This window comes from Falco cherrug, chromosome 2 (genome assembly GCF_023634085.1).
Source record: "Falco cherrug isolate bFalChe1 chromosome 2, bFalChe1.pri, whole genome shotgun sequence".
Taxonomy (NCBI): domain Eukaryota; kingdom Metazoa; phylum Chordata; class Aves; order Falconiformes; family Falconidae; genus Falco; species Falco cherrug.
The window spans coordinates 52,685,420-52,829,598 of NC_073698.1; positions in this window are offsets into that span (position 1 = coordinate 52,685,420).

A 144,179-nucleotide genomic window follows, 5' to 3' on the forward strand; every position below is an offset into this window, starting at 1 on the left:
CATTTATCTTTTACTCTGGTGTTGTGTTTGCCCTTCCAATGTCCTTCAGGGGCACAGGTTGACAGTTGCAGACTTTCCCTAGGTGAATGTGCTTGCTGACATAGCAAGTTGGTGCCCTGCAGTCCGTACAAGGATAAGCAGTGTACCCACAGCAGGTGCAGCCACCTCTTCCTGGCTGTTTTTATGGGACTCTGGAGGTGCACTTTCCCCCTTCTCCTTGACACAAAGGGATTTCCTCCCCCACCCCAGGGTTTTTCAGACCATTGACACTGGCTGGCTGATTGTACTCCCCAAGTGAGTGGCAGTCATGTAAGCATGGCAGTTCCAACCAGTTGCTTCCAACTGGCTCCAACTGTCTAAGGCTGCCCTGTCCCCATGAAAGAGACCAGCCCTGCCCCCGCAGGGGCTGCATCACTGGGTGGGTGGGGACAGGGGTAACAAAAGCATACATTACATCCAAGGAAAATACGACATCAATTTAAAAAACCTTGTAAAATGGAAACATTCTGAATTTGTGTTGCCGAGAAATATCTAAATCCATATTGTGAAACTGTAGATGTCTTACCTTAGTATACTTGAAGGATAAGTTTGTTACAAAGATGAAAGGTTCTGAAAATTGTCCAAAAAAGTGCTTTGCTTCTTGTTATTCTTTTAGTCAAGTAAACATACAATTTTTTATCATGACCAATACTTTTTCCCTTATCTCAAAAGACTCTTGTCCTTTAGAGAAGAGTTGGCTATTGAGCTGTAGCTGCACCTGAAGAGTCCTAAGATGATTCATTTAATTTTGTGACTCAGACATAATTGTACTTTTCCATATATAGTTTTCCATATACAGCTTTTTCAGGGAAAAGGTTGGCCTCTTTTCAATTGCCATCAATCAAGAAGGTGATAGAAAAAGTTATGTTAAAATAAAAATGTCACCATCTTCAGAAAAAAAAAAAATCTCAAGGATTTTGTGATTCACTCAGTGACCCACTTTTTTTCTTGCTGACTTTTAATGGCCCTTCCGTAACTCTGCTTTTTTAATGTGTCTTTACATTCACTGTAGGTGGCATAAAAAAAGATATCTTAAAGTCCTAGAATGTTACAACAATTGGTGGTTGGTGGTTAGTTGTTGGGGTTTTTTTCTACAGGGGTCTATTATATGGGGATATTTCTTTACAGAAACAGATTTCATATAAATACCGATTTGATTTTGCAACTTCTTCTCACTGTGAATAACACTGTGCTTCCCAGTCTCTTATGCCATATCTAAGGAGCAGAGCTGTGTGAAACATTCATTTCACGCCTTGAACTTGTTGAAACAGCCTGATTTTGAGCTACATTATGTTGTGCAATTTCATACAATGAAAAGAAAAAATCATATACGAAGTAAATTTCTCATCCCAGATGATGGTATCAAGGCACATGCTTTACCACCAAACCCAGTAGTATTTCCTGGATTTGAGCACACATAGCAACTGTCTCCTTATTTCACATTGTGGTGAAAAAAACCCCACTATCTGATCTTTTAGTTTCTAAAAGAAGGAAACCAGGTATATAGGTCAGCTAATAGCAGTAGTGTAGTTTAAAAATATGAGTTACTGGAAAAACCTGGAGCTGAGTGCAATTTGCCTCAGTAGGTAATCCCACAGTATGATATTGGACCTCATCAAATTGTAAATATAATAGAACATGTTTATGAACTTAAATTTAATATTTAGAATAAGTAATCTGAAGACAATACAGAAAAATAAGTGATTGCTCAAGATACGTGGGAATTGTAATCCTAGTTCTGGGAAACAATCAAGATCTTTATCATTAACTTCAGTGTACCAAGGGTTTCATTCTTATTAAGTAAGAATATGTAACAAAATCAATGAAGCCCAGATTATTTATTTATTTATTTTAATATGAAAACTATGCTTACTAATTATTTGCTTAGATTTACCCTTTCAGGCTGGTACAGCAAAGCCTGACATTCACTAATGGTAGGATTGTTTTTAACTAACCATAACCATCTAACAGTTAAGTGGCTTTTTTAAGTTGATCAGGTAGGCTTCCCACCTTGACAAAGATATTGATACATATGTCTTCAATGGTGGTTCAACTGATTAAGCTAAATGAACAAGCCAACTTTCAGAGATGGCTGTTTCTACCCTACTGCTGTAAAAGCAGAATGAACTATTCATTCTGGCTAGCTGATTAGCTTTCAGGTGGCTAACCAGTGAAATTGGTCCCACATTCTTTCACTGTAGTTGAATGCAGAATGTGGTTCTGAAACTAGAAGTTCTTGGTATATGAGGCATCAGTCCAATTGATAGGATTGGATTTAGGGTCTTCCCATATGCCTGTGCCTCCACTAATATGTGTTCAGCTGAACAGGCATGAGGTGAAGACTTAAAACCTTAGGAGCATTCTGTTAACTTCAGTGAGCTAAGAAATCAGAATGGACAAAAAAATGAAGAAATAAAATGGCATTTGCCATTATCTCGTTGCATTACAGGATAATTATTAGTCACACAATCAGCTACTAGAGTTCTGATGTGCAAACTGTAAACAAATATGTTTTTCTCATGCTCATAACATCCAACCCTCTGAAATTGTATGTATACATGAACAATTACTTAGAGTTAAACTCTGTGTTGAAGGATGATTTACTGAAAAAAATCAACTTTGTAACATTTTTCATCAGCGCTTCCCTTAGGAGTTCTGTGTATCTGTTGATTCCCATAGGTGTTAATATTTCAAAATAAACTCCAAAAATAGAAGTTTGAGATGGGCAATGAGAATTAATATTTTTACTTATAAAACACTCCAAGTTGTTCTTACAACAAACTCTTTTTTTTTTTTTTTCATTTTCAATAATAAGCAATGGTAAATGTTAGCTAAAATGAGGCAAGATGCATTAGTGTTATGTTCCAGTCTCCACTGAAATAAAATGTAATTAATACAATGGTCTTGGTTGTGTTTCTATTACTTCATGGAATTGCTTTCTCTGTCAAAATTAGATAAATTCAAGAACTACTATTTTATGCTTCTGTATTCTTTCTTTCTTTCACGATTAGACATATTATGAGTTATCAATTTTTTAACATGAATTACAGTCCTGTGAACATATTACATAAAAGAAATCAAAGCAGAGAGAAGTGATGTCTTCAGTGTCATTGATCTAAGCATTTAAAGATCTTGTCTATTTATTTTTTCACTGTTGGATGTATTGATTAAAAACTTGATCTGGCTATGAACAGAACTATCACAAGTTTTTAAAAAGAGTAAAAAGAGGGACTGTGGGAACTACTGACTAGTCAGGCTCATCTCTGTGCCCGATAAGTTCATGGAACGGATCCTCCTGGAAAACCTGTCAAGACATGGAAGACAGGGAGGTGATTAGAGACAGCCACCATGTCTTCACTGAGGGCAAATTGTGCCTTACTTACTTGGTGGCCTTTTATGGTGAAGTGACTGCATCAGTGGACAAGGGAAGAGCTACAGATGTAATCTATTTAGACTTCTGTAAGGCATTTGATACATTCCCCACAACATCCTTCTCTCTAAATTGGAGAGATACAGGTTTAGTGGATGGACTGGTAGATGGATAAGGAATTGGCTGTATGGTGGTGTCCAAAGAGTTACAGTCGGTGGCTCAATGTCCATGTGGAAACCAGGAACTAGTAGTGTCCCTCATGGGTTCATACTGGGACCAATACTATTAAATATCATCATCAGTGACACAGAGGGATTGAGTTTACCCTCAGCAAGTCTGCAGATGAAAACAAAGTTGAGTGGTGTGGTTGATTCACCAGATGAAGAGGTGCCATCCAGAGGGACCTTGGCAGGCTAGAGGAGTGGGTCCATATAAATGTCATTAAGTTCAACAAGGCGAAATGCAAGGTCCTGAGCCTAGGTCAGGGCAATCTCCAATAACAAAACAGACTGGGGGATGAAGGGATTGAAAGCAGCCCTATAGAGAAGGACTTGGGAGTACTGGTGGATGAAAAACTGAACAAGAGCCAGCAATGTGTACTCGCAGCCCAGAAACCAAATCATACCCTGGGCTGCATCAAAAGAAGCGTGGCCAGCAAGTTGAAGGAGGTGATTCTTCCCTGCTACTCTTCTCTCATGAGACACCATCTGGAGTACTGTATCCAGCTCTGGGGCGTGCAGCACAAGAAAAACATGGACCTCTCAGAGTGGGTCTAGAGGAGGGCACGAAAAAGATCAGAACACCTCTCCTATGGGAAAGAGACTGAGAGAGTTGGGTTTGTTGATTCTTGAGTAGACAAGGCTCCAGGGACACTATTGTGGCCTTTCAATACTTAGAGGGGGCTTATAAGAAAGAAGGAGAGAGACTTTACCAAGGTCTGTAGTGACAAGACATGAGGCAATTATTGCAAATTCAGGCAGGGTAGGTTTAGATTGGACATAAGGAAGAATGTTTTTTTTTATGGTGAGGGTGGTGGCACATTAGAACAGGTTGCCCAGAGAAGCTATGGATGCCCCATCACTGGAAGCATTCAAAGTCAGGATGGACAGGGTATTGAGCAGTGAAAGATGTCCCTGCCCATGGCAGGGAGGGTTGGACTAGATGATCTTTAAGGATTCCTTCCAACTAACCATCTGTGATTCTATGAATTTTAGGTCACTGAAAATGGAGTTATTTGAAACTTTCTGTAATAAAGCAGTTTAAACTCGGTCCTTATTTTTGTATGGACTTTTATCTCCTTGGAGATTTTACTTCAGTGAAGAAACAAATTTGCATTGCACACAAACAAACCCTCAACTGAGTATAAACGGTGAATAATTTACAGAGTAAACACAGATATTTATGAAGGCTGACAGTACAAATATATGAACAAATGAAAATAAGATTTTATGCATAAAAGCACATCCACTAATGCATCTGGAATCCTGACAAATAAAGAAATAAATTAAAAGGTAGGCCCTATGGCTGTTGCTACAGAGATCTGAATTTTGTTGCTTGTTCATCTCAATTGACCTAAAGGTTCAGACTGACAACCAAATTGCTTCGTGTCATCTAAACTGTGATAACTGTCATGTGTCTGTTCCTAAAAAATGCAAAGTAGTACAGTATTTAATTCTCATTCATTGTAAGTCATTATTTAGGACAAATTCTACAGTACCTAAAAATAAATAAAAACAACAAAATTTTCATTCACGTAAGCACATGCACTTTATGTATTCACATAAGCATATGCACTTGTAAAATATATTTATACTCTGCTACATACCGCTGAAGTTATCTATACAAGAAGAATATACAGTAGAGTGGTATTACTAGGCTAGACTAAAAGTTTTGCTGATAAAGAAGCAATTTTCCTGTGTTAGAAATGTTTTGGTTTGGTCTGGGTTATGGTCTTGTTGTTTGGGGTTTTTTTAGTGTAAGAATAGTCCCCATTCTTATTTAAGATTCAAAAAAAAAAAAAAAAAGTAGTACATAATTTTTAAAATATAGTCTGAGGGAAAATAAGCAGTTTATATAAATCAAGCTGTTTCAATATTTAATGACAAAAATATTCTTTTTTTTTTTAACCATGTTTTAAAATAATTGGTCTACATTACATAGAATGAGTGGTTTACTAAAGACTCAGAAACAATAAAGAAAATTTAAAAAATCCTAACTTTTTTCACAATACATTTTCATAGTTTCTTGCATGAAACTTTTCTTCTAAGTTTCTCTTTTATTGAATAAATATCTTTCACAAAAAACAAAGCTTACGGAATCTTTATTTAAACTAAAAAAGCACTTTCAGCTTTGGCTAGAATGAGCTTTGGCATCTGTAACTCTTGACTGTACTGGGCAGACGGTTACACAACAGAACAGGGTAGGAAGCCAAGTCTATAGTGAAGTGACACCAGCTTTTTCTTCATGTTATGTGATCACCTCACCCTGGACACTGTGGAGATTTCTCCATGTAAAATGGTCTCTCTGTCTGTGGTTCCTTGAATAACAACCCAAAATTCACAGCAGACAAGAAACAGGTTTTACTAATCTAGAGGACTTCAGGACTCAGATTTCTCCTTCCCACCCCACTACAGTAGAAAATAGAATCCAATTAGCTGAACTTTAAGGCACAGCAGGTTATTCCATCACAGCACAACGGATGCATATGTTTCTGTACTCCAAGATGCAGTCAGTGTTGAGGATGAGGATGTATACCTGATAAACACATATATACATGCAAGCATGAACATCAGTCATAGCAAGTCCCAAAAATAACACAGAGAGCACCACTTTACCAGCACCTGTGTAAACACAGATGGCACTCACATAAACATGAACAATGAGGGCCAGTGTTGTGCTTGCTTTTAGGATGACCAGGATCAATCACACTCATTTTCTTGATTCACAAGCACAACCTTATTCATAGATATCTCAAGTACTAGGACAAACTTTAAGTGTATCCAATATCTACACCCAGACCATAGGCCCCTTGTTCAGTCACTATCTCTTACCATGTCGTTTGCTAGTGCTGACACATGCAAGTTTGTGTCTGTCTTGTAGCTGGTCTCCAGCCTGTGGTCTCCTCTAGTTTCTCCAGTCCCTGGTTTCTTCCAAAGCAGTTGTGATCTTTGTTGGTGGGTGTCTCTCCAGATGTTGGTAATTGCAGTTCATATCCTAGTCCCTTGAATAGTCCAACTTGAAGTTTTCTGGCTGTTATGTACACACACTCAGAGTAAGGACCTCAGCCATACAGAAAAAAAGTTTGAAATGAGTCAATGAGAAGACAGAACAGATTGTGTCAAACATAGGGCTTTGTGAAACAGATGTACTGCTCATACCCTGCTTACAGTCAATCCATTCCTTTTAACCCAACCCTCTGTTTTCCCATGGTTGTTCTTCCCTGTTCCACCTTAACCAATCCTTTTCCCTGCCTTTAGTCCTTACCTGAGACATGACTTTTTAAGTTTTGTACAGTATCAAAATTAATTTCTTTACTCCATTTCATAATAAATCCTATAGCCCTTTAAGCAGTAATCCCCTTTAGTTTGCATGGCATTTCAAAGAGTGACTCTTTTTCCTTGACTCTTTGGTGAGCTTCACACCAGGGATAATGATCTAATCATTGTCCTTTGATGGTTTTAGGAGTAACTGATTCAGTTTCTAGGGTTTGTGGTCTGTCATTGTCTAATCCTAGCTGGGCCTCTGTGTTAAACTGGATTAGCTTTTAGTCACAAAATCTAATATTCTGTATATGGAGCCAAGTTACAATGATGCGACACCAAAAATTACTTCATGTTACAGCAATACCTCACCCTGAGACACTGTGGAGGTGTCTCTATGTAAAATGATCTGTGGTTGCAATGCTTTCAATCACAAGTTGGAATTCACAGCAGACAGGAAACAATTGCTCTTCATAAAATTCATTTTATACTGGAAGTTAACACACTGAACTAAGATTAGCACATTCTGTGATGATAAATCTTATCAAGGAAGACTTGTAGCAGGAATAATATACAAGTAATCAAAATGAATCACAAGGAAAAGTCTGTGATTCCATGAAAAAAGAAAGATGTTGGAAGATACTGTTACCTTTATACAAGGAAATTCCTGCTTGGAACGTAGGACTATCAATCAGACGTGAGTATTAAAATCCATAACTGTGGGGCTGCATTGAGTTTATTATGATTTGGATCTTTCTGCAAAGCAAGGACCAATGTGGGAAGGGATAGGTGACATCCACTGATCTAAGCACATAAAGCATAGCTTTTGTGAAAGGCAGAGCTGAATGCTTACCAAGAACTATTTTAAAAAGCTGATAAAACTTCTGTGGTACTGACAGAATCCTGAACAGCAGTCCCTGTACTGTAGTAACCGACAATAAACTTAGAGCATTTGAAGTCAAAGCAGATCTCTTGTGTCTACACTCCTTTTTCCTGTGATAAACATGTTTTTATTAAGTCATCCAATTAAGTCTAATCAGAATAAACACAAAGGGTGGATCAAGGGAACAGTGGCAGCTGAGAAACCCTAGTAACCCAATCAGTGCAAACCCAGCACCTTGAATTATCTGCTCCCTCGGATGATTAAAGAAGGATTAGATCGTTGTCCTTGATGAGAAATCTGTCAAGTTGACTTAAGTAATCAAATTCACTGGGAGGCCACAAACTAAAGGGCATTATTGCCTCAAGGATCATGTAACCATTGGGGTTTAAGATGAAATAGAAAGTGTGGAGGCTAATTGGACCTTGACACCAAAATACTTCAATCACAGATATATGCAATTGTAAAGTATTACACAGTCCACCTGTCCCACAGGTGAGATGGCAGAGAAAATTCAAGGGGGTCAGTGAGGTGGTTTCAACCTGTCAGACTTGTTCCAACTTGCCCAGCAGTCCTTGGGCAGGGCCAGGGAGTCCCTGGGGTCTCTCTTGAGTGTTTCTGGAATATCTTGGTCTTATATCTTGGTCTTCTGGAGTCACACTGGGCACCATCAGGGCAAGGACAGGGCAGAAAACATCAGTTCCTGACAGGCCTCTTTTGTGTCACCAAGAACCTAACAACTGGCTGTCACTGTCACTCATACTCACAATCTGTCCATCTGGGGGGTTCTTGGGAGTCTGCAGTTTCACAGTAATTGACAAGTTGTTTAAGGTCAAGCTACTTCTCTATACTTATAACTAGGTTACTACCTTATCTGATAGGGTTAGGTAAAGTTCATATGCTAACCTGCTGTCAGTGAGGCTCAGCTGTCACACCACATGGACTTACTATGATATGTGGGGGTGGCACATAAGTTTGAGACTGCTAAAACTGATCATGGAATTTTTTAGAAGGTTTATATAATTTAATGTATGTAATATATATTTGTCTATATCATAGACTATACAGCTTAACTATGCAATGCATATATTTATGTGCATAGCATACAGGATATAAATATTTAAAATTTATATAAATTATATAAATGGCTATTTTAAGATATGTACATAATAATTATCATGCATTATTATGATTAGTCATTACAGTTGTGACAGTCATCTCTTCATTTGGAGTTGGTTGCTTGTAGGCAGCTGCATGTATGTGAGGTAATGGCTGTGTAATTTGTGGATCTCAATATATCCTGTAGTTAAACAGGTTACTTAGGAGTGAGCTTGAAATGGGTTTCTTATGAAAATATTAACATTTTAAAAGTAGATCACTAAAAATTGTGGGGTTTGTAGCATGAAATTGATAGATCTGATGTCACACACAGTGGCAGATAATTTGGTGGCAGTATTCTTTTGTTTGTATAGTGAGAACTGACCGAACCATCTTTCTTACATGCATCTACTCATGCCAACTGCTCATGAAAACTGTTATTTCCATTATTATGTGGAGGTGACAGCGCTAGCACTATATCCTAACTTCTACCTAAGTGAATGTTTTGAGCATGTTTTTCTATTTTAATCAGCTGTCTGTGGTTCTCTTCCGTGTGATAAGCTAACAATGGGAAATGCCCAGTTTGATTCTTTTTGGTCAAATCTTATAAAAAGATGCTTCCTGTTTATAAAATAGCAGAAATTTCTGCAGAGAAATGGTGAATAGAATAGAAATACATAGAATATGTATAATAAATAGAAAATATGCATTCTTTGAACCTATATAATTTAATAGATTGTTTTTTTCCATACAGATACAAGGATATGAACTCTCGGTCAGTGAGGCACACAGTTGGTGGCAACAGTAACTTCTGTGGCTATGGATCAAAGTGGACAGTGAAGTTCCTGGAATCAGGAAACCCAGGGTAGAGCCCTGAACCCTGCCAGGAACCAGCAGCTCTCATAAGCAAGGCTGATGTGGCTTGGGTGATGCCAGGAGCAACTGTGGCAGATTTAGATGACCTAAAGGAGCACTAGTGACCAGGAGCACTGCGACCAGGGTGAGCAAACACCTCAGCCAGGGTGTGGTGCAGCAGTTTGCATGGGAGGTTGGCAGGGAGGACATGCACCCTGCTTGTAGGGCCACAGCCCAGGGAAGTGCTCTAGGTCTCTGCCATAATGGTGGGCACCCACTTCAGTGTTAAAATCAATAGTTCTACAGCAAAGTCCACAGGCATGTCTGATGCTTCCTCCCAGCTGGAACTGTAAGGAAGGAGACTTCAGTACAGGCGATAGGTTGCCATGAGTGCCCAGACCCTTCTCCTGGAGAAAAGCTGAGTACCTGTATATGATGTGCACAGGCTGATGATCTGTGATGCCATGTGACCACGATGCACAAAACAGTTAAAAGGCTGCTCAGTGTTAGAGGGGCTGAGACAGAGAACACAGGTGGTTTCAGAACTATGTTCCTGTAATGGACACCACAGAGAATGAGGCACCTTGGACCATGGTGACCCACAAAAGCAGGACTCTGCTTCAGTCCCCACTCTCCAGCATCTAAACCAAAAATAAATATGAAGCTTTAACGGCTATAGACACCCACGAGCAGAGTCTGCAAGGACTAGCAGCACACCATGGTTACTGTAAAAAGAAACATCGAGTGCTAGTAGTGGGTGGCTCTCTGCTAAGGGGCACTGAGGTGCCCATCTGCTGGCCTGACAGTGAGTCACATGAGGCATGTTGCCTTCTGGGAGCTGAGGTCCGTGAGTTGCCAAGAGGATGCCACAACTTGTCAAGAGCACTGATATCCACTGCTACTCTTTCACATGGGCACAAATGACATTGCCAGTTAGAACCTGGGCAGCATCAAGGAAGACTATAAACCCCTGGTGGTGCAAGTGAAAAATTTTGATGCCCAAGTTATCTTTTCTTCTACTTTAACAGTTAGAGGAAAGGGTGCAGCCAGAAGTGGACACATAATGCAAATCAATTTCTGGCTTTGTGGCTGGTGCTGTCATAAGGGTTTTGGCTTTCATGACAATGGGACATTTTTTGACTATAGTCTGTTAGGGAGGGTTGGGATCCACCTGTCTAGAAGAGGCAAAGGAATCTTTGCAGTAGGCTGGCCAGCTTGGTGAGGTAGGCTTTAAACTGAAGGACTTGGCAGGCAGGGTCCAAAGTGGCAATGCTCATATGATTGCATCCAACTGGGGAATAAGCCAGGCCAACCAGAGCAGTGATATATGTTCCTTAGCTGCCCCACAAGACAAGTGCCAGAAAGCCAACCACCTCAAGGTTCTGTATGGCTATGTGGATCCTTCTGTACTCCTGCTGGGCAACCTTCATGTTCAGTTAGCTCTCTGAAATGCCTGTACACCAACACATGCAGCATGGGGAATAAACAGGAAGAATTAGAGATCCGTGCGCAGTCACAGGTCCATGACCTCATTGCAAATACAGAGACATGGTGGAATAGCCCACATGACTGGAATTCTGTCATGGATGGCTAGTACATTTTAGGAAAGACAGGCCAGCAAGGAGAGGTGGTGGAATTGCTCTTTATGTGAGGGAGCAACAGAAATGTATCGAGCTCTCCCTAGGGATGAATGCAGAAAGAGTCAAGAGGTTATGGGTAAAGATCAAGGGGCAGGCCAACATGGGTGACTGTGTTCTGCATGTTTACTACAGGCCACCTGATCAGGCAGAGGAAGTCAGTGAGGCCTTCCAGACAGCTGGGGGTAGCCTCATGATCACAGGCCCTGGTTCTCATGGAGGACTTCAGACTCCCTGATATCTGATGGAAAGACAGCACAGCTAGGCTCACGCAGTCCAGAAGGTTCCTGCAGAGCACTGGTGATAATTTTTTGACGCGGGTGATGGAAGACCTGCATCAACACAAGACGAGGTGTGCTCCTAGACCTTGTACTCACAAACAAAGAAGGACTGGTTGGGGATGCGAAGGTTGGAGCCAGTCTTGGCTGCATTGACCACAAGATGGTGGAGTTCAGGATACTGTATGGAGGAAGCAGAGCAATAAGTGGGATTGCAACCTTGGACTTCAGGAGAGCTAACTTTGGCCTCTTCAAGGACCTACTTGGAGGAATCCCATGGATTAGGGCTCTGGAAAGTGGGGGGCCAAGAGAGCTGACTAATATCCAATCATCACTTTCTCCAAGCTCAAGGCAGCTGCATCCCCATGAGCAGGAAATCATGCAAAGGGGGCAGGAGGCCTGTATGGATAAGCAAGGAGCTTCTGTCAAACCTCAAACAGAAGTAAGTTTATGGAACATGGAAAAAAGGTACAGGATGCTTGGGGGAGGAATATAGGGACATGGTCAGAATATGGCCGGGATGTGACCAGGAAGCCTAAGGTCTGGCTGGAATTAAATCTGGCAAGGGATGTCAAGGACCACAAGAAAGGCTGCTTCAAGTACAACAGCAGGAAAGAGATGACTAGGAAGAATGTGGGCCTGCTGCTGAATGAGGTGGGTGCCCTGGTGACAAAGGACAGAGAGAAGGTGGAGTTACTGAACACCGTCTTTGCTTCAGTCTTTACTGCCAAGGCTGGCCCTCTGGTTTCCCAGACCCTGGAGGCAAGAGTATGGGGTTAGAGATCACTTAAGCAAACCTGACACCTAGAAATCCATGGATCACAATGGGATTGGACTAGATGTTCTTCAGAGCACCCTTCTAGTCCTGACTATTTTGTGATATATATGTTCATTACTAGAAAATTTCTTTCTTATTTTAGGTTTTTTTTTTTCACTAAGTTGATCCTGTAGTCTTTATTGACAAGAAATAAACTTTTGTGCATGAAGTCTTGTCCTGGTTTCAGCTGGGATGTAGTTAACTTCTCTAGTAGCTGGTGTGGTGCTGGGTTTTGGCTCTGATGTGAGAACAATGTTGATAGGACACTGATGGTTTTAGTTGTTACTGGTCATATTTATACTAAGTCAAGGACTTTTTGGCTTCTTGGGCCTTTCCAGCAAGACGGCTGGAGGGGCACAAGAGACTGGGAGGGAACACAGCTGGGTCAGCTGACCTGAACCAGCCAAAGAGGTAATCCATGCCATGGGACATCATGCTTGGTATATAAACTTGGGGGGATAGCTCGGTGGGGCAACCATTGCTCACGGAGTGGCTAGGCATTGGTCAGCAGGTGGTGAGCAGTTGTGCTGTGCATTACTTTTTTTTCCCTTCTCCCTTTTCCTTTGAATTTTATCTTTTTCCCCACCTTTCCATTATAACGCTAATTGGTATTATTATTATTGTTGTTACCTTTTTATTCTGTTTAAAATATTAAATTGTTCTTCTCTCAACCCTCAAGTTTTACATTCCTTTCTGATTCTCCTCCCCATCCCTCTGGGTGAGGGAAAGTGAGCAACTGGCTGAATGGTGCTTGGTTGCCAGCTGGGGTTAAACCATGACAAGTGTTCAGTAGCATTGACTTTTCATTGTCTCAGGATACAAAGCTTAGTACAGTAAACATTCAGAAATGTGGAGTTCCTGAAGTTCCGAGTCCTGATACTTCTTAAACTTCCTACCATGGTCATATTCTTGGAATTCTTTAATTTCAATTCCCATACTTAATTTTAGAAAAATACAGACCTTTAGTATGAGTTATTTTAACATATCTTTTCAAGTGTTAAATATTAAAAAGTTTTAAACTTCCTATTCCACCAGAGTCACTGCACACCAGAATCTCCCAACAGTATGACTAAATCTTATAAAATGCTTTCCTGATTTACCTGTCTGTCCACATTAATTCCATTTTAGTCTTCCACACATGGTCAGGAGCCCAGTGTTTCAGAATAATTTGTATTTGTTTCTTGCCCAGTTTTGGGTGAGGGATGCATGCATACAGCTGGGGAATAGGGGAAAAGAAAAGAAAAAGAAAAAAAAGGAAAAAAAAAAACCAACCAAACAAAACAACGCACCAGGAGCATAACAAACTCAGCTGGAAATGGGAAGAAGAAGGGTTGGGGTGAGATAGTTTGGTTCTGTCACTGCAGTATTTTTGTCTTACATTAGAACAATATTATGTTATGGAAACTATATATGCAAGTACTATAATAGACTTTGACTCTAGGTTTCCACAGAATCAATAAACCAAATTACTGATTCCTTTATAAAAAAGTACTTATTACTTATTAATAGCACTACAGCTCAAGCTGGGTTCCTCAGAAGAGGGACTGGGAACAAAGAAATCGCAGCAATTATACCCTTACAATATAAGTTCCCCACCCCTCACATGACATTTTGGACCAATATTAAGGTCTTCCTGTTCCTCATTGGGTCCTTTCATTGCCTCTAGGTGGGCTGTTTCTTTCCCTATCTCTAAGGCTGCAACTTCTGCTGATGATTGTAGCTTCCTTATCTTCCAGTTTGAACCAGCTCTGGGGCCTTTTTTTCCTTAGCTAGGTAAAAGTTCAACATCTCTAGGTGAAAGTTCACTGCTTGTGGCCTAAGGCTTTAGCAAATTTAGCTTCTAATGCTAAATAAGCAAGTTACACTAAACAAGTTCTGTATAAGAAGTATACATAATCACACAACAGTTTAGAAAAAAAGAAGCAGGGGCCAAACTTCAGCCTGTTTGTCTTCCTTAGATAAGCACAACATCAGGTTATCATTAGAATTTCCATGATTACTCTTCTCCAGTTCCTAAGAAACATATAGCCTTACAGTGTGAGTCTTACAGTAGTCTTATAGTCTTACTACACATTATTAAAATCTAAAGGTGAATGATAGAGAGTAAACCTAGAAAGAAGGTCCTCTTGTGAAATAGCTTCTAATCTGAAAAGGACTATGAAGTTGCAACTCCCACTTCCTGAAAAAGTAATCTGAAAAGAAGTAATTACTATACATCTAAATAGTTTATTGAAAAATTAGTAAAAGGATGAACACCATCACCACAACGTCTAAACAAGAAAAGGGCTGAATTCTGGGTGGGCTCATCTATCGCATTCTATTGGTCATCTCTGAGCATCTTGTTCAAAGAATGAGAACATTAAGGTAACTCATTCCTTCCTCCAGCAGGGAGGAATTATACACATATTTAGAGTTTTATATGAGTTTCTTTCAGTTTGAATCAGAACATTGTTTCGGAAGTAAGTCTCCCACACTTTCTCATTTCTTGTGCTAATGTGCTTTGATTTGCACTGCAGACTGATCTTGGAGCCTGCAAAACTACATTTTTTCCAGTTGGGAATAAAGTAAGACTAAACTGAATGGGCTCCTGTCCTGGTTTCAGCTGGGATAGAGTTAATTTTCCTCCAGCCATTATTTTATTTTGATCAAGCTATTCTCAGATAAAACCCTTTGAAAAGTTTATATTCCCCCAATCCACTCCTATCACACTGCACTATTTTCGAGTGTAAACAGAGCCTTAATCGCATTGTATATTTTAGCAATCCCCTGCCCAGCTTAAGGATACTTGAATTGACCTGAAGCAGGTTATTCAGAAAATAGTATTTCTGTATGACACATGCCTCAGGAAAGGTCAATCTGCTTTAGATTGGGACATTTTCATATACTGCAATCCTAGAAGCCACCTAACATGGACATTTAAATGTTTTCACACAACTAAAAGTGCGAATAGGCATGCTTAAGTTTCTTGCTAATTGGGACCATACAGCCTAGCACCTCCATTACATAACAGTTAAGTTAAATGGGAAAAACTAATATATCCACCCCACCTTCTTTAATATTGCAGATTCCAAACCATTTAAATGAGTACTTGATGTTTCTGGTAGCATTTACCTAGGCAAACTGAATACATTCTGGATGTGTCAGTCCATCGCAACAGATATTTTATGAGATTCCCCACAGCCACAATGCGGCCACAGGTTCAATGGCATTTATCAAACACTAGGATTAGAAATACATAGAGGTCAATTTGATAGGCTTTGAAGTCCAGAGAAGAGATGATATTTCCTGCACTTTTTTGGAAGGTTTTAATAAGATCTAGGAATCTTGTGCCCATATCGCTATAAATACCAATTCAATTTCATCTCAGTGCAGATAACCTGGTGAAAAGATTGTGCTGTAAATGAGGCCAGAGCCATACATAGGGATAGAAAATGAATTATCATTACAGTAATCATTGTACATGGGTACATGACAAGAATTTTCAAAAGTACCCTCTTGACTAGATAATATAATTGAACCTTGGACATTTTAAAGACCCAACTGAATAAAGTCCTGAGCAACCTAGTGTGATTCATAGATAAACTGCTTTGAGCAGGAAGTTGGAATTTGGCTTACTAAAACTAGACATACAGAAAGGGAATGCAGAAACTAAGGATCCCAGTATTTGAAACAAAATGAAAAGTTGAAACATTCCATTTACTCCTAACTCACAGTGTTGTGAAATACAATCTCTGCCTGAAATTTAATCCTATATATTGAAATAAATGCACAAATAAGTGTTATATGAGTATTTTGTAACGTTAACATAACAAAAAGTGTTTGATGCACAGCTTTAAGCCAGTTCTTTTATTAATAAAATTTAAAATATATTTTTATTTTAGTAAACCAATAATACGTGGAAGCAGATAATATATGTGTGCTTGCTTTTGGTGTCTATCTTTTTTTTTCTTCATAAACTACCAAAGTTCAACAAAAATATAAAAGTGCCCATAAGTTATATACTAATATACCATTACTGGACATACTGTGGGCAGGCTGCGTGGTGTGAACACACAGTTACACATTGTCCTCACCTGTTCTGAATACTTACAAGTATTTAAACATAACATTTCTTTTTAATGTTTTACAAGAAATTAGAATAATTTTGTATTGTCCAGTAGTATTTTTCATTCCTTTCTGAGAAATATGTAGAGGTTTTCAGTACCCACAGGTCTGCTGCGTGGAGAGACGGGACACAGCTTGATGCAGCTGGGAGGAAAATCACCCACTGTTTAAATGCCTTTTAGGTACCGTCAGGTTTAGTCCAGTACATTCTGTCCAGCCTTAGCTATCCAAAATTCAATTTCCTTTTGTAATTTGGAGAAACAGGGCAATCTGAAGCTAGAACTTTTCCTCTGTCAACTCTATGTAACTATGTCCTTTTTTCAAAAAAAACCCCAACAATTACAAGCTACATTTGACTCCATTCAACCCTAAGGAGGGATGCCTCTGAACGACATGGCTAGTGCACACAGCAAATCCAGTCTTGCCTTTCATTTCCTCTCCATATCAACACGCAACCAGAAAGTACCAGTACTAAGAGCAGAAATCACCATCTGCAGTAGAGCTTGAACTCAGAACCTCCAACTCACAGTAGAAAGCACTCAGTACTTTTCTTAGCGCGGCTATGTATTTTGTCTGAATGTGAGAAACACCAACTCAGCACCTTCCCAAAACAATGGTGGGAAATGTGGTTTGACTGAGGGCTGCACAGTGTCTATAGATCTATGAACATCTACCAGTAGTCCCAAGTCAGCACCTTCATCTAAGAACACCAGCTTGCATTTGTGTGCTCTTGTCTGATCAGGTCCCATGCTGATATAGTTTCTCATGGTGTATTTGCTTTAAGGGATACCAAGGGTAAGTAGACAGAACAGATAGCAGTGTTCAAGAAAAAGTAACAAATATGTTCTTCGAGAGCCTGTCTTAAAAAAACAAGAAAAAAACCCAACCAAACTCGGGCTTTCATGAATATGAGATTTATTTTTCAATTCTGTTATACATAAAATCCTTCTATTACATATAAAGACAATTTAACATAAGTAGACACTGTTTCCAGGTTAATGTTCTTATTATTCATATTTTTACTGTATTAAATGATACTTCTGCTCATTAAAAAAGGTCCAAGGGGTTTGTTCAAGAACTCAGCCACCTCATTATCCACAGTTCTTCATTGATTTCTCAGTGTTTGGCTGTCTTCAGGAAATCTCCAACTAAGTTTCCAGAACAAATCTGCACTTCTTAATGGCATAGGTGCAAGCCAAACAGGGCCATTTAGCCTGATGGTCAGAGTTTGGTCCTAGGCCATCTGTTATTTAGCATTATTCTAATTAAGCTGGACACCTAAGTGAAAAAAAGAAAAAAAGAAAAAAAAAAGTTCCAATAAATTTAGAGGTTTAAAGCTTAAAAATAAAAAATAAAAGAAGAAACATATTTGTTCTGACAGAATTATAGAATGGTCATAGAATGGTTTGGGTTGGTAGGGATCTTAAAGTTATCACCTAGTTCCAAGCCCCTTGCTTGGATTAGGTAAGGGACACTTTCCACTAGAAGAGGTTGCTCAAAGCTCCATCCAACCTGGCCTTGAATACTTTCAGGGATGGAGGTTCCACAGCTTCCTTGAGCAACCTGTTCCAGTGTCTTGCCACCCTCACAGCAAACAATTTCTTCCTAATACCTAACTGAAATTTGCACTCTTTCAATTTAAAGCCATTACCCCTTGTCCTATCACTACATGCCCTTGTAAAGAGTCCCTCTTCAGCTTTCCTATAGGCTGCCTTTAAGGTACTGGAAGGCTGCAATCAGGTCTCCCTAGGGCCTTCTCTTCTCCAGGCTGAGCAACCCCATCTGTCTCAGCCTGTCCTCATAGGAGGGGTGCTCCAGTCCTCTGATCATCTTTGTGGCCTTCCTCTGGACTTGTTCCAACGAATAAAGAACTAACATATAAATCTCTATGTTAAAGCAAGACATGGGAGTCAAAATTACAAAATACCAAAAGTCTTTCCCAGTTCTACTGTGCTTTAGCAGGTTAAACTTTCACTGCAGTTTGTGCGCATTAGCATTTAATGCATTTTCCTTCCTTGGCTTCATACTTGTCTGAGCAGCAGAAAGATAAACTATATAGTTTCAAAGCCTCTAATTTCCCCTCCAAAGTGCTTCCAGCACTAGGTGTGCAGAGTATACAAGGATCCTAATTATAAGAGCAAACAAGAAGTCCCTCAAGTTAGACTATATGTCACATATTCCAGCTGCATTCAAACCCATGGGGATTCCAGTCTCATGTGAGCCAAGAGATTACATGCCTTGCTCAGGAATGTGTAGACATGGCTTTGAATCTCTTATGTTGGGAGAGAATATATAATCTATAAGGTTTTACAGTGTGAGTTACCCTTTTGGGAATACAAGAATATATTCTTGTATATGGGAATAGCATGGTGATTGTCTCCCCCATCCCACAGGAGAGGGACTGAATGAACTGCTGTGAGGGGCTTGCTGCCTTCTAGGTTTAAACCTCAAAAACTATATTTAAAGCACTGGAAAATAATTTCAGTAATCCAAAAGTCTTCCCATCTTAGTGAGCAGGAGTTCAGAGAAATATAGGTTCCCACAGAGACAGGAAGCAAAAACCTAAATAACACCCTCTGGAGGCACAGAGGAGCTGCAGCACTTTTCCACTAAATACATTAAACTTTTAGGGAGCTTGGATCATTCTTCTGAAGGCAAGTACTTAACTTTTTAGCTTTTTTCAAGGTCTATTTAGAAATCTAGATCCTGTCAAGTGGCATTTGTTACAGAAACATAGAGATGCAATAAAGGCTGCCATCCTTTGAATAGAATTGTAGGAAGTAAAGACAAGGTGTTAAGAAATGTGGAGTAAGCTAAGCAAGTAACTGATATGAATTTGACTTGGAACATAATGGGAAACTACTCAAACGTTTCAAATGGTATGGGGAGGAAGGTGGGCAGAATGACAGATAAGAGAAATTATTTTGGCAGCAGCTTTTTGAACTGCAAAGATCCTGGAGTATGTCTAAAGAAAGAAAAATGATGAAAAATTATATGCAGATATTTTGGAATAAATGAAAGAATATGTATTATAAAATGAAGATATATCTATAACCAGGAAAAAAGTAAAATGATTTTTAGACTGCTATTGTGCACAGATGATTGATTCTCTCACTGACCAATACTGTCTTATTCTTTCTGAGTATTCCCCTGGTCTGTTTGAGTGCATCTGTTATCTCCTGTACTATATTTAATTTGTGAATGTCATGAGGCAAGGATCATCCATCTGTTTTCTGCTTGCATGGCTCTTTTCACTGTAAGATCCTAATACAAGACTGGGCTTTTTTAGTGTTACAGTAGTACCCATACTGATAGATTTATCAAGAACAAATCAAGCCAAACAATTTAAAATTCTTTCTTGAATACAATTTCTGCTTTAGTGTATAAAAGGAAAAAGTGAAAGGTAAAATACTTTGGTTGGTTGGTTGTTGGTTTTATTTTTCATGGCATCCTTATAAGTAAACTTAGAAAATGATGTCTAAGTAGCAGAGCAGTAGGATGACTAAAGCTCAGTAAAACCCTGTACTTTAAAGAGTAGTTAACAGTGCCTCACAGGAAAACTATTATAACATTTCAGATGGAGTCCAGTACATCTAACAGGTTCAATTAAATAATTCCATTAATGAGTTAGATAATATAATAAAAAAGGTGCATAAAAAAATCTATTGTTGACTTGTAGCTGAAAATGGTTGCAATTTCTGAGGACAAAACTAGAATTTAAATCATCTCAATAAATTGGAGGAATCATTTAAGATCAGTAAGATGAAATTCAGTAAAGACAAGGGCAAAGTACTGTGTTTACACAAGAAAAATCAAAGGCATAATTGGGAAATGGGAAATAATTTGTTGGAGGAAATGCTCAAGAAATATGATAAGTGATAAACTGAATTGAGTCAACAGTGTGATCCTGCTGCACAACAGTCAAATCTCATTTTTATGTAACAACCTGGAGAACTGGGCTGAGAAGAATCTCCTGATGGTCAGTATTCTTTATACTGATTTTCTTGTCTTCACATAATGATATGTCCAATATTCCTTATTTTATTTTATGTTTTTTCAGAAACAAAAAGCAATGGAAAAGCACAAAGGTCTCAATGAAAACGTACAGATTTCAGAACTATTTTCTACCATATCAGAACTTAAACACTCTATGAAGAACAGCAGCTACACCACCAGCAAAATGAGGAGGTTTAACATCCAACAGTGTTCTACCATGCCCCGAGAAATGAAAAGCATGTGTTTGGCTAGCACTGTAAAAAGTAGACTTCACAATTCATTACGGTGCCTGTGGCTCTGACTTGCTGGATTCCTCACTTGACTGTTTTTCATTTGTTTTCTTATGAACTAAGATGTTCACATAAGTTCGCTCCTTATTTCTGTGTATTCAAGGGTGAGTCTATAAAACAAATAAGTGAACCATATCCAGTCCACACAAACCTTTGATAAGAATATCAAACAAAACTCACCAAAATACCCTCCCTCCAAAAAAAACCAAACAACCCAAGACACATTACCAAATACAGATATTTGAGGAACCAACAAGGAAATATGCTTTGTAGGATACGGTGTTTATCAACAAGGAAGAACTGGGCATGGATGTAAAAGTTGGAGGCAGCCTTGGCTACAGTGACCAAGAGATGGTGGTATTTTGGATACTAAGAGGAGGGAAGGTGACAAAAAGCAGAAACATAGCCTGGGATTTCAGGAAAGCAGACTTCAGTCTCTTCAGAGAGCTGCTTGGGATCATATCCCATGGGATTAGTCCCTGGAGACAGAGTGGTCCAGGACATCTGGATGATATTCAAATATCATCTCCTCCAAGCTTAAGAAAGGTCCACCCCAACAAGTAGGATGGATATCAAGTGGAGATATCAAGCAGAAGATCCTAACTGAAGTCAGGCATAAAAAAGAAGTGTATAATAAGAGAAGGCAAGGGTAGATGAGCCAGGAGGAGTTTAAAGTTACTGTCTGATCTTGATGGGATAGGATTAAGGAAAGCCAAAGCTGACTTGTAGCTGAATCTGGCAAGGGACATGAAAGGCAGCAACAAAAGATTCTACAAATATATAAAGAGCGAGAAGAAGACTAGGGAAAATATGGACCTGATGCTGAATGGGGCAGGGCACCTGGACAAAAACGATATGGAGAAAGCAGAGGTACTCAATTCCTTCTTTGCCTCAGTCCTCACCATTAAAAATGGCCTTCAGGAATCAAAGGCTCTTGAGATCAGAGGGAAAGTCTGAAACAAGGAAAACTTACCCTGAGTAGACAAGAACTAGGTGAGGAAGCACTTCAACAAATTTGGCACACATAAGTCCATGGGCTCTGATGGATTGCACCCATAAGTGCTGAGGAAGCTGGCTGATGTTACTGTAAGGCCAGTCTTGATTATCTTGAAACGGTTGTGGTGATTGGAACATATTCAAAATACAACTGGGCACAGACCAGGACAATCTGATCTAGCTGATAGTGCTTGGAGAAAGGGGATTTGACTCAATGATCTCAAGCCATCCCTCCTAACCGAAGTTATTTCGTTACCAGTGATGGAGACTCCACAACATTTCTGCAACCTGGTCCAGGGTTTGACCACTCCATGATAAAAGTATTTTTGTATGTTTAAATGGAATTTCTCACATGTCAACTTGTGCCCATTGCCTCTTGTTCTGCCAGTGGGCACTATTGAGTATAGTCTGGCTTCCTCATTCCCTCCCATATTATGTATGTAAATATGTAAATACATATGTAAATATGTAAAATAACAATTTTACACATTGGTAAAGTCCCCCCTGAGCAGTCTCTTCTCCAGGCTGAACAGTTTCAGCTCCCTCAGCCTTTCCTCATATGAAAGACACAGAATGGTTGAGATTGGAAGGGACATTTGCAGGTCATTTGGTCCAATCCCCACTTCTTAGCTGCCCAAGACCATGTCTAGATGGCTTTTGAATTTCACCAAGGATGGAGATTCCACAGCCTCTCTGGGCAACCTGTTTCAGTCATTGGTTATTCTCACAGTAAAGAGCATCACAGAGCTATTGCTCTATCTCATGTTGCCGAATGCCACTTGTCCCTTGAAGAATTTGGACATCAGCCACTGGAGGATTGCATAACTAGTTAGAATGCCAGTCATGTTTGTTATTGAACTTCAGCAGACAAATCACCAAGAATAGCTAGGCACCACCATCCATGGAACTGAGAAAGAGCTCTCTGTCAATCCTGTCTGTGTCCAGGCTGTATGAGGTTTGCCATGATGCTCCAGTCCCTTAATCATCGTTGTGGTCTGGATTTTTCCAGTAAATTAATAATTTTTTTTTATGGGATCACTCAGAACTGGACACAGCACTCCAGCTGTGGCCTCACCAGTGCTGAGTGGAAAGGATCACCTCCCTTGACCTGCTGGCAATGCTTTTTTCTAATGTAGCTCAGGATTCTGTTGGCCTTTTTTGCCACAAGGGTGCACTGCTGGCCCATGGTTAGGTTGCTGTCGGACAGGAATCTCAGGTCTTTCTCAGCTGAGCTGCTTTCCAGCCAGTCGGCTCCCAGCATGTACCCGTGCCTGCGATCACTTCTCCCAGGGTTTAGAATTTTGTCTTTCCTCTTGTTGAACTTCAGGAGATTCTTCTTAGCCCAGTTCTCCAGGTTGTTGAGGCCCCTCTGATGGCAGCATAACCTTCGAGTGAATCAGCCCCTCCTCCAAGTTTTAGATCATCTACAAAAACTTCCTGGTCATGCATTCTGTTCCAGTGTATAGGTCATTAATGCAGATGTGAAGCAGCATTGGTCCAAACTGATCACAAAGTACACCATTGATGATTTGCCTCCAGATGGACTCTACCATTGATCACAACCCTCTGGACCCAGGCCATTAATCCATTTTTCAATCCACCTCAACATGCACTTACCTAACCTGTATTTTGCCAGCTTGCCTATGAAGACGTTACGGTAGACATTATCAAATGCTTTACTAAGGATAAGCCTTACTACAGTAGAGATAAAAAACAATGGACTCCTCTCTATATATTCTATCTATGCTTTACTCCTTATGAAATAAACTTTTGCATTTCGAATTTTGTTCATTTAGGCACACAGTATGAAATTCATTCAGAGTTTGATTCAGTTTTCTCTTAAAGATTACAAGAACTGATATAGGTCTTTGCTCTGAATCAAGTATGAATAAGATTTATAATAAGTTACTGTCTCGGTGACCTCACCATCACGGTGTAATACTGTTCTGCATTCAGGTCACTGAATGTCAAATGGAACTGCATCAAGTATAAAGACTGAATGTGACTCACATCAGAAGGTAGGGAATATGTCATAAAATTCATTCAGTTCAAAAAAGTATTTAAGCAAGATTTATGAGTGCTCTAATGACTGAGTAATGTGTTGAACTGTCATAGAGACAACATTGTCTTTTTTTGGTTTTGCCCTTCATTAAATGTGTCCTAAAACACTTAATTCTTATGTGGAAGAAAACCAGAAGATGAATTTGTGAATAACTGACGCTGGCCCCAGACTGATTGACTTTGTTTGTTTTTGTTTTTTTTTCAAGGAAAAGTAAGAATGGGAAGAATAGGAGGAACAGGCTAAAAGTGGTAATAGTAACAATGCATCATAATGGAAAAGATAGATTTGTTTCAAGGCAGGTTTTACCACTAAAAGCTGTATGCAATTTGAATGTTACTTTTCATTTAAGGCAGGAGAGTTTGCCGTTATTAAAATTAAATATACCCTGTCAGATAAGTAATGGAAACAGAGTCACAACAGTTCAGCTTTAAAGGACTTGCCTAGGTAAAGGAAAATGTGCATTAACTCCTAGAAATAACAAAATCTAGGCTTCCAGGATTACAGTTTGGTCATACTATTTTTCATTTCAATAGAATATAAAAATAGGTAATGTAGTTTTGGCCATGGATTGTTTAAAATTAGAACTATACTTCCATGTGCGGTTGTACTACTATGAGCTTCTACTGTAGCTTCTATATTGGCACACATAGAGTTATTTCAACTGAAGGTACTTATTAACTGGAAGAGTCATGATGCATACCAAGCAGGAAAAAAAAAAAAAAAAAAAGGTTAGGGGGTGGGGGGTGAGGAGAAGACTGTAGTATTATAGCAGAAATGACCTTGAAGTCAAATTACTACATTAATTTGACCAAGAGGAAGAAGTATGAAATTGCGCAGCAGATTGTTGAGAAACAATCAATCCATATGAAAGTTCTATCAAAACTTAAAAAAAACCCCAATCTTAAACAATGGATCCTGATAACAATATAAGCCTTCTACAATGTTAACATATATTAACTAACATGAATCTTAATATTCATTACATTCCTGCATGTCAAAATCTTTTGTGACTATTACTAAAATTAACAGGCATATGAACTGGAAGAAATTAAACACAGTATCAATATTAGGATATTAATTTGTAAACATGGCATAGAAATCCACTGTGTCTTGCTTGACTTAATGAGTGATTTGTTCTTCGATTTATTTGTAGCACTAGCAAAAACTTGGGAAGGGGGGGAAGTTTAAAAAAAAAAAGGCCAAAAAAAGCTAAGTAAGGCAGATTCTGATGAAAATAAATTAAAGTGGGAATATTGGATACAAAAATAAGTGGCACAAAGGTTGGAACCTATTTTAATGGAACTAAAAGTACTGCATGAAATTGCTCCTAAAAAGTAATATTTTAAACTTAACTTAGTTGTTTCTTTTAAGAATGGCATTCTGAAATGAAGCACAAAACATGACCTCATTTATGAGGCTGCTTTGAAGATTAAAAGGAAAACAGCTTCCTAATCATATAAAAAATAAAAAAGGAGGATTGTAATTTTTACATTTGGGTACAAATAAATATTCCTGCTGGCTGCTTATTCCAGCTAAAATACTGTAAACTGCTAGTTCACTGGAATTCAAGTAAGTTGTGTACTTCATAATCTATTCAGGTGAAATTAATTTCATTTTTGCCAAATGCTAGCTACAGACTTGTCGTTATTTATTATTTAGCAAAACTAAAAAATTACATTAAACTGTACTAGATAATAATAACAAATCAAACACAGCTGCTGTTATATAAGGGTATGATAAACAGGTCATTAATATTATGCAATATTTTTAGTGTTTGGTTATATTTAAAAATAGTCATATGGTGAAGCTTACCTAAAATTAGATTGTTACTGTATCTGCCCAGTTCTAACTCATCAAATGAATCTGGTATGTGATAAGAAAGAAACAAATCCAGATAATTTTTCTAGAAGAAAGGTTTTCCAAAAGTTCTGGACTTCATCTGCTGTGCTCTAGTGATTTAGGTATGCCTGGGGAAAAAAAAAAATATATAGAGGAACTCTTACTAGCTTTATTTCCTTCTAACGCTTTGGAGGCAGGAAAGACAAAATGGGATAATACACTTTAGACTATTCACTGCTAAGTGGCTTTAGATATCAAGAAAGTAAGAGACATTGGCCTGGGGTGACAGCGCCAACAGGGCCATTTATGCTGAATATCTAAGTCAGAAGGTGGTAAATAGTGAAACAATAGCCTTTTGGTAGGAAATATATTCATGAACATTCAACACCGTGCTGAAGGCTGAGTCCAAGGAGGAGCTCAGCCATGTGAAGGCCAGGCATCAGATCATACTTTGACCAACTGGAGTGAGAGCATCCTGTTCCCGGGAGACCATAGTAGCAGCTGTACCAGAGGCTTTGGCTAGTATAAGCCTGCTCTGTGCAGACACTGAGGGTGTTTGTATGCATGTGTGTGTGTTCTGTAGAATGTGATATTCTTAATGTAGATATCTTATCTGTGATAGACAGTAATATAATACTGTCAGAAGAAATTTTGTGTGATATTTAAGCCATTAGTTAGGTAAAAAATCCCAAGTCTCTACCAAGAAATCCCTTGCAAAAATAGTTAATTAAAATTAATTCTAAAACATTTTCAGAAGCTATCAAGTCCAAAACATGGAACACAGAACATGCAAATGGATTGCACTTATGGGCTACAGAAGTTTTTTTCCTAGAGAAAGCAAACAAAAAAACCCCCTCCAACAAACTCAACAAAACCTAAAAAATTACATTTAAAGTAATACAAATTTTATTAACCTAAAAATAGTTTCACTTGAGTAATATGCAATTCATTAAACACTTTCTCATCAACGTCTTTCAGGTAGGAAGAACTGTTTGCTTTCATTCTACTCTGAAAAATCAGTTCAATTTCTTGTTTTGTTTAAAACAAATAAAAAAGCCAAGTGACTTGTTATTAACTAATTTTCATTTATTTAAATTCAGAATGCAGTGAAATTTTGTGTAAACAATTTGAAACAACTTACAGCATAGTTTTTAGTGAAGGAACAAATTGTCTACAGCAAGTACAATAACCGAAAACAGAAGAATGTCCACCAAAATAAATGTGAGATGCAAGCTTTCCAATATTCATATAGTCTACTGGTTAAATAGGGTAAGATTCTTAGTCATTGGTAAAAGTCTAGTATGCATTAGGATGCCTAAATCTGAGTTTAAAAGAAGTTATCACATAAAGAAAGAATGAATAATACATGTCTTCATAGGGCCTTGTATCCCCAGGGAATGGCAGTCTAAAGGTGGAGCAGAAGTGCTAGAGCAGAAGATGTATAAATCTGTACCTTTTGCCCAGTAGAGCTGGCAACAGACAAAAAAGTATGGAAAAGAGAGTAGATTGATACAGGAAAAGGATAATGAATATTTTGAAAAATTAGGTGATAATCTTAAATAATAATATTAAAAGGAAGTAAAAACACTTATGAGAAATACCAATCACAAAATAATTTTCTATATTTTTTCCAATCTGAGATATGTTAAATAGAATAAATCTAAAGAAAAAGTTTTATTTAAGCAGATGTGGCTGAGAAAGTCATTATTATATATTAGTAACTGGATGATGCTTAATACCTTTGTTTCAGGATCAGTTTTGTATGTTTTTGTTCTTTGAACAGTTCTCCCTGAAAAGATGAAAAAAAAAAAAAAAAAAAAAATCACTTTGGGCTTTTTTTGTTTTTGGGTTTGGGGTTTGTTTTTTTTTTTACCTAAAGGTAGCTATTCACTTAAAAATGTACTCTGGTCTCATTTTTAATAAATGTACTTTAAAACAATATGACCAACTATATATATGAATATTTGAAAAACAGCTGCATATTTTGCACTGTGATTTATTCCATTAACACAAGAAAAAGAAAATTACAAAGAAAAAAAATAACTTCTAAAATAACACCAGATTTATAAACAAATCAAAGTTAAATTTACTTGTGAATAAATAATATAAAATTTAGTATATGAAAATTATTTTTGAAGGCATTTATATACCTGAGGTGGAATTGCTGGAAAGCACTCAAGGAAAGGAATATTTTTATATTAAATTATACTCTTCTTCTTTAGGCAAAGCCAGCACAAGTCTGACCTTTTGATGCAGGGTTTCCTAATACTGGGACTACAAAAAAACTTAATCTAAAAACAGTAGTTCCTCTAAAGAAAACAGCCTCAATAATCTTTTAAAGGGTAACTTTATTTTGGTTTTTTTTTATTCCTTAGTTAATTCTTCTTATCAGTAATTTACTTTTAGTAATAAATTAAATTGTACTTCAAAAAACATCCTTATTTGTCCCCAGCATTCTCAATGTTATGGATACCAATGGCAGGTCCAACCTGACACTAGCAATCCCCAGTCAGTTCTGGACAGGACCAATCCACCTGCCTGCCTCTATGGCTTTGGTCTTCTAGGGTTTTACAGCTTTCCTTCTGGTATTTTCTCTCGTGAAGCCTTCAGGGTTGATCCCATCTCATCAGTCTCACCATCAATTGTACCTGCTACTTTCTCATCCTAATGCGGACTTCCTTACAAATTTCTCCCAGCAGCCCGAGCCCCCATTATGTAGCTAGGCCATACCAGAGCTGGGCCTCCTAGTAAAAGTGAGCTGAGATGTGGTAGCCTGACAACTGGTACACCCAATTTTCCAGTCAGCTGCAAACCTTCTTTAGGTAAGGATAAGAGAAAGTTGTGTAGAGAAAAGGAGCAGCACTTATGTAATGGTGGGAAGGGTGTGCCACCACTTCCAGTTAGTCCTGCTACCTGTATATTGATAATCATTGGTGAGGTTGGTCTGACGTGTCCTTGCTCTGTATTTAAGAACCTGGAGTAGCCAAACTTACAATATTTTTTAAAGAAGCACTAAGCCAACAATGTGTCGTGCCGTTCTATGCCATAATTAGTAGGGCATGCAGACTTGTGAAGCTGTTTCTTGAGTAGAAGTGAACTGACACACACATTTAAGTGACATGACTAGATTACATTAACATTCTATAGCCATTCACAAGGATTTTACACACAACTGATTAAAAAAAAGGCTTTGGTTTCCAATGGAAAGCAGCAATACTGAAGATAAAATGCAGTATCTGTTTCAGGACAAATAATAACACTCCCCAGTCACTTCAGTGAAAAAAAAAAAAATATTACTAATTATTTTTAATACCCATGACTTAAAATATTAATATAAAATTTTTCAGTGAGGTCACCTAGCCAAGTAGGTCCCAGTATTCCTGTTAAAAGCAATGTTTTGGGTTTTTTAAATAATTCTGTCTTGCCTATATGATAAAAAGTATCCTTAAACATTAAGAAACTGCCTTTAATTTGTTTTAAGTGAAACCAGTACTTGTAGAGTTAGGTAGAATATAATTATCTTTTATTTTTATGGAATTTTCAGTCACTTGTCATAATCCAACCTTTTCCTTTACTGGGTTTTATGTTTTTCTGATAATAATTACATAGAAGTCTGTGGAAAGCCTTATACATAAATGCGTAATAGTTTTAGGACTTCTGAATCAACACTTTCTGCTATCTCATCCATTAGCTCACTACATACAGTTTTTACAGCTGTACTGTGGTAATACTGGACATTATATTAATAGATAATCACACTGCTGGACATTATTGTTTCTCTGTTAATATATTAATATTAGATTTATCCCAAAAGACACATATCACAGAAACAGGGGTACATTATAGATGTATACACTGAGACAAAAAACCATGTTAAATCTCTAATTTTGTTTTCCTCATTTTATAATTTTGTTTCAATCTTCCTTCCAGCTAATAAGATACACTCACAATAAAATTCTTGGGAATTAGCTGTGTGCCTCCCAGTACTTTTATCATAAAATATGCAATTATATTTTTTATATTAACTTCTAAGGCCTAATTTCAACTTCAAAAAAATGGAGGAGAAACAGTTGATTTTTTTTTTCTTTTTTTAATCTGATATATTCTGTAAAGATGCTAAAGGATTCCTTAAGGATGTGGAATAATTGATCTCAGTAAAGATTTAAGCAAAGATTCCTATAGTGTTTATTAGTAATATTGAATTTCTTTTTCAAAGTTTAAATCGCATGTCCATCTACTTCCTTATAATAAGAGTATCAAATGAATTAGATTTCAGAAGTGGCCAAATCATCCCAAATAGGAGGACAAACCAATCCCAGAAGGGGACCCACCCATCTTAGAAGTGCGAAGGCAAACCAAACTGACTCCAAAAGTGGGCTCAAAGGAGGAACAGTAAGATAACAGAGTCTCACTTCAAAGATGATCTGTGTCATAGAGTCTGAAGTCAGCCAGGTATCCCCAGGGAGAGTCAAATATCTTGTAAATGGTTTATGTTGAGAATCCAGCATGTGTAGGAAAGGGAAAGTGTGTGCAGCTTGGGAAGTTCTGGGAGAGACACATAGCATTTTGCACGAAAATCGTCCTTTTTATATAATAGAGACATAAGAGGGTGTAGGACACCATCCCTTTCAGCAGCCAATAGATGCTGTTAATTTCTATTTTTCATCCATAACAGTGAAGAGATGATGTTTTCTGTTCTTGCAGACCAATTTTATTTTTCCAGACTGATTTATACCTGTTCAGATGTTAAAAAGCTGTTACAGTTTCCAGTTTTTGCCCTTAATGATAGCCTCTTAAGATATCTTTCGTTTTTAGGCACCCTGGCTGTATCTCAAAAAGGCCAGCTGCACTTCTCAAGGATGCTTCTGATTCCAAGGTCTCTCTCCCAGACTCATAGTTTCCAGTCTGGCAGACAATTTCCCTGTTAGTATTTTTCAGCAGACAATTTCTCTTCCTCAGTAATTTTCCCTTCTAATCAGGTTGTCCTTCTGGTTGACTACATCATAAATGTATGAAATATACTTGATAAAAATACCAAAGTTCTATGAAACTTTATGAAATGGTATTATTATACTTGTTGTACAGTCATGGACGCATAACACCCATTAGGAAATCTACTTTACAGCAAGGACTAAAAAGACAGATTTTCCAAGTCTGAATCTTGTACGTCAAAGAAACTTCCACGTGTTCCATGTGTTGAGAAAGTTTCTCAATGCAAATTAATTTTTTTTTTCTTTTATGACTTAATACCTAAAAGTCTGTACGTAAGAGTCCGTTTACATGTGGGGTCATTTCAAAGCAGGAGCCTATTAGCTAAAATGTTGATGTACACAATGTAACGATCAATATTTGAGAACATTTCTTGAAACATTCCTGCAGCTCTGTGTCAAAAATTTATGTCAAAGTTATTCACTTATTATTGCTAATTATCACTTACATGCTCAAATGCCTGTTTCCCTGATGAAGCTAAATATTTGATCAGATGTTGTTCACCTATTACTTCCATTAAATGTTATACCTCAGGATTAAATACTTGTGAAATCCCTAGGCAAGATTTTCAAAGGCATTTTGAAATAATAAAAAAGATTTTATTACACTCTGCCATCTTACTTTGACAACTCATAATTTCAAATGGCAAACCTCCCTACTGTTGAAGTCACTAAATTTGCTACCCTTAAAATCCTATTTGTTTCCCAGTATATGGTGATATCCTCTTTCTATAATTTTTGTAATAATGATCCCTATCTTAAAGCATTTCAGTCTTATGATAACCCACATCTTCTTCACTCTTTTTGCTGTTTTTTTATATTTATTTCTTGGAAGTTGTATTTTATCATTAAGTGTGTTCATGGATGACATGCTGTCAGAGCAATGTGACATACATCTATAATTAACTTTTCTTTAACAGATTGCCTATGTTACTTTTTCATATAAGTTCCCTATATGAATTCTAGACAGGTCCTTGATGTGAAATGTGTTTATTTTAAGCTGTATTTGTAGACTTTCAATATTTTTTAAAAAATAAAATAAAACAGCATTAATCAAGTACTTTAACAGCTCACCTAGAGTTACATGAACATTCTTACTTCACAGCAAAATTAAAGTGATCATACGCAGAGTATGCTGCGTAACAGATTGAATGCTAAATATCAGTCATTTCAACAGTCATTTCAAACTTAAGTGCTTGAAATTTAAAACCAACTTGCTCGGGTGTTTAATATTTAGAAATACTTGATAATTATGATAGAAACATGGTCTACATAACTTTCTCCTATAAAATATAGACACAGAAATACCCAGAAACAGCTGTGAAACTAAACAATTACATGAAGATACTTACTTGAGTTTGGCCTGTTCACAGGCTCAACATAATTTTGAAAATACGCACACAAAATGTATCTTAGTTTATAAAACATGCTTATGGAAAGTTCCACTTTTGGGGGACCTGCAAGCTTTTTCCCAGCTGTATTCTCCACAGTGTTAGAAACTTAATGTGTTGATGGAAACATAATTGTGCTTGAGAGAATGGAAAAGTTACCACTTCAACATATTTCTACATGATATATATCTTTACAGTATATAAACTGTAATGATTTTACATGTAGAGATATATATTGACAGATCCATACTAGTTACTCCCATTCATATTACTTTGAAATAGCAGAGCAAAAGAAATGGAAATAGAGAGAAAATGAAATTATGAAATAAAATATTAAAAAGTTTTATGTTCTTGGAGGAGCAATAAGCTAAGCTAAAAAGTGTGGTGGAGAGTGCCATTTCTGATAGTGCTATATTGCCTGAGGCTAAGGAGCTTTGTTAGAGGCTGACTCATTCCTTCAGGCTGAGGGGGAACTGACAGTCTGGATGCTGACAACTGGTATGAACACTCAGGCCAGCAGGTTGTTGTTTAAAAGATGGACACCTTCTCTTAATGTTCTTATTTGTAAGGCAATCTTAGTGAAGCAGGTATGGAGAAAATATGCCCTATGAACATTCCTCCTCATCATGAGGTTTGGCTCCCTGGGACAAGAAAGGGAAAGGGGGGCAGCCTGTTCTTTTCATCTCGGTTGTGATCTCTGTAGTCTTGCTCATTGCAACAGAATTATGAACTATTTAGGAAACAACAGGTCAAGCAAAAAAAATTAAGTTATTTTCAAGGCTTTGTAGGTATTTCAAGAATTTTACTGATTTCATATTTTAGCATGTAGAAATTAAGATAGCTGGGGTTTGGGTTTTGTTCTTTAAAAAAAATATTTGGAGAGTTATAGAGAAAATCCTTGAAGCATTGGATCCAGTGGATCTTTTTTTGTTGTTGTTCTTCTGACTAAAAGTTTAACTTCTGGGGTGTTTTTAGCAGGGTGAGGGTATGTGTTTGTTTGTTTTCCTATTATAAACTATTAAGGGGAATATATTTCCCTTAACAACTAACTTGAACACTAAAACTCAAATTGGGCTGCGCTTGATTTTTTCCCTTTAGTTCTTAATAAGATATAGTGAATCACACTATACATTGAAAAAATTAATAAAGGGATTTTTTCCTTGGTTTGTTTGGGGGATTGGGGGTGGGTGTGGGTGTTTTTAGTTGTTTTTTTTCTAGAAGAACAGAGCTGATAATTATTTTTTTTTACATTCCTTTCATATTCAGATCCATTTCTTAACAGTACATTCTGGCTTTACACTGAAAAGTATTTAAAAGAATGAGAAACAGTTGCCAAAAGTAGGCTCTTGTTCAATCTGTTATATACTATGTTTTAAAACTATTAAATTCACATTTCTATTTAGCTTGTAAAACTGATGTTGATATGTATGATAAGAACAATACATGTCTCAGTACTGTAAGAACAGCAATGTAATAATATGTATTAATTACAGACAGCTGAGATCTTTATTAAATGAGAGCTATCAAGGAAGGCATGGTGGTGGGCATCTGTACTGACCACCTGATGAAGTTTAGAGCTAAGATGAGGTCTTCTTTAGACAATTAGATGTCTTATGATAGTAGGACTCTTGCACTCAAAACATTAGAAACACTAAGTAGGATTTAACCATGAGAACAAGCTGTATGAGCTGCAGTTTGGAACCAGGTGTCTCTTGATATAAAGTGCAGTTTCAATTTTTGGTAACACCAAAAGCCTTGAAAATATGAGCACAGCCAGAGAACAGAGGATATACAACCATAAACAACTTAGTGATAGTCCGTTTCTGGTCCCTGCATAAATGTGACCTACAGCAGATTTTGTTTTTAAAAGGCAAACACCAGCAGATAAGCAAAAACAAAAACATCATCAAGGAACAGAGTAAGTCACCTTCCCTGTCCTGGGAAAGCAACACTACACCCTGAAAACATTCTGCAGTATGCAGTCCATGATAGAGGCCAAACACTAGGCACTGTTGAAAAATGGAAACATCTGGAGTGGAGGTGGAGGAAAGATCTGGCAGAGGAGAAAGACAAGCCTCCTTGGCTTCCCACTTCCCTCATGGAAGACATCTCCGGCCTGATCACACTGACTTCATTAGCTAATAATGATCAAAGACCACAGCCATCAGCATATACTACTGTCTCAGTGGTCACCTATGCTCACAGCTTTTGTAGGATCACAGAATCATATGATCTTGAGATCTTGAGACTTCTCCTAGTTGCTTGTAGAATTTTTCATCTGTGTCTTCATCCTGGTTGGGTGGTCTATAACACTCCCACCAGGATATCTGCCTTGTTGCCCCTCCCCCTGATTCTTACCCATAAACACGCAACCATCACTCGGCTCTAGGCACTTGAAACACACCCTGGCATACAGAGCTAGCCCACAACCTCTCCTTCCTTGTCTATCCCTCCTGAAGAGTTTGTAGCCATCCATTGCAACAATCCAGTCACACAAGTTATCCCATCATGTTGCATGTATACATTGGCATAGATGCAATTCAGCTGTGCTACCAGTCTCACCTCCGACCCTGGCATGCTGCCCCCAAGGCTCATCTCTAATGAGCTTGGGTTTATTCCCTTCCACCTCCACATCTAGTTTAAAGCTCCCTTGATGAGCCCTGCTAAACCCTGCCTTAGGATCCTTTTCCCCCTTTGAGACAGGTGAACCCTATCTGTTGCCAGCAGGCCTGCTGCCATGTAAACTGACCCATGATCAAAATAATCTGAAATTTAGCCATTGACACCAGGCCCTGAACCAGGTATTGATCTGTGTCATCTTGTGATTACATACCCCATCATTCCCTGCAACTGGCAGGACAGAAGAAAACAGTACTTGTGCTCCTGATCCCTCAACCAGTCACCCCAAGGCCCTGAGGTCTCTCTTGATTGCCCTCAGACTTCTTGTTGTTTGGACTTCATCATTGCCCACTTGGAAGACTAGTAATGGGTAGTAATGAGAGGGCCAAGGACAAGGAAGTCTTCCAGTAACATCCCTTAGCCAGGCCCCAGGGAGGCAGCAGGCTTCCCTGTGGGTTGGGTCTGATCAGCATATCAGGCACTCTGTTCCTCTCCGAGTAGAGTTACCGATGACAACTACCTTTCTTTCCTTCCTAGCAGAGCTGGTCCCGATACATGGGGTTAACTGACTCCCCCTAGGAAACTCCTCCAACCTGGACAGGCTTTCATCCACATCATCTTTTTCCTGACCTTCAGGTTCCAGAGCAGTGTACCTATTGCATAGGGGTATCTGGGAAGGTGAAGTAGGCCGGAGGGTGATTCACCTGCTGCCCCAAGCAGGGACCTGTTTTCATTCCTCCCCATCCCTTGTCACTTACAAACCTTCTACTTGCCTGGTGGCGAGCACATAGAGGAGGCTCTACTTCTTGCGATATGTCCATCCAGTGCATTTGTCTCAATGATGATATAGAGTGGCTCCACCAGTCTGTCTCCTTCTCACACTCCCTAATAGTTCTTAACCCTTCTACTTCCCCTTTCAGCTGTACCACCAGGCTGAGCACATTGCCCACCTGGTCGCACCTCACACAGTTGTTAGCCCTGCTGCCCGTGACCTGGACAGCATCATGTTCACATGGGAACTCCATCTGGGTCACCACATGCCTCCTGGCACTGGTGTTTAGCCAAGTGGAAACCATGACTAGGGTTCTTTGGTGGGGGGCAGGGGGGTGATGACCACTCTTGGAGCCCACCTCTCACAACCGTTGGGGGGACTGTGCCCTTCCCACGCGCCCGCCCTGTGACAACTGCTGCACCGTGCCCTGTTCTTGCCCTGCTCACTGCGGCCCGGGCAGCTCGCATTCCCTGGGGCCGCTGTGGTACATGTAGGGGTTCAGGCACCTTTGGTCCCGGACTCACCTGTGCTGGGTCAGTACTGCCACCTGTCAGGGCCTCAAGGCTCCCCACTCGGGGCTGGGGGGGCTGGGGCACTAGCTTCACCCCCTCCCTCTCTCTCTCTCTCTGCCCTTGCTTCTCAGTTTTGCCAGTTCAGGGAAAGCTCCCCAGGTCCTGCCGCATGATCCTCCGCCCCAGAGCACCTCTGCTAGTGCGGCACGCCTCAGAGACTTCAAATATGTGGATATGTGTCTAAAGAGCCAACTGCTTTCAACAGGTAGTGTGAAGGACGTTATTAGAACTGTGCTATCTGTCTCAACATTGCTGGCTGACCGCTAACCGACACAGAGGCCCTGTAGAGAACTTGTCTATATCTGGCTTCAGCGAACCACAGACGTTTACCCAAACACCGCTGCATCTGCTTGACCACAAAACCCACACATCTCCTGTTTTGTACCCTTATCCCAGCAAGTACGCCCAGACCCCAGAGGATGAAAAATTCTCTGATAAGACAGTATGGGTGCTTGCACCACTGCCAAGTGAGGGGTGAGGCTATTCAAAACAGCTCTTGGAAGGAGCAGAGACTTTTGGGTGAACAACTCTCGAACATCTATAAAAGAACCGTGACAACCAGCACCGAGTGGAATTCCCCACCTGACGTGAAGTCAATCCGGGCTGACGGGACCCCCAGCTCTGTGCGGTGGTAGCTATTGCACCTCTCTTTACTTTATTTTTCCTCTCTTTCTCTCCATTTTCTGCGTCTATGCGAGTACCATTAAACTTCTTTTCTTTATGGCTTTTGACCTCATTTGTGTTTTAATCTCACTCTGGGAATCACAAAGAATCTCCCCAGACCCGACCATTCCGGGCCTGGACAGGTAGCAGTAATTGATAATAAGTAAGAACTAATCACTGAAAATACGTGTTATTAGTGGATGTCAGTTCAGTAAAGTCTTGCTATACAGTTTGAAGTTGGGCTGATTTATCAGTCTTCTTGTCACTGAAATCTCGGAATGAAGAACTTATCAACACCAATGTGATGTAGATAAGCAGACACTTCTTTATTAATGGCCAGGTGCGTGAGTGAGTCCTCTCACGATCAACGCACACCAAGTTTCAAAATCATACACCATATATAGAACTTATTCATGCATATTCATTAAGTATCCATGCATAATCATAATATTTCCCATAAATCATTAACATACTCTCCTCCCATATCCAATTCTGCGCAGTAAAGGTTAGAAAGGTCCAGAAATGGGTCTGGGGTACGATTTGGGTAGGTGGTATATAAGTCGGTGGTCGCGATCTCCCCCTGCCCAAATTACCTTTTACTAAAGTTCACAGTTTCTTGGCAGGTAACTACAAGCTGTTCCAGTCGACTCTCCACAGTCCCCATTAATTCTATATTTTGACATTTCAATACACTTTCTACATACAGAAGACTAGTCAAATACAAAGAAATCTGTAAAATCCCAAATTTGTTACCTAAGTTTTAAACAATGATTCTAGCCCATTCTTCTGGCCTTGGTACAGGGCTGTACAAGGATTTCATAGCAGCTTTTGCTGTGCAACTACAAGTTTCATTAAAATATATTTCTTATTCCAAATGATTTTATAAAATCAAATAAAGCCAATTAATTCTAACTTATTAGCAGATCTGTAACATTCTGAACAGTCCTCTTTTAGCAATGTGTAAGTTTCAGAGATCTGCATTTTATATGTATGTAAACCATGGCAGAGACCAATCTGTAAGAACTGTTGAGAGATGGAAACAGCATATTTATATATGTATGTTTGTGTATATATATATACATATATGCACTCATACACACATGCACATTTTCAGCTGTGATTCTTTTCTTTGCTTTAATCTTCAACAAGGTCTGCTCTCAAGCGAGTCTGCTTGCTGTGTCTGGAGACACTTGGGAGAGGGAAGTATCACATATTTTTGGAAAAGGACAAATGTAGCAATCATTTATGCAAAGTGGGGACATAGGAGTTCACAGTATGGAAGAGGATGTATCCAAGGACAGAGTGGAGGTGACCAAAGGCTCCATGAGTATGCTGCCTTCAGCTGTCCTGGAAAGGTTGTGCTGGCAGACAAAAGGCCAGTGTCTGATGTCTGGAAAAAGGCAATGCCTCTTTCGTCTCCAAGCAAGAAAAGATAGAGGATCTTGGAAACTTCAGACTGTTGCATTCAAAATTTTGTCATGAGCAAAAAGAAACATACTAAACATATGTAGAAAAGGGATTAGTTGTTAGACTACTTGAAAACTTTACAATGCAATTGAAACACTACGTGTTTATAGTCTAGTTGTAACAAAATGAAAAGTTCTAGTCCAGATTAATACAGCAGTGCCTCATGATTAAGACAGTTTAAATTGTTATATAACCCCCCTCTCCCCAACAGCTTTTCCCAGCCCCTCTCTGATGTTAGAAGGATTTCGCTGGGTGCTCTGCCTCGCTTCTCTCACATACCCAAGCAGTAGGGGAGGACTGTTCTGAGCTGTCAGTGCCATGGCAGGGCTCACTGGGGAGCACCCTGATCTTCACAGCCAGGGCCCTTATTCCTCAGTTCTGGCTAAAGTTGGAGACACCTTTCTGTGGCTTCCACCCCCACGCGCTGGCTGCCTTATAGGGGCTCCACTGGGGAGGTGGCAGATGACCCCCCATCCTGTGACACGAAGGGCTGTTGTTGCTCCCACCCCAAGTTGGTCAGGCCACTGCCTCTGGCTGGTCAGCACTCCTCCCCAAGCCAGCAGCAGCTCCCCATGGGCAGTGAAAGTCATGGGAGTGTGGAGGTGGGGAATCAGCTCCAACTGGCTCCATCCAGATCCAACCAGGTCCATGTAGTTCATATAAAATATATATTTCCCATATTATAAACCAGAACAGAAATGCTCAAGTGGGATTTGTTTGGTAGGAAATCATGTGGGGAGAAAAATGGGTAGGTGGGATGATGGCAGAGGCTAATTAAAGGTATAATTTCTGGTTCTTACCAGAAAAGCCATCAGAGGCTTTTGATGCTTTGGGCTTATTTAATGACTTAAGATTTACAAGTCAGATTTGGCCCTGAAAATGTTAGCTGCAAAATGTTTTTAGAGAACTTTTTCCCCTTCTATTTTATAGTTAGAGTACTTCAAGCTCAGGAACTTGTTACAATTACACTATACCAAGTACATAAGGAGTTTTATGAGCAATGGAGCTAATTGTTTCTTATGTTGAAGCATCTGTTGGCTGACTTTACGTTGTTGTTGTTTGCTTTGTTTTTTTCTGAGATAATTATAGTAATATTTTCATATACTAATACTGTCTTTGCTCAAAATTGTTTTAACTGTCATGTACACTGTGGTGCTCAGCAGGAGTAAACAGGGCTAAAAAACATTCAAAAAACTTATTCATGCCAAATAACTTGTATATTCTCTAACAGCAATAGCCTTCTGTGACACTTCTGAGTAGCTAATGCTCTCAGAGATCCCTGGCTCACTCCTAGTTCTGCTTGGAACGAGAAAAATATGATTCAGAGATTACTGGGAACAAACACAGACAATCATAAAATTTGTTTTCCTTGGGAACACAGTTAATAAACAAAAAACACTGTCTTTAACATAGTCCATGGTCAACACTTGCTGGCAAATGAATATGTTTTTAATAAACTTAATGTGCTAGTCCTATTAGGGTTTAATTCCATAAGGGGAAAAGTATTTTCAAAGAATAGTGTCTTGTAATTAGTCTCTCTAGGATGCACTTCTGTGACATAAACATGAGGTTTTACTAAACAAAGTAACAGTCTTAAGGACAAGCATACCTTTTGACATTTCTTTAGCCAGTTAAGCTAATGAAAGGCAGAGACAGTTAGCAATTGATTTAAGATCTTGAACGGCTAGCAGAGCTCTACCTTAGATTTCAACGAATAGCAAAACTATAATTAAATAAAATCTTAAAATATTAAAAAACCCTAATTTGAATATTTGGTGAGGGTAGGGTTTCATATATATATTTTGCCATGAGTTAGCTTCACGCAAAATTAGATATTGGTTTGGAGGCAAAAAAGTCAATATACTCAATATACAAATTGTGTTATTATTTTTTTTTAAACTTTGATGAGCAGCAGCAGAGTTAAATACTACTTCTATTAGCCATAGCCATGGAATGATTTGAGCTAGAAAGGATAAATGGCACTGGAACAGATGTTCACATTCAGAAAAAGAGTTCTTGAAGCGCAGAGAAATTAAAAGGCTTGAAATTAGCCTATTCAGTTATTCTATACTCTGAAAAATACCCATTTAGCAAACTCTTTCCTTTACACCCTTCCTCTGTGCCTCTTATTCCAAATACCAACAAAAGAATTTTTAATGTTAATGAATAAATCATAGCTTTCAGTAAGGCCTGAATCACAGTATCAACCTTTAGATTTAGCACTACTGCTGTTGAGAACCAAACAACCTTTACTAAAGGCAAAGACAAGATGGACTACTGAGGAGAAGCATAACACATTATGCACTGTATCAGAAGGGAGAATTCTAAAGATAAGCACAAAAAATAGAAGCAGTAGTGGTTTTAAAAATGTGACAGTATTATTCTAGCTGTCAGTGTGTGTCTTCTGTATCATGTCCACTGAATATGTTCACAGAAAATAGGTGCTCCTCCAGAGGTACAGATAAATATTAGATAGGAAGTGTCTTGATGATTAAAATAAAAACCAGAGAATAAACAACATATATAATAAAAGTTTGCTGAGTATTCATACACATTCAAGAATAGCTGAGTCATAACAGCAAAACAAAGTGTCAGCTCTTATCTCACTGGAGATTCCCACTATTAAGACAAATGTCATCTTTTTTTGGATATATATTGCTAGCAGAGATAAAACTGGTGGAACTGTAGAATACAATGCTGATGAATCAGTAAGTTACACAGGTTTTTTTACATCCTTTTGAAGGTAAATGTTCCAGTGTCCTAAACTGAATGTGTTAGATACACTGCTTGAGTAACACAAACCAGTCAGCAATCCTCATCCTTAAGCCACAAATCATGGTTATGTGTTAAGACACTGGTGGTTGTACTTATCACAACTCCAAGTATTAAATATTTGAGCAAATTAAAAATTATATCTTTAGAATATGACACCTTTCTACCTAACTGTTCCAAAGGTTGCCGCTGGGTTGATTTTCCCTCTCAGAGAATGATTTCCTGGCTTAGCATGGCTGTCTAAAATACTTTTGACAATATTTGAACACTTGTACTCTGAGCCTTTTTCTTGGAAATACCATACCTGTATAATGGTGTCTGGACTAGGAAGGTTCCTTTCTGTAAGGCTTATAATTAATTACAGTGACTGAAACTTGAGCAATTTATCTGAGAGTATCTGTTCAATCTTGGTGGTTTCATTCTGTCTATACAGCAGAAGATTAATTTACTGCACCTAACTGGCTTCAGAGGATTTTTTATTCAATATTATGAAAATGGGTGTAAGATACCCTAGCTAATGCAGGATACAGAAAGCACAAAACTCAGAATATTAAGCAACATACAATTTATTTCATTTTACACTTCTCTGAAACTGTCACAGACAATCCCTATTTCTACGTATAAGGCTGAAAGGTGTGCAAGTGAACACCAATGTATTTTGCAACTTAGAGGGATCTATCTAGCTAAACAAACAACTCAACAGATTGAATTATAAGTCAGAAAATTCTAATGTAATCTAAAAACATCTGTCTCTGAAAGATATACTTGTCTGAATATAGCAAATTCATTAAGTTATTGGTTTTACATTTATAGTACCATAGTATCTTTAATAAGGGGTTTTGTTATTAATATATTACTTCAGTTAGTTCATTACATGCTGCTTTCATTTGCTTATGTTACAGAGTATGCATAAAGCAATGATTACTGACATTCTGTAAAAATCAAAATCCCCAAAATGGAATGAACAAGTTAAAGAAATAAGGAATATATTTGTCAATTTCATATGGTCAATGCTGTAGAAGTGTCCGTTCTAAATATGTTCATAACTGTATTCATAATAATGCAGAATTATGCAAGTATACATATGGAGTAATATGCATATTACATTGTTGAAAAATTCAAAAAGAAAACACAACACAATTACTCTTATGAAAGTTTGAAATGGCATAACACTGCAGAGAAACTTGAGAAAGGTAGGCAAATTTAATGGGGGGATGTGATAAATTACTTAAACATAGCTGACAACAGTTCCTTTGATGGAAGCAAAGAAAACAAGTCAAATTTCAGAACAAGGGGGCTGTATTCTGATCCTGAGTGACCTTGAATGAAATTTAGCAATCTTGATGGGGATGAAGTTGAACATGATTTCTTAGGCCACATCTGCATAGCAGGATAAAGGTGTGATTCAGAGTTAGCACAATTTTTCTGACTTCTAGGTTTTTCAATATTAACATAAATTAAGATATTAATATTTTTTTATATACTGGGAGAAAGTAAATTCTTCAGGACTCAGGATTTTTCTTCAGATTTTTAACTGTATGACAGTGGCGATAACCACTTCTTAGGGCAAGACTGGCCCTATGTACTATCCCCACGTATGTGGACAATAGCAGATTCATGCTTTACATTTCTCCAGCGATCAAATTTTCTGCCACAACTTTCTTGATTTGGACTCTATGCATTCCTATTCTCTATGACAGGACAATAGCTAGTCACTAAACTTTCCATTATCTAGACACCACCTGTTTTGTATATATATAACACATTTATGTGTCATATATTTAAGGTACTATAAGGTTACTCCTATGTTTTAAAGTAGGTATGCACTTTACATATTGCTACATCATGGCCTTTTCATTGACAAAGAAACAAGGCAGTTGGATCTTGTGTGTTCTGTAACTTATTTCCATAGGGATATTCTATGTTGTAACATAGACGGCAAAAAATACAGTTATTTCACATGAGAATTGGGAAGCAAGGAATGCAATAGTCTGTACATTCCTATTCTGTTTCTTTTTTAATAGTAGTTAGAAGGTGAGAAGACCAAACAGATTAAAGACAGACATCATGGACCTTAAAAATTAACTTAACATGCCCGTTCAGTAAATATTTACAAAATCTGCTGACAAGACACATGATCAGATAAATAAAATAAAAATAGACAAATTGTTAACAGGGGAGATACAAATCATCACATTGCACTTGTTTTCCTTCTTCTCCAACCTGCTCCTCAAAATTGTGATGCCAGTAAGTGGCTTGAGTAAATGGAGAGTGCTTACAAATATATTGTGAAATTATGCTTGATTATTTCATATTCCTCAGCTTGCTTATTTCATATTTATCAGAAAGAAAGAATTGAGGTCCTAACATCTGAAAATGGCTTGCTTAGAAAGGACAAGAGTTTTGGTTTTGTTTGGTTGGTTTTTTTTTGAGAACTCATGTAATACAGTGGACACTAGCTGTGTTGGGTTTACATGGCAAGGTTTAGGTAGCATGCAGGCTGCAGAGGTGTCTCCTTGTGAGCGAATGCCAGAAGTTGCCCCCATGTCTGACAGAGCCAGCTGCAAGACTGACCTACTGCTGGCTGAAACAGAACAATCAGTAATGTTGGTGGCACCTCTGTAATAACATATTTACGAAATGGTAAAAGCTGCTGTGAAATAGCAGCTGGGAGAGAGGAGTGAGAATTTGTGAGAGCAACAGCTCTGCAGACACAAGGTCAGTGAAGAAGGAGGGTGAGGAGGTGCTCCAGGCACTGGAGCAGATTCCCTTCAGTCATGGTGAAGATCATGGTGAGGCAGGTTGTTCCCATCTGCAGCCCATGGAGGTTAAGGGTGGAACAGAGAAATGTGAAGTTGAGCCAAAGAAAAAGGGAAGGTTGGGGAGAAGGTGTTTTAAGATTTGTTCTTATTTCTCATTATCCTACTCTGATTTGATTGTGAATAAATTAAATTAATTTCCTCAAGCTGAGTCTGTTTTGCCCATGACGGTAATTGCTGAATGATCTTGCTGTCTTTAGCTCAAGCCATGAGCCTTTCATCATATTTTCTCTCCCCTGTCCAGTTCAGAAAGGGGAGTGAGAAAGCAACTTGGTGGGCACCTGATGTCCAGCTAAGGTAAACCAACCACACCAGGTTGTCTATCTAGCTTTCCTGGTAGCACAACATATGGAGCTGCATGCTTTCAAGAAAAATTCCAGTTTAATCAATAAAAATCAATACATCAGTGCCATATACAAGCCTTTTGTACTGTATGTTCTTTAGTCTGGGCTTTAAATGGGAAATAAGTGTAATGAAATTTGAGTGCATTCTTTTGCTGCTCAAGAGAAATGTTATATGCTATTGCTGAATCATGGTGATTTTATAGGATTTTACCCAAGAACCATTTTATTTGTTTCCACAATAAAAAAATTAATGCCCCTTCTGGTATGTGAGGTTTGTTTGCATTTGAAAATAAAATCATTCTTCTTCCATCTTTAACAGAGCCTTGGAAAAAACTTCAGCTGCTTTTTTTAATAAGTGAGTTTTTGTTTAGTATTTATTCCTTTACTAAAGGTCATTAATTCTAAATATTTATAGCAAATTTCAATTATATTGACTTAGTATCAACACGGAACACATAGATAATGCCTATATAACAGAATGGAGACAGATCCTCCAGAAATATTTTGTTGCTTGTCTTCTGTTGATGGTCTTAAGAGTTAAATGCTAATTTGCTAAGTTTTGCAACTGAGGCTTCAGAAAAATAAATGGAAATTCTCTGCTCAGGTGATTTGCATCAAAAAAATTCCACCCCACTGTTCGCATGCTAATCTAAAGGGCTCCACACTAGCTAACAGAAAAAGGACTGTATTCAGGCATAGGCACACTCTTTTCCATAGCACCTGGTTCTTATGACTGGCTAGCATTTTTCTAAACATGGCTTGGGAACAGTTGAAGAGCTAACACCAACACTAACTCTGAAAAATACCATAAATAAGGTCATCCTGCTTTTGAGGGGATAAGTTCAATCACAGAGCTATAAACTGTGGCCTACTAGCTGTGTTTAGTGACACAGAAAAACCTTGACTGGGTTTTAATTAATACCATAGCTTTAGTGAAGATGATTCAATTTCCAATACATGCTTTACTACTGACTCTGTGTAATGCTTAGCAAGTAACTTGGAACAAGATCTCTGGTAGAACCAGTCAGTCAAAGCAGTCTAGAGACCTGTTCAGCTGCCCAGCTGGATGTGTTCACTTCACAGTGGAGCAACTAGCTAAATGATACAAGAGCTGTCTGGGCCAAGAATTTTCTAGTCCCCAGAACACCTCCAGGCAGTTCCTGCTCAGCATACACTAATTAATAGATACTACATAAATGTTTAAATATGTTGTTTACCTCCCTTTGAAAAGAAACTGGGAAGTCCAGGGGACTTCTTCAGGGTGTTCCTGATGTAGACAAACGACATTGACCAAACTGTACAGTGGAAGGTTAATCTGAAATAGTCAAATAGATATTGCTCCTGCATATACAGGAATGGTCAAAACAATCTTCTGTACACCAAGTTAGGATGTACACAGTTTGTACACAGTTGATGTACACACAGTTTATATACACAGTTTGTGTGTATGGGAGTGGCCATGTAGGATCAGCTGGTTCATGAGCATATCAGTTCAGTGAGTCTCATCCAATCCAGTCAAAGATGCCTTTGCAAGGACCCTTGCAACAGAGACTCCAATTACCATTCAGATGGCAACTGACCATACTCTTCAAGAAAATGGATTCCCCACATCTGCATTACCCTGTGCAAAAGATCCCAAGAAATCAGTGTTTTTAACTGATGCTTGGGTGAGCACCTAAGCAGCCAGATGTAGAATCTGTCTTAGCACACTTTGCTTTTTTGTTTTTAAGTTCTGGGGACCCAAAATGGTTTTAAACTTGCCAATAAAATTCTCAAACAATGAAAAAATTTGTTTTTTTTTTCACTGAGTGTTCATAAAATCAGAGATTATCTCAAGTTGGAAGGGAACCATAAGGACTGTCAAGTCCAGCTCCTTGCTTCTCACAGAACTACCTGAAACTAAACCATATGACTAAGACAGTCATCCAGACACTCCTTGAACTCTGACAGGCTTGGTGCCATGACCACTTCCCTGGAGACCCTGTTCCAGTGACCAACCACCTTCTCAGTGAAGAACCCTTTCTTAATGTCCAACCTGAACTTCCCCTGACACAGCTTCATTCCATTTCTTCGTGTCCTGTTGCTGGTCACTAGAGAGAGGAGATCAGCATCTCCTCCTCTGCTGCCTGCCTTGAGGAAGCTGTAGACCACAAGGAGGTCACTCAGCCTTCCCTTCTCCAAGCTGAACAAACCAAGTGACCTCAGCTGCTCCTCACAGATCTTGCCCTCAAGACCTTTCACCATCTTAGCTTCTCTCCTCTGGACACACTAATAGTTTGACATCCTTATGCTGAGGTGCCCAAAACTGCTCACAGTATTTCAGGTGGGGCAAATTTTCACAAGATAGTAGTACAGCACCACCTAATAATGTGTGAAAATCATTTTAGATATAAGTTTTGGTTAGGATATTTTAAAAAAATCAATTAAAAATAGAATTTTAAAATAAATTTTCACCTACAGCAAATTATCACCATCTCTTTTTTTTCAGGTATATGTGAAGCTAATTCTGTCTGTTTGCTTGAAGAAATACATAGTTTATGTTTTCATTTCTAGGGTGTAAGTCACAGGAACTGACACACAGAAGACATCTAGCTTGTCTTCTGTATTGTTTAGAGGGGGGAAATCGACAAGATTAAACTCAGCAACAATGCAGTCAGCTACCTCAAAGTTACATATTTAGAAAAATTAAATTAAATTTAAAACTAAATTTTGAAAAGTTGGCTGCAGGGACCAATCAACCTTGTGTTTCATTCAAACATTGTGGGGTTGTTTTGGAAGATTCTGGAGTGAAATACATGGAAAGCTATTTGTATGCTAAGTTATGTATAAAATGATTCACTTACTAACCTATGTGGCTTTCTAGAGTGTCCTGACCTGAAAAAGCAAATAAGCGCATGTGAAAGGATTAAGCAGGTAGGTATCCTGTAAAGTTTAAATGAATAGGGGTCTGACTGACAGAAAGATATTTTGAACTGTAAAGAAATTTGTAGCTAATTAACGACTCCTTGTAAAATGTTTAGAAATCAGTGGAGTTCTGGAGGAAGTTAGAGAAATCAAAGATTGAAATTTTTGCATTCATGGCAAAACCTCTTACCTATGAGAAAAAAATATTTTTTCTGATCTCTGAGATATACCTGAAACATGCTGTTTGCTGGTGAAGCAAAGAACAAGCAGGGAAATGTCACATAAAACTGATTGTACGCTTAAGAACAATGGGTTGCTCAAAGGATTATATCGACTTTGTTAATATATGCCCATTAATTTGCATTATCTAAGTTTATTCACTTAGATTTTTCAGTCACATGGCTCTGTATGTCTGAATCCTTCTATTGATTCTGAAAAATTCTACATTTGATCTCCCTCTTTTTTCATGTAGACTAATAAAAAAAGCCTTGCTTAATGGACTACGTAAATTCCCTATATGGGAATCACAAAAACAGCTAAAAACTGGTTCCCAAATTACAATGTTTTAATGCGTGGAAGTCAATGCATTCAAAGGAATTACTTTTGCTCTCACAATATACTTTAGAGATTACTTTAGGTATTACAGGGATGCCAGCTGTATCTGTTGTTTTACATTTTAACTTTTTTTAATGGAAACTAATTAATGACATAGAAGTATGATCTGAACAACAAAATAAAGAAAATTTTGCAGTCTCTTACATATCAGCTGGACTCGGTAGCAATTTAATAATGTTGCTTTGAGGTCTGTAGTAGCTAGGATATTTGAAAAGGTAGGAAATAATACTTATTTCTATAAAGATTAAATGTTCAATCTGGAAGGAAAAAAAACCTATAATAATAATAAATTGCTTGGGAAAAAAAAACCCACACAGAAGAAGTTTTTTAGATACTTCTCAATTATTTCTTAATCTCAAGGCACAAAATACAAAGACACTTCCAAAGAAAACCCAAAACTTTGTGAAAGACATAAAGGTAATTTAACTAAAGAATGTACAAAACTGCTTTTTGACCACTCTGCCTTCATGTTTTAGTTATGACGAGAAGTAGCAGCTTTATATTATATTGCAATGGCTTATTAAAAAGAATTCTAAGTCATAAAGATTTTGCTACATGAAGCAACTTTGAAAGTTGGTTTATTGAAACCAGAAGGCACAATTATTTAAAACATTTCAGTTTAATTTAAAACATTTAAGGATAAGAGAAAATGCAACTCCTGCATTTCTATATATGCCGTCCTGTTTCTTTGTGCAACTTCTTAACAAATTATTTTTTGAATATTGACTGACTTCTGTCTCCTCTCTTCTGCTATGAAGACCTATTATGGTCAAAGAAGAAAGTAATTAGCTGTGTCTTTATTCAAAGACATTGTATTGTCTTTTATAGATGAAGCGTCAAAGAATTTTTTTCTGTTTATAAAGACAAAACGGTAAGACATAATAACTATTAAAAAGAATTTTCATATATCCAGGAAGAACTGCCTCTGGTTGTCAAATGATAATTCTTTCTGTCTTAACATTTCTCCTCCTACCAATTTTTGTTCTTTCTTTCAATATGTTTGTATTATTATAGGCTGGCTGCTTCTCAAGACACTGCCTGTGTCATATTTATCTTCTGCATATTATTTATATGCAAATTAATGCATAGCTGCACCATTTTATTACTTAATTATAAATAGCAGCAATCTCATTTCAGCAAACTGGTTTGCTAGCTCCAAAACACATATGGCTTTTTTGCCTGTGAAAGGTGAGGAACTGAAGGTTTTAGATAACTGAGGTCAAAGACTGATTTCACCGAGAAAGGTCTAATAAGATTGAAGACTGTGGTATAAAGCCTCTGCAGGGCACTGCTGATTTGTCACAGCACTGACTGCAGGTAAAATCAGGTTGTCCATGTCCTATGGGTATCTAAACCTTGGTACCTCTCTTCTGAGAACTGACAAAAGTAATGGTGGAAACCATGCTTTACTAGAAATTTTGTTGAAATATCCTGCATAAATTATATGGTCTATGAGTAAACTGGGCTCACTGGTTTAAATCAGATCCAAATGAGCTGAATTCTGTGAAAAGAACAGTTCAAAAATCTTAGGAACAACATTTTCACATGCTTTTTCTTCTCTATATAGATAACATATCAATAAAATGGTTACATATCAAGAAAATGGTAACACAAATAATTGATTAACCGTTTACCCATCATGATCTGCTAATTTAAAGTTATATACCAATAGTAAAAGTCCTATTCTAACTTACTAGTATGTGAAAAAAATAAACCTGTCTGCATCTCAAGGTTCTGATGACTTCAAGAACTGGAAGAGACCTTAAGATGAAAGATGTCGTGTTCAATAATAATATTTCAGTAATTACTCTGGAGTCTGAAATTTTGCCCAATAGGAATAAGAGGAGATGAGAGCCAAACATTTTCTTTCAGGGACAGTGGCTGGGAAGCCAATCCCTATAATACCTATATTTAAAGGAACTATAAATGATCACCTAGAACAATACTGAACTATTCCCATATAGTTTAAAATATCTTGCACTCATCTGTAAATTGAAGAGGAAGGAATAAACTGCAGCTGTAGCATTGAGTTAGAATTAAAAGATTTAGATGTTCGAAGCTGTCATGGTTTAACCCCATCTGGCAGCTAAGTACCACACAGCCATTTGCCATGCCCCACCCCCCCAACCCCGAAGGAGGATGGGAAGAAGAATCAGGAAAAAGATAAAACTTATGGGTTGAGATAAAAACAGTTTAAAAATTTAAATAAAATACAATAATAATAACAACAATTGTAATTAAAAGGGGAGAGAGAGGGAGAGAGGAATAAAACCCAAGGAAAAAAAAAACAAGCAATGCACAATACAGTTGCCCACCACACATTGGTGCCAGCCCCCAGCCAGCCCCCGAGCCGCAATTTGCATGCCCCCAGCCAAATCCCCACAGTTAATATACTAAGCATGACATTCTATGCTATGGAATATCCGTTTGGCTCATTTGGGCTAGCTGTCATGGCTATGCTCACTCTCGGCTTCTTGTGTGCCTCCTCACCGGCAGAGGAGGGGAAACTTGAAAAGTCCTTGATTTAGAGAAAGCATTACTTATCAATAACTACAAACGTCAGTGTGTTATTGACATTATTGCCATAATAAACCCAAAACACAGCACTGTTCCAGCTACTGAGAAGAAAATGAACTCTATCCCAGCCAAAACCAGGGCAGAAACAATGTTCCACTATTAAATTACAGGAAAACAGAGTAGAAGATCTTACAGGTAAAAGTAATAAATGTTGGCATTACTAGTAGAAGTGGTTTAAATTACCATGCTTAACTTTTCCCAGAGATCTCAGTTAAAGCTGTGACATTGTTTAAATAGGTGTCAGGTGTCAGTGGAGAAATAGCAAATAAAACTTGCCTAGTCTGATTCATAACATTCAAGTGAGGTTACTTTAAGTAATGCCAGTGGAGGTTCAAATTCATCTACCATCACCCTGAACCACATTATCAGTACTCACAGAATCGGTTACAGCTGACATGCAACTACTTTTTATAGTCTGTTTGCTACCATCTATCTGTCACAGCACCCACAACCTTACACATCAAATATTGCTGTATATGTTTTGGATATTAGCAATCGCATGAACAATTTCTAAACTGAGAATCAAAACTGTACAGGAATATCATGCCTTTTTTAGATTTTCTTTTCAACTTCTACTGTGTGTGGTACTTCAGTGGTATATTTAACGCATAAATAGCACATCCTACAATGAATTAGTAAATCAAGGGAAATAAAGTAATTCTGGACAGATCTTTATATTGTGTCATTTCAAGGTTTCAACAGGCATTTCGAGATATGAGTTAGAAAAAAGAACAAAAACCAACCCAAAACCCCAACACAAATCTCACAATTTTTAATTGGTCATTTCAATCAAATAAACTAATCTTCTTACTAAAACTGTTATCTCCATTTGCTTGATCCAATGCTTATATTAGACAAAGTCCCTGGTGTCTTCAATGGTGTAATGTTAGAGTCTTTCTTGGGACAACATCTATTTAAAATGTCATTAAATAAAGGAAATTCATTGAAGAAGCTGGAATTCTTACATTAGTGCTTACTGAAAGGATCATATAACAAAATAATGACTAAAAGATTAAGCCATACTAATATATCAGTTTAAAATGTATCTGAGTACAGAGGATTATTCCTTCAATAAAATTATGAAGCTGTCATAAAAATAGACACTTAAGGGAAGCCGCCTCATGTGAATTTAAAAGTTTAAGGGTTTTCTTCTCCTCCACTTGCTGCTGTTCCTGTTTGTAGGTCCAGCCAGTAGCAAGGGGGAGCACATATGGCAGAGATCCATCTACACACACTCACAATCCACACAGCACTTTTATAGATTATGCATGAGCAATACCTAGAGTTGCTTCCTTCCAGCTGACCAGGATGGAAGCTCATGACTGGACATACAAATATTCGCTTCTCCTTTGATTTGCAGTCACTTCCACATTTATGGATCCCTCAAAACCTGGACCAGACCATCAGAATCCATGCCTAGACCCTGTTTATATAGGCTCCAGCTTCAACCCTGAGTTTTTCAAGACTGTGGCCTTCTACTTTAGCAGCTGGTGTATGTTGAGGTTCAGGAGCAAATCCTGCCCCCCCTGAGAATAGACAGCAATGTCACACTAATTAGGTATGCAGTTTAGTAATAAAACAGGACAGAGTGCACTGATCAGAAGGTGTCCTTCACTATACAAGCTGTCCTGGTTTTGGCTGGGATAGAGTTCATTTTCTTCTCAGTAGCTGGAACAGTGCTGTGTTTTGGGTTTATTATGGCAATAATGTCAATAACACACTGACGTTTGTAGTTATTGATAAGTAATGCTTTCTCTAAATCAAGGACTTTTCAAGTTTCCCCTCCTCTGCCGGTGAGGAGGCACACAAGAAGCCGAGAGCGAGCATAGCCATGACAGCTAGCCCAAATGAGCCAAACGGATTTTCCATAGCATAGAACATTTTGCTCAATATATAAACTGTGGGGATTTGGCTGGGGGCTGCCGAGCACTGCTCGGGGACTGGCTGGGCATCAGTCAGTGGGTTGTGAGCAATTGTATTGTGCATCACTTGTTTCTTTTTTCCTTGGTTTTTATTCCCCTCACTCTCTCTTTTTCATTACTATTATTGTGTAGTACTTAGTTGCCAGCTGGGGTTAAACCATGACACAAGCATATTCATCTGCAGCATACTTACACGTGACTGCCTTCCCCCTCCATTTTTACACACTCATTTCTCCCTGATTGACCTTGATCCCTCCTTTCAGCTTTTCTCCTGAACTTCCCATAATGTTTTGTACATTCTGACAGTCAAATAGATTTCCCATAGGAAATTTTATGTAATCACACAAGTACCCCCAAGTGTTCCTTAGAGTTTCCTCTCTCCTATGAGACCTGTGATTGTTTTGTTTTCCTCCCCTTACCAGCTACAACATTTCAGCTCAGTATCTCCAAGGCTACAGTTGAGAGGTTCCTTCAGTGGCTCAATCAGTGTGCTGAGAGCTCAGGTCTTTGAAAGTATCAAAAATAATTCTTTCTAACTCGGTTTCATTTATTAGGTGACCCATTTGACAACCTCAGTAAGCTGATGAGTTACCTACTTACCTGCCAATGTAGGTGAACTTATCTTCCGTGACAGCAGACAAGTTGCCCACCTAAGCTGTTTTGGAAGATTGAAGTCTCTCTTTCATATCAGCCTTTCATTCACACCTGTTGGAATTTCACACCACACAGAAGAATTGTCACAAAAATACGTAAATATAAGCAGAAAGTAGTTTTCTACGTAGCCCTTCAAAAACACTAAATTCTTCCTTTGTATGACATATTCAGGATTACTCACACTGCTTGAAAGAACTTGAAGGATGAGATTAACTTTTAAAAAGTAGGTGTCTATAGCTAGGTATCTAAATATGCACACCTATAAATATAATAATTACAAATAAATCTGTTCAGTCCATTCAGTAAATGGCATCCATGGGCTTTTTAAGCAACTCTTTAGACACCTACATTTTGTCAAATAAATAGCTTTCTAGACCCGTTGACTGCATTCACTTGGGAATTCCTCACTTGCCTAGAGGCATTTAACATTCCTTCAGGAAGTCTCTAAGGCATCCCACCTGGCTTCCAGGTACTGAGACAGAGAGGAAAGGATCCCTGATATGTCCTAAAGCATGTTGAATAATGCTGTACAGATAGGTTGGATATCCTGTGTCAGTTCAGAGACCACTCTGGGTGCCTAATTATGGCAACTGTATTGGCTGTCTCAGGGACTAAATTAATCAGCCTGAATCCTGTACCATAGCGTGACATTATTGCTTATCATTAAGTACAAGATAATACCATTTAGAGTTTCATTTGCCCAAAGCACTGACATCACAGAAACCATTGCTATGACTGAGATGAATTATTAAAACAAAGGCTGGGGGGAAGCCCAGAAACAACCAAATTTAGTAAAAGTAATACAATCTAAAAGAGAAACAACTAATAACAAAGAATTAGAAAATATCTATATATTGATATAAACAATATAAAATTGACATAATTTGCCAAATCTCGGTTCGTTGTGTAGTTATATAGCCCCTTTTGCATGTGTGCATGTGAGAGAGATGCAGAAAACTGATATTACAGAAGAACAACTTTTATTTAAAAAGATTAAAGGATCTGCCTATATATAAAGAAGATAGATAGTGGTGAAACAGCAAAAAATATACTCTCATGTTCAATGTTAAGTAAAATTATTTTGCTCTTCCAGAATTTCCCTAAAAAAATTGAACTTTCTGCACAGTCAAATGGCAGATTTGAAATGGAAGATGAAATACCGTATTGTTTTAACTGGCAATGGTTTCTGATAGTTTTCTTAGCTACTGTTTGCTTCTGCATCTGAGGTCAACACTTCATGATCAGCTTATGAGTCAGTATTCTAAGATCCAAAAAAATCATCTAAAGGGAAATGTGTGTCACTTCTGAGCAAAAAACTGAAATAAAATAGTGGGGTAATAATACAAATTTTTTAATGACGTTTGAAGATGTATTCAACTTCTTCCTTCTGTGACTTTTCTCTTTGCTACTGCTCTACACATCATTTGCATCGTGGTCATGATGGCTGCTTTTAACTTCATCTGTCCTTCGAAATCTGCAGTGTAGCTATATCTGGGCTTGTAATTTAGACAGCACTTCAACTCAATGGCAAGAAAATGGTACTTGTCAGGAATGATTCACCAGACCTATTTTAGTTGTTTATGTAAATACGAAATCAAAGTCATTCTAGAAGTTCCCATTTCTGCCCTTTAACCATAAAAGGGAGTTTAGACAGTGAGTTGAAACGGTGACATCTACTTTTGAGACTTCTGAAGTCAGAGGGAATTTTTTTATCAGGAATTAGCTCAGTACAGCTGTGAGGTAGAAATACACTTCTGTTGCATGCTGGGGAAAGACTCCTCTGGTGTGTATCGGGGAACGGCAATGAATGGATTTGTTGCACTCCATTCCACAGAAGATGTCTACATCTGAGTCCATGACAGAGAACAGGAAAAAGAACCTGCTTGGGAAAAGGAATATCAACAGAAGGAAAAAGAAAGAAAAAAAGAAAAGAAAAAAAAATACTTGAGTTGCAGGGAAGGGCCTCTGCACCAAGCAGAGAAGATTGAAAAGATCCATTCTTCTGCTTCTGAAATTATTTGCATGAGTATAATCTAGTTACTGAGATAATTATTTATATTATTCAGAGATGATCAATAGCTGTAAGTGAAAATATGATGATAAACCTTTCATGGAATATTATGAACATTATTATTCTTGCATAAATTGGATATAAATCCAACTTTGATTTAAGCTTTTTTTTTTTTTTTTTTCTCTTCTAAAACAGCTCTTTATCTCCTCTCACTTAATGGTAATGCTGGTGCTTCTGCAGCTACATGAAGGGGTTTTTTCCATGTTATTTTTTTTTCAGTTCACAAGTGCTTTGTGTTGCCTTCTACCTTTCTGTATATAAATGTGCACACATGCAGAGAGGTGCACACGTGTAGAAAACACTCCATGTACTTTCTGCTAATTAGATATAGTGGCTACCATATTTTTCTGACCATGTTTTTTGGAAAATAATAATTTTATATTTTTCTGCCTACTTGGGAGTGACTACTTCAGTAACTGCATATATTTACATTTATCTAGTTAATTGGCCATAAATATGTAAATAATAATACTTTTTCTATTTTTGCGTCTGTTAGATTTACAGTAATTATGTCTAATATTCACAATCTATAATTGTTGGTTTGTTTTTTTTTCCCTAACAGTACCCTTGGCTCTGAAATACTTAAAAAGAGCGCAGATTTCAGTGATACTTATTACCCAAAAAGGCATAATTTTGTATTTTCAAGTTTTATATTTGCTAGAAGTTTTCATCTCTACTTTTTGAAATTACTTATTTTTCATCCTTATTATATGAAAATAATTCTGGAAAATGATAATTCAATAAGTTAGTGTGCATGCACATTTCACTTCAATGTTCACCTTCACTTCGCTACTCAAATATGTTTTATATACATTTTCCATAAAATGGAATTTAATGAGAAACCATAAAGTTTTCACACTTAATAATAATAATGACAACAACAACAACAGCAACAACAACAACAATAATAATAATAAATCTTTAAATAGTCAGAGTTTTAAAAATGCAACAATATTGGCAGGAACCAAAACCAATTTTACAAAAATTATGATTTGAACTGAAATAACCCAATCTAAAATAGTTCAGAGGAAGAAAATACCCTCAAGTCATTCTCTCCTCTCTAGGTTATCCATTACTGTCTACTGAAGGTATAAAAATACACTCTGGCTTCTTTGTACTGTTCTGGTAAACATAAAGGCAATTTGGCTAAAGAGTTAAACCAAACACTGGAACAGGCTTCCTAGAGAGTTGATCAATGCTCCAAGCCTGTCAGTGTTTAAGAGGCATTTGGACAACGCCCCTAATAATAAGTTTTAACTTGGTCAGCCCTGAAGTGGTCAGGCAGTTAGGCTAGATGATTGTTGTAGGTCTCCTCAACTGAAATATTCCATTCTATGCTATTTTAAACAGATATTTGGTGTTGCATTACTCAGAATATTTTTAAATGTTATCATTACTGACACCAGCAATGTTTTTTATGTGCTTTAACAAGAAAAAAGATTTGCTTGTCTTGCAAGAACAATGTAAAATAACCAAAAGAGCAAACTAAACAATCTTATTCACTGTCTTTAATGAGATTGAAACAAAGATGAGATCCAAATAGAATCAAATTTTCAAACCAGGCCTGTCTTTATTTTCTATCAGACATCTCACTAAATTTGACAATGTAATACACTGTTACATACTGAAAAAGCTGTTATATTTGACTACCACAGATGTCTCTGTAGGTGTATGTGAAGAGCACCGATCATGTTATCTTTGACTATTGAACGGCATTTAAGCTAATCAAGTAATATTTTTTTTTATTTTGATTATTTTTATTTTTATTAATATAAACACTGGATTATTATAAACTGTTATTTAACATACAGAATCATTCCTCATGACACCTACCAGATGAAACAAGTATTTTCAACTCTTTTTGTGCAGATGGATATATCTGGGCTATAAAACCACAGTGAGAAGGGCCCTTGAACTCAACTCACCCTAACTTGCCTCTGAATATATAAATTCAGACGGACTGTGAGCTGTAACACATCCTTTGTTGCTGCAGGAATCAAAGGAACAGAGGTTCTCTTACATGACCAGAACTCACATCACTCAAAAACTTAAAGCTCGGGGCAAATACTTTGAACATGCCACATAATAAATGACGTTTATTAACAAAACAGAGTATTTTCTTTCCCAGTAACTAGTAAAGTATACATACATATTCAAATTATACCAGACCTGAAGAAAATCACCACTTCCTAATCATTCAGTGGTGGTTACAGTATAGAACAAATTTCAACATTTTTTTTTTTCTTTTCTTTTTTTCTTTTCTTTTCTGCCAGGAGCTTGCTCCATTGTGGGCTCTCCATGGGCTGCAGGGTGGATATCTGCTCCATCTTGGTCCTCCATGGGCTGCAGGGGGATAATCTGCTTCTCCATTGTCTTCATGGGTTGCAGGGGAATCTCTGCTCCAGCACTTGGAACACCTCCTCCCCCTCCTCTCACCTTGGTGTCTGCAGAGCTGTTTCTCTGACATCTCAGACCTCTCTCTCACAGATACTCCTTAGTGGTTTTTTAACATTTTTCAAATATGTTATCACAGAAGTGCCACCAGCATTGCTGATGGTCTCAGCTTTGGCCAGCAGCAGGTCCATTTTGGAGCAGGCTTAAATTGGCTCTGGCAGACATGGGGGCAGCTCCTGGTGTCTTCTTACAGAAGCCACCCGTGCAGCCCCTGCCCTCTACCAAAACCTTGCCATGTAAACCCAACACAACGTTAGTATTTGTTTCAGTGTTTGATTTCTATTCAACATTTTCTATTCAACATAGAAATATAATATACCTGCACTTTTCAGTATTCTGTTACATGGTTCCAAGCAATTTCTATATAAGATTTTAATGTCTTGTATGTTTGTGTGTGTGTTGTAGATTATCATGATAATATTTCAAAACTAATCTGCTCACAGTTTTTTCCCAGAGGCCTTATATAATTGTTCTACTGAAAGTATGACAGATTAGGTTCCTGCAGACATAGATAAAATGTCTTCCTGGGCATATGAGCTATTGTCTAATACCATCCCTTGAATTTCCATCAGAAACTGGAACTAATCTAAAATGATTTTGATTGCTTCAGGTTAGATTGGCATGAAATGCATATGGTCTGTATAAGACAAATACTTTCTAAATATAACAAAAAAGGAAAAAAAAAGAAAAAAAGAAAGAAAATAATTTTCCATTATTTACCTCAGGGTCCTACAACAGAGGAAAATCATCAAGCTAGTGTTACCAATGTAAAACTTTGGATGCCAGAAATAAAAATTAGGAAGTAAGGTATACAAAATGTACTTATATGCATAAAGCTAGTAAGAAAAGTGATTAAGGTAGAATTTATCTAATTACACATTGCATTTCTTTTTTACAAATACTAAACTAAATTATCAGAATGGTTAAATCATCTGTGATTTGGGAACTTCCTGGATTCCTTGGTAGCAAGATTAAGTTTTTGGCTTATGTGGTTTGCGTACATTCTGTGCTGTAATATCCTGGATTTTTTTCATTCTGGTTGTTAAACTGTTGAAAATCTACTTGAATTCTCAAGTAATCTTGACAATTACAGTGTAAGAGCTGAGAATATTGGCTTCAGTTTAAAAAAAACCCTCATATGTAACGGAACGCATTGGTGCTATAGCACTTAAAATACATTTTCCTCTATATTTGTAATGGAAAAGAAAAATAAATGTTCTAAACCTTTTACTTCCAGCACTTTGTGGCCAGACAGAACAGCAAAAAGAAATTAAGCTGCCTGACAAATTTCAGTGGATGCCTCATAGGGCGTTTGGTTGGAAACAGAGCTACTTTTACAAAGAAAATAGTGATTTAGTAGTCTAATACTAAAACTTGTATTTAGTATTAGTAGTCTAACACTAAAACAAAATCAGGATCCTAATTTTACAGAGGCATTGCAGTCCTGAAACAAAAGCGTAAACTCATTCAGGCAACAGTTTCAAACACCTCTCTCCATGATATTTCCTTTTCCATGTTTTAATTTCAGAACCTTAATGAGCTTAATACTTAGTGTGTGTTTCTTATAAATCACAATTTAACACACAACTCTTCTGTTGTATAGGCATCTACGTACTGCTATTGTGAATTCCTTTCCCAAAGTTCAATCTATTTCTCATAATTTCACAAGCCATGACTTTATCAAAGTCTATTAAGTATATGCAAAGCTTTCAAAATATGTTTTTACAAAATTTTGCGTAGTAAGCTAGATTCACTGCCTTGTTAACATAGTTGTACAGTTTACTCTGATTTTAAACTAGTCATCTTGTTTACAATTATGCTACCCATATCTACATATTGCAAGAGATGTCCTATCAGATCTTCTGTTGACTTTTTTAATAGGTGTCTTTGAGAAAATAAAATAAGAAAATGAAAAGTGGAAAATTAATGTATCAGTATTTAAATAAAGATTATGATACAACACCAAGTAAGAGATGTTCATTTAAACTGGAAAAGGATATGACAGTACATGAACTGTAAAGTATAGACAGTGTTATCTAAAGAGAAAAGAAATCTTTGATTAGAGAGGAGGCAGCCACCTGAGAAGTAGGAATTATGAAGGCAAGTTACAGAGTAAAGACACAATCGTGACACAAAGGAATAACCAAATCCACAAAGAACCAGATACCCTGACGTAATAAGAAACTGAAACCTAAGGGATCTAAGACAATGTACTTGTAGAGTGAAAAGAATTGAGGGCTCCAAAATATTGAACTAGAAATTATTATCAAGAACAACATAATGTTAAATGATTACTGTATGGACATAAACAGTCAAAATGAAAAGTCAAAAAAATAAATTACATTTTAGAAAATATTATTTATTTCCAGTTGAATTAGAGACATACTTATCTCAGCCTATGGAATACTACAGAGGCTTCATCTGGAATATTTTATCCCAGTGGTAAAAGATGTTAAGTTCAAACTAAAGAAAGAGGAAAAGACTCCTTTGGCCAATCAAGGAAATACACAATCTATCATATAATAGACAAATAAATACAAACTTTTAAACTCAGCATAATAAAGATCAAATGAACTGGTTTTGGTTTTGGTTTGTTTGTTTGTTTGTTTTTTCCTATAGAAAGCTGAAAAAGTAAATATCAAAAGAAATTCCAGATTTTTTTCATAAAGAACTCCAATTGACCTTAAGACAGACTTTGATTTGATTATGAAAGACTGGTGCATCCATGACATACTTCCTTGTGAATGCAGTTTATGGATTTAACAGGTTAGATGACTCTTTCTGTATATCTTTTCCTTATTAGCACAGCAGACCTCTAGATGACCCATTTTTTCCCCCCCTCTTACATGCAGTTTACATGCAAGCATCTCATTAAGGCTGCTCTACACTGTCCTATTTTCTTCTTAGTGTTTAGTAATAGCTGAGGTTGTTCTCAAATACGTCATTCTGCCTACTTAATTGTTCAAGACAGTTTTCCCTCATTATCTTCTCTGCCTTATAATCCAAAAGCAGTGACTGGTATGTGTTCAAAAAACTGTTCTTTCCATTTATCCTGCAAAGATAGTGCAACCATGAGTTATAGCTGAAAGGCAAAGTCTTGTTCAGCAAAAAGAAGAATTAGGGTGAAAAGAAGTATCAGCAGTAAAGTAAATGCCAGTTAAACTTATAAAAGTTTGTATAAATCCCTGAGGGTGTTTCAGTTCCCAATGAAATGTAGGAATCTTGTGCTCACTTGTTTGCTTTTCATTATTGCTTTTTATCTCTCCAGGTCACTGTTATTTTGCTCCTGATAACAGTTACAATTCTTTTGTTCTTTTAATTACAGCTCATATTGTTTCACAGGTTTACATGTCTCACATTTAATTTACAAAAAAACCACAATCACCTTCTGTTTGGACTCAGGCCTTAACTGGGTGAAGAAGATAGGCACTCAGAAAAGATAGAAGTTGTAGGTTTTGTTGTTTTGTTTTGGGTTTTTTTAATCTTCTTTATTTTTAGTTGGAAGTTACATAAATTAGAATACCCAGGATTGAGGAATAAACATTATTTTACATCCTATTTTTAACATTCTAAATTATGCTGTTTAATATCAGTCTAGTCGGTGACCATTTCATTTCAACAGATCACCTTTGAACACCTGAAAAGTTACAATGGCTTTTTCATAAAAGTTGTTGGTACGCCCAAGCAAAGTTTTCCATCTCCAGTATTGTATAAGGTAATAAAAACAGGATTAGAAGCTGCAATTTTTTAATTTTTTTTTTTTTATTTTTTTTTAACTAGAAGTTACTTTGTGTCGTGGTTTAACTCCAGCCGGCAACCAAGCACCACACAGCCGCTTGCTCACTCCCCTTCACCCAGAGGGATGGGGAGGAGGATCAGAAAGGAATGTAAAACTGAAGGGTTGAGATAAGAACAATGTAATAGGTAAAGCAAAAGCTGTGCACACAAGCAGAGCAAAGCAAGGAATTCATTCACCACTTCCCATGGGCAGGCAGGTGTTCAGCCATCCTCAGGAAAGCCAGGCTCCATCACGCATAATGGTTAACTGGGAAGACAAATGCCATAATGCCAAATGTCCCCCCCTTCCTTCTTCTTCCCCCAGTTTATACACTCAGCATGACATTATATGATATGGAATACCTCTTTGGCTAGTTGGGGTCAGGTGTCCTGGCTCTGTCCCCTCCCAATTCCCCATACCCCTCCAGCTCTCTCGCTGGCAGGGCCCAAGAAACTGAAAAGTCCTCGACTGAGTATAAACATCACTCAGCAACAACTAAAACCATCGGTGTGCTATCAACATTGTTCTCACAACAAATCCAGAACACAGCACTGCACCAGCTACTAAGAAGAAAACTAACTCTATCCCAGCTGGAACCAGGACACTTTGCTAGAAAAGGAATCTCTCACAGCCTTGTTAACACATTCACTGTTGTTGACTACCTGATGTCCTACCTTCAAGAGAATGGATGGGGACCATGTGTGCATTCAGGTGCTCCCTCAAGCAGTGCACTTTGCTCTGCAGGCCTTCTCTCCTCCACTTCCTCCTACCCCTTTTTTTCTTTGTGGATGCTCTAGAGTACTATGAGAAATTAGATCACCTTTAGGTTTCTGAATTAAAGTATCTATTGGCCTCTATAGTGAATTGAACTCAATTCCATCTGACTATCATATCAGACATATACGTTAGACTATATCCCATAGAGCAATTAAGCTCAGAAGTGCCACATTAATAACTGAAAAATTCTGCAACATTAAATCACACCCAACACATTCAAAATGCTGATAAATAACTAATTCTCTCCAAAACAAAACCCAGGCCACTTGTGATAATGTTTATTTGTGGTAAGATAAAATAGCTAAATCTTTGCTTGATTTGGCTCCTTCAGAATCATCTCAGGATATTTTACACTTCTGAAGAACCTTAGATACCCTCATGTCATACACATCACACAACACATATTCTTGGCTTCATCCTATGAAATACCATGTTGGTGTACTGCAAAATACCTGCAGCTCTGCTTCTGACCCATCAGCTTTTGAACAGTCTACCCCTGAGCAATGGGAACATAAGATATGCATCTTTGTGTGTGAACCTTCAGTAACATTGGAGATTCAGCTTAGATGGCTAAGTGCTAGCTGGTTTGAAATTTCTTTTATTGTATATGGTTCTATTTCTATGCCAAATGACGTCACAGAGCAATTCACATCATCTCCAAGTCTTTCCAAACACCAAGTATCTTCTGATTCTAAAAGTCTCCCATGGCTTCTGGACTGAGATCACTGACTTCTGTATGTGCAAAACTGTTCAGGGGAGATACAGATATAGTAGCTTCAATACCACAAAACGGGGTACGTCCCATATATCATAAAAAAGGAAGAGGTAGATGGGAATGAAGGTAAGTACTATATTACAGAATAAATCTCATGGATGGCTCTTTTCTTCTGCGTAGCTCCAAGTAAATGTCTAGATTTATACTGATACTTCAGATTTGTGGTAGAGCATTGCCACTTTTCTGTGGATGATGGAAGAAAATGCAAACTTCCAGAAAAATAAATTACTGTAGGAGTAATTAATCTTGCCTAATTCTGACTTTTGTCTATTCTGATTCTTCTTCATTCCTTCTATAATCAAAAGAAAGAAATATGTACTTGCAGAGTAATGCATATTTCAATCTAAAAAGAATGTTTAAGACAGAAAGAATGAATTCACTGGAAGAGGCAATAAATTTTCATTAAATATAGAGGGAGTTTTGATGACTATCTTAGTCTACATGAGTTATTTCTGAAATAAAATGTCTGAAATTATGTAAAATGTATCCCATTAAAGGTTACTTCTCATCTAGAACCCTCAGTAATTAAGGGAGAGACATTTACTTTCAAATGCTGATTAATTCTATCCAAGATACTCACCCAAGACAAGGAAAATCAATTGCCTCCCAGAGATTTATGAATTTTGAGTATACATGTACTTATACAACTTGTTTACATTAGGAACATAACTTGTTTGTATACTAAAGGACAAAAGGACCTCTTCTACCTAATATGCCTTGCTTTTGGCAGCTAAACGTAGGTGAGTAGAACCACCTTACGGGTTTCAACAAAAGGAAAAATCAGAACTTTTTACAGCACAGACTGAGAAAGTTGCTTTCCATATTGTCATTGCCACTTTTTTTCACATTCTATTGTTCAGATATTTTTCTTTCATAAGCAAATTATTTAAATAATTATTTAACTTAATTCAGACATTTTGTTTCTGGTTACATGAGCAAAACTGTCTAGAACAGAATTCCAAGGAAATGTTTCCTGAGTAAACACAACAGTATTTATGTATTTTCTCAGAAATGTGTAGCAGCCATATCTATTTCAAGCAGGAAAAACAGACTGACCAAAGACATCAAAATGATTAACAGTGGAATTCATATATACATTTAAGGTGCCATTCAATGCTATACATTTCTTTCAAATAGTCAAAAGGAAATGTGACTATCTATAAAATTACTTGCAAAGAAGACTACTGACATATATTAAAAAGTTCTTTATATTCTAGCAATAGTTAATAATTCACAGTTTAAATTGAACTTACAAATGTAGTACATTCATTAAATATTCATTGATTATATATAAAGGCAAATATAGACTCTCATTATATTTGTAATGGGTTGTATTTTCACACAGACATGAATTCTGTACTGCTCTGTATTTTGTGTGGTAATTTGCTGCTATGCAGTTTAAACAAAAATGTTTCCAAAGGAATTTTCCACTTTCTCCAACATCCATAGCAGTATATTACACTTATACTTCATGAACTAAGTTAAATTTTCTCTTGCTATAATTTGATGCATAACTATTGACCTCAGTAGAACTGAAGAGAAGTACACGATAACATTTCAAATAAATTTGATGTGTGTTACACCATGAAAATATGTGTATTACATGAAAAGAGGGATAGAAGGAGGTCTTTAGCTTCCAATTTTTCATAGCCAGTGCTAGCATTTTGTACAGGCACAATTTGGACCTGATTCTGTAATTCTTCTGTTATAATAAATGTATGGCTGTTTCAAAGGCTTCACAGGTGTTTTAATGTAAGCAGTATTAAAAAACAAAGCAAAAAAAAACCCCAATCAAACTATCATGTTCTTTTTTATAATAGAAAATGTGGGTAAAATCATTGAGGCTAAACATGAGATTATTTTTTCTTTATTTACCTTTTAACAAAAGGTACCTAATACTGAAGTGTGTTATCAGGTACAGTTTAGAATTCAAAATTATTTATCCATTTTGAATGCCGTAATGCCTGCAAAACATTATCAGCTGACCATATATGAGGGCATTTCCTTCCAAGGGCTGAGCACAGCCATTGAAATAGCTCTTGTATGATTAAATTATGTTGAAATATGCCCATTTCTTATTTCAATGGGTTATGATAAGCAAAGGACATGCTTTTCCAATATCTCTTCCCGTAAATCTCTTGTTTCTTGTTACCATCAGAAATTGCAAAAGATTATTAGTATAAAGATTTATATTTTTTGCCTGCTAAGAAATGGTTTGATATAAAGTATCTTTAGTAGCACAGTCAGTTACAGTGACTTATCTTGGAGAAATGTATTTGTTATTTCTAAATTATAATTTGATCTACCTATTGCCACAAATTTTTCAGTGTTTACATTGATGACATTTACCTAGTAATATTAACATTTGTGTTAATGCTTTCTAGGCATGTTTCACAGTTAAACACTATGTTTGGAAGCAGCCCTGCTTCTTCAGGCTAGGATTTACTGGTTCATTGTGCTTCATGATCTTAATAATCACAATAGCACAAAGGAAGGATGATAGAGTAATCTGTAAGCTAAACTATAAACCACAGAGATCACAGATTTCTATAAATCAGTATCAATTTGTGCTCCATATGACTAGTACAAAGGAAATGTATTGGAAGTATCCTTTTAATAAGCAGACAGCTTTTATTTTTCATTAACATTATCATCCTAATGATCTTGTCTTTCTCAAACAAGTGGATGTGATGAGAAAAACATGGCTGACAATTGAAATGCAACGTGTCATATCAACACAACTACAATATTTCAGTACTCAAAGAAAATGCAATCAGCTATCAGTTTTAAGCATCAGTTTATTATCTTTTGACTCACCATACAGAAGAAAGTTTCAAATAGATAAGATTAGAGTTTTGCCATTCATTACACTTTATGACCATTATGCTATTTATAGAGACAAAGGAATATTGCACAGAAAAAAAGAAGAGAGACAGAAATGAATACTTGCAAACTAAGACTGCACCAAACTTGTGACTATTTATAGAGAAGTGAGGTCTCTGCATTCAACAAACACCAAACTGAACCATTATTGAGGCACATGTATGACATAAAAAGGATACTAAAAGAACTTTTAAATTAAAATATTATTTTCAGGCATAAAACCTTTATAAAGCAATAATTCAAATAAATCTAAAAAGAAGAAAAAGTGTTTATTTTTAATTCTGTAACGCACACAAAATTAAGAAACCAAGACATCATTAAATAATATTGTGCTTTAAGCCTAGCTTTTAAATATGAGCAAAAATAGAGTAGTTCCATGTTACCTCTACCAGACAAATCTGACAAGCAGTAAGAAAGAATTATTGTTCTGATCTAGTTACCAGCAACAGTTATAGATCATAGGCAGAGAAAACACAGCCGGGCTCAGGGAGCTCTGGTGCAGATAACTGCTATTGTCCTCTACCTTCCCTGTGTGGCACGTAGCTGTTTGTGTCACAGGGCAGGGCAGAGGCCCCCTGAGACCCCTGTGTGCACCAGCCCTCACTGCAACACTCATCACCCTGAGGCTGAGGGACACCATTTCCATGGGTTAGGGGGCCCCAGGGACACAAGCAGGGGTGCATAATACCAAAGAAGAGGGTTGGCATTAGTCACTTCTTGTGTAACAAATGTAAGGTACTATTTATGAGACATTTCTGTACTAATTTGAACTGTGTTAGTATTATTGTAACTGGATTAATGGTAATTACTGTATTTCAATTAAATTGCTGAGATTTTTAATTAAGTTAACAATAAATGTTTGAATCCATATGTATATTATGTTCCCTTATGCCCTTAACAAGATTTTAAATGAAACATTGTACTTTATCTTTGGGTGGGAGGGAGTGTCAAAATATAGCAGGTAATTATTATGCATGAGTGAAGAAAAGTCATGTCAGTAGCAACACATTACCTACAATAGGAGAATTTTCCCCCCTGTGGACACTGGGACTAATGAATAAAGAATTAGAATTGACAGTCTAGGCTATGCAGATACACTTCTGCTTAGAATAAAGGTTGGCTTAAGAGGGGTCACAACCTTGACTTCACAGTACATAGACTTCTGTGTTGGGCACATTACCAGCATCAACTCCTAGCTACACAAATTCACAGCTGCCATAGTCTGAATAAAACTAAGCAATGACAAAGCCTGGGTAACAATAACTATCTACTTCCTTAAACACATATATGTCTCATTTATAAGATCAGATCAAATTATGAGCTGAATTATTGGGGAATTGTTAGACAATTCTCTGTGTGTGTGCATGCACATATGCATGTGTATTCACCAGAGTGTTTCCCTGAAAGTGTTTCCTGAAAAGGATGATAAAAATGATACACAATGAACAGAAATGAATAATGGTGTAAGTCCACTGGAGACTCTAGTCTTGGGTTTTTCATCAAATGACTTGGTGTCATTCAATCCAGGGGAAAAAAGTACAGCTCTAAAGCTGCCTCGTGTCCAGCAACTCTGAAAGAATGACATTAAGTCAGGGAGGCAAATCCACAATTGCAATGTAATTTGTAATCTATTCTTGTGTTTCTACAGCAGTGGCATACAGCCAACTATTATCATGCTAAAAACTCAGTCAGAATTTGAAGATGGTGGAGTCTAACAGGTAGCTTGACCCAAAATACAATAACAGTAATTATTCTCATTATAAAATATGAGGAAGAAAGTTTATACTATTGGTCCTTGCATAACATTTAGGTTATCAATGCTATATAAATGTGCTTTGCCCCACTGGGACTACAAATGAGTTATAGAATAGATATTACAGCCTGTAGTATTTTTGCTACTGCAGTAATAGCCTGAATTAATAAAAGTTTAGCAAGTGTGCATTTTGATTGCATTTGAAAGCTCGTGGCAAAGAAAAGAAATGAAATATTATGCTCTTAATATCAAAAAGCAAGAAAAATGAATTTGTACAATCAGAACAATATAGCCTAATTTAATATTATGCAATGCCATTATTTTTTCCTTTAATAAGAGTTTAATTTGTAAATGGAAATTTCAGTTGCCAGCATTGTCAACAAGCATGTGGCATTACAACAACAGTCTGACTTGAATAAGGATTTAATTGCAAGTGCTGTGGTATAGCTGCAAGCCTAATGCATTCATCTTAGACACTCTATAGCATCTCAAGTGTCACTTAGGTATGTATGTTTAAAGAACTGAATCTCACCAAAAGTGTCTGTGTTTTGAAAAAATATTAACTGAGAAAAAGGAATATTTTGTCCTTAAGCTTTACAGTAGATGGGTATTCTCTGAAGAGTCAATCTAATGTTAGCCAATGTAACAGAAATTATTGTTAATTAGCATGAGACTATTTGAGTGTGAAATTTAAGAAGCTAAAGAAGTTGCTAGTGCGGGGTAATGGCAGAAACACAATGTGGGACTCAGATTGTAGACATCTGAATTTAAATATTTCTAGAGTAGAAGCATAGAATCATAGAATGGTTGAAGTTGGAAGTGACCTCTGGAGGTCAAATGATCCAATCTTCCTGCTCAAGCAGGGCCACCTAAAGCACGTTGCCCAGGACCATGTCCAGACAGCTTTCAAGTATGTCTGAGGTGGGAGACCAACATATCTGGGCAACCTGTGCCACTGTTCAGTCACCATCACAGTGAAAAAATGTTTCTCAACTTTCAGAGGGAACCTCCTCTGTCTCAGTGTGTGACAATTGCCTCTGGTCCCATCACTGGGTACCACTGAAAGGAGGGAGTCTTTGCACCCTCCCTTCAGGTATTTATATACATTGATGAGATCCTCCCCTAAACCTTCTCTTTTCTAGGCTGAACAATCCCATGTCTCTCAACTTCTCAACATATGTGAGATGCTCCAATCCCTCCAGGACTTTGTGGCCTTTCACTGAACTCTTCAACGTGTTCATGTCTGCTCTGCTGGGGACCCCAGACCTGGACATAGTACTCTGGAGGCTGTCTAGTCCAATTCCTCTGCTCAAAGAATAGCCAGCTAGAGTGGGTTAGTTAGGGACATGTTAAGACAGATAGACATTGTCTAAGCATAGACACTCCATGAATCTCTAGGCAACATATTGCAGTGCTTTACAGCCACTACAGTGGAAATATTCTTTCCTGTTTAAGTAGAATTTCTTCTGTTTCTGTTTGTTCCCTCTTGTCCTTTCACTGAGAAAAGTCTGGCTTCATCTTATTTACTCCCTCCTATCCTGTATTTACATATATTTTATATATATATAGTATTTAATTATTATATAATTATATATAATAGAAATTCTAAATTATAATTTTATTATTTAAATATAAGAAGTGGGACATGGAAGGGTTCGTGGAAGGTAAGAGCATCTTCTTCATTAAGGTTATCTGGTCAGATAACCTTTTACCCATAAAAAGGGTAATAAGTAAAGAGGCAAGTGATTAAAAAGAACACACAGAGACACAAGCTGGTAGACAAGGGTTAAGAGACAATGGAAAGACCTAAAGTCTGTATTTGCTAATTGATGGGACATTAAGAAACTCCAGGCAACTTTGGAGAGGGCCATCTGAACTTTGAAACTGGTAAGAAGGGGGAAAGAAGAGGAACGTGAAGATTTGGGATAGTCAGTCGAGGGGGGTATGTGAGACTGTGCAAAATTCATGAAGGGATGTTTAGGGGAAGAAGACAAAACAGGAGAAACAAAGGAGAAGCAAAGTGCAGAAAAGACAGAAAAGGGTATAAAAGGGGCAGTCATATTTAAAACAGTACTGGTCTGTATGCTTGTCTGGCTGAGCCCTGTGCCTGATCACCATAGTCTGTCTTTTCCTATCAAATCTTTTCTTAATTCCCTTTCTCTGTGATCACACTCTGTTCCATCTGTATGTGTGCTGCAAGGACTAAGTGCCAGCTGCTGGAGGGAGCAGCTTGAATGGGCTGAGTGCCAGCTACTGGAGCCAGTGGGCTCTCAGTATCAGCTACTGGGGAAAGGTGTGTGTCCCAAAAAAACAGCTACTGGGAGGACTGGAGTAAGTGAGGCAAGTGAGGTACTCAGTGCCAGCCACTGGAGCAGGACTGTGGGTCACAGCCCATGTGCCTGGTGCCAGCTGCTGGGGGTACATATCTGTATCTTCCCCAAACTGGGTGTGCATGGCATGTGTGTAGGGGGGGCTGTGGGTATTCACTGGCAGACTTCAAGCTTGATGTACTGGTGAGCAGAGGGATCAGGTCAGGGGGACCCACAAGTTTTGGGTACCTGTAGGATGAGTGTGTGAGCACTGCATGTTTGCAGTGAGCACAGAGCTGGACCAGCCAGAGAATCGGGGAACTGTGAGCTGTGTAAGAGGGGCCAGGATCTGGGCAGGGGTGCTGGGCCAACAGAGGAGCTGTGCTGGTACTCAGGGGGTCCTTGAATGTGCATGTGCTTGTGAACCTGGAGAGTGCCATGTCTGTGCTGCACTAGCGACCTTCTGCCTCTGCCAGCCCAAGAGAAGGAGGGGACATGGCTGTCCGGGCTTGTCTCTGATACGAGTCCTGTGCTGTGGCTGTTTGTGTGACTGGCTGTGTCAGTGCCCTCTTGTGTGTACATGAGCATCTGTGTGTGTCTGGGTTTGGTGTGAAGCTATGTCGCTGGTTGAACCTGCATACAGGAAGACAACAGCAGCATTCCTCAGCCTGCGTAGAGACCCTGGGTCTCTGTCCATTGGGATGGGCTCCAGCAGCTGGGCAGGAGGAATCCCTAGGCCCAGAGCTGTTGGAGGCAGTGGCCATTTATAACACCCCTTAACAAAAGCCAGTTTTGTTGCCTGCACATAGGTGCACAGTGCCACTTGATATTCCCTGAGGTGGCTTACACGACTTCCAGACATCTCTACTAAAGGACATGTCTTCTGAAGATCCCTTTCTCTCCATATAAAGGCTTCAAATGCCCAAAGAAATCTTAGGGCATCCAAACGTCTGCATAGGTCTAACAGAAACTATGGGAAAACAACCTATCTTCTGGACTGGCAGCTAGAAATAAGCTGGGATACCCTAGGAACCTCAAATAGTATTTACTCCCTGCTGGTGGACCCCACAAGTCTGTGGGTCTCTTCGGTGTCTCTTCAGCTCATTCTTCTCACACACCCTTGGAGTCTTTCACTCCACCCTGAAGTGTCTCTTCCTGTGACACAAGTGAGCGACCCCGAGCACTGCATGGGCCAAGCTGGAGCAGAAAAGAGCCAGTTCCTGACTGGCCTCTTCAAAATCATTCAGCACCTAACAACTGGCTGTCACTGTCTCTGGTGCTCACAGCCTGCCGGCCTAGCAGGTTCTCATGACCGTGTAGTTTTTTAAGTGATTGATAAGTCATTTAAACTCAAGGGAGTGCTCTATTCTTGTAATGAGGGAACTACCTTATTCTATAGGGTTAATGTCTATATGCTAACCTGTTGGTTATGATGTATATATGCTAACCTGCCTGTTGGCAGCCAGGCCCAAACCATACTAACAGAAACAGCCCTGAATGTCTAGTAGAAACTTAGATACCTACTTCACATGGAACTTAGATACCCAATTTCCATGAATTTACATGCATTTAGTTACCTAAGTTTAGGTGCCTGTAATCAGGAGCTGAATTCAGCATCCATAGATGACATTTGCCATGTGGCCTTTGAAATCAGAGGCCTGTCAATATAATGTAACCCCTTCTGTGCTTGGTGACAGAATGGGCCCTAAATTTAGGTTATGTAATGGAAGGGAACAATTCAACACACCAGGGTCATAGCTGATGGAGGAAGGATTCTTCCATACACAGTACCAGTCAGCCACATGGCACAGGGAGGCTGTAAGATGAGGGTAGCACAAGTCACATGGTTCTGCATGGGGCCAGGAGTACAAAAGAAAGAGAGGAAATGCAGTATGATCACTTCCAATTTGGTGGCAGTCAATACAAGAGGGAAGGGATGTCTTCAGTAATGACATATTGCAAAAATAATCCCAAGAGTTATTTGTAGAATAATTTCATTCTAATTAAACCAGTTACTTGCATCTTGGTTTTCCTTCTGTATGTTTGAGACATGTTTGCTTACGCACTGTCATGCAATTGATACTCTGGAGTAGCTCTACATATGATTTAAAATCTCTATTTGACTCAATAATGAAGTACTATACAACCTCTGTGCTTGCCCTTTGTATAGGGGCAAAATCTACCTCATATGTTTAAAGAATTATTAAATGCTGATGACACAATGGGAATTAATTTCACATCAGGGCTTTTGGTGAAGACATTAATATCAGATGAAGAAGGATTTTTATATTGTGAAAATGACCCTTGACACTGCAATATTATCCACACTGGTTTATTAACAGAAGCAAACTGAGCTGCCTCTGGCAACAGAGCAATCAGTTACTACTCTCTTATTCTGGACTGAACTGTGTTCTGCAGTTTATTTTTTGGTGTTGTGTTGTGTTTGAAGAGAGAATTCTATTCTCCAAGCTGATGTAGGGTGTACTCTGCTTCTTTCAAAGATGAAAAATTTATCAACTCTGTAGACTTCACCTATAACTATCCATATATACTTACACATTTTAAATGTGTACACATGTGAAGACTTCTTACATAATATATCACTATAAAATAGGAATAGTACATAATACTAAACCTGCTTAGCTCTTTAATTTAATCTTAAAGCCAGATACTTCTTTACAACTGATTTTGTGGTAGAGGAAGACAGATAGCTTTTTTCCTTAGAAGCATATATTAGTTTTTATACTTTAGTGTATAGACATGACCCCCTTCAAATCTCTCTGAGATAAATTTCATTATTTATTTTCCCCATTTTTCAATAATATCTTTATACTAAGTTCAGAAGTAGTAACTTCTATAAAAAAGTAGATTTCTGTAGATTTATTTATACACAAGTTAATACGCTTCTTGCACAGAAATTAAAATTGCACAAGGTATTCAATACAGAGCAGGAAAAAATGGCAAACAAAATTAAACATTATATTAGCCTACAATCATAACTCAGAGATTAAGCTTAATCTCACAAACTCATGTCCATTCAAAAGTATTTACAGAGAAATCAGTTCTCTTCCTCCATGCTAGCTGAAACTGGTTTGTACATAAACTATTGTGGTAACGTTAGCAGTTTCTGAAGCAATCTTAGAAGATGCTGAAGTTACTTAAGGGGTTGGGAGTGGGGTGGTGTTTATTGCTTCACCTTATAGTCCAATTCAAGTACCCAGAGAAATATTCTAGAGGTGAGGTAGTAGGAATCATTTCAATGAGTCTTTGTTTCTACCTTTGAAAACTGGACAGGACTTTTTCATCTGGATACTGTGGCAGAAACTCCTGGAAGTACAACCACAGGATGGCATTAGGGGCACGCAGAATAGAAGCACAACTCGCAGTTGGTCCCTTACTGGTCAGTTAAGGAAAGTAACCATGAGATCTCACTAGAACCAGGAACAGGGAAGAGAATGTGAATCCAATATAAGTAAAACACCCTGTGTATTGTAAATATACATAGATGGTAACAAGGTGGTTTCCTAAAGAATGGAGAGAAACTGATTCAGTATTGCCTCCCTGGCTAAGCATACCCCACCATATCAGAACCAGTACTTACAAACAGCAGATCCCTTCTTCTCTCCAGTAAACAAAGAGCCCCCCTGCTTTTTGATTAGCCATTCATTGCATTTTGTTCCTGCAACTAAGCATCTTATGTAATGTATTATATCTCACTATATAATTGGGTTAGATAAGTCTTTTAAAAGACCTCTGTGTGTTTTCTGCTTGAGTCATCCCATGTGCAATACTGAATCATTATAAACTGAAGTACAGCAACTTCATGTATTACATGGCCTTTGTACTGCATGACTGCATGGTCTCTGAATGTGGGAATATATTAGATTATCCAACACAAATACTGTTTCAGAAACTCTTATATAACTCCTAAATATAGATTTCCCTATGACCTGTCAGATAATTCTTCTATAATTGCAACTTTATCATAGTAGGTTTATAGAAGATAAAGGATATAGCTTATGATACCGAAACAGCAGAGTAACCGCTCAGAGACAAATTTTGTCTTTAAGCAGCAAAGGTGTTTATTTCATGCAACGTTGGGGAGCTAGCCGGTTTGCACCAGCCAAACTAACTCCAAAGTTTTCAGTGAAAAGTTAGGTATTTTATACAGTTTTCCTGAGAGGTTACAACATCTTTACATACATATTCATTTGATTTTGACACCTAATCAGTCCATTCATAACAGGTGGGATCTAGGAGGAATAAACCTTTAAACTTTTTGTTCAACAATTTCCTGACTCATGGTCTCCTTATCTCCTTCAGGTGTCCAGCTTATCTTTTCTAATTATTCAGAGTACATTCCTTTAACATTGTTAGTGGTACATTCTTTTAACATCATCAGTGGAACATTTTCTTATTCAGAGTACATTCCTTTCTCAACACAAACAGAACATCACCCAGAGCATTGTACCAGACTCATCCTGACCAATCTTTTTAAGACCTTGCTCTGTTTCACTTAAAGTTCTTCTTTGACTTCAAAGACCAAATAGTTGAATAATCAATGAAAGTAAATAGCTCGATCTTCATAGGCTAGTTAAGAATTTTCAAAACTACATGACAAAACCTATGCATTCCTATTTAACAATAAACCAAATGGAATTAGTAGTCAAAAAATTTGTGTTGGGCTCCTGTCTACACTGAATACAGTAAAGGATTTCAGCTTTTCATATATAATAATAAAAATAAGCTAAAACCATAAAGGTGGTTCCTCAATATAATGTGAATTTATGAATCTCAAGTAATATCTCTATACGATGTGAAAATATGGGTTAAATGCGTATTTAGTTATAAAATTGTTCCAGTGTTCAAACAAATCCCATTTTTACAGACAGAACACATTTTTTTCTTATTGAATTAGATGACAGTTACAAATATATTGTTGAATAATAGAAACATTTGGGTTGGAGAAGACTTTAAGATCATAAAGTCCAACATTTAACATAACACCACTAAAACATATCCCACATGCCAAGACCACCACTAAACCATATTATAAAATGTCACACGTCCATGTCTTTTAAATACCACCAGGGATGATGATGCAACCACTTCCCTGAGCAGCCTGTTCCAATGCTTGATAAACATTTCAGTGAAGAAATTTGGCTACTATCCAATCTAAACCTCCCCTAGTGCAACTTGAGGCCATTTTTCTTGTCCTATCACTTGTTACCTGGGAGAAGAGACTGACACTCACCTTGTTACAAACTCCTTTCAGGTAGTTATAAAGAACAATGATGTCTGTCTGATCCTCCTTTTTTCCAGCCTAAACATCCACCATGGTCCCCTCAGCTGCTTCTCTTAAGACTTGTGTTCCAGACCCTTCACCAGCTTCGTTGACTTTCTCTGGACACACTCCAGCACCTCAATGTCTTTCCTGTAGTGAGGGGCCAACAACTGAACACAGTATTTGAGGTGCAGCCTCACCAGTGCTGAGTACAGGGGGACAATCCCTTCCCCAGTTCTGCTGTCCACACTGTTTCATATACAAGCCAGGATGCTGTTGGCCTCCTTGACACACTGCTGGATCACATTCAGCCGGCTGTCAACTAGCACCCCCCAGGTCATTTTCCACAAGGCAGCTTTCCACCCACTCTTCCCCAGACCTGTAGCACTGCATGGGGTTGTTGTGACACAAATGCAGGACCCAGCACTTAGCCTTGTTGAGCCTTATGCAATTGGCCTCAGCCCATCAATCCAGCTTCTTCAGAGAGTTCTGTAGAGCCTTCCTACCCTTAAGCAGATGAACACTCCCACCCAATTTGTTGTTGTCTGCAAACTTACTGAGGGTACACTTGATCCCCTCCTCAAGATCATTAATCAAGATATTAAACAGGACTCGCTTCAATATTGAACCCTAGGGAACACCACTGGTGACTTGCCACCAGCTGGAGTTAAATCCGTTTACTGCCATTCTTTGTCTGGAATGTTGGAGCCAGTTTTTTACCCAGCAAAGAGTACACCCATCCAAGCCATGAGTAGCCAGTTTCTACAAGAGAATGCTGTGGGAAATGGTGTGGAAGACTTTGCTAATGTCTAGGTAGACAACAGGTACATCCTTTCCCCCATTCACTAAGTGGGTCGTCTTGTCATAGAAAGAGGTCAGATTGATTAAGCAGCACCTGCTTTTCATAAAGCCATGCCAAGTGGGTGTGATTGCCTGGTTGTCCTGTATGTGCCACGCGATGGCACTCAAGATGACCTGTTCCATAACCATCGCCAGCACCGAGGTCAGCCTGACAGGCCTGTAGTTCCCCAGATCCTCCTTCCTGCCATTCTTGCAGACGGACGTCACATGTGCTGACTTCCAGCTGACTGGGACCTCCTCATTTAGCCAGGACTGCTGATAAAAGATAGAAAGTGGCTTGGTGAGGACTTTTGCCAGCTTCCTCAGTACCACTGGGTGGATCCCACCCAGCCCCATTGACTTGTGTCTGTCTAAGTGGTGTAGCAGGTCACTGACCACTTCCCCTTGGATTCTGGGGACTTCATTCTGTTCCCTGACCCTGTCTTCCAGCTCAGGGGGCTGGGTACCTGCAGAACAACTGGTCTTACTACTAAAGACTGAGGCAAAGAAGGCATTAAGTACCTCAGCCTTCTCCTCAGCCTTTGTCACTATGTATCCCCTTGCATCCAATAAAGGATGGATATTCTTCTTAGCCCTCCTTTTGTTGCCAATGTATTTATAGAAACATTTTTTATTTTCTTTTATGGCAGTAGCTAGATAAAGCTCTAGTTGGGCTTTAGCCCTTGTAACTTTCTCCCTGCGTAACGCCATGACATCCTTGTAGTCGTCCTGAGTTGCCTCCCCCTTCTTCCAAAGGTCATAAACTTTTTTTTCCCCTGAATTCCAGCCATAGCTCTCTGTTCAGCCAGGCTGGTCTTCTTCCCCACTGGCTCATCTTTCAGTACATGGGGACTACCCCTTTAAAATTTCATTCTTGAAGAATGCCCGGACTTCCTGGATGCCTTCACTCTTCAGGACTGCCTCCCAAGGGTCTCTGTCAACCAGGTTCCTAAATGGGCCAAGATCTGCACTCTAGAAGTCCAAGGTAGGTTTCTGCTGACCTCCCTCCTTACTTCTCCGAGAATCTAAACCTCTATCATTTCATGATAGCTACACTGAAGACAGCCTCCAACTATCACATCACCCACAAGTCCTGTGCTTACAAACAACAGGTCTGGCAAGGTGCCTTCCCTAGTTGGCTCACTCACCAGCTGTGCCAGGCACTAATCTTCCACACACTCCAGGGACCTCCTAGACTGTTTCCTCTCTGATGTATTGTATTTCCAGCAGAGACCTGGAAAGTTGAAGTCCCCCATAGGAACAAGGGCAGAAACAATGACTCTGTGAGACTTCTCCCAGCTGCTTATAGAATATTTTTTCTGTCTCTTCACCCTGGTTGGGTGGTCTATAACAGATTCCTATCATATTATCTGCCTTGTTGGCCTTTCCCCTCATTCTTACCCAGAAACACTCAACCTTATTGTCACCATCATTAAGCTCTAGACAATCAAAAGTTAGTATTTATACTTGTAGTTATATCATCAGGCATATGTAATTATCTACAGTTTGTAGATAATAATTTCATTAAGCTTAATGGGGAACCTTGAAAACTATTCTTGTCAATGTCAAAATTGACACACTTAAAATTCTACATTTTATTTTCATCAATAGAAGCATTGAAAATTAGAGCAAATTATATTGGTAAACATAGATGAAAGGATTAAATGCAAATCTAGTTCAAAGCAAGAGTTTATGCTCTTTTTTTTCTCATCCTTTAAAACTTGCAGAGCATTATAGGATAGCTCTGGTTTTGGTCAAGACAAATAGATTGTCTACTCATTGAAGATGAGCCTGTCTAAACACCTACAGCAAAGCAAACCTTCATAGCTGCTCTAGGCATGTTTTTCTGTGTGCATATCAAACAGTTTACACAAGAAATAAAATAAATTCCAGATGGCTCATGGAAAGTGATAACATTGACCAACTACTAAACACTCTTTAAAACAACTTGTAAACACCAAATATGATTGCCAAAATAATTAATCAGTTAAATTTTTTAACTACTGTTTATAAATTTCTGATTTGCTTCATTTGCTCAGAAAGCAAAACGTGGAAGTGGTATAGCATTCTAATTCTAGGTGAAATTAAATATATTTGTGGATTATGTATAGAACAGAACAGCAACAAGCTCAATGCACACTCATTTTATTTCATAATTTTATCACTGTGTTGGAAATGTTTACAGCTATACAGGAATAAAATTGGCTGATATTAATTAAATAAATGAATTCCATTTATTCCTGGTAGCTGACAGAGAGGTTTTAATTTCACATTTAAAAGACAATAATAAAGACTCAGCAAGACAGCTGACTTTTTCCAGTGTAATACAACATACTTAATTTTAGCATATGTAGATTAATACTAAGAAAGACTACTCTTTATACCAAGGGAATAATTAGGAAGCTACAACCTTACATATTTTGGTAGGAGTGTTTAGAGTCGTTTATAATCTTGATAATGTTGGGGTTTTTTCAGTCCTCTGTTCCTGTTTATAGCGTTTGTGGGTTGGGTTTTTTTTTTTTCCAAACTAGAAAACTAGTACTAAAGCAAGATTCAGATTTATTTTTTTTAATCCCTTCAGAATCAGACAGAGATTTGTCTCCTTAAAACATAAAGCATTTATATTTCCTCATGCTTTATTTAGGTAAAGTTTATTAGCAAGAGTGTATATAACTGTGGTTCATAAGTCTGCAGAATTAGGAGGTATTTACCTTAATTCAGAAAACAAACCAAAAAATTTGCATACAATGCTGAAAAAGATCACTGTAATTTGAAGCTAAGGAATACCTTAAATAAAAAACAGATTTTGATTATTAATATCTTTGTTCAATTTGAACTGCCCAAGTACCCAAAGGTTCAGTCAATGTTGTCATCCCTTTGTGATGTTTGCTGAACAAACATTCTAATGAATTATTTCTAACTCAGAAAGCATTTTTCATGGTAAGTATTGACAAATACATGAGAATATACTCCTGTTTCAAAAATATAAAAGGCTGACATTAAATATAACTTTTTAGATATTAATTTGAGAAACTGAAGGCATTATCCATAACACACTGCACAGTGCCTCCCTTATTAACTAAACAATCTGGGAAGTATCAAGAAATCTCTTATAGTAAGGCTTATGAATGGAAATATATGGCAATAAGTGTCCCTGTTGTACTACCATCTTGCTGTTCCATGTTATATAAAAGATTACTTCAAAACAATCTCTGTGTTACAGGCATACCTATATTATGCAGTATCCATCATGAACTTCTGTTTCATGGAATGCGGAAATTTATGAAAAAATATAATATTGGTTTTTTTTCTGGCAGAAATTATTTATTAGTTTCAAAATGTTTGGGAGTAAAATAGTCTGATCTGCAGTCAGTCTGGAACAAACTGAGATGTAAACCTAGAGGTTAAAATACCCAGAGGTGAAAGTAAACTGCGAGGACCCAAACATTACTACCACCACGTGATGTGAGGGAATATGCTTATTACCGCAACTCATTTGTTGCAGGATAAAGCATCTTAGTTAATGTAATTTATCAAATCCAGACTGAAATGGTGAACTTGGACAATCTTCATTACTTTAACTCTTTAGCCCTGCAGTATACTATATCACCATGGCCAGTAACCCATAAAAGAATTTGTCCTGAGTTTGCAAGGCCTCAGGACTGATGCTTGTCATGCCTGATGCGTTAACTGTTCTAGACCTGCCTGCTGCTTTGTTTTACTTTGTTTAATGGTTACAGAATATTTTGTCTGATGAGGTGTCTATAGCTATTTTGTTTCCCATATCATTGTATGGTAAAGCCATAGTTTTGTACAGAGAGGAGCAATTTTACTGAGAGACTAAGTTGTTCCAGAGCTTAGCACTAGTGACTAAAGTAAATGAAACCTTAGGCTGGATAAATTGTACTTTACTCTTGTTTTTATCTATGGAAATAGAACCAGTAGGGTAGGAAGCATACATACGTCAAATTTTAACTACAGGAAATTCTTTAATAAAAGATAAGGAAATGTAACAAGACCCAGACAAAAAGGGCATCTGGAGGCTGTGAGAGAAAAATCAAAAGAGAAGACCTCAGACTCTGTGAATAGGATTGGATGAGCAGAAGCGCCATCAGAAAATCAAGCAATCTATAGAGACTATAAAATCCGATAACAGGCACCCAGCGTGTGCTCTAACTACTACTGCATATTAAACATAGTAGAAGAAGGAACTCTGATTCTTTTATTAAAGCAGAAGCTAGGGAGAAGCCCTGTTGCGGTGGCATCTGAATGATTCCTACCATGGTCCAGGTGCATGATTCACACTACAGAAACATTTATTCCATGCAGAGTGTGATACTTAAAACTCCAACACAATGATGTAATGTAGAAAAATATAGCCTTGGTATACTAGCAGAGGCCTTCAGAAGTGGCAAGAGAGGATATGTCACAGAGAACCACATGCATGGGATAAGGCATGGGCCACAGGCTTAGCACTGTAGACCCTACAGCTGTAAACAAATCACCTGTGTTCATCTAAAGAAATACAGACTAGAGCTGGACAAAATTGATTATGTGTAACAAAGAATCAAGACACAATACTGAACAGACACAAACCACACCAGATACAAGAAATTCAGCTGTAACATGGAGTTGTGGACCAACAAAAAAAGAGTAGATATGTAAAATGTTAGCTGACACAGAAAAATTGCCCGAAGCGGATCCTGGAGGTAGGAAAAGAAACAATCAATATTAGAATCATTTTCCTTCTGGAGAAGGGCTGCAGCCTCTGACAAATGGATATAATGTGTCCCACACACACACCAGTTCTCTGAAGCTACTGGGCTTAGGACTCAGAAGTGGAAAGATGACGATAAAAACTGGGACAAAGGGTAAAAAATAGTAAGTATGTGTGTAAAAAAATTTCAACTGTGTTATTATAATTAAGCCTTTTTTAGCCTTTTATATATAGATATATATAAATCTTCCCTCCCCCCTTGTAATAATTTGGTCTGGACTAGTAATGTTTGCTGGATTAGACTGTTACAAACCAACTTATTAATAATAAATTGGTGCTTTTATATGTAAGGAATGTTTCCTCTTCATCCATAAAGAAGATACTGAGAGTAACATAAGTACATCCAAACAGTTTTGACACACATGCACTCCCCACCCACCCACCCTTCTCCAGCCACGGGGGTTTCCTCCTGCAGGAGACATGACTGCTCCAGCTTTGTGTGCCTCTTGCTGCTTCTGGTCTTGTATCAACGCACCCATTGTTAAGAAGGTGCCCCAGAAGGTGTCCCTGTGCCTTGACGTGGGGTCCTTGGGCACTGCCCCCACACTGCCAGCCCACTGTTGCATGCAGGATGCTCTTGATGTCCCACAGGGGAGTTGCACTGCCCAACCCATGAAGCAGTCAGGATGCCCTGGCTTTCTTTATGAAAGCAGAATTTTTTCCAGTACTAAAGGGGAATTTCTAGTCAAAAACAGACAGAAGGAAATAGTTCCATACAGGGGGGTGGGGGGTAGGGCGTGGTGGTTGGGAGGAACCAAACAAAACAAAACACCAAACAAACAACCCCCCAAACATTTCTGGTTTTTGATCCTTAAGCCAAGAACTGAAAATATATATATATATATATATATATATATACTTGAAGTATGTTCTTGATTTGAACTCCGACCTTTAAGAAAAATTGCCTGTTACCAACTTCCGTATATTAATCACCAGGTCATTCTCTCACTAAGTAGTAGGCAATAGCAGGCAGATGTTGTTTAACTTGCTTTAGTGAAAATAAATAACTTGTGTGAAAAGAAAAGGACTTTTTTTCTTTATTCTGAGGTACTGTGACACCAATGATTCAGATCTTGAAATCATCTTATTTTAAGTTACCAGCCACTACAGATGAACAAAAACCTTATTCAATTAATTTAGCTCTTATTTTTTGGCATATGGTCTACAAAAGTAAATGAAGTCTTGAAATACAGGAGACTGGATTGGAGTTAGAAAGGTTAATATTGAAGGGCATGAAATAATTCTTCGAATTTGAAATTATTTGCAGTTCTTCAAGAACTCATTTGGGAAAATAAGGTCTAGTTTGTGACTAGTCACTTGATGTATTTAATGTTAATGGTTTGCTGTTGAGACTATTTAAATGGTCACCTTTCACATAATGTTGGGTTTCCTCTCCGATTATGGTGTTTAATCTTTATAAATAATAAAAAAATAAGAATAAAAGAACTCCTGGGACTTGAAGGGGTTGGACTGGGGAACAATACCTATGAAAAAAGACACAGACTGCAGGACATAATCCTCTGAGAGGAAGTTCAGAAGATTTAATGGCATTTTACACTATACTTTCTTCCCCAATTACAAATTAAAATGTTACATATGGCTACCTAGATTATTCCCAGATTAAATATATCTATGTCCCTTCCTGGATGGAGGGGAAGAAAGGAATGCAAAAAAGAATGAATAAAAAAATTTTTAATATAGCCTGTATTATTATTTTGTTTTCAATTTGTAAAGAACACCCAACATCCAGGCCGCACTGACATTCAGTTAAGAATAAACAAAATAGACAAGGCTACACATTAAAAAAACACTGTAAAAACTAGCATGGCTGAAATCATAATGTCTCTGAACTTAATGGCAAAATCTTAGTATTACCTTACCAGTATTAGGATTTCACCCTTTTATCTGTCTCATGGGCAGGAACAATACAGGCACACCAATGCCTTTTCACAGTGGCTTCCTCAATAAGCAGCTGTTTTCTATTCAAATGTGAAGCTACAGTCACACATATGAATGGAACAATACAATCATGTGAAGCAAAAGCCTGTAACTGATTCTCCAGTTTGTCTTGGAAAACTGGGTTGTAATTTCTGACTTTGGCATAGATGTCATATCAAATATTATTCACCACTCAAAGGCTGTATTCACAAAAGGACAGGAAGGTGTAATGTAATTGTTACCATTTTTCTTCCCCTGAAAAATACAGCCTCAAGCCAAATACCTGACTTCTCCAGGTGCTTAACCATGGACTCCTCAAAATCAAAAAAAGCGGTGCAAAATTATGAGAAAACTTTTATCCTAAGCCACCTTTTCCTCAAGGTTTTAGACCTTGAGGAATTGGAATATATGTGTCACCAATTCACAGGTCTGAATACTTGCTTTGAATTAGACATTCATTTCAATAGTGCCTCCTAAGGCAAGGTACCATTTTCCTAATGTAATTGCCTAGGTTTCAGTTTTCTTTTCTGCTTGTGAATGCAGGGCACAGTTTTTGACCCTGCTGCTTCCAGGTTCCCCAAGAAAAATCAATGAGTACAAGGATTCAACATTTCCATTTAAGAAAGCTATTTCACTTTGAGTTAAAAGAGAAGTTAAGTGAGGAAAGGGAGAAAAATGTGATAATAACTATACCACTCATCATAGAAAATGTTTAAACATCATGTCATTTAAAAGTTAAATCTATGACCTTTAGTTTTTAGTTAGTTTTCATGCCTCTGGCTAACTTACTGAAATTTTCAACGTGCAGCGTTGTGGAGGGTTGACCTTTGCCAACAGCCAAACACCCACCCAGCTGCTTGCTTGCTTGCTCACTCCCCCTTCCTCAGAGAAGGATGAAAGAGAATATAAGAGAATGTAAAAACTCATTAGTCAAAATAAAGACAGGAAATCACTTACCAGTTACTGCCATAGACAAAACAGACTCAATTTGGGGAAAGGAATGTAAAATAGATAAATAGTGGTTTAGGGTGCTGTCAAACAGACAAGGCAAATATTTAAAAGCCTCAGGAAAACAACTCTCCTTCCTCTTTCCCAGTCTTAGCTTCATTCCAGACACTTCCCTACCTGGTCTTTACTCACCTTTTTATCACCTCAGAGTTACTCTTAGTCCCTTAATTAGGCAACAGGTGTCAGAGGAGGTTAGGATCAGGGTACAGCAGATGTTTCTACTGCTCCTTATTGCTTACCTTTTTCTTCTGTTAACCTTTCCTTCTAACTGTGTTTGTTCCAACATTGGTCCTCTATGGGCTACAGTCTCTTCAGGGGTGTTTTACCAGCTCTGCTATAGGTTACACCTTATCACTCTTGGCCTTATGGTTTCTTTATTTCAGTGTTTCTTGCTCTTTCTTAAACATGTTTCCATAGAGGTGACACCATCTTGGTTGCTGGGCTAAGCTGTGCCCTTGTGATGGGGCCACTGGAGCAGGCTGGAACCAGCTGTGTCCAGAACAGGGCAGCCCCTGGCCTCTCCTCACAAAAGCCACCCCTACAGCACCCCACCTTCCTACCAAAGCCTTGTGATTTATACCTAATACAAAGGGAACAGTTTTACACCCATGAATGCTGAAGTATTTTCTGTACTGAGTTGCTAAAGTAAGCCATGGAACCCAGCTACATCACATTACAGATGAAAGTCTTGGTTGTAATAATTTTCTCCCTTTACAAAACTCCACTGAAAAGTTTTCACCTCTAGTGTCTCAGCATCAAAAAGGAAACAGGCAAGGGTACAGAGGTTTTGGCAAAATACTTAACTAGTGCACTCTATAAAGAAGCATTATGTGTTTTGGAGAGCCCTTGCTTTAATATGTGTCTTGTAAGAACATTCTGAAAAGAAGCTGCAGAGGGTCTGTGTATCATTTGGCATGTTTGCCAGATTTGGATTGTTCCTGGCTTGCCAACTCTCAAACTGAATTGTGCTTTAAACTTAAAGATATTTCATTTAAATTTTGTTCCCTCATAACCCAGCAAACATCCTGGAATATTACAACTTGCCTGTCTCACTCTGGTGAGGACAGTGGCAGTTGCTACACTGTGGCATGGCACTGTTGGAAGTAATTAATCTTAGAAATGATGGCAATGGAGATCTGATTCCAACTGAGTGCTTTGACATTACAGAAACACTAAAAACAATTAATTAGAGGTTAAAATTTAGTTAAAAGCTATTTTGAAATCCTGTTTGAAAGTATCTTGGAAGTTTAATTTAATTAACTGTTACTAAGAACTGGAGTACACTGAGAACATGAGTATGAATTTTGTTTGCATAGAGAAGGAGTAATTCTTTGCCCAAAGAATTAAAATAAAGATAATTTCTGTAGATGTTTTTTTGTACTTTCCTGTCATTGGAGTTGTGTAGCATGCAAAATCACTGCTGTCTACTTTAGATATTAATTTAGGAATCAGCGTGAAATCCATATATAATGCAAACGAAGCTTTTCCAAATACTGGTGGCAAAAGTCTGCAAAGGTTTTTCCAAGCAGATAGAGCTTTTGGAAATACTAATCAATGCACACTCTGAAAAATAACTGGTATATAAATCTAGATTTTAAATCAAATAGAAACGCTTTCATAAATGTCTCAGCTAAATAGAAGCAATTAATTTCCATGAAAACAAATACCACTAAATTATTTCTTAATGGAAGTATTGTTGTAGCTAAAAAGTCATGACTGTATTGGCTACTTTAGCTAATGTGACATTGAGTCCAAAGCTTACAAAGTCAACATAACACTTAAGACATTATGCTTACTTAGTCACATTGTTTGAATGACCTGTTTCAGAAGAAGCTAAGTCAAGATTTATTAGACAATTTCAACAAAACATACAGAAATCTCTAAGTACTGCTTGCAAGTTTAAATGTCAAGAGCAGAAACAAACTCTTCCACAGATGCCATCTTCACCTGAGGAAATAAGTAAATAATTGCTTCATAACATTTTGATGTAAATGATGCCCTTGTGTGCTGTCAAACAATATTGATGATGTCCTTTCTTAACCTATGCTAAACTATCTTTTGGCTTCTATATTGCTGAACTTTTTTTTTTTCTTTCAGTCTGTGACTAGTGTATATGAGTTATCATACTTGATACTGAAACACTTTCATTAATATAGTATAAAGAGACTGAGTTGTCCTTGATTTTCTTGCTGCATAGCTGGTTTATGGGAAAATGAGAAAAGCTATTTCTAAGCTCTCTTTTACTTCAAAATAAAAGAAATATTGTTATAGACAAATATTTTTTATAATATTGCTTTTATATTTATTGTTTCTATGTTGTGACTTAAAATACTCTTTAAAGACTACAAGACAAATGGATGGAAAAAATGGAATTAATATACAAGACCTAAAGTAGTATACTAAGAATTTTCTTCGCAGCTCTTGCTTGACATGCACTTGAGATGGGCTCTTAGTAAAGCATGAAGAACAAAAAAGCTTTTAATCCAGTCACTGGCCTCACAGATTATATGCATGACACCAAGATACTATGGCCTTGAATCAAGAACAAAAACTGCCCAAAAGTATTAAGTAAAACTGTCCACAACTTGATGGCAAGACCTTAGTCAAGTAAAACATTTCAGCAGGTAGACCTAGACTGTTGGTGGAAATTTAAATCTAAATGCAAATACCACTACTAATGCTACAAGAACAACAATAACAACAACAATATTAATAATGATAAGGGATAAATTAAGAAAACATTTTCCAGGTGCTTTAATAGAGGCAATCTTGTCTTCTGGGTAGGTAATACACTGATTTTTTTAAACCTCAGACAAACATGTACAGACTGACAACTCATTTTATGTTTGCTGTTTCTGAAACAAATGAGATAGACTAGATTTGTCTCACATAGACAGTCCATCTTTTTATGTGCAGAAGGTCTAGTATAAATCATATGGTTCCTAATGCTCCCACATGTGCCTATATTGTTTGGTCTGCCAGCTGAAGTCATACTGTACTAATTGAATGCACACTGAATACACATCAAATTCATACTGGACAGTTAGATCTAAAAACAGTCTATGGGAAGAACTGGGAACTATAGAAACCAAGGAACAAGATTTACAAAAGTCAAAAAGACCAGGGAGGACAATTTCCATTAGAGTGTTTAAAATAATTTTAAATCAACAAAGAGAGCTAAAGTAGACCCACTGTCCCTGCTGTTGAAAACATTTTGGTTTTATACAAAATACTTTAAAAATCATGAAGGAAAAAAAATACTAGCCTTTTCCCAAGTGATTGGATTAATTAATATGAGAGTCCAATAATTACCGGAAATGAAAAAGGTAAAATAAAAGTGATAACCTGTTCTTGCCAATTAACCTGTTCCCTGCTAACTAGAATATTAAGGTATACAGCATACACAGGAATTCAGAGTCCTTTTTTGTGGTAAAAGTATCCATTCTGGGTCTCTTCCATCCTATTTACTGTATAGTCTAAATCCTGGACTCTTATTCAAACTAAAGCACTTAATCTTTCCCTTTCTTTTGAAAGAATTATATTTGTGTTCATCACCCGTAGGAGCTTTCTCTTTTGATAGTAGAAAATACCTCATTACAAAAGATATATTGTTTTATGTCATCTCCTCTGTCATTCACACAACACAGGTATGACAACTACAGTGGCTGTTTACATAGGAAAATAAAACTGCAGAACAATTTCAGTGATATCTTGATTGTACCTGTATGCAGTGAAGAAAACTTCACCACTGGACCAGCCAGGTTTCCACAGATTAATAGCAAATATTCTATGAACCAGATGTGATCTGATAAATTATCCTCAAAAAGCATCAGTTCTTGGAACAACATTTAGGAGGTCCTTATTAAGCGAGTCTAATCATCATGGTAACTGGGTTGTTTATGTCTAACCACAACACTTTATGGCTTAGACTATTGACAGCCTGACACTGTTGACCAATATATTTTAATGCAAGGTTTAAGATTCCCCAGAATTAAATTATATGGATTCCAAACCAGTGATGTATATCTGTTTCTTCTCTATCCCCATCTGTGCTATTATTTAGCTATGGGGAACCTAAGAGAAGAACATAAAAGGATTGAAAGGAACAACCTTAAAGTTTTTTCAGGCAGGATTTTTATTCCAAAACCATGTCTCTGACCAAAACGTGGTGCTACTTATTATCTGCGTTATAATCTAGACACAAGAGATAATATGAGAATATGGCAGGTGCAGTGTACTAAATGATTTCATATATAATCCATTTGAGTTAAGTCTGTGGGGCCAAAATGCGAAGCCCATCTGTTTAATATAGCTTTCCCACAAATAAATAAATAATAATAATAATCAAAATGCCAAAACAAATATGCAAAGAATATTCCATACTCCTGTTTGGAAAAGGGGAAAATTCAGCCCTACAGTAGGCCATCTGTTAGAATTTATATAAGCTATGTGAGACACTCTTCGAGGTCACTGTGAGGCTCACAGAAGGAACAAAGCAGGCATAGAAATCAAAACCAAAATATAATCAAAACTTCTACCATCATTATGTTCTTTTCTCCCTTTGATTTCCAATATTAACAGAGTATTTTTATCCTGCCCACTGCAAGCATAGTCTCTAGTCCCTTTTTACATCTTTAGTTTGTAGACTAGATTACATTTTCTATAATCTTCCAGTTTGTTCTAAGCCATTCCGATTAACAAAATCTCACATTTTATTTCACACCTTCTGGATTGTCACATACGAACAGTAGTTAAGCTATTCTTAGGATAAAGCAGAAGACTTTTAATTAATAACACTAACACTGCAGGGCCAAATTTAAGGTAATCAAGGAACTCAGGTTATAGTAACCCATAGAACTTCCATCCCATTATGGGCAAACCAAGCTTCTGACCATTAACTGGGGCATTGTCAGAGCTGCTCCTCAGGTAGCAGATATCTTCTGGAAGTCTACTGCTTATATAAAAATACTTCCAAGAGAATTAATGACTTAGTAGCATCTAAGATGGTCTAGCATAACTTCCTTAAGGAAAATGTAGACTCAGAAATTCCATTGTATGACTTCTGACTAGATTTTTGTGTGTAGTTCTTAGTTTGGAAAACTTTGGTGTCTAATTCTAGTCTACATGCTTCTATAAATTTCAGCTCTTGTGACCATTAAGGTTCTTTCGATGTCCAGCCCCATTTTTGCCTTGACTTACTATGAGTAATGACTCCCAGATTTAGCTGTATTTACATAAGAATTCTAAAGGTTATTGTCTTGGAGACAGTGACATGAATGTCATTAAGTAACAAAAGAATTTCTGAAGCAGCATATTAAGCAATACATTCATAAGAATTAACTGTATACATAGTCTTAATTTCTTTTCTTAAAAAAAATAAAAATGTGGTGAAACCAACTGAATGATATCCCTCTCTCTTCCATGATTCCACTAAAAAATGCTATCCTTTTCCTAGTTTTTGCTGTTACAAATAAGACTATTTCACAGGAGGTTATCACTCAACATCTGCAAATGTAGGTGCAAATATAAATGCCACCTCTCTTTACCCTTCATACCTTACTTCCCAGTTGTCCCATCTGTCTAAATTTCATAGACAAATTTCCTCTTCCTCTCCCTCCCTTTTATCTCAATGAAATTACTTTCTATCCCTAATCCTTCTCCCTTTTCAGCAGCACATTCAGGTTTCCTTTTCCCAAATGCCAACATTTCCATCATTCTAGATCTCCTAAACTTCACTTTTGAGCCTACATATTTCTATTTCTTGCCTATTTCTTCTGCTACAAGCAGCCACAAATTTGTATAGTAATCCTAATCAACTTCTTAGTATCCCACTTTGAAGAGCTTTTCATGTTCTATTTTTCCTCCCTACACATAGTTTTCAATAGTTGCCTTTTCAAAACAACCTTCCCCCTCCCCGCCTCCCCCCGTTTGGGTGCATCTTTGTCCTTCAGTGCTGTTGACTCTCATTTAAGTTTGTATCTGCTCACTGGGTTTTGGTAGAGCTAGAATATTAAGTCACAGTTGATAACAGGTAGAACTCCATGGTCTCCAATGCAAGCATGTCATGTAAACGTACTGTCTCTCAGTAGTGCTGCTCTAAATATTGTTCTAGCCTAACATACTGTTTATTTGCAGAATACAGCCTGCTGATTTTCTCACTGATTTCTGTCATATCTATGTAGCAGGGAATGCATTTAGGAGATAATATTAATCTTTATTTGAATGCCAGAACTTTAGTTTGACATGAGTGACATATTTAGAAAAGAAATTACATTTTTCATTAACATTATAAAACAATTTCTTATAATTTACTATTTTTAATAAGGCGCATGTGCAATTGTTAGTATGCTAATTAAAGAAACCACTGTTTTCTCTTCTGCTTTAGTATGTTTCTTTTGCATAATTCATTCCTTCAAAGATGTAATGAACTACATACCTTCTACTTTGTCATGTGATGTCATTTTTTTCCCTCACAGAGCAAGAAATCAGAAGCTAGTAAATACCAAACCAGAAATTTAAAATTTTTACTGAATTTTCAAGTAAAGTAATTTCCCTCACTTGATCCCTTAGCATTTTAGAAAGATTTAAGCATAAGTAAATCACTATTGGCTTACAGAAATAGAACATTGAATCTGAGTTTGATAAAAGCCACTTTAAATTGGAACACAGACCACTGAAATGAAGAAAGTCCCACAAATGCTCAGTATCTTCTGATGTAAACATGCATTCTCTTCACATTTTAACGTAATTTCCCTTTTCTCTTTTATCTACCTCTTTTACTTCTATTTACCATATTGGAATGTGTAGAGCTCCTCTCACACAATTAGCACCCAAGGCAAATATGATTTGACTGCTAGTGATTTAGAAGTGCTATGGGGAAGCTGGCTAGCACAGTAAGAAGTTCTTACTGGGAGAGGTTTTTACTGTCTTTTTTCACTAGAAGTAAAAAGTTAATGTAGCATCAGGAAGTTATGACAATAGCCGTACACTGGACTGCGTACAGTCATATGGGAAAGGGCAGAAAATGTGCACAACTCATGAAATATCTCTAGTCCTTTACTAAGATCTCTCAATAACTATACCTTATCCTTCACTTCATGTGCAGCTTCAGAGGTTCTGTATCCATGAACAAAATAACAGCTTTGTGATTCAGCAGCAGACCAGAACCCCCTCTACCCACCCCAAGAAATCAAACATTCTGATACTTAAGTGTTGGGGTCTGCAGCAGGTCTGCATATAAGTTAGTTGACTTCAAAGACTTAGCCGTGTACCTTTAAGACAGCCACAAATTGTCAGGTATGTAAACAGGATGTGAAGAATCGGAACTTACAACCGCAGCAAACGGGCACCTACAGCAACAGCAAATAGCAAGCAAGAAGAAGGACACAAAAACCTATCAGGGTCTAACACCTGCACTGTCTAAGATATATAAATAGTTTGTATAAACAATAAAGGCCATTTTGTCCGAATCCAGCCACGCAGACATAACGTTTCTTTTAAGTCCGCCTCGACTTGCGTCACCACACTTAAGAATTCCATGTATGTGTATCAATCTAAGAGTGAATATATTTTTTTTTTTGTCTGGTCTTTGTGAGGTTTATTGTGAAAGGTTTTTAATTTCTACTTTGAATTATATGAGAAACAGGAACTAAATTCTGTCATGCTCAACCCTGTGCTCAGTTGAAATATCTGCAAGAATAACAACTGAGATACTCGTAGTGATGTATCTCATTCAGGAAGATCAGCAGAAAGGATAAAAATTTTGCATAACTCATAAGGAGATTTGGAGGCTTGCTAGTTGCTCGTCTCTTTCACAATTAGATTTTGAAGTGTAGAAGGAATATTTGTCTATTTTTTTTCTTCCTTCCTTAAAATATGACAAGCCCATACAAAACAAAGAAGTTTTTTATAAGTAATATTATGAGAAGTATCTGCAAAATATACTGCAAATGGCAAACTTGGTTTATAGGACTGGATGGCATTTTTATATTCACTAAGTCTTAGTTTTACTAGACATGCAATCTCTCTAACATATAAAAGTCTGCAGGGGTGTCTGAGAATATATATCAACAGTAAGTAGCTGTAACACTTTATGGCATTATAAATGTAAAAGCAGTACTATTACATTTGATGAGAGCTATTCACTTCTGTACAGCAATGACTACGCAAGAATTAAATAACATTGAGCAAATGAACAGAGTGGATATACAACAAAATACACTAAATCTGATTTAGTCTATGAAAGTGAAAATGAATGCTAAGGACTCTTTTCTTCTTCATACTGTTTATATTAAGTCCAAACTCCTGAGCTTCAATAACATCTGCACGTGGCCTCATCTCACGTTGTATGGACCATATCAGGTACGTTCTGGTGAGTCAGAGTACCCAGCATAAGTAAAGATTATAATAACATAAGATGAACAACTGAAAGTTCAAAAGCAAAGAGAATGCAAAAGTGTATTTTTTCTTCTCGCTGCTTTAGCCTGCATGGTATTCATTTAAAATTAATAAAGTATTTGAAGCTTTAGAGTGTTTGTACAAGTTTTTTTTTTAATTAGGTCACAGATGGAATCTAAAGAAAACACAGTTGTTTTAGTGTGATTCAGTGTGGTTTCAACTGGGTGGCAGTTTAATAATCAGTAATTTACACTATGTACTAATGTACAATATGAAATGTCACTGTAACAGCAGGCAAATTTCATTTACTTTTCCTGTATTACTAGTATTATGGATGTCATTAAGGTTTCCTTCAGTTGTTTAGCAGTCAGAGTTATTTATATTTTCCAGGTTTTCTCCTGTCCTTTCTTTGTTCATAAAACTTTTTTTTTTGTCTTAAAACATTTTTATTGCCTAATTTATTCATGAGGTCCACAATGCATTAAGAACCTAAAAAAGAAAAGTAATCCAATTACTTTGTAAGTTTTCAAAAAAAAAAAAAAAAAAAAAAGAAGTAAGGTATAGACAGTTCCATAATTTTGCAACTAGACAGATATTACTATCAGAATTGTTAAAAATGAGGATGTTGACAAAGGAAGAATACTCAGTACTAAACAAATTTAAAGACAGACACCTGTCTAATCAGAGGAGATGGGTATAAGGAATGGCTCTAGATCTGAACCAAAAGGATGATCTAGATATATCACATGATGCTGTTTAAAGAAGAGGCTACCTGCAGTTTCCTGAACTTTGCAAAGAACATTTTTACTCTCTGGTCAGAAAGCCAAACAAATTAAATCATAGAATCACAGGATCATATAAGTTGGAAGGGACATCCAAATGTCCTCTTGTCCAGTCTTCTGTTCAGAGCAGGGCCAGCTCAGAGATGGATGGTCATGTCCATGTCCAGTCAGGACTGAATATCTCCAAGAATATCAGTTCCAAAATTTCTGTGGGAAATTGTGTTTGAGTTTGAGTGTTTGATCACTCTCATATAATTTATTTTTTATTTATATATTTTGAAATTTAATTTCCTGTATTGCTTGTGTCAACTGTCTCTTCATTCTGTATCTGCAAGAAGGGTCTAACTTCTATCTTCTTTACACCTTCCTATTTCATAGGGGCCATGCAAGGTCCACATATCTCTCTCATTCCCAGGCTGTACAACTCCAGTTCTCTTAGTCTCTCCCTCTTGTGTTATGTGTTCCAAGCCCCTGACCAACTTGGTGGCCTTCTGCTGAACTCCCTCCAGCATTTCCATGTCTCTCTCATACCAAGAATCCCAGCACTGAACACAGTATCCCAAATGTGGTCTCACCACTTCTGAGTAGTGGGGAAGGATCATCTCCCTCAGGCTGTGACTATGCTTCTCCTAATACTGCCCAATATATCATTGATATTCTTTGTCACTGGACACAGAGCTGAACCACTTTCCAAAAAAACACCAGGCAACATTTTGACCTCCCCAAAACAGAAGCTAGTGCTCTGTCAACCTCTGGTGGTAATGAATATAACTTTCTCTATTTTTTTACCTTTTAGTCTTGTTTTCTGACAATCAATGGGGTCTCGTCCAACTACTAATGCTATCCAAAGTCTCACTATTGACTTCAGCAGGAGCTAAACAGACAGACAATGTGTAGGTCTATGTTTGATGACATTCAGCAGAGAAAGGATAATTCTGCATAAAATGCAATGGTATGAGTTGTGGGCACAAATATCACAGTGAAATGTGGCCACACCCCATGTAGAAAAGAAAACATAATTTTGAACACTGGAATATGGGATGAATTGTACAATGAATAAGTCAAAAAGAAAGCAAAAATGGACTTCAACAATTTTGAATATTTTAAATAAATAGATGTATTTGTATATTCATTGCTACATTTGTTTCATGTCATTGCTTCATAAGGTCCTAGTCTAGAAGATCGAACAGAGATTTATGTTTTTTAAATGTAATTTTATGTCATGAAATACAAGTAGATAGGTGGAAGCCACAGGGAGATCTGACACTTTTGAGACCATTTTTCTGCTGGAAATATCTTTGAAAGTAAAACTGATAATTAATGTGCAGTATATTTCTTTTTACAAAACCTCACTATTCTGAATTTTTTACTATTATATAGTTTCTCTGAAATCAGTGATACAAACACCTAACCACAGCAGGATGGCCATGAGAAAATAAATATCTATTTCATAGTTTCTCCTTAGTTCCATATGTATTTTGATGAATCAAACAGTCCTTGTTCAAGCAGCAAAGAAATATTTTTACAATATGCCAGAGAATATTTTTCAAAATATATTGTGAATGCTAGTGTGTGCAATCTTGGTCAAACAGAAGCCAAAGTTCTAAAAGAGGTGATTTATTTTGAAGACTCTATTTAAAATAATGACTTAAATATCTGATTTAGATTCCAATAGGGAAATAATTCATGTCTTTGAGTTAGTTGCCAAACATCCTCAGATAATCATTGCAGAGAGAAAGGTGCTTCTGAAGATCCACAGCTCACCTGAATAAAATAATGCACTTCTAATTTCTCTGCCCTCTTTCTGTTGCCCTGCACAACACACAGTTCAAAAGTAGGACTGGAGAATAGCCTAAGCCAGGTCAATGCACGTTCTGTGTCAAGGAGTCTGGTACCTATGTCACCTGTTCCTTGGGGAAATGCTGTAATTGCTAGATTCCTGTGCAATTTACTGTGCACGGACACCTCCGAAGATGTAACTAATGCTGAGAACACCATTTATGCTTCAGAATTTTTTTAGGAGAACCTAAATTCATCCTAACGCTGATGGCAATGAAGCTGTAGGCAGCAGGTAGATGATAATCTCAGAACAAGTGTTTCTGAACACTTGTGAGTTTCAATTTATAAACCTGCAGAATTTGAGGCTTGGAAGTGATGTTTTTCATAGATTAAGGAATCTGTAATGGCTATTCAGCAATAAAGACATGAAAGGGTTCTTACAGACCAGTAGTTGGTGGAGTTTTCTTTCCTACTCCTTCATTATGGTCTGTTTCAGGAAGACTGAATCTGGTTTAATGAATTTTACATTTAATAATATTAAAATTTCAGATTTGTTAAGAATTCTATAGTTTTAGATTCTGCTCATCTCAGGTTAAGATAACATACTATATCTACTCTTATTTGCACCTTATATTCTACTCTAGCCTATATATTAACTAGTAGTACCTATTAGCTCTTGAGCCTCATAGTCCTGTTGTGGTTTTCATTAACTCTCACTTTCAAATGCTCTCACCACTTTCAGTTCTTTCACAGTAACTTAAATTTCCTTCTTAAAAAGGGGGAAAAGAAGGAAACAAGAAAAAAAGTGAATTTAATGGAAATTGAAATGTATAAAGTACTATTATTTCAGTCTGTGATATCACTCCATATTTTGAAACACAGTGAATATTAAAAAAACAAGTTAAAATAAAATATGATCTAGCTATTATTTAACTGAAAAGAGATCAAAGTAGTCAATACTCAGTTTATATACATACATTGCAAGTGTTTATGGTTGTGTTAATATGTGAGAGCATGTGTGTTTAAATATCTGTATATATGTATTTATATATTTATGCATATATGTATCCATGAGAGATGTCAAGTTGAATTTCCTTGGTGAAAAAAAAACTAGTTCTGCTAATGAATAAAGGGAGGAACAGGAAGATTATATTGAGAAGGCAGAGACCATACTATTGAGGTCTGAAAATCATAACATCAAGGGGTTAATTTTTCACTAGAAGAGCAGAGGGGAACATACCATTAGCCTTTAGAGGCACACAGGGTGTTAATTTACCTTCTAAAAGGAATTTTTCAGACTACATAGGGAACACTATAGAGAAGTGTATCCGTGTTTACTTTGTACACTACAGTAATAATAATAGTTGGTTTAAAAACTCCACTCAGTGCATCATGTTTTAAATCTCACAGGGGCAGAGATATCAAACTGATGGCATAAGAGGGGGTTGGGGGGTGGGAGGGTGGGGGGGTGCTGGTAGGGGGAGGGGAGTGAAAAAAGACAAGTTCACAAATGCGTTATATATCTAAAAGAGAAAAAATCCAAGGCTGATTTCATAATGCTGTGGCACAAAGAAGGCTGTCCTAGAATTTATTCCCTCCTTCAGTATTGTCTTGGAATGGTATTTTATTTATAAACCTTTCATCTGTGTATGTGTTATTTTTTGTTGGTAAGTCTCCCTCACTGCTATATCTGATTTCACACATAGAAGTAACAAAGCATCTGGGATACAGGCAGAGAAACACTAAGCTTCTTGAACAGCAGGATGCCTACCTTTAAAAAACATGACATTCACTATATGACTGTGTGACTGACAAAGTAATGTCACTCAGTGAATCCTTGACACTTGACACATACAAAATTGCTGTTTTGTAACAAAGATTTATGTCTTATTCTCATTAAATCTTTCACATAAAAGTAACAATTTTTGATCAAGCAGTTCAACTTTCTCTAAAGATATGCAATATTTTTTCAGAAGAAAGCATCTATTTATGCATTGGCTGTACTTGGCTTCTTTTACATCATTCATGTGTAAAACCAACTCCCAGACTTAATTTGTTTTTAAGCTACTGGCTGGAGCGTTGGAGAAATATTTTGATTTCAACAGAAAACTGGAATATCACTGAAAATGCCTTTGCTTACCTCTAGTCCATGTTCTCTAGGATGAGGTCAGAGTTTTAGCCACAGTCATCTTTCCCAAGTCCATGTCAATACCATCTGATTTTTAACTCAAAATATCTCAAAAGCTAGTGTAAACAGAAGCAATCTATCTACTGGCTTTAAGTTAACAGAAACATGCATCTTCTAGAAATAAGATTATTTTTTTTGGAAACTTTATGATGGCAGGCTGTAACCATAATATTTACTGACAACTTTTACTCAAGAAAAAATCTTCTTTCAGGAAAGAAATGAACATATTTTCAGATTTAATCACATGCATATATTCTAACATAGCTGAAGTACGCTGTGCATTTTTTCCATGTTAGTGGATTTATGTTTATTATTAGAACCAATATTTAATCTTGGATTGCAACAATGGCTTTTCATGCATCATGGGTTGTTTTGTGTTTGTGTTAAAAAATGTAAAAGTGTGCTTATACTAAGGCCATGCTACCAATCTTCACATAATTATCAAAGTGCAGCCTAGATGGTACTAGAACAGTAACTGAGCTGCAGGGTTACTTTCATATACTATTTGGTTTCTCCATCATATGGTGGTGTTTCAACATTAAAAGTAGAGCAAGTTTTAGGCACCATTTGGGGATTACATTTGAGCTACTGTCTTTTTAGGCTTATCACTCCATCAGTAAACGTTACTCAAAAAAACAAAATGTAGAATTGCGAAGGTCAGTGAGCAACAGACCATGTATTCTACTTCTGTTTTTTTACTAATCATGCATAGAGAAGAGAAGAATGTAACACATGCCAGTATTACTCAATGTATTCAGAAAGAAAAACTAAAAATAAAGAATAATTCAATATTAAATAAACACCTTTGCTGACCCTTCATTCATTACAGCAATTTCCTTAGTGCTGTCTCATCTTCAAATTAAAATAAAACAATTTTAGAATGTGTGTTTTGTTACCAATGAGAAAGGTACAACAATTGTGATGTTGATTTCCAGGGCTATAAGCATATTATGCCTCAAGAAATTTGACTAGAAGGCCACTCTTTTTCACTTTTTCAGGTTCTCTGATATCACGCTCTATACATTTATACTACAATAGGGATGATAGAAGTTTTCAGGCCTGTTTAAATACTTCTAAAGTAGTGCTACTGTTTGCCAGGAAAAATGTAAAATATTTTAAAATTCTTCTAAGCTCATATTTGGCTCCTAGAAGATTATTCATTAAGCCATATACTATCCATTGCAGTTCAATGTTGTCTGCAATGTAAAAAATAGTGGTTTTATGTTAATAATTTTAAAATATGCCAGTGAATTTATGCAATATTTAAACAGTGTCAACTGTATTATTAATTATTTTTATTCAACTTAACAGCTCTTTGCACTACATGTAGAACTAAAATATTTAAATATATATAAAAAACCCCCAAAACTACAGAAAGAAACTTCCCCAAAGGTAGAAATATGTTTTATTTATTTAAATATAAAGTTAAATTAAAGGTGGATGAACCACTTTGTGGCTATTATGAATAGCCCTATACATTATAAACAGGATAAAATCCTTATGGGGTCTTTATACTATTAGAGAAGAAAAAAAAAAATCTTCATTGCAAACAAAACTCTGTTTGTCTGTTTAAAGTCCTGATTTTCTTCTCTTTATTTATGTTTCCCCTGGCATAGCTCCAATATATTAGGTGGAACTCAGACACTGAAATTCAGAATTAGGTTCCAGAAAATCTCTGTGAAAATAAGCAGCACTTGTTTGACTTTGAAGTTCTCCAGGATCAAGACTTACGCTTCTGTGCCTGTGAAGAACTTTTGTGTTTTGAATGTTCGAAATCCTTTTTCTCTCCTAAATGATACTGAGCTCCAGTGATCCAACATTCAGTTGATCTCCCAGTATAAACACACACTGCATAAGTATTATGACTCATCATAGTTATAGACTCTTGCTTTTAAAACAGCTGCTGGTGACTCCTGTTCTTTTTATGAAATAGTTTCATGGACTAAATATTCGCTTATGGAATGAGAAACCTGTTATGGTCCAAATTTGCATGACATCATTCCATAATCATCAGGCCGTTAACTCTTCTGGGATTATGTCGCTCTTCATTTCCGTTGTAGCTATGAAACATTCAGGAAGAAATTCAAAATACCTTATGCCAAAAAAGAGAACAGAGAAAAGGACCTGTGTCTAATGCAGGAAATAATCTTACAAGCAGAAAAGAGCAGGTCCTGACTATAAGTCACTGCTTCCAGGACACTTAATAGATATTGATTTATCTTCTATGGCTATAATTAGTATAGTGTAGAATACCATTTATTTCCTTATATATATCCACAGGTTCCACTATGCCAGTATCTCCAGCTCCACATCTAGTAGGTCTGTTCAGAATATTACTAGGTATTTTCTGTGTCTTCCTAAAGAGAGCTATAGTGTAGAATGCAGAAATTTATATCTTGAGTGTATCAGATACGTAGGAAGACATCCAGAAAAGGCCACTGGATACATCAGGTGCCTCAGCTCATGTGGAAAAAAACTAGCTCATGCTCTGTCTGACAGGCATCCGTCTGATATCATGGGACCATCCAGAAATAGGTACTTACTAGCAAGAATGCATAGTTTCTCAATCATAAACAGGGATGGTCATCAAAAAAAATCTAGGTTCCCAGGTCTGTCAAAGGAGAAACATTTCTGATTTGGTGTATAACTACAGTCCCCCATTCTAGACCTTGGATTCACCCTGACATTTTGAAAAGCTGATTGTTACACTTTTCCCTTTGTAGATAATGGGAAAACCCAAACACTTCCAGAGAACAGTTGGAACCATACGAAATTACCCTAGGTAAGGAATATTAAAATCATATTGAGATACTTAGTCTAGGTGGCTATTTTGGAAGAGTACTTACGTTCCGAATTCTGAATACAGATAAACCAAACCATTTTCAGGGATAATTACAGATTTCCCCTACTATTTATACTTTTAACTAAATCCTTGATTCATATATTCTCTGAGTTTTAGGTATTTCCATCTGGCAGAATGGACTGAGAATAATTTTAATTTGTTTTATTGCTTTAGGTTTCAGGTGTCTGACATTTTACACTTGGATTTTGATTTTCAGAAGTGTAATACCTGCATATCCTGAAACTCTGCCTTTAGGACCAAACTGCTGATTCAGGTTCGTATTTGGATCTTAAAACAATAATTACTAAGACATTAGATCTGCAATTACAGATCATTTGTTTATATGTAAGCATAGCTATTCCCCCTAACTGTGAAGTTTAAAGTCCAGGCCAGATGTGCCTCCCTGGATGATCATTGCTAAAACTGTATGAAGCTCAGAATGCTAATAGCACGTTTTGCAACTAAGAATGCTTAATTAAGGAAGATAACTACAGGTTTGAGCCCAATATTTTCAAATATAATTTTTTGGCTGAGTACACTGTTTCCTATCCTAGAAGGCTTCAACAAACTTTATTTGGAGGGAGTTGTTTGCTTTTTTGAAGCAACAAATACTGGAAGGCTGTAAACATCACTCACCTGATAAAACACTTGATCCTAGAAATTCAGTTATTCTGGTAATACAGGTTATTTTAGTAGCACTGAGCTCCAAAAGTCAATGGAATCCTTATGCTGGACATTTTTCAAATGCAAGAAAAGACATGCAAATATCTTGCACACACCTACATTGTTAAATCTGTTAGATCAAGACAGAAGCTGAAAGCATTCAGGTGTCTAAGTGACCAGAAGATTAAACCTAAAGTTTGAGTTCATTGCAAGCAAATGAATTGTAAATTTTAGAACCTAAACTTGCAAAGTATTGTTAATAGAGTTGCTGAAAAAATATTAACATTTAATGAATATTAAATGAATTCTAATACATTTTTCCATGGAAAGTCCCACTAGAGCTTTATGTAGTTAAACAGTATCTGAAGAAAAACAAACAAACAAAAACAAAACCCAAACCTAGCTCTACAAAGTCAAATTTTAGAGAAGCTAATGGGAAGTTTGATGTTAATACCAAAGAGATTGGGATTTCTCGAAAATACAATACTGACTTCCCATTTAATAAAAGTTTTATGTTAAATATCGGCATTTTTCACTGAATTTGGCATGCTGACATAGAACTCCAGACAACATAAGCAGTGAATGTATTTTATTTAGGAAAACTGATTAATATAATGAGCTATTAATAAAATAAATGTATTTATCTGTCTTTGTTTTCTATAATCTATATCTGTTTTGAGAAGCTCCTGCATTTCAGGCATGACAAATAGTTTATAATAAGCAGACATTCCATTTAAGCTCTCCATTCCACCCAAAAAAGAGGGAAAATATATCAGGAAGAAGAAGAAGAAAGAAAAGTAAGAGATACAACTGAAGAGGGAAGCATGTGTCATTTTAAGAATGCTTTGATACCTCCTCTTTTCCAGTTCTTCAATCATAGGGTAATAGAATAGTTTGGGTTGGAAGACGCCTTTAAAGGTCATCTAGTCCAACACTGCAATGTGACTGCAGTGAGCAGGGACATCTTCAACCAGATCAGGTTGCTCAGAGCCTCGTCCAACCCGACCTTGCATGTTTCCAGGGATGGGGCACAGATGGGGCATTCTTCCTTCGGACTATCTCAGCTCCTGACTGAAACCAATACTACCATATTTAAAACTGCTGCATTAAATCTTACCACATTTTATTCGCTTGACAGTCCTTGTCATTTCCATCTCACTGACTCGAAAAAAGCACAAAAAAATCTTTAATTCCACTGGCAGATATCAGGAAACAGGACTGTAAGTAGATCAAGCACCTGAGGACAAACACTAGCTATTAACGCTGGTGTTCCATCCCATATAGTTTCTTGATAGTCAATAGTTTCCATTTATATCTCCCACAATTTATTAATTTTCTTGTCAGATATTTGAATAGCCTAGATTATGAAAATAATGTTTGATAAATAATTATCAGTCTTCCCTACTGTGATGTCTGTTCCCTATAACGTAAGTTGGGGGTCCTTAAACTATGACCCGCAGGCTGGATACACCCCCCCAGGGTCCTCAATCCAGCCCCCGGTATTTACAGACCTCCCCCACCCCTCCCCCCGCTGGGGGTTGGGGGGGGAAACCAAGCAGCCACAGATCCATCTGTGCTACTTCATCCGTGCGCCGGCCCCCTGTTTAAAAAGTTTGAGGACCCCTGGCGTAAGTGGTTCATATTCGTATTAGGGATTGATACTGGTTTCCAAAATGACTGACTGGTGCTACAGCTTGGGTTCCAAGGAGAGGCAGGAATATTTGTGCTTATGTTGGTATTTTGCCTGAAAGTGGAAAAGTGAATTTATAAAAAGCTATGTCCTGGCCAAGCACAGAGATACAATTGAGAAGGAGTGTTTAGAGAGTAAAATCTGCCATTTTCCTTCTGGTTGTTGTAGAGCAAGGTGCTAGCCATAAATGGGATGCTAATATCTAACAACCTTTTTACAGAGTCTCATGTGAGTTTGTGAAAGATCTACCCTGAAGTTTTCCCTGACAATTACCATTCAGCTCTAAAAAATAATTTTACGTGGCAGCCTACTGACTGCCAAAGGCTATCAGAGGAGCATGAGAGGGATCCAGATTTCTGTGCCCGTTCAGAATTATCTCACTAGTGCCTAGCTGTAAACCTCTAGTGGAACTGGCTGCTTGCCTGCTTGCAGTCCCAATGAGGAGTTTGTGTTCATGAATCCAAATGCTAGCTCTCACAGCTTGCTGGCATTACTGCCATCACCCTGCTTTCAGTCAGATTCCATACTTACGCTGAATTCTTCTGAAAGTAAAACCCTGTATTTCTGAATTTCTGTGTACCTCCTTGTAGGACAGTTAAATGTATCTCCTTGATAATGTGTCCAATCATGAAGGTCCAAGAATTTCTTAAATACTGCCTCCAAATTGACTAGATTACCAAAAGAGACCATGGCTGGAGAATGCCTGCAGCATTTTTAAGTGAGTAGTTATCACTGAATTTGGGAAACATCCGTGTCATAGATGTGAAATGAGAAGCCTATTGAATCAGCTCTTTAAGCTGTCTATGCTAACTTCCACTTATAATTAATGGGGAGAGATAGATAGACACATTTAGGTCATGAATCACTTTTCCCTAAGGTAGATGTCTAAAGTAACTCCAATGACTCACATCTAATAAATTTTGTATTTCTTTTCACTGACATTAAAAGGATGTGGATACCAGTTTCTACACTGCAGGTGCAATGAATCCCAGCAGTGCAGCTACAAGTCTTTCCTAAGATTCTGCTGAGTGGCCACCTGACCTTTCCAACAGGAAATTTTAGCCATTATCTGGACACTGGGTAGTGGAGAGTGCTACAAGGCCATCACAATCCCAGTTCATTTCTGCAAATCAGCAACGGGAATTTTAGAACTTCATGTACTCTAGTATAATTTATAAGCCAGTCAGAACATTTATTCATCTCTTAATTTGCACTTTTTTTGATCATTAGCTTTATTTAATTTGATTCTTGTTGCCAACTGAACAGTGTTATTATTGGGATATCACTTTACACTTTATTTAGTGCCGTCAAAAAACATTGTGCAAGTAAACTTTGATATTACTTGGTATTAGAAACTGTTCAAGCACCTGAATATAAATATTTCTCTGCTTTCATTTTATTTAATGTTGTATTCTGACGGCTTCATTTAAATGTTTAGTATTTTCTGGGTAATTGCCCATATTCAAGGCAGAGACACCAAAATTTTCCTTGTTGGAAGGTGGGTTTACTTGCAAAAAGGCAAGGTATTTCATATAGCCAGTCACTACTTAAAATAAAAGAATGCTATGAAATTTTACAGTTCTTTTAAGCTCAAAATAATGGCACTTCATAATATCATTTTGCACCAGGAAAATACATTCAAAAGCATGCTATTATTCTCTATCCCTTTAAAGCTTTAAACCAGATTAAAAAAATATATATTTTGGAAAGTTACATGGATATAAATTGAATTATGATCCACTGATTTACTGTATGTCTTCAGGGCTCAGAATGATTTTTAAGCCAATGAGAGGTAGTTTTGAACAGTAATTTATTTTAATATATTGAGTATTTTAACAGATAACAGGCTACTTTATCCATCTGACACTGCAATGACTACTTACGCAGAAAACACAGATAATAGAAATAGAACAGGAAATGAGACTTTTTAGGGTATTAATATGAGAGGGAAAGGTAGGAAAAGTAATAATTTAAATCAAATATCAACAGCACCTGCAATAGTATTCCTTATGAGAATAGCTACCTCTGTCCCAATTTTTCTTTAGCTTCCAGTTACCTCCCTGCAACAGCCATGAGTGACTTTCCTTTTTTCCTGGTTGATACTTCCTATGCAATCTGTAGGGATCTGTTGAAATGTTGGATGTCTTAGATCACCTCACAGGGAGAATAAGAAAACATAGATGCACTTAAAACAAGTGCTAGGCATGATTATGCATGCATGCTATAAAGTCCTTTGTGTGCCTCTTAGACTCAGGTGTCAGAACATTCTCTGCTTAGGAAACTAAGGAGTTATTACTGCAAAAAAGCTTTTCTTCTGTTTCTCTTAGGCTTTTCTCTTGTAGAGTGCACATTCATTTTTCTCTTCCCCTTTTTTTGGCTTGCTGCTGTCCCAGGCTATCCAAGAAATGACCACTTTTCCTTAACCCTGTCAGAAAAGTTAGAAAACTTTGCTAAATCCATCAGCAAAGCACATCCTCATTCTGACAAGAGAACATTTCTGTCAAGGGAACCTCTCATAGGTTCCAAGGGAATGACCTTATTACAGGTGCAGATGTAGCAATGGTATATGAAAATGCCTGTAAAGATACCTCAACGGTGCAAAGTTTTTTATTTTTCTCACAGAAGTTTCAGCTTTGCAATACAATTTTAGGACTTTTTTTCTGAAGTTAGAATATTTTTCATGTGCATTCACATCTCTGTAAATGCAGTTTATTTGTGCTGTGTTTTTTCCACTGCTGTTTGGTATGTTGATTGAACTACTGTCTCTGTAGTGAGGAAGCATATTTCCTTATGTTTTTTGTACAAAGAAAAACAGAAGAGAAAAATTTTACATTTCTAATGTTTAATATTATTGGGCTTTGATCATTAATACAGGAAGAAAAAGAAAAAGAAAACAAACCACACTGTACCTTATTTCAGTCTGTAATAAAATAATCCTAAACTATGGCAGATTCCAAGCTTGTTTTCCATCCGACCACCAAATCTTTGTTAATCCATGTCTTCTGGTTTTGTCACATCATCCAACTTTGTATGGTATCATTGAATACCCTATGCTATCTTTCCATTCTTCTTCCAGAAAGGCAGAAGTATCTGTCTTAAGCGTTCTGATATATATACCTAAGTATTCAGCGTATACACAATATAAAAATCATATTGAGATTTATTAGCCTCTCAAATTAGAGACTGAGATGGGGCTCAATTACCATCTACTTTAGCTATTATTTTTTTTTTACCTTTGACATCCTTAACTTAAAGAACAATGAACAATACATGTTAAACACATTTTAGCAAAAGCACAGCTAACCATACCCTTACATATGTTTTCTTTCTCAATTTTATACTATTTATTGCTCCACATTACTTAAAAATTGTGCTCTTCCACATTAATATTAACAACACTCTTAGGATTACTTCCATGTGTAATTAAGTACAAAAGCAATTAGCCTGGACATTCTGATCAAATGCTTTCAAAGTATTAGAAAAGTAATTTCTTTACAAATTTATTTTCTGATTACATTGCAGCCATGAAAGCAAAATATTTTAACCTAAAATTTTTATTCATATTATCTTAATATTTATTTTCAGTTTCCCTTAGCCGGGAAAATAATAGCCTTTCTCGGTAACAGGGGTAGATGCTACATATATTCATATAATTCAGCTAATTTTACAAGCTCTTTGTAAATAATTCAGATCTATGTTTTCTCTGCTTCTTTTCTTATAAAATTAATTAAAAAAAAAAAAAAAAAAAAAGCCTTCCACAATGGCCAGTAAATGAAGATGCTCTGTGTAAAAGTTTCTTTTCTTTCAGCTGCAGTCAATGCATTTGCTAGGCTTGCAGAGTTTTCTCTTTTACAAAATAACAAATGCTTTGCCTGTCCAAGACATTTGAAAGAATATCTTAAACCTCTAGAACAATGAAAACATATTTTATACATGCTTCCTGGACACTTTTCATGTTATATGAGAAGTAATATCTGCACAAGAATAAAAGAAAGTAAGAGAAAAAGAAAGGCTGCTGAACTCAACTGAATAAACATACCCAGTTTTTCTAGCATTATTTTAATGGTACCAAAGAAACTAGAATCTTAAATGAGCTGTCCTTTCTGCAAGGCTTTAATACTAAGATTCATCTTCCCTGAAGTTAGTAATCTGAAGTGTGCTGGTTTGGGCTGGGATAGAGTTAATTTTCTTAATAGTAGCTAGTATGGACAAAATTTGGATTTGTGCTGGAACCAGTGCTGATAATTCAAGGATGTTTTTGTTATTGCTGAGGAGTGCTGACACAGTCAAGATTGTTTCTGCTTCTCTCACCACCCCACCAGTGAGTAGGCTGGAGGTGCATAAGAGGCTGGGAGGGGACACAGTTGGGCAGCTGACCCCAACTGACCAAAGGGGTATGCCATACCATATCATGCTCAGCAGTAGAAAGCTGGGGGAAGAAGGAAGGAGGGGATGTTCAGAGTTACGGTGTTTGTCTTCCCAAGTAACTGTTATGCATGATGCAGTCCTGCTTTCCTGGAGATGGGAAGTAGTAAATGAATTCCTTGTTTTACTTTGCTTGCACACATGGCTTTTGCTTCTTTATCTCAACCCATGAATTTTCTCACTTTAAGTCTTCTGACTCCACCATCCCACTGGGGTGGAGGGGAGGGAGTTGCTTTGTGGTGCTTAGTTGCCAGCTGGGGTTAAACCATGACATGAAGGTAACTGTTAGTCTCATCTCTGGTGTGGAAATTTGGAGGAGATGAAGGAGAAAGAATAAATGGTCTATGAATGCTTCCAGCACCCTTACTGAATTTTTTTTCTTGTTTACATAAGACTAAAGTTTTCAGGCCAAGATAGTCATGGTCTTGGTGAGGCTAAGAAATATGTGACAGGTATATAATCAAACAACTGATGTTGCATCACTTTATTTGATGTGTAGACATAGACATAGCTTCAAGCAGTGTTTAAATGGGTAGTGGGAACATATGCTAATGACCTTTCAATATATTCCCATTCAAATAAGTCCATCTGTATCCCATATTTAAGAATAGCTTTTAAAACAATTTCAAGTTTTAACAATGACTGTAATAACAGTGGAAACCTTATGATTATTAGATTTGAAAGAGAAAGGAAGAAATGGGTTGTCTGCTTTCAGTGTTCATTGAAAAAAGTCTTACTTGTTTTCCTGCATAGCTGCTGAGTTACCCAAAGATAACTATCACATTGCCTTCATGCAATTTTGGAAGAATGGAAAGCTGCATGGATAGTAAGGAAGTGATCAAAAGGGTTAGGAGCAAGGAAAAGAACAATCAATCTTTACTGTATTTCTTTTTTAATAATAATAATAAAAAATTAAGATAAATAGGTTTAAGTGAGCTTATAGTTTAAAATAGTTTAAGTGAGCATGAATTCTATTCTACATCAAAGTTCTTCCCTTTTCTTTCTCTCTCTGAGTTAAATTAGAATAAATTTCTGAGATTTTTTTTGTGTGTTTCAATAAGTAAAGGAAATGTGAAAAATACCATGTCCAGAATATGAGGTGCAGAAGGAATAAACACAATTTTCCAGCTTAATAAAAATTAAAAAATTATAAGTACAAACTCAGTTTTAAGTCAATATGTTTCTAGGTGTAATTTTATAAAACTGTGATCTTAATGTAACACTTTGTCTATGGTCAATACTTGGACTAAAGCAGTCATGAGGAAAGACATAAGACGGGGAGGGGCTTTTGTTGGAATTGTGTGAAAACAGGGTCAGTAACAAGAAAATAGGTGCATTTCAGATCAGAAAACTCCTCCCATTTTTCATTTTAAGGAAAACTGTGTTAATTTCTTTGAGGTTTGTTTTCCTTCAGGTATTTTCATCTAGAAATCAAAACTATATTGCTAGTGCATGAGTAAAAATAAAGAACTCCTCTGCCTATTCTTTTCATATACTAGGAAAAAAAATCCTGAAATCTGTAAAGTTTCCAAAATGAGCATCCTTAAGGGAACTGAAGGCTGTGTATCTGTAAAAGTACTAACACTGAAAGGCTCAGACACATGGCTAAGGTATAGGGATGAGAATGTGAGCATTCAGGGATGCATTGGTTTCAATGACTGTAAAGTGAGTTGCTCAAACCCTGATATAAAATATTGCTTTGCATACAAGCAAACATGGCAAAATCTTAATGGTAAACTGGTTACACTTTTTATTTTCTGCAATTGATCCCAGGAAAGTCCTAAACAATCAGAAGTAATTCCTACAGTCAGGCACAGGGGGTTTTATAAGCATTCTAAAAAGAACTGTAAGTTACATATAAATTAAGTGTACTTATTACGGAAGTTTAAAAAGTGTTAAAGATTGTAAATAATATTATCCTTAATATATATGAAGAAGGAACCAGGAATGGAGATGTCTGTGTCTACTCTGACAAGATGTTGTTAATAGAGTCTCCTCACAGCCATGTCCCAGAAGATACCAAGGAGATTAGAGAGGAGAAAAAGAGCTACGTAGACATAAAAGCACTTGGCCTATGCCTATCCTGTGAGGTTAGAAAATGCCTGGGAAAGTTTTCTTGGCCAGATGTTAAATAGAGCAGCCTATCCTTGTATGTGCTATTAGACTTGCCTAGTACCAAAACAGACTACTTTTAGAGTCAGTATGAGAAATAATTCCTGGCCAATTGTCCTGGTTTCAGCTGGGATAGAGTTAATTTTCTTCTTAGTAGCTGGTAGAGTGCTGTGTTTTGGGTTTAGTTTGAGAATAATGTTGATAGCACACTGATGATTTATTTGTTGTTAAGTAGTGTTAACCCTCAGTTAAGGACTTTTCAGTTTCCCATGCTCTGCTAGTGAGCAGGTGCACAAGAAGCTGGTAGGGAGCAGAGTCAGGACAGCTGACCCAAACTAGCCAAAGGGATATTCCATACTATAGAATGTCATGCTCAGTACATAAACCCTGGGGGAGCTGGCCAGGGGCTGCCAGTCACTGCTCAGGCACTAGCTGGGCATAGGTCAGTGAGTCATGAGAAACTGTATGGCACATCACTTGAGTTTTTTGTTTCCATTGGATTTTATTCCTCTCTCTCCCTCTCCTCTTCAATACAATGATGAATAGTTTTGTTTTGGTGTGGTTTGGGTTGGGGTTTTTGTTGTTGTTGGGGTTTTTTTGTTGATGTTGTTGGTGGTTGGTTGGGTTTATTTTACTTTATATCAGTCATTTAAATGTTCTTATTTCAACCCACAAATTTTACCTTTTTCTGAGTCTTTCCATTCCCACGGGGGGGGTGGAAGGGAGGTGGGGGGAAGAGGGAGCAGTGAGTGAGCTGCATGTCATTTAGTTGCTGGCTGGGCTTAAACCATGACACCGGTGCTAATTTTCTCCCTATTGTGTCTGGAAAGTGCTTGGGAGAAGAATGATTGTCCCAATGAAATTCCATGACAGGGACATGTAAAATACTCTTATTCCATAAACAAGCAATATAAACAAGAATATGCCAGTGTCCAGGAGTAACCCAAACAGTGTTTCTTTAATTTAGTGCCACAGACACAATGAAAGTGAAACTAATGGAAAAGCTAAATCTGACCTAGCCACTCAGAAAAATCTCTGCTTGCTAACAACTGATGCCATGTTGAACCAGATAATCCCCAAGTCTTTCAATAGTAGTTGATTGAGGCCAGTCTATACTTCAAAAAGTTAAAAAGGCCTATTCAGTCAAAATCATTCCCAAGGTTTAGGCTCTATTTCAGTCTATTTCAGTGTCTGTGAAAACTGATGGGGCTGAGTTGGACTGAGTAGGACCACCATCTTCAGGGTTTTTTAAGCTCTTTTTTTTTTTTTTTTCTCTTTCCAAAAAGTCTTCTAAGCTCATCAGAGTTTATCCTTTATATTTTTTTATCTTTCCTTAGTTGCCTGGAATAAAGTGACTACCTGCTTCCTCATGATCTTCAGTAGTCTGCTTAATGCCCAGAAGCATCTTTATAATATACTCCCTATCCACAGCTTGGAGCAAAAGTATATGAGTCTGCTAAAAGCAATAATTCAAAGGCAAAGATTTCATGTTTAAGGACTTACCATAACATTGCGTAGATAGAGGTAACAGAAAATTATTCATTTATACCCAGAAAAGTAACCCTTAGCTAGATTGTCTTTGACCTCATGTGGCATTGTTCCCATCTCCTGCGGGTGTCCTGGCAACAAAGTCCTTCTGAAATTTCCTTGTAGATTGTGGCCTGATCATACAGGAATTGAAATAGTGATGCCAGGCATATTCTTTGCATGTTCTAATGAGTTTTGCTCTCTTCTTCAGGCCAGCTGGCTGAGCAAGCTTTAGATAATGTACAGGAGCTAAAGCCAAAAAAACGCTCAGATTAATAAAAAAATAGCCGCAGCTCAAACCAGATGTATCTTAAGGGTTTATAGGGCTTCAAAAGGCTGTAAAGAAAATTTTCACTTAGTGAATATGAAAAGCAAAACTGATACCAGGGAATTTATAGTATATAAATACCGCATAGCTCTCCCTCCTTTCTCAGTAGCATTTCATGCAAATAAAAGACTTTCTCAGTTGGCCTAGCAGAGCTCTCGCTAGGTGTGAAGCAGAGCTGCAATTAACTCTCAATTCCTTCATCCTGAGGCAAGAGTTGTGGCTGCAGTATGATAACCAGGAGACTGAATGAAAAGACTGAATTTGATTATGTTTGGTAGTAACAGGTGTGGGAAGGACATAAGAATGGAATAGAGGATTTTTTCAAAAGTGCATTGGATGCTGAAAGAGAACATGTCTTATTCTTTGCAAAAATAAAGCCTTGTTTCTGTTGTTGAGTGTAAACAAATTTCCTTAGCTTAACATATAAAAATTGCTGTCAAAGGTAATGCTATAAAACCAGCCCATTTTTAACACCTTTTGGGAGCTGTCTGACCTACCAAAAGGCTAAAACTAAGAAAGAAGATTTATGTGCTACACTAGGGTGAGGTGAAGTACTGAAGGATTTATACTGAGAGTATTTTCACACAGGCAGTCATTAAAAGCTAGCTCTGGCTAGGCACAAATTTAACAGCATGAAGATATGTCACATTTCTTTGCTGTGGTAAACAGACATATTTTGCCTAGCCCTTGAAGGTGTCTAAGAAACAAAGAGCATCTCAGAGCATCAGATGTGATCACAGAAACAGAATGAACAATAGTAAAAGCTACTGACACTAAATGGCTTAAAATTCTCCACCCCAAGGGGAGGGCTGCCTGCTACCGACAGCCTTTACTGAAAGTGATCCCTTTTTACATCAAATAAAGCATGTAGACATGAAGTTCTATTCTAGTAGTGGCAAAAAATAAAATCATGAAAACGGAGAGATTCTCGTACTCAAGTGGTCTGTGGTACTGTCTTGTTGGGCTATTTACCTTTTTTTCCCCCATGCTAATATAACAGCCTGTCATTTGATTTTCTCAGGATAATGTTTGGCCTTTGACTCACCCTAAAGGGACTGCCTCAAGGTACGTACCAGGAACACACAAAGCTGGTGTGTAGTTCAGCCTGTATGGACTTCTCTTGACTGATTAGAAAATATGTGGGAAGATGCAGCTGATCTGGAGCAGCTACCTCCAAGAACTATACACAGCACTCTAGTACCACAGTTAACTTCTTTCTTAGGATGGCTATTACACTGGTTTCTTTGTTGGAATACAAAACTCATTGTGCAGGTGAAACACATTTTTTATAAGTTCATAATAACATACAAACATGTAATGATGTCAACACCATGGTTAAATGCAGAAGTACTGTCAGGGTGTAGTGCAGGCTGGTTGCTTCCTGGGGGCCTGGCCCTGCAATGGATGCTTGGGCCAGGAGGGCAGGTGGTCCCAGCAAAAGGGCAGGGCAGACACAGGGAGGCAGGTGGGGGCAGGTCCCTGCTTAGAGCATGGGGGCACATTTGTGGTGAGAAGTCAAGTACCCACGTCAGGGTGCAGATCTATGACATGCATGAGTAGAGGCAGGTATGACTGCAACACAGCTGAAGTGCAGCTCAGGCAAGGGCTGAGGGCAATATTCTCTGCTTAGAAGGATCTCCTATGGAAAATAAGGGTAAGCCCATTCTGAGAGTCCTAACTTCCATCACAACAGCCCTACACAAGGTCACCAGATATACTACGTGTAAATTGGTTTCACCCCCAGCAGCCATACCCCAGAGATTGCAGGAATATGCTCAGAGCCCTCCCACCAATTTCCTAAGATGTGTCCTCACTCTGTACAAAGGTCTGGATTCAAAGGGACAATTGTTACAAAATGTCCTGCGTTTACCTGGAGCATGCATGTAGTCTGCTGGATTCCAGGCCAGGCAGGGTATCTCTGGGGTTTGCTGTAGAGCTGAAGGGCACACTGGGGACATCAAACCAGCACTAAAAAGCACTGGAGATTAAGCTGGGGGTCAAGCCACCACTCGGAGACCCAGGATGATGGAAAGAAGCAATCAATAAGGAGACCAAGGTTTGGTTAGGACATTAGCTGAGCGTATCAGGGGCTAGGATACAGAAGGCCAGCGGGGCAATCAAGGAAACTGAGAAAAGAGTCAGGGCTGACCAAACAATAATCTTCTCAGAAACTTTCTGACTTTGGATGGTGTAGTAGCTTCCATGATCCGCTAGAATTCAGGTTAGGCTTAGCACTAGAGCTAACACTAAGGCTAGCTCTGAGGAACGCCACTCATCACTGGTTTCCAGTTGGACACTGAGCCATTGATCTCAACTCTGTCAGTGCGACCATCCAGGCAAGTTGACTAAGAGGTCCATCTCAAATCCATGTCTCTTCAGTTTAGAGACGAGGATGTCATGCAGGACAGTGTCAAATGCTTTGCACAAGTCCAAGTAGATGGCATCAGTTGCTCTTCCCTTATCCACCAAAACTGGATAAACCTGTCATAGAAGGCCACCAAATTTGTCAGGCATGGTTTAGCCCTTAGTGAAACTATGTTGGCTGTCACCTCTTTATTTCCCTTGTACTCCATGATCTGCTCCGTGATCTTTCCAAGCACAGAGGTGAGACCGACTGGCCTGTAATTCCCTGGGTCTTCCTTATTTCCCTTTTAAAAAAATGAAGGTTATGTTTCCCATTTTCCAGTCTGTGGGAACTTCACTGGACTGCCATGACTTCTCAAATATGATGGATAGAGGCTTAGCTACTTCATCCACCAGTTCCTTCAGGACCCAGAGATGCATCTCATCAGGTCCCATGGACTTGTGCACCTTCAGGTTCCTTAGATGTTCTCAAACCTCATCTCCTACAGTGGGCGGTTCTTCATTCTCCCAGTCCCTGCCTTTGCCTTCTGCAGCTTGGGCGATGTGGCTGAGTCACTCACCAGTGAGGACTGAGACAAAAAAGTCATTGAGTACCTCAGCCATCTCCATGTCCCAGGTAACCAGGTCTCCTGTCTCCTTCTGGAGAAGGTCCACATTTTCCTTACTCTTCCTTTTATCACCAATGTACCTATAAAAACTTTTCATGTTGCCCTTGACATCCCTGGCCAGATTTCATTCCCTCAGGGCTTCAGCTTTCCTAACATGATCCCTGGCTGCTCAGACAGTTTCTCTGTATTCCTTCCAGTCTACCTGTCTTTGCTTCCACTCTCTGTAGGCTTCTTTTTTGTGTTTGAGTTTACCCAGGAGCTCCTTGTTCATTCATGCAGGCCTCCTGACATTTTTGCCTAGCTTCCTCTTTGTTGGGATGCATCACTCCTGATCTTGAAGGAGGTGACCCTTGAATGCCAACCAACTTTCTTGGGCCCCTCTTCCGTCCAGGGCTTTATCCCATGATACTCTACCACTGGTTGGAGTGGTTGTATTTCCTTTTTGCTGCTTTTCAGGTGCTCTCCTGCTGACATGCAATTCCTCTCCAGGCTCTGGCCATCTCTTGCTGGCACTGGCATCAAACTTGATGGAGGATTGAGGTTCTCATCCCCCAGCAAGTTTAGTTTAAAGCCCTCTTCACCAGCTTGGTAAACCTATGACCAAAGATGCTCTTCCCCCTTCTCTGTCAGATGGACCCCATCAACTCTCCGTAGACCAGGTTTCTCAAAGCTAGTCCCACAGTCTAAGTGGCTGAACTGGCTGTGACACCAGTCCCCCTTAACCATTTGTTTTTTCATCAGATTTGATGGCCCTTTCAAACCCATTCCCTTTGACTCAAGAGGACTGATGAAAAAGCTACCTGCACTCTAGAGTGCCTTACCACTACTCCCAGAGGTCTATAAGAGCCATCAAAGAAAAGTAGCACTGCCAAAAGATTGTAGAGGAATGAAGCTGGATTAATTAGCATTGATAATATAAAACTGTGGGTTGGCTTCAGGGGTAGCGGGTTGGCTGATGTAGATAAGGTGCAGCTGTGGCTGGTTAAGTTAAGTGGTTGAGAGCCAATGAAGAGAGAGCAGCTAAGGAAGAAGAGGAAAGAGGACGTATACCCTGGATGAGATGAGATGAAGGTAGCAGAGGGACTGTATGAAGACTATGCTGGTATGAGATAGTAAAAGACCTTGCCGCAGCTTGATAGTTTGTTTGTGCTGTGACAATAGATTTATTATTATTATTATTTATACTCTTGCTTAACAAAGAAATGGCTGGAGGTCTCAAAGTAAACCTGAGACATGGAGATTAAGGTCCAAGTTTCTGGTTAGGGTTACGACAGAGAAGTTGTTGAGTATCCAATTGAAGCAGAGCTGCAAAGGAGCTGGCTAAGGAAGGAGTGGGCTGCCAAAAGCTTTCTACTGTGAGAGGACTGTGACAGCCAATCCTGTCCTTGGGCAGCCCCTCTTCTACTTCACTTCAAGTGGATGTTGAGGATTTGTTCATAACCTTAAATTTCTATTTGCCTTTTTGTGGTATAAGTACCTAATTAATGACTCAGTATGATTACCCTAGGGGGTCAGTATGTGGCAATCACCTTTTTAAACAGTTTAACCCCAAGAACCCTGCTGTCTTGATAAAGAAATAGCATCTTTCCTGTAAAATGTTACTGAAGGCTGAGTAGGGCTTGATTCTCCTTGAGGTAATAGGAGTTTCATGCTGTGAGTCCCAAGATCAGGACTTGGAGGAACCTTGGACCCCTGGGCTGCCACAAGAGCCATTACTGTGAGGAGTAGATACTGTTGGTCCCTGGAGACAAACGGGATATTCCTTTGGAGCCTGAATATCACCAAGTTTAGGGCCTAGGTCAATCTAGATGAAGGGTCCTTGGAAGTCTGCACAGGGCCAGTTTTGTGGACAGGTTCTTCATAGCCTAAGGGCCAAGCTTCATGATGCTCACTTCAGGGCCTGACATAGATTAAGATAACTGCTAGAAGCATTGAGGGCTGGATACTCGCTCTGGGAAAGGGAGACAAGACCTGAGCATGGTAACATGGCTGATGGAGTGGGACATGATTTTCATCTGCAGCAAGATCCACACCTACCACTTAAATACCTGTAATAGTCCTACATGGAGCCTACATACTTCTTCACTGCGTTGTTGAATGCTCCATTACAACCAATAGCTTTTTCTGAGACATGTCTGAGCTGCCGGAAAAAGTATTACACTTCACTATCAAAAAGATCTTTGTAGTGACCAAGACCCCACGGCCATCATGAAGACTCTGCAGCACAATCCCTACCTCCAAGTGTAGGGAAAATTTCCTTGATGGGCTAGAAAATAGTTTTCCATCACAGACCTCTTGGACTACAGTCCCTGTGAGGGTCCCAGTTTGTCTGCACTGTTCTTGGAATATTCTCACTGTATTCCCCGCTGTTTGCTCTGATGAGTCATGACCACCCTGAATTCTACAATTTCATCCTAAATTGAGCAAGTCCTGCAATAGAGTAGCTTCTGCCCGCTATTCACCTCTGCCTCCTCAGCGATCCCTTTCAGACCTTTGCTACACACACCTCCTCAGCCATACCTTCCCTTCCCTGCCCCACACAACTCTTAAGGAGACTTAATGGCATGGTTTGCACACAAGCCATGCCTCAAAACTTCTGCTAAAGAGTCATGTTCTCACCATTCCACGTCCTTGCTTTTTTTGTGCTGTCAAATTATAAACCAGCAGGACCTCTTAGCATCAGAAAACCAAGACGCTTTAGTGGGTGAGAGGGTACTTTGAGCTGATTTCTGTGACTCACCAGGATCGGTCTTCCATGAATTGGTGGCACAAGCATATTCATGCTACTTCTCGTTGTAGTGGAGACCCTGGTACACACATGTAGTAAACCTTCTTCTGCTTTATCCAGCATGTCATAATGAGGTTGACTGTGCTTTGCCCCTTACCTCTCTGTTTAAATTAAAGGTCCCAGAAGTTGCAAGGACTCCTTGTTACCCTCCTTTCGGCCCAGGCAAATTTGGCCGTTCACAAGTACACGTGTTGGAAATACAATGAAAAGACTTGCTTTCATTCTCTTGTTCCATCATGTGTCTGGAGAAAGCACAATGAAGTAAAGTTGAGAAGCTTCTTAAACATATTCAGAGAACTCCTTCCCATTAGGAGTACATGCAGGTGATTACAGTACTTCTCTTGTCTATTTTTTTGTTACTTGTAACTCTCTACTTCCATTCTCCAAATGTATTTTTTCTTCCTCCTCTAGCACCCTATTAATTTATTGGATGAATACTTACTGTAAGTGAATCCCACCTACACCCATCATTCCAAGGAGCATCAGTTTGAAACTTTCCCACATATGAATTGGCATCCTTACCTTTCAGTACACCGCAGTCTTCAGAAAGAGGCCTCAGAAAGAACCCTCAGAAACAGTGATGTATTTGTGTTAAGTGTCTGACAGATATACATGTCATGGTAGGGGAACTAAAACAATGAAAAAAAATCCTGGTTTCTCCCATCTTCATATATTTTGCACCCAATTTTACAGTATTTACCTTTAAACAGAGACGGGACTGTGAAAATATACTCCCAGTGCTGGATCTAGGAAATACTCAGATAGTGCATTTATAATGCTAAAATAGCATCCATTTTAAAAAATTGTAAAAAGAGTGATGGACAAATAGAGCAGGACCATTTTTTAATTCATGTTTCTTGGCATTTATTTTCTGTGTAAAATGTTCTTGACCTTTTAATCTGTGTTTGAAAATCCAGGCCTAAGGATTTTATATTATTTCCTGTGCACAGCTGGAATCACTATTGAAAGTCAAGCACATATACTGAGAAGGAAAACAAAATCAAATTACAGTTCTATGTTTCAGTGTACCCAAAATTCTTGTTTCTTTAAGTATAGAAATATGACATATTGGGGTTCATTGCATTACTAACCAGAGTTTTGTGCTGGTTTGACCTTGGCTGGTGACCAGGTACCCACCAAGCTGCTCTATCACTCCCCTCCTCAGTAAGACAGGGCAGAGAGAAAATAAGATGGAAAAAACCCCTCATGGGTGAAGATAAAGGCAGTTTAATAAAGCAGAAGCAAAGGCCATGCATAGAAGCAAGGGAAAACAAAGGATCTGTTCTCTACTTCCCATCAGCAGGCAACGTCCAGACACTTCCATGGAAGTAAGGCTTCAGTATACATACCTGTTGCTCCAGAAGACAAATGTCATAAAAAAATATAATGTCCCACCCTCTCCTCCTTTCTCTTAGCTTTTGTTGCTGAGCAGACATCATATGGTATGCAATAACCCTTTGGTCAGTTTGGGTCAGCTGTCCTGGCTGTGGCCCCTCCCAAGATCTTGCCCACACCCAGGCTACTGATGAGGGGGAAATGTTGGAGAGACAGCCCTGGTGCTGTGTGAGCACTGCACAGCAGTAGCCAAAAAACTGGTGTGATATCACCCCCTTTCCAGCTACTAATACAAAATTATGAGGGCTGCTCTGGGGAAAAATAACTCCATCTCAGCCAAGGTTAAAAATAAATAAATAAATTTTAAAAGTGCACTTCTAAATAGGATGAATATAGAAGCATAATTCTCTATACTTTCAGAAAAATCCTTCCTAAGCTTCTTAGATAATTGAGTTTGGTATTTCCTTCATTACTTAAAATTATATCACTAGAATTCTTATTAGAACAATTACCTTTGCTGACATATGTACTTAAGTATTGATATCTACCTAAAGTAATTTCAGATCTGGAAATCAGGTACTCACATTTTTATATCTCCTAGAGGACACTGTTTATTAGACCTTTTCAAATGAAGCTTAACTGAGTCAACCAGCACAGCATTCAATTAAAAAGCAGCTAGAGCATGAATTGCCAATCATTTACATAACAGCCTCAGTCAAGGAAAACTTCAAAATATGACTCCTGCAATGCATAGTCAATGACTAAACTTTCAGGCTCGAAAGTTCATACATGAGGAAAGAAGACAGTATTTTTCAGGTGCCCACCAAGTCATTCTCTTGCTCCCCACCAGAAAGGGGGAAAATAAAATGAAAAAGCTTGTGGATGTAGATAAGGACGTTGAGATTACTCACCCAGTACTGTCATGGGCAAAATGGACTCAAGTTTGGGAAGTCTAATTTAATTTATTGCCAATTAATAACAGAGTAGCATAGTGAGAGATAAAAACAAAATTAAATCCACCTTGCCCCCATCCCTTCCTTATTCCCAGGCTTGACTTCACTCCTGACTCTTCTACCTCCTCCCCCTGAGCAGCAGAGGGAGATGGGGAATGGGGATTGTAGTTAGCTCATAACACTTTGTCTCTGCCATTCCTTCTCCTTACACTGTTCCCCTGCTCCAGCGTGGGGTGCCTCCCATGGGAGATAGTCCTTCATGAACTTCTCCAGCGTGGGTCTTTCCTGCAGGCTGCAGTACTTTGAGAACTGCTCCAGCATGGTTCCCTTGCACTGGGTACAGGCTTTTAGTAATTGACTGCTCCATTGTGGGTCCCCCAAAGGCCACAGTTCTTCCCAAAAGACTTTTTCCAGTGTGGGCTCCTCTCCATGGGCTACAGACTCTGCCAGGAATCTGCTCCTATACAGGCTTTCCATGGGCTGCGGTTTCCTTCAGGGCATATCCACCTGCTCTGACATAGGGTCTTCCATGGCCTGCAGGGGTAGATAACTGCTCCCGAATCGTTTTCTGAGGGCTCCAGGGGGACAGCCTGCATCACCATAGTCTTCATCACAGACTGTAAGGGAATCTCTGCTCTGGCACCTGGAGCACCTCTTCCCCTTCCTTCTTCTCTCCTGTTGCTGTCTACAGGGCTGTTTCACATTTTTTTCACTCCTCTCTCACACAGCTCTTTTCACCACTTTTTACCCTTGAATATGTTACCACAGAGACATCACCAACATGTCTGATTTTCTTAGCTTTGGCTGTCAGCTGGTCCATCTTGTAACCAACTTAAACTGCTTCTGTCTGCCATGAGATCAGCTCCTGGTGTCTTTTCTGTCTGACGTGGGTGGAGCTCCTACTGTCTTCTCACAGAAGCCACTCCTGCAGGTCCCCTGATACCAAAATCTTGTCACGTAAACCCAACACATAGTCTCTAATGACAAAAGCTCCAAAATATTGACATTACAAACCAAAAAAGGAGGGAAAAGTTGTGGTCATTTTCCTAATAAAGCAGTAACACCTAAAACCCACCAAATCAAATATTCTTCTATATAAATAACTCCTCTTCTTCCTTCACAGGAGGCCTAACCTGCAGATTACAGTTTTGTATAATGCAGGGGTCCTCAAACTTTTTAAACAGGGGGCCGGCGCGCGTATGAAATGGCAGGCAGTCATCTGCAGCTGCTTGGTTTCCCGCCCCCAGCCCCCGGGGGGTGTCTGTAAATACCGGGGGCTGGATTGAGGACCCTGGGGGGCCGTATCCGGCCCACAGGCCGTAGTTTGAGGACCCCTGCTATAATGGTTATCTCCAGCCCTCTGATGCTTACTTTCCAGGCTTTCCATTGGTCCCAAATAAAAGTATGTTACCAGCTTATTACAAAATTTTCTTGAAATTTTAAACTATCTCAATCTTGTGTAATACTCAGAAGTCTCCTGCTTCCTGTGTGCACATTTTAACCCATAGGATAATGTTCAAAGCACAGTGTTAGGAGACATCTGTGCCTGCTTCCACCAAAGTGTGTGTTTAAGAGAAATGGCCAGTCTAGGAAATCTCACTCAGGCAAGTCCTTCTAAAATATGAGCCTCACTTCTGAAGAAGTGCCCTATTACACTTCTGAGAGAAGCAAGGGCTTAGGCTGATGCTAGAAGCAAAGGTCCAGCCTCACCCTTCTGATTTAATATGAGTTTCTCAACTTAATGGCTATTTTGCACTTGGTCTAAGCCTTCACCTCTTCAACATAAACTAAACTAACCCTCAGCATGGCTGAATTTTCTACTAAATTTAAACTACTGCACTGTTAAGTAATGTGACATTTCCATCATTACTTTATAGTGGGACCAAAAGCAAATTCCTCTCTTTTTGTTTTCTTTTGGCAGATGTGTACATTTAATACCTATTCAGGGATCTTGAACATTTGTGTGGCACATCTTAGGCAGTCAAACTGTGTTTCAGAGGTAGCAAGGTCTGGCTTGATCTTTTGACAGCCTCTTTATTTTAAATTATTTTTTACTCCTTTTCCATTTATTAGCACAGTACGTATGATTTTTGCAAGTGCTAAGACATGTCACAGGCATTACACTGATGTGACTGTCCAGGGCTTGTCTTGCCCTGAACTGGAAGAAGTTTCTGAGAGTGAGCTAAGACCTAAGCTTTTTCATAGTGTAAGGACAGTCTATTGACTATATATGAGTTTTGATGACTATGTTGCATAGAGAATGTGGCAATGTCGGAAGGAAACATGAATTATACAGCTAATTGCATATGATTTAGAAGCATTTTCATAGCTAACTTAAATGTTGGTCATTCAGTTAGTAGATTTGAAAAAATTATTGGAGGAAACTGATGAAATTTTTTGGCCTTGTAGAGGGCAAAAATTGACCAAATAAGAGAGAAATTGTTTATATTGCCACAATCTCTTCAAACAAAACCATTTTATCTCTTTTTTGGTTATCCATGCATCTAAAACTCTTCAGACTTTTGTTGTGACCGATGTTACAATTTTGCTATTATTATTAGTGTTACTGAAACTAAGTATCTGATATATTCACATGCAAAATCTGTTTTTCAGAATCAATACATTCAATTTAAAATATTGTACTTAGGGATGTCAATTCTTACCTTAAGATGCTTTTATTTCTAGCCTGAGTCATGTAAGCTAAGTATAGCTGTCATGCTACTGCTGCTGGTATCAGGCTACCTTACTCTTTGCATTATAATGGACTCACAGTTCTTTGTTGTTCTTGGAATCAGTAGTATTATCTCAGTAACCCACTGAGATCAATCATTGTTAAGATTGGTCCTGATCATACAACACTTTTTGGAATGTCTGCACTTTTCATGACTTCAGTAAAATTACTGCATGATATATATGATTGAATGCCATTAGTATTGACCATTGCTCTGCTTATCTCCCAAACTGGCAATGCCATACTGTGAGGGAGATGAGTGAGAAGCAGTTAAATATTCCACATAATATATGTGGAATAAATGCTCTGTTTTCATTAATCATTCTGTATAGATTGTTCCACTTCATTCCAACAGTTTTCGATTAAAGTTGTAAAAATTACAATTACTTTAAAGTAGTAAAATTTATTCTACACCAAGTATTAGTTATCCCAGTATTAGTTATTTCTAATTCTCTAGGAAAAATGAGCTATGGCAGATTTATGGGGGGTTTTATTTTTTTCCTCACAGGTTTCTGTACAAATTGAGAAGTGAGGAAATTAGTTAAGGACTAGACATTAAGTAGTCATACCATGTGTGTACAGAGAAATATATTTAATTACTTACTTGCAGGCAGCAGGAACTGTGCAAAATTCAGTAAATGAACTTGTAAAAGGAGGAAGTTGTTTAAAGGAAATCTTTACAATGTGTAGGAAAAAAAACTGACTTAAATCTTGCACATTGAAATTATTCAATGCATAGTCATTATGGATTTATTAGATTTGGATTCTGATGTGTTCTTTTGTTGTTGTTTTGTTGTTTGTTTTTTTCACTTTGAAATACCACATGAATCAAAATCAGAATATGTCAGACAAATATATGCATTAGGATATAAGTTTGTTGATTTTCAAGTGAATTCTTTACCACAATATATGGTTAAGCAACATACTATTTTTACTATATTACTCCTATTAAGTATGCAAAATGATTCTCCACTCACATTGCCACATAATTCATCTATTTTAGGCTATTACCAACAATTCAGGCATATATACAACATGCCTCTATTTTTTAATTGAAAATTGATTTGGTAATATATAGGGAAAAAATATACACATATATCAAATATTAAACAAAAAGAAAAAAAAAAAACACCAAAATGTTTTCATATTTTTTCTATTCTTCTAAGTTTTGTCTTGCTCTAACATATTTTTATTTTACAAAGTTTTATCTTCCTTTGTATAAAAGTATTCAATTCATTATATGGACTAGAATAAGCTTCTTTTATGTCCATATCTACATGATTTTTTTTTAAGATATTTTCTTGAAAAGTCATCTTCCCTCCCCCCCCCCCCCACCCCCCTTTAACAGCAGCCGTTGGTTTGTAATTATGGGTTTACTGTAAATTTTAGGAAATGTATTGTTTCTTAATTTATTCAAATCAGAAAAAGCCTTCTCTTTTGACTATGATACTAATCAATGAAAAACTTGCTATTTACAAACCTTTAGAATTGCATACTATCACAACTCAGAACCTGTATCTTGATATTTTGTACCAGTAACTCTTAGGACAGTCGGGCAGATGCCACAGTTTGCCCAGAAAGGTTGTGCGAACTCTGTTCTTGGAGGTTTTCAAAACCTGAAAGATCAGAATAACATGGTCTGATATCTGAGCTGACTCTGAATTGATCAGGGATCAGACTTTCAGAGGTCACTTCCAATCTTAATGATTCTATTTTTATATTATTTGAAATTAAGAAGTATCCACTTTGTTATTAATAAAACAACATAAGGAAAAATAAATTGTTAAAAATGCTATCAAATATCTTAGGACTTGGTGGTGGTGATGAGAGACTGCAGGAAGTTTTTGGAGGTTTGGTGTTGGTTTTTTTTGTAGGTTGTTTTTTCTTTTTTCCCTTGGCCTTTCTAAAATCATTATTTTTCAATAGACTCTCTTTTTGTTGTCCAACCCATTTTCATTATAGCCTTTGTTCTACATATGTTGTGATGTTTATTTTATACACAAGAGGCAGAATTAATTTCACCTAAATGTGGCCATCTGAAATACTTTATGGAGTATAGTCTAATTTTTTTATGCTAGCTCATCAGTTAACAGAAAGAAAATAGCATCTCTAGAGAATGGCTAACATAAGCATAAAATAGATTTCTAAAATAGGAGGCATTAATTTTTAAAATCTCTGGTCTTCCTTAATGAAAGAGCCCAGACGATAAGCAAGGAATTGATGCAACATCTAGACAGTCAAAAGAAGGATAAAGTAATGACATCTATTAAGATTGGTTTGGTTAACATTTTTTCCAGATGGTACTTTCCACATAGTTATGTTCAGATATGAGAAAAGATTTGTATTCTTGTGGTTCATTTGCACTGGTTGATCAAGACTTACCGTTGATATACCCTGCAATTAAATTTATAACCTGAGGATTTTTCCACATCTTAATATGGCTTATCTGGATTTGTCCCTAAATGAGTTGACATGGGATTTAGATTTACAATTGCGTCAGGCATAACGCTCACAATACAGGTATCTTTGGCCAGTACAGCCAATACGCTTGCCTGATTGGAATCCTATATCCACATTTCTCATCTTGTTCCTTTCAATACCTTTAAATCTATCTCTCAGGTATGAAATTGAAGAATCTGGAATGCAAGGTATCAAATGTATAATTAAAATTTTCTAATTATCAATGTTCTACAAATATTTCCTGTATTTTCCATGCACAGAATAAACTATGCAGGTTATTTTTATAATGCCAGATAAGAACTGTAACATTATGCAAGCATGAGAAGATAAGGGTTAATTAAGTCTTTGGTCAAGATGCACAAATAAGCTATTAATTCATTATGCAAATTAGGTTAACATCTGGAATAGGCATTTTGGTAAATATGAGTCATCATACACAAAATCATAAACAGGAAGTATTTTTGTTGAATAGCAATAAGAACTAATTTCCACTGCTGAGTTAGTGAACACCTGTAAATGTGTGATTTTTTTATTGTAGAAGTAGAAAGATTTGCTCTTGACTGGGAAAAATTAGACTACCAAATCCTCAGGGATACATCACTTTCTGTATTTGCTTCTTTTGTGTGAAGTGTCTTGCATCACTCATGACTATCAGGAAAGCTTTTTTTCTACATATAATTTAAATCTAAAAGAATTTTAACTTGATGCCTAGAAAGCAATTTAGCAAGCAATTTAGTTTTTGAAGGGAGTACTAACGCTACCCCATAGCTTTTGTTCTTAAGAAGGGAAACGACCCAAGTGGAAGACTGTCATATTTAGTTTTGAAAGAGCACCCTTCAGGACTCTGAAAGGAAAAAAGCCTAACAATGATCTAAAGGAGAAAGGAGTTAAGACCTTCCCCTCTTTTCCATCTCCATAATTTTTTGCAGCATAAGCTTCATTATTGTATTGATGATCAGATGTCACAGAAAGAAGCTTCTTTAAGCTCCTAAGCTGCTAAGGCTCCAAAAGAGAAAAAGACCAAAAAGAAGAAATACATCTGACACTTAAACAAAGAGGGATTTCAAATAGAAAATAATGCCATGATAGTTTCAAAGATAATTCTTTAGACAGGAACAAAGAAATTTTAAACATAATTGGATATTATTTTTTCTTTATTCTGTGACAAAGTATTGCAGTACTATTTTAAGTCCCATAAATGTCAGGTGTGTTACAGTTGCCAGAAACAGTTCTGTTCAGCCGGGGACTGCCCTGGGCAGGGGCAACCCAATGTGACCCCCGCAGCACGGTGCAGATGCACACGAGGCCAGGAGGGAAAGTTTCTCGGCGGTTGCATGGCCCTTTGTCACGGCCCACGTGTGCCTCGGCAGGCCGAGGCAGCCATGGGTGCCAGGGCCCACCCCCCGCATGGGCAGGGCCGCTGCTGGGCCCCGGGCGGTGCCTGGTGGCGGGTGGCTGTTTGCCCCGGGGCTGGGCACCGCTGCCGGGGGCGGCCGCACCGCCGGGGCGGGGGGAGCGAGCGCTGGGGCGGGCAGCGTGCGGCGCGGCCTCACACAAGGTCTGAGGGAATGGTGACCTGATCCCATCATATATTCAAAGAGGAGATTTTTTTTTTTGAGGGGTTAGTTGTAAATACGTGTCTTTTGATTCACTGAATAATACCTTACGGCAAAATCTAAATGTATCATCAGATCTCAACCACTTGGTTTATCTTATTTTGAGAAGAAATAGTTTGTATAAAGTAGGAATAAAGATAAATCTACAGAATTAATAATTTTAATTATGGGTATTTTATTAACTGTAAAAACAGAGACAAGTTGTCCAAATAACAGCTTCACAAAACTATTTACTAATACTGCTAGTATGTAAACACAGTCTTGGGTATGTCTTAGTAGGCTTTTTTTTTATGGAACAGCCTCACTGCTTTTGGATATATTGCCAAATCTAGAAGTAGCAGGAACTACTAATGACCCTTCATAACTGTTATATTGAAGATGAGTATAAATACAGTGTTGGAACCTGCTAGTCCATAATGATGAGGCTGGGTTATATGTCAGAGAACTGGCAAATGTGTCACAAAATTAAAGAAAAACATTGCTGACTTATGGTGGAAAATTCTTCATGCTGGAAATTTAAAAAGCAAAGCAAGGAAAACATTAAGGCAGATAATGAACTAGGCTTTCCCTCTGTCTCAGACAAAATGAAAAACACCACTGTGGTTGACATAGACATAAGTATTGCAGGGCAGAAAAAGATTAAAGCTTCTTTACAGGCAACATAAGGCAACATGTTTGGAATAAAAATATGTATCCTAAGAAGAAAAGACATGTTTCAGCTCTTTTTCTTTACCTCCTAACTTTTCTGCTCCCCACCACCCACCCTTTCATTATTTCACTGTGTGCTCCATTGATCCCTTGCCCTGAGTGACTGAGGTACTAGGACTGCTGCTTGCTTTATGCACACCACAGCAATGCATCATTGTAAAGCTACATGGGAAGAAACTACCCTATGAGGTTTCAAAAGATTCCCAAATATAGTAATTAATGTCATTCTATTGTTTTCAATATAAAGTAATTATTCGGATGTTAGCAGTCCATTCATAACTTCCTTGCATAGGTCTATTTGTTCTGTGTATTTACGTAACTGGAATGGAAACATGACATCTATGTATAGACAAGTATTTGAGTAATTTCTATTTTAAGGAAAGGTAGCCTACTGCAAAGATTGGGAGAAAAAAAATGAAAAAGGAGAACCAAACCTTTCTTTTATGTAAATGGTGACCAAAGGATAACAGTTATGCACTGCTCACATAGGCATACTGGCTTATGGAAATTATCAAGTACAACAGGACTTACACTATGCTAGCAAGAGACTTGATCAATAACACGATGTCCCAAAGTCCTAAACTTTTTGTTGTTGTTCTAAGAAACTTTTTAGACTAAATCTTCAATTTTAGCAGTTTATTAGGTGACCCAGTGGGTTTTTTAGTTTTTTCTCCCCTGATTTTAGAAGATTATTTTTATGTATCAGTTAAATGCAAATAAAAAAATAAGAAAAAGGTAGAAGTGAGTAATAAAGAGCTCAGGAACTGCACAAGATACTAATTCATTGAATAAAATGTTAATAGTTATACACAAATTGCTTCTTAATAAATCAAGAAAATAGTGCTCGAGGAAATGCCCAGAAGCTTTCTGTTGATCCGTTAAAATTGCAACCTTTAATTAAATCAATAAACCAGCAAGTAACATTATCTTCTACAGACTTCAATGTGTTCTTTACAAGTAAGTGGAAGGTTTACATTCAATTACACTACTGTTATTGCATTAAAAAAATATTACCTTTCCTTGAAAGAACTGGTCATGCTGTTTATTGAAAGAAATAAATCCACTTTACTTCAGTTACTAGGTATTTAAAGATTCTTGAAATCTTAACATCCTAGGAGTCATAAACCAGATTGAGGAACACTGCAGCTTGTTCACTTTTGTTGATCTGAATGAATAGTGTTTTCATGCCCTGGCTCCTTTTCAAGACATCCTAGCTGTTCACTGGATTTATTCTTTCTCCAGCTCTTGTGTGATTAGATGGGGGTGGGCTGAGGGAAGGAGCGTATTGTGCGTATTTCAAGCACTAGCCCTAGGCAAACCCAGGACAGAAGTGGAAGCAATCCCTACCATGTGCATCATTCCAGATAAGACCTCAGGATGGTGATGACTTCTCAAAAATCTACCTTCTCCCCTCAGTTCTATAAAAGTCCAGTGGAATATTGAGCATACATCAAGAAACAGGAATAAATACTTGAAGATTATGCATGACAATTATTATTAATCTATTAATGAGGTGTTTCTGCATTAATAGACCATATGGACTGTTAAATCATTAATCAGTGTAATTTGTGTCTCTGTGTATAGGACGTGTTTCCTTTTCCTCACAACAATAATCTGAATGTAACATAAGTGAAAATATGGAATGGTGGAGTGGAAAATTCTTTCACGGTTATAAATGGAATCAGAGTAAGAGGACAAAACAGTGACTCCTTACACCAGAATATACTCAAAATATAATAACACAAATTAGGTAAGTGATCAAGTATGTTACACAAATTCTCCATGGATGACATCCAAGATTTCAAAGGAATGACATAATAACTGTATTTTTAAAAGTTTTAATTTAAATTTCTGTTCTCTTATGAAAAAGATCTCAAAAAACTTGTTCTTATCTCACACACACACAAAAAAATATTCTTTATTTCAAAATTTATCAAAGTAGAGAAAAGCACTCTTTTCCTTGCTGCCAGCTGTGGTTATCATATATAAGCAACAAGAATCTAGCAAACTATCCAATAATCTGTATACACTAAAGCAGGAAACACTACTGATTTATGAAGAAAATGGGTAAGACTATCTTATCATTTTGGTTCAGACCATGAGTATACTTTTAAAGGGCATTGCCAAATTGCACAGTTGCTAAGGACTTGGTTTGATGCAGGCAGTAGTTTTCAATATGAGTGGATTGACTGGATTATGAGCTCCAAGAATTCATCTAATGCCTCCACTTGTTGATGAATATTCAATCTAGGACCAATATTTTATTTTTTTTATTATTAACTAAAGCTCCAGAAATGCATATGGTGCGGCTACTGAGTCCTCAAAATCCTGTTTGTCTGTACAACCACATTTATCATACCACAGTGTATGCTAATTTAGATCTACAAATGTTGCAGAAGATGTTATTGCAACAATATGTCCACTAAACATAACTAAGAGCAGGTTCTTCTCCTAAGCTTTTAAATAGCTATATTCCTATAAAAAAAAAATAAAAAATAAAAAAATAAAAAATAAAAAAATCCAGAACTCATCTGCTATCTAGGTTTTGGCTGTGCAAAAAATAACATAACATTGAACTTTTAGTCCTTGTCTGCATGAAGATTTTCTACTTAATCATATTCTGGGCCACCTGAGGTGCAACTGTACCTTTCATCTATTTAAGTTTCACTGAAACATTAGTACATAGTTGTCCATTTCCTGAAAGGATTAAAGCATTTTAGGATAATTAGTTGATTGATGGGAATGCTGATGGTCAGCTAAAATGTGCTACAATTTACAAAAAATATTTTCCTAATATTAATACCCATAAAAATAACTGTAAGGCAATAGCCTTGGTGTCATTTATAATTTTGGGGGCAGCATTATACCATTTGTCATAAGAAAACTAAATAGAAATATTGTATTTATTTCAATTTCATTTGAGGTAGAAGAATAATCTTTCATTTCCAGTACTTATTCCCATGAGTCTCATTTTATTTAGAATCTCAAAGTGTAAAAGCCTGAGCTGTAAAACGTAACAAATTTCACTGAATTCCCCATCCTCGGATTCTAAAGAATGGATTTCATGAAAGAATATAACTCAAACTTAATACTTTTAGAACTCTGCCTTCAACTCTGTAAGTGTAGTAATTAGCTAATTTTTCTCCTTATTTAAAGCAGGACTGTAAAAAGACCATATGCATAAAACCAGTGCAAGTCCTTTTAAATATATACTTCATGAATACACTTTAAATTCATGTGTGTCCAGAGTTTTTGATGAAAACTACAACTCCACATAGCATGAAGGAAGGATAATCTAAAAATCCCGAGTAAAATCCCATTAGCAGTCTATAGCTAGCCCATAATATAAGCATGCAGATATTCCTGATCTGTTGGCAGTTTTTTGGAATACAGATGCATACACTGTAGAATTGCTCTAGACCTATTGCTGAAAACTGAGAGTGTCTGCAAATATTACTTAAGAACACATGAAATTTGTCTTTTCTTTATTCTTCTTTTCAAATATATACCAATTTTCTTTTAAATCTATTATCTCAGTTGTTAGATCAATTCCTCATGAGTATTGAAAAAGATCAAATTCCATTTTGGCCCTATGACTTTAAAATCCAAAATTCAAATTCTCCTATTCCCATGTGAATTTCTTAATCATCAACACATAGTCTACAAGAGATTATGCATCATAATTTATACTGTAGCTGATTCATGGTAAAGCAAAGAACACAAATAATAAAGGATAGTCCATAGTAGTTGGCTGAGCCTCTGGTTCCTGCTGTAGAACTATTCATGCTTATTTAATTGTGCTGGGTCATAGAACAGATCCAAAATCAATTAACAGTGAAAAAGTTTGTTTTTTTTCTTTTAGCCCTGATGGTTAACAAATCCCATAACTTCAGGCTGGTGTAGAATAAGCACTTTTCTGGAAAAACTGGAGCAAGGTAAAAAGATAAATTCTTAGAACTCTGGAATCTCATTTTATCCCATTCCAGCCTAGAACATCTTTCATGGCCAAGACCTTGAGCATGGGGACACTGTGACTACACTTGTCATCTTCCAGGTTATTATCATGTACATAGCCCAAATATAAGTTGTGGTCACAGTTTTCTTTTATATTCAAGTATGTCATCTTTATCCCTATGGAGCTGGCAAACAAAGGGGGAAGTATAAGCAGTCTCTCTGGGGAATATTGCCAGAAAAACTGGAAATTAAGACCTTCTGATAAAGCCACATTAGTTGAAATACAGCAAAATTTAGGGTACTACCTTACCATTGAACAGTGTTGACATGGGTGTATAAGTCAGAAAGCAGTCATGTTAGGCCCCAGAGCTACTATCGTTACAGTTTTAATTTCTATAAACATAGCAATACATCTTGGATTATGCTGGTTTTTCATTTCATTCCAGATTTAAAATTAAATTAATAGCTATAAAGACAAACAAAATCTTTCCCAAGTTAACAAAATCTATCCTAAAGTTACTTCCCTGTGTAGTAAGCCACAGCAAACAACTTGGAAGTAGGTGTACTGTATGGTTTTCAGTAGGAGGAGGTGAGCCACCTTATGAAAACAGTTAAGATTTGCTGGAAAATACATGTTATATGTTAACCTGACAAGGAATTTCTGATATCATCAAAGAGAAGCAAATTGTAATCAATGCCATTGTAAGACTGATGATTTACATTGACTGATATATCAAAACAAGTCTTCAACAGAATGGGTTGTATTCATGTCAGTCATTTTTTCTTTCTTTCCTAGATTATAATTCCTTAACTACACAAGCAAATTGCATTACAACAACCAAAGATATGCCAGTTCCAAGTAATTAATCTACTTATGCAATACAGAATAGAGGTGAATGAATGAATCATCAACATCCTGCTGAAGAAGAAATTATGGACGGGGCTAAATTTTACTTTAAATTTGTGTATCTTACTTTAAATATGCATTTTGTAACTTAGTTTTTCACTAAAAACCAACATATAGCAAATGCTGCAATGCCTGGCTGAGAACTTGTATTCGGTCTGGCTGAGATGGAGTTAATTTTCCCCAGAGCAGCCCTCATAATTTTGTATTGGTAGCTGGAAAGGGGGTGATATCACACCAGTTTTTTGGCTACTGCTGTGCAGTGCTCACACAGCACCAGGGCTGCCTCTCCAACATTTCCCCCTCATCAGTAGCCTGGGTGTGGGCAAGATCTTGGGAGGGGCCACAGCCAGGACAGCTGACCCAAACTGACCAAAGGGTTATTGCATACCATATGATGTCTGCTCAGCAACAAAAGCTAAGAGAAAGGAGGAGAGGGTGGGACATTATATTTTTTTATGACATTTGTCTTCTGGAGCAACAGGTATGTATACTGAAGCCTTACTTCCATGGAAGTGTCTGGACGTTGCCTGCTGATGGGAAGTAGAGAACAGATCCTTTGTTTTCCCTTGCTTCCATGCATGGCCTTTGCTTCTGCTTTATTAAACTGCCTTTATCTTCACCCATGAGGGGTTTTTCCATCTTATTTTCTCTCTGCCCTGTCTTACTGAGGAGGGGAGTGATAGAGCAGCTTGGTGGTTACCTGGTCTCCAGCCAAGGTCAAACCACCACATGAGGCTTTTACACTCTAAACATTTGAACTTATTTAAGGTTTTTTTTGTGGGGAGGGTTTTTTTTCCATTTATACAGTTAAATTTTAGACAACTCTGTAATTCTACATAAGGCTTTGGCTGGAAAAACTATTAGAATGCATTAACACCTAAAACACCTTAGTATGACCACCTCAATACTTTTCAAACACTTGATATCATTAGCATATACTATCAATGCTTTTAATATTTCATGTCATAGAACTTTTTAGTTCAATATTGAAAAGTATATAGATGGTACAATGTCCCAGTATATCTACTTTATATATCTGACAACACCTGTTTGTAAAATAGTGCTATAATACCTGTCTTATTTGATTATTCACTTGTTGCTATACTGTCATTACTTGTTATAGCTATGGTGGAATAGTGTAGAATGACCCTTATGGAAACAGATTAAAGTAGGTGATATCATTTAACTATATTTGATTAAAAAATGATCAACTGAGCCAGTGGAAAATGTAAATTATGAAAATTAGTATGTCTAAATGAAAGATAACAGCCAAAGTATTAGCTGAGACTGAGAAAGACAAACAATGTAGAATTAACTTCATTGTGAAATTGTACTATGTATTTGTATGACTTCCCCAGAAAGCTTACCCGGATATTACTGTAAAACAAAATCCACCAACTTTCCTCATCCTAGCAAAAAATCCATACTTGCAGTAAGCTTTAATTAAGTTGCTAAGATTTTATGAAACCATTTTTTCTTTCTTTCTAATTCCCCTTATAGACTCCACAAACCCCAGCAGAAAACAAGTATTTATAAAGATGAATCCCCTGTGGAGTGTGTGTCAGCTGTCATACTTACAGGCTTCCCTTCCTTTTATGAGACCATAAACTGTTTTCTACTACAGAAAGCCTTGCTTACATAAATTTTAATCTATTTCCTGAAGGAGAATTGTTGTCAGTTCTTCAGACGTGAAAATTTCTTACAGAGGCTGAGTGGAGGATTAGATCTGATCCTTAGGTTAGATTTCACATTATTTTTTTTCTTCATAACACAAATAAATGCTTGTTCACTCTAAGAAAAAATACTTTCCCTTGTTGATTTAGGGACTGATCTCAGAAGGTATAAAATGTCCATTGTAAAATTCAAGATGTCACTATCTTGGGAATTTTCATAATCCATCTGTTTCCTGGGTTGCAACTGCAACTATAATTTACTATGTATAAAAAACAATATTTATTTTTAGAATATTGGCAGTGGATACTCATTAACTAATCCTGTTTCATGACTGGCATTTACAGTTTTATGTTTCTCCCCAGTTATTATACACATGTACTTAAAACCCCCTAAACAAACAAACATAAAACCACAACCAGCCCAACAGTAATGACTAAGAATGTGGTTTGTCTGTGAATGAAGGCTAAATTTATTCCAAAACACTTTATATGTTGTAAAACCGCTTAAGTCATTATTCAGAGTGGATGGATAGCCTATTAACTGGCATGCAAAGCAAAGACTTGGTGTATCTCTGATGAAGTCTTTCAGTCTTAGATGTCTTAGAAAGACCTTGGATGAGAGATGGAGTTCAGTTCATCTAACTGTCTACAATATAGATGGCTACATCTGACATAGTCATCTAGAACACTATTACTTAGTTGGACAGTGATAAGCGCTTCTACTGCGCAATTCATTTTACCTCGCAGGAAATGAAAACAAATGAACCATTCACCTCAAAATGCCAGTTTGTCTCCATCTCCTATGAATAGAGACTACAGTTCAAATGTTTATACTATAAATGCTGAAAGTTAAGTAGGATGAATCTCATGTGTAGTTGTCTTACATTGCATAGGATTTCACAGTTTATGAATTTTAATGTAGAAAATTCAAAATGTACATAGTGGAAATATGATGAATATCTAAACAGGGAGCATTCCAAATTATCCTTCAAAATCATCCTGGACTCATAGAGATATGCTTTTGAAAAGGTAAGAGCAATCCTCAGCTATAAAATAAAAATAAAAAAAAATATAAATAGAACTGATGAAATCGTTATATAAATACCAATACACCATGGTCACTCCTTGCAGTTCTGATTTATATCAGATCTATATCAGTACTATCTACAGGTCATATTAGAATTTTGAAAAAAAAAACCAAAACAACCAAACCTAAAGTGGCCATCATTACAGGGATGATCATGCATATTGAATGGTCTCCATGTGAGAATGGACTGAGTATCTTTTTCACCTCTCACTGTCAGAAAAAAAGTGATAGCTGAGGATGACACAAAGTGACTCTACAATCATAGATGACATAAGGAAGGCAAATAGGGAATAGTCATTGATTATTTTTTTTGTTGTTATTTATTTATTGCTACAGAACTACAGGTCACTATGAAATTTCTAGGCAGCAGAGTTAACTTGCTTTCCCACCTCCACATCCACCCATTTCAGTCACAAATCTCTGTCTCAGAATCTTGTGGAGGGCAAATATCAAGAAAGGCATTAGACCAATTAAAGGATGATGGATGCATCAGCTGTTTGGATCATCTGGATCCAGACTTCATCTCTGCAATTTCTAGTGGAGATATCCATGGAACTGAGAAGATATACTAGGCAAGAACTGCTATAAACTTTACATCCATAATATTACGCAGTCAGTAGGAACTGTTCCTGAACATGCAGATTTGTCATTTAAGGCAGCCTTTTACATATAGTCGTAGTTTAACCCCCGCCAGGAACGAAGTACCATGCAGATGCTCCCTTGGTGCTGGGATGGGAAGGTAAAACCCATGAGTTGAGGAAGGAACAGTTTAGTAATTGAGATAAAAATATAATATAATAGAAGTAAAATATTATAATAGCAACAGCAGTAACAGTAACATAACAGTAACCGTAAAAGTAATGGAAAGGGAGATAACAAAATGAGAAATAAAACTAAATAAAAACCAAAAAAACCCCAAGTGTTGCACTATACAATTACTCGCTACCCACCGACCAATGCCCAGCCAGACCCCAAGCAGAAATCTCCACCCTGCCCTGGCCAACTCCCCCTCCCCCCACCCCCACCCCCACCCCACCCCGTTATATACTGAGCATGACATCTTACGGTATGGAATATCCCTTTGGCTAATTCAGGTCAACTGTTCAGGCTGTGTTCCCTCCCAATTTCTTGTGTCCCTTGAGCCTACCTGCTGGCAGGGCCCGAGAAGCTAAAAAGTCCATGACTTAGCATAAACATTACTTAGCAACAACTAAAAACATCACCGTGTTATCAACATTATTGCATACTAAATCCAAAACGTGGAACTGTACCAGTTACTAGGATGAGAATTAATTCTATCCCAGCTGAAAACGGAACAGTAGTTAAGATAGAATGTTTTGTACATACCTTAAAATAACTAATAAGAACAGAACATGCATGCAGTCATAACTGGACCTGTTTTGTTGTTCTTTTAACATTTACTCAGTCCCTGACTATGTGAAACATATAATGCTGATTTACACTTTAAATACTGGTTTTAGGGTGTTTTCTGTTTTATTATATTATTGGCTGGGAAAGTCAAAGCAGCATGACCTCTTCTGCCTCTTTGGAAAGCTCTGATGTTCATTTGAACCTCTTTGTGTTCCCTATCATTCTGTTATCCATTTCTGTCTTCGCAGTGAAAAGATATTCTTTGCTTCCCCCTTCTGTTTAATTTTCTTTTATCCTTGATTCTAGCTGAAGATTTTCTACTGTTATGTGGGTGTCATGAATGAGTAGCTTAGGTTAAGTTGCTTAAAAAATCACCATCGAAGGTATGAGTGAAATAGTTTTAATAGGAATTTGTGGGAGTGCAATTTCATGAAGTTTGATGGCAAGGTTCACTCTATTTCTTAATACATACATAAAACAAAGAAGAATCAGACTAAAATTAAGCTGGAATGATTTACATGAAAGACATAAAAGGATAAGGGTGACCCTCCCATTGAGTTACAAAGTTCAGAACGGACCTCCTTACTTTCTAAACTGTTAATAGAGCTTAGATGCAGCTAGATCCAATCTTAGTCTCAGACTTGGACAACAGTTTATATCTAAAGAAATACAAAGGAATAAGGGAGACTCTCACATTGAGTCATGAAGTTCAGAATGGACCCATTTGCTTTCTAAACTCTTAGTAGATCTTAAGTGCAGCTAGATTTGATGGTAGCTCTTTATAGAAAGACAGTGTTGCTCTAAGTAAGTTAACCTAAACCACTCATTTGTGACAGTGAGAAAGAATGCATTGCAGTTGCTGTCTTCAGGACAAATATTAACCTTCTCCTGGCTTTAACTGGTTTGGGGGGCATTTTCAATTGTACTGCATAAACACACACCAGCATTTGTTAAGAGGATAAGACTTTGACACTGAAAATAATAGTGTCAAAGGCATTTCTTTTTCTTCAGGTAGGCTATCATGCAACAAGATTTAAACAACTCTATCAACAACAAAATCTAGGACTAACCATTTCAGCCTGAAATGGAGCATTGTCCCTGTCTGCAATTTCAGTTTGGTTTAAGGAGAACAAACCCACTAATTATTCAAACAACAGAACGGTATGTTCTGTTTTCTTTGTGTAAAAATAACTTTCTCTGAAAATGTCTGATTATTCTAGGAGATTGCGAGCACTATAGTTGTGACCTAAATAACTCTTTCCTTAGACCTTCAGGGACGTGAACATTTTTTGAAGTAAAGAGAGTATTCAGTGTTTCATACTTCAGCAAAACACTTCCACCTCACTGAGATTATCATCCTCATTCTCCAAATAAAAATAAGGATTGAGCACCTGCTTAACACATGAAGGAAATAAAAGTAAGGTTAAAGTCACTGGGGTATTTCTGAAAGGGTGCCTTTCCACTCATTCTCTTACTCTGAGAAGGCAAAAAGGAAAGACTGATAGCTAGATAACCTAACCATGTATCAGGGAACCTTATAAAGATAAAAACTGAACCCAAGATCTTTATCAGATGTAGATCTGCTTCCTCAGATCACAGCCAGAGTTTAGGTTATTTTAAGGCCATATAACTTAAGGAAGTATATGAAACACAACCTTACCATTTGAAAACTATATCCTTTTACCCCATTTACATATGATTCTGCTCAGCTCTAAGTATTACAGAAGCCTTATTGCTCTGTCTTTGCATGAAGTCACATATAAGAGCAAGTACAAACTTACTCTGTAGTTCTCTTTCTAATGGTCAATGTAAAAAATGCTTAAATATACTACAGGTAAGCAAAGCACTCAAGGTTATGTTTCAGTTCTTGGATACATACGTAAGCTGCATTAGAGTAACTGTATTTGAGAAAGGAAACTTAGACCTATTTTTAATATTGCTTGGAAGTGAAGAACATGGCCATTGCAAGTTTTTTATTATTCATACCATTATTATTCTCTACATTATTAAGGAGGAGAGAACCAGTGCGTTAAATAACTGGTTGAGCATTAGCTAACCAAAGTTCATGATCTAAAATATATTAATTTAAATGTATCTTTGAAATAATCCATTTTGGGTGTAAGTACAATTAATTTCTCTGCCTTAATTTAAAGATTTTGCTTTCCTAGTTTGGCTCCAGACAAATAATTGGTTTAGATTAAACAACAGGAAAATAACAAATCCAGTAAGCAAAACCAAACAAAATGAGATCTTTTTGTTCTTTTTCCCCAGCAGTTTTACAAGAACAGATTAGAATCTGGTATATTGTCCTTTCTGTTAACTAAGTCAGCTTTTTTATATAAACTCTTATAACCTATCATACAAACTGAAATAATGTCACTTCACAGCAGAGGAAGTTACCTGAATCATATTTGACCCCTTCCCTATAGGATCCCATTCATTTACATTGCTCTAACCTCTGAGTTACCACAACTGCACTCAGATTTCTTTTTTTCCACTAAATTCTGTGAACATTACTGCTTACTGTTAATGTGTTTTCCAGCACAAATGTTCCTGTAGAACCCTCACTTCTTCCACTGATTCTCCACTTGCAAGCAAAAGAGTCCTCAAAGAACAGATGCTCTTCCCTACTGCACAAATTTCTTGTTCTACACATACATGAATAATCATCCTGACCTTTTCTGTGCTGATAGCAGAGGAGAGTATCCACTGACCTGACTATAACAGGTCAGGTGGGTCATTATTCAGTGTCTTACCAATGTAATGTAGCACCCTGCCAATTAATGATCTAAAACATATATTCTCTGACCTTTGTGGTTTCATTAAGGCAAATCTGTTCACATGTATTAGTCACTGAAGGAGCTGTTTTGCAGTTCATTTTCTCCTCTGTCAATCACATGAGAGCAAGAAGATAGGGGTGATGTGAGAACTGTATCTTCAGGTTAGCATCAAAATTTAGCCTGTCAAGGCAGCTGTAGCTGGAAATGCAGTCTACCGTAAAGAAAATTTGGTAGCTAGTTACAAGCAACTGCCTTTAAAATATCATCTAGCAGAAAATGGCATGTGAACTACAAAAGTATCCAGTCAAGTTCTGTATTGGAAAGCATGAATAAAATAGTAAAAATAAAACAATGTGCTTAACTTTTTTATCAGCTCCCTAGCAAAAAACCCACATGGGCTTCAATACAAGTGATGCAAACACTGAATATGAGTAAAATTAGTCCTGGGTATGACTTGAAGGAATGCACATAAGACAAGATCTCAAAAAGGAACTTTATTTTTTGAATTTATTTTTATGTTGAAATTGTCATGTAAATGAAAAACATATGCCCCCCCCCAAAAAAAAAAAAAAAAAAAGAAAGAGGAAATATTAAAGCATCACATAATGTTCATTGTTATTTTGGCACAAATTAGTTAAATTATTTATGAGACTGTTACACAGTACAACTGTCAAGGATCAGTCTGAGCCCGAAAATATAATGAAATATCAATAGTTTCAAACCTTCCTCATAAAGCTGTGCTTTTCTCTGCTGAAAACTGGGTTTTTCATGTGCTAATTATGAGGTCAGTGGGTTAACAAGATTACGGTTTTCATATAGAACACATACATGCTCAGAAAGCTTGGGAAACATTTCAATTTAAATCCAGTTGTTTGGGTTTTTTCCCAGCTTTTTTATAACAGGATTGATTATTTTTAGGTATTATACTGAAGACTGTTTTTCTGAGAACACTTCAGCCCTGTAGGGGCATATACACAAGTGTGGTCCCCACACTGACGCTTGTTACAAATACACGCTATGAAGCATCATGATGCATTACAGAAAGGAACAAAAATTATTGGGTCTTTAACTTTTTGGCTCTTCCCAGGTAAGCAGTGCTTTTTATGAATGCATGTTACAGAAAGGAATAAACCGAAAAGTATCTTGCTTCTGAGAAAATCCTGTAAAACCAGAAAAATATATTTTAAAAAAAACCAAACCATATATAATTTGTATATTTTTGGGACAACACATCGAATTTTCCAGATAGAATAGGATTTTAGTGATTCATAAAACGTAACCAAAGTTTTCAGAATACACCCTCTGTGACAGCAGTAATCGCTTTACATAGTCATCTTTCCACTGCACTGATTTTAGTGCTCCCTTAAAACATGAATAGTAGGCATTTATACAACTGCAATATATATAAATATCAACATTACTAGAAAAATGTAATTCACTGTCATTTGGCACTCAGTGAATAATGACACAGACAGTGAGTAAGATAATGGGGAAAAATCTACTAGAATGGCTTCACTTTCATCAAGGACAGCTTTTAAAGTTCTGTTGGAACAGTTTCTAGCTATTGGGGCTTCTTACTAGGTATTTACCACATTAAGAAGGGGGGTTTCCTTCAACCCTTTACATTTGATCAGCCTGTCCGTTTCCCAAGAAAGACAAGGCCCTTGTGTCCGACCAGCCTGCCCGCTACCTGTGTTTTGACAGCCCACTGTATCAGGCGGGGGGCGGGTGGGGGGGTGGGGGGGGTGTTGATTCCATTGACCAATTCCGGGACCCCTGCTGGCAGCGTCACTGAGTCAGATCCCTTGTAACAACTGCTCAAATCTCCAGAGACTTTAACAAAATTAATTTCAGCTAAAGATTTTTATTATACAAAATGCAAGTTTGTAACAGAGTAAGGTTCAAAGATTGCTGGTGATAATATACTGACTACAAAGCAAGCTTAAAAAAACACAACAGCCAGCATGAGTTAGTCATAGAATAAGGTTCTCACCCAACAGGTGTCCCTGAGGGGGAGAAGACAGGTTCAGCCTGTCAACTAATCCCAGAAGTTACAATGGTGTCTTCCCTAACTTCTCCCTTCCTTTACTTACTTTTAATACTTCAAAGTACATTGCATATTCATTTATCATATAGAGGATAAGTTGCAAGTTTCTCACTTCCAATGTAAATTAGCGCACATCCTCAGATAGCACTACTGAAGTTTTTCACTGACTACACATGGTCTCCAAGGGCGGTTTTGCTCTCTTTCAGGGGGGTTATTTGAGTCTGAGGTCACGATCTCTCACTACCATAATTATCTTTGTCCTATTTTCACTCATTTTCTGTTGATGTCAGTGGATTGCAACACCTTGTTTACTTTTATAACTAGAACTTTCCTCTCTTGAAGGCCTCTTTCTGCATAACTTAGGAATTGCTGTTCTTCTCACTTTCTGTCCTGTGTCTCATCTTTTCCAAGGCTGACTCCCTTGATTAGAAGTCCCTTCATTTGTAACAACTTTGGAGAGTGGGTCAGCTTGACCTTTGTGCACAGACTTGCATATAGTTAAACACTAAATCAGAGTGTGATAATTCAGCATTTTAGACAACATTTTGCCCCTCTTGGACTTATTTCAGCCCAGGACCAGTTCATTTTCTTTACATTTAGGAGGAGCTTGAGCTAGTCATACATATTGTTACTGATTGGTATCATGTACCCAGTGAGGTGTGGTGGTACCTTGGAGGCAGGTAACTTTGGGGTGGAGGTGTGTGTTGGTATTACAGTGAGATTATTTCATCTAAGGAAAGTTATTTCACCACAATGGTTGGCTCAGAAGCAGATACCTCATAGATTCTTCATTTAACAACTGCTATGCAGCTTATCAGCTGTGTGGTACCATCAAGTTCCCATGCCTGCAGGGAGCACAACAGAACCTGGCTGCAGGGTCTCCACTCTGCTCCACCCTCCATTACTCCTATCAGCAGGTGCTGAGATGCAGAGTGTGTTGCTTAGGGAACCGTGGTAGATTCCATGCATGCCAACCATTCTTAAAGCAAGAGATGTATTTTACCCTAACAAGCTTTCTGTAATACTATGCCTCTATTAGGTCCCAGTTTTCTCTAATCCCTTCCCCCCCGCGGCCTGCCCCCCCCCCCCCCCTCCCCCCAGTATTCTGGGAGAAGATTCAGAAATACTTTGGCTCCTAATAATTTTTTTCTCCTGTTAACCACAGCAGGTGATCTGCAATTATTTTTAGCTACCTGGAAATGCATGGTTTAAATACATAATACTTTCTTTACAGTTTTCACATGGACCATATCGTATCAATCATTCATGACAAGGATACCAAAGAAAAGAATCTGATATGACCAAATGTGATGTCAGTGACCTTTCAGTGAAGGTTTCTGTTGAGTTGCTGGGGTTGAAAGATGAGTCTACCCACTCACTAATTACCTACTCCTTAGCAGACTATTACCAACTCTGCATATGTGACAGTGCTGCTTTTTGACATTTCAGAAAGGGAATTATACTAAAGACAGGGAAGAAAATCCTGTTTCTACTTCATTCATGCTGTTAAAACCTGTAGTCTGGTAAATGAAAGGGTCATGAATGTAGAAAAAGAATAGACAACTAAGCTACTTTGGGAAAAACTCAGAGCATTCTCCTGCATTCAGTACATAGCATGACAATGTTTCAGCTGGTATTCTGGTAGTGATAGTACTAATTTTTATATTGTCTTTTACTATGTGATGCAGAATCATGATTCTGATATGGTAACATGATATGATCCATCGAGACTGTTTCATCGACGGAAAGAAAGAATCATGCCTAAAGGCATCTACATGCCTAAAACAAGTGGAATAATTTGTGTTACAAAGATGCTGATCTTTCTTCATTGACTGTAGAACTACTGGAGCTGAAATAGTTTACACTAAATGTATAAATTTATGTAAATTCTACTAAAGTATTTTAGGTATTTTAAATTTATAGTTAGTAAACAAGTGTAAGTAATGTTTTACTTACAAAAAGTTTTACTTACAAATGTTTTGCAAATGTTTTACTTAAAAATGTTTTACTTACAAAAAGTAAGCTATGTACAGAAGAAGAGTAATTGTATATATTTAACCTATGACTGTGGAAGCATTACAATATTTCTTTACAAGAAAATTTTTACAAGTACATTTTTTTTCTGTGCAAAAAAATTATTTTAAAGAATAGTGTACTTTGGCTTGAATTACAGTCATCTACATTAATCCCTTTTCTTGTACTGTTTTATGGAAAATCTAGGGTTTTTTTTTCACATTCATAGCTTACTAGTCTTTTTTTGGCTCATCAGCCATGAATATTTTCATGGATTTCAAAAGTCTAACAGTAAAAGCCTTGCCAAACATTCTCTTAACTATGGCCACAGTTGTTGATGTGCCAAGGCACACAGCCAGAACAAGTCCTAATTATTTTCCTGCCCCAGGCAATAAACATTTTGACTACACTTGCTACTCACTTCCAATTCATACAGCAAGCCATGCAAACCAATCAAAAGTGGAGTGTAAGAAAACCCATCCCCTCAGTTTTGTCATTGCAGGCATTTGCACAGTTAGTTGATAGCACAGGCAAAGCCTGCACACAGCCAAGTAACACTACAGAAAATCAAGCCCATTTATAACACACCACCTTCCTTCCATGGGCCACAAAAGCTGAGCCTGCTGCCAGTACAGCCACTGACTCAAGTACAGGATAATCAAAAAGAGAGACATAGAGACAGAATGAGCAGAGGATTGAAGGGAGGGGAGGGGAGGGGAGGGGAGGGGAGGGGAGGGGAGGGGAGGGGAGGGGAGGGGAGGGGAGGGGAGGGGAGGGGAGGGAAAGAAAGAAAAAGGAATAAGTAGAAGAAGGAAAGAAGAAAAGAAAGGGAAAACAGGCAGGAGAGAATGTAAGGAGGGTATAGGATAAATAAGCCATTATTTATCTAATTTATCATCATTATCTGCTAACATACTTCTCTGTGTAGATGAAGAAACAACTGAATTTTAAGCTTACTAACCAAAGATAATTCCTGAAAATACCTAAAGCATTCTCAGGTCACTAAAGTATAATTCTCATAACTAATCTGTATAATGGTCAAATGTATATCTTCTATACATTTAATTATAATTGTTTGTGTCAAGCACGCTTCTTAAAAACAAATTTTCCCCGTTTGCCTTCTGAAACCCTGATAACCTATTATAATTGTTACTTGTACATAGTCACACTTGCAGGTATGCTTTATGTTTCTGCACACTCCTAAATTGTACAGCTAAAGGCAGTATGTAAAATGTCCTGGATATTTTTAATCACATCTCTAATATTTGCTACATTGCTATAATTTCAGAGAAAAAATACATTACTCATAAAACCTCACCACTTTGATTGAAATTGATTAAAGCAGATGCCTAAAATAAGAATTTTTATTGCCATTTTCAATTTCCAATTGGAATACACAAATAGAAATTATTTTATAGAGGGAAATATATTCTAGGCAATGTAGAAGGCTCTATGGAAGAAGACTGAAAGTCTATTTATCCTACATTCAAACTATCTTGCTTTAGCTACTGTTAAAGAGCATTTGTCTTCTTTCACGTAGCAGTCTTAACTTTCCTTCACATTCATTTTGAATTCTTAGTTTAGCACACATTGGGACAGACTAAATAATACATCACCTACTTGGAATCACCCAAATCCATAAATGAAAAAAAAATCTTCAGGTTATACATGCCTAACGTATTATTGCAACCTTTCTGAACCCTTGTATACTAATCTTGTAATTGTGTACTAAACAGAAGGACTATGTTTCAACCATGAAAACTCATGTGTTTTAAAGCACCTATAAGTAAACAACTGAAAATATTTTATGAATATATGAAATGGAATATCCGGATATTTTTTTAAATTTGCATCAATATGAATGTATGCAATAGATTTAGTCTATATTAGAATATAATTTATTTTATTTTATTGGGATGCATCATAAACATCACCAGAAATAACTAACTACTGCAAATAATTTTTAACACGTCTTGTTAAAAGTAAGGATAGACTTTCTGCATTCAGTGATTATGAGGAAAAGAAAAAAAAAAAAAAAAAGAAAAGAAAAAACCCCAACCACACAGTAGCGGTAGTAGTAGCAGCAGCAGCAGCAAAACTACATGCCAAGTTCAAGTCCCCTAAAAAACATGACTTGTGTTGTCTTCATATATATAAGGATTTTTTTCTTATGTGAGGTCATAACTAATACAGCCATCTAAGGTCACCTTTCTCTGTAAATTGTCCATAAGTAACTTTTCAAAATCTGTATTTACAGTATTGGGGGGTGGGGGTGAGTGGGAATTGGGTTTCCTAAGTGTAGAATGTTGACTTTTAATATAATGGTCAAGATACTTCTTGTTACACTCTGATATCTTGTACTGTTTCTGACTTCTGTTTGTATGCACATAATTCTTAGAATTTAATTTCTGAACAGAAAGGAGCATGATCATTCGTTTAGAATTTTGCTGTTATTACCTGGCAATCTTTTACTGAATATCCTAGACAACTATCTCCATTACAAACATACTGAGAAAATTAAAGCAATGTCAAAACTTTATAGATGTAGTTAATAATTTTCAATTTGCAATGACAATTTATTTACA